We start from the raw sequence: 144,179 nt of genomic DNA, 5'->3' as shown, positions 1-144,179 counted from the left end.
TTTTTCTGTCAATATGGGGTGCAGTGTGTACATTAATGAGGAAAAAAAATGAACTTAAATGATTTTAGCAAATGGCTGCAATATAACAAAGAGTGAAAAATGTAAGGGGGTCTGAATACTTTCCGTCCCCACTGTATATTAAATACACTGCAGCTAACTGAATCACCTGCCTGCCTGAAGTATATTAGAAACAGGACACCAGGAACGGACTGCAGTCAGATCTAGCTCAACTGGATACAGTGGAGATATATATATATATATATATATATATATATATATATATATATATATATATATTAAATACACTGCAGCTAACTAAATAATCTGCTTGCCTGCTCAATCTAAATGACACTCTCTCTCCATCCATGCCAACAACACACTACACGAGGCCAACGTGCAGGCGGCCTTATATAGTGTGGGGCGTGGACTTAGTCCCCCTGAGCCATGATTGGCCAAAGGCACCCTGCCAATTATGGCTCTCTTAGCTGAGGGCGCTGTGATTGGCCAAAGCATGCAGGTCATGGTGCATGCTCTAGCCAATCATCATACAGCAATGCACTGCTCTCCCGCAGTGCATTATGGGCCATTACGCGCCGCTCAAATTTGGCTCAAACGGCCCATAATGTTCGGTTTTCGCCGAACGGGCGAACAGCCAATATTCGAGTGGAACTCATGTTCGACCCGCACAGAAAGCTCACCCCTACTTAAGAGACTGCATTAGGCTGTGCAATTCGAACCATTGGGCCCAAATTGTGGTGTGACGTTTGACATTATCTCTAGCTATATGAGCGAGTTCTTTCAAGAGGCAGACTTCACCAACTTTTTGTAGCCAACTTTTCATTGAAGGGGTTGTAGGTTGACCCCATAAAGCAGGTATGAGGGCCTTGGCTGTGTTCAATAGATGAGGAATGAGGGAACGTTTATATGTCCCAACTGCCTCTCGGGTACCATGAAGGAGAATTGTCCAGGGGTCAAGGGAGAGAGAGAGGCCCACTATCTGATTTATGAGGTTGAGTATGTCTGACCCAAAAAGGGGGGATTAGAGGGCAGTTCCACCAAATATGGGTGTGAGAGGCAGTGTTTGCGCAATTCCTCCAACACAATGCAGAACTAGAGGGGAACATACAGTGTAGTTTAATTGGGGTATAGTGCCATCTGGTGAGTAATTTGTAGTTTGTTTCCACCATTTAGTATGATATCAAGGAAACATGAGCAAGTTGCAGTATCTTATCTCTTTGCTTGTCGGTAAGGAGAGATTTGAGGTCGGCTTCCCATGTACCAGGGTAATCCAGATATAAGGGGTTCTGAAGCTTGGTGAGAGCATTGTAGAATTGTGAAAAGCAGTGAAATGGAGGATCTTTTGTAATTAAACATGGATTCAATTAGGTTTAAATCCTGTAGACCCTGTAGTGGACGAGGCAAGTAAAGAAGGAAGTGTTGTAGCTGATTATACCTCCAACTGTCCATAAATGTGATTGGTTTTGGACCTAAGATATTCAGAAGTGGCTTGAGAGTGTTTGTTTGACGAAGGTGATGAAGCAGAAGAGGACCCTCAGGTGACCAAGATTTGAAGCCAGAGTCCATGGAGCTGAGTGGAAAGTAGCTGTGATGTAGAAGCAGCATTAAAGGGGAGTTATAGTTCCAAGTGTAGAATGTCCCAAATGTCCAAGATGAAGACAGTTGGAAGTGAGGTAGTAGAAGATAAAGTTCTTGAGGAGCGGGGTATCCATGGAACGATGGATAAGTCTGTGCCACTCAGAGTATGTTCCAATTGGACCCAGAATTTGGCATTACCAACATACTTCCAGTCTGATAGACGTGACAGAGCAATAGAATGGTAGTATTTTTTAAAGTCTGGGAGTGCCAGCCCCCCCAGAGCACTTGCAGCGATATAGGATCAATCTGGATATTCTGGGGTGCTGTTCCTCCAAATAAAGCAAGAGATCATGGTCTGCAGTATAGAGAAGAACCCTATAGGAACACCCAAAGGCAGCATTTGGAAAATAAAAAGTATACAAGGTAAAATATTCAATTTTATAATGTTTACTTTACCTAGCCACAAATGGGACAGGGAAGACCATTTCCAGAGATCAGATTTCATGCTATTTAATAGAGGAATATAGTTATGTTTAAAGAGAGAGTGGAGATGAGGGGTAAGATGGATGCCTAGGTATTTTAGGTTCTCTGACTGCCAATGGAAGGGAAAGAGAGGTTTTATTTGGTCAGCTTCCGAATGGAGAACATTAATGTTTAAGATCTCAGACTTGGATAGATTTATTTTAAAATATTAAGAATGATTTAGTGTATGCCATTAAATTTGGCAATGAGATCTGTGGCTGTTGAATAAAGAACATGTCATCCGCGTAAGCAGCATATTTATGTACTCTACGTCCTACTTTGATCCTTTGAATGCTATCGTTATGTCTAATTTTGGCTAGGAAGGGTTCCAATGGGATGGCAAATAGTAGGTGTGACAAGGGGCAGCCCTGTCTAGTACCATTATGCAGTGTGAAGGGGTCGCTTAGTAGATCGTTAATCCAAATTTGTGCAGAGGGATGGGAGTAGAGGGAGGAAATGTGGTGGTACATCTTGGGACCCAGACCAAAATACAGTGCACCCTGTCACATACTTTTTTAGCATCGGTGGAGAGGAGAAGGGTGGGCTGGGCATATCTGTGAACATAGTGAATCAATGAGAGAGAGCATAGGGAGTTATCTTTAGCTTCCCTATTAGGGATAAAACCTGTTTGGTCCACTGTGATCCATTTGGGAAGAAGAGGAAGTAGCCTAGTGGCCATGACTTTGGCAAATAGTTTAGTACCCATGTTCAGTAGCGAAATAGGCTGGTAGGGTCTTTGCCCAGTTTGGGAATAACTGTTATATGAGCAGAGAGGGATTCCAGACGTAGGCCTGTAGTATTAGAAATAGAGTTGGCATAAGCTGTTAAGCGAGGGAGTAAGATGTCACTGAATGTTTTATAATACAAGACTGTATACCCATCTGGGTCTGGGGCTTTTCCTAAAGGTGTGGATTTTAATGCTTTTTTTAAATTCCTTGACAGAGAAGTCGGCTTCCATTTTTCTAAGAGTCTTACGTGGGAGTTTGGTAAGTTTTGCTTGTTTTAGGTAGGAAAATATACAGTTGCGTTTCTCCGCCGGGGAAGAGATGCTAGGTCACCCTTGACATTGTAAAGATCGACATAAAATTCCCTAAAAGCCTTGTCAAGGGGGGGAAACATGAGCATTTCACCTGAGGGGAGTTTTTTAGGTATGAAGGAAGCGTTTTTTTTTTTTTGCTCGAAGGGATCTCACATTTTCTGTGAGATAAGGTGGAACTTCTTTTTTTTCTTTGAGTTCTTCTCTTTTGTGTAAAAGCCTCCAGGTGTGTTGTATGCAGGGATAATTTGTGTTTCTTATTTAGGTCAGCAACCTGTTGCATAAAATTCTTTAAGGTGTTGACCACGCTCCTCTCTTTTCTTCGCACCAAGTTTAATCAGTCTACCCCTCATCGTCGACTTGTGGGCCTCCCATAATAGAGAAGGGGTAGTTTCAGGAGATTATATTCTCTATGAAATACTGTGTCAAAGATGAGGATAAGATGGAGATGTCAGTAGGATTAGAGAGGAGAGAATCATTACGTTTCCAATTATTGGTGCAAGGGGTTAGATAGGTGTCACGGAACGTCCCACACTCCGCTTGAGTGCTTCCGTCATATACCGCTTCCTAAGTTCTGGAACACGAGTCCAATGGATCTGGCTATAGGAACCCCAAGAACTAGACAACACCAGTCTTGGAGTACATCAGAACTACTTTTATTTTGAGATCTCACAGACCTTTATACAGCAGGGATGACTCAAAGCTAACCTAATTAACATGAGCTAATTTACTACAAAATGTACCCAGACCAGATGACAGTCTTGTGGGCACCGAGCTTCACACATTAATATAAACACAATAGCTGGAGTTAATTACAATTAACAATACAAACAACAATCTCCCCCCTCCTCAGCCTAGACCATTCGTCTCCTAGCCAGGGCTGGTGGCTAATGTGATCAGCTCTCTCAATTAACATAAACACAGGTTGATAACACCAGCATCTCCTCACAGGATGTGTCCCAGCAGAATGAATCAGTCTTATCAGCAGGGGGCTGCTGGAGGAATCCCCCCTCCCTCTTCAGGGACACAAATCTACAGTAAGGAGTCCCCATACAATATATACATATATACACGACTGAGTCCGATTAATACAGTTCAGACTGGATTTCTCATTCACCTCACAAAGAGTATTGTTCCATTGAAAATCCAGGGCCCATAATCAAAAGGCAACAGGCTTGCATACAGTCCTCTCCAACAGCCTCTGTTCTGGCTAGGTCTGTGACAATAGGGAATGGGCAGACTAATATAGGCAGGTGCATGATCTGATATTGATGCAGTACATATGGAGGCAGAATGCAAGAGAGGAAGGAGGAAATGGTCATAAAAATATTATCTATCCTTGAATAGGAGTGGTGTGTTTTGGAATAATAGGAATAGTCCTTATCTTTGGGGTGAAATAAGCACCAGGCATCAATTGCAGGTCATTGAGTCTTTTTTTGACTTAAGACAAGCACTTAAATGGTATTCCAAAACGACCCTGCCTGTGAGGTATCCATAATGGGGTCTAGCGGCATATTGATGTCTCCTGCCAGGATAGTGATCTCCTTGGTGAAATCAGTTTCGTGAGGATTTGAGACATATAGGCGGGCTAGTTGTTTGAACACTATATATTTGCCAAGTTACATTGGGTGTTGCCTATAGTTCCCTTAAAGGGGTTGTAAAGGTAATTTTTTTTTTTATTTAAAATAACAAACATATCATACTTACCTTCACTGTGCAGCTCGTTCTGCACAGAGTGGCCCCGAACCTGGTCTTCTGGGGTCCCTCGGCGGCTGTTTCAGCTCCTCCCCGCAAGCATTTACCACCTTAATGCGAGCTCCCTCGCATGGTGGTGAGTGCTTGCGGGCGCGCTCCCGTGATACAGCCGGCGGCTATAGCCGCTCGCTGTATCACTCGGCCCCGCCCCCCGGCGCGCCGCGTCATCGGATGTGATTGACAGCAGCGCGAGCCAATGGCTGCGCTGCTTTCAATCCATCCACTGCAGCCAATCAGCGACCAGGCTGAGCTGCAATGAGGACGAGCAGCGAAGATTCGAGGCGTCAGGTAAGTAAAACGGGGGGGCTGGGGGCGGCGGTACTGTCAAAAGTTTTTTCACCTTAATGCATAGAATGCATTAAGGTGAAAAAATTTTTATCTTTACAACCCCTTTAAGAAAAAGAAAACGACCATGATCATCTGCTATTGTCTCATCAAGCTGAAAGGACACACTCCCACTAAACCCAATAGCCACTCCTTTAGCTTTATTGTTATCAGACAGAGCATAATACCATTTTGGAAATTGGGATGAAGAAAGTTTGACAGAAGTAGAGTGCGTTAGGCGTATTTCTTGAAGAAAGGCAATGGAGTAGGCAGCATGTTTTACATAGTTACATAGTAGGTGAGGTTGAAAAAAGACACAAGTCCATCAAGTCCAACCTATGTAAAACGCTCTCATTACCTGGTGTTGTTTCATGGCGTAATTCAAACCCCTTACATTATATGAAAGAACATTCAAAGTAGCCATTGTGTCAGTGGTGCATGAGCTCTCAGCTCGCGGGACCATCTATACCAGCAAAAATAGGAAAGGAGGAGAAGGGAAGAAGATAAATAAGTATGACAGATGTATAGAGCTTATGACTCTGCGAATCACAAAACATTCACGCAGTAAACTGCTGTGGTCCCTGTGGGGAAGGAAAGAATGAGCAGCCAGACAGGGAATTATAGAGGCAACTCTCACTCACAACCACAAAAGCAGAGGGGCATGGAACATATAAAAAAGACAAAACATTAGGGGCATTAGGCCCGTCAGCACACAGTCAAATTGATAAGTGCAAAATAACAAGAAGAAATAACCTCTAGCAATGAGGAAAACTGAAAAACAGTAACTAAGAAATTACAGTCAATACTGAACATTGAAGATGTTGGGCGGCACAGTGGTGTAGTGGGTAGCACTCACACCTAGCAGTAAAAAGGGTTGCTGGTTTGAATCCCAGCCATGACACTACCTGCCTGGAGATTGCATGTTCTCCCTGTGCCCGCGTGGGTTTCCTCTGGGTACTCCAGTTTCCTCCCACACTCCAAAGACATGCTGGTAGGTTAATTGGCTTCTGTCCAAAATTGGCCCTAGTATATGAATGGGGACCTTGGATTGAGGGTAGGGACTGATGTGAGTGTGGCATGTACAGGGTTAGGGACAATTGTAGACACACACCCACACTCACTCAAATTGAACTGGATGGACTGGTGTCTTTATTCAACCTTACTAACTATTAGGGATGAGCCGAACACCCCCCTGTTCGGTTCGCACCAGAACATGCGAACAGGAAAAAAGTTCGTTCGAACATGCGAACACCGTTAAAGTCTATGGGACACGAACATGAATAATCAAAAGTGCTAATTTTAAAGGCTTATATGCAAGTTATTGTCATAAAAAGTGTTTGGGGACCTGGGTCCTGCCCCAGGGGACATGGATCAATGCAAAAAAAAGTTTTAAAAACGGCCGTTTTTTCAGGAGCAGTGATTTTAATAATGCTTAAAGTCAAACAATAAAAGTGTAATATCCCTTTAAATTTCGTACCTGGGGGGTGTCTATAGTATGCCTGTAAAGGGGCGCATGTTTCCTGTGTTTAGAACAGTCTGACAGCAAAATGATATTTTGAAGGAAAAAACTCATTTAAAACTACCCGCGGCTATTGCATTGCCGACAATACACATAGAAGTTCATTGATAAAAACGGCATGGGAATTCCCCAAAGGGGAACCCCGAACCAAAATTAAAAAAAAAAATATGACGTGGGAGTCCTCCTAAATTCCATACCAGGCCCTTCAGGTCTGGTATGGATATTAAGGGGAACCCCGGCCAAAATTTAAAAAAAAAAAACGGCGTGGGGTCCCCCCAAAAATCCATACCAGACCCTTATCCGAGCACGCAACCTGGCAGGCCGCAGGAAAAGAGGGGGGACGAGAGTGCGGCCCCCCTCCCTCCTGAACCGTACCAGGCCACATGCCCTCAACATTGGGAGGGTGCTTTGGGGTAGCCCCCCAAAACACCTTGTCCCCATGTTGATGAGGACAAGGGCCTCATCCCCACAACCCTGGCCGGTGGTTGTGGGGGTCTGCGGGCGGGGGGCTTATCGGAATCTGGAAGCCCCCTTTAACAAGGTGACCCCCAGATCCCGGCCCCCCCCCTGTGTGAAATGGTAAGGGGGTACATAAGTACCCCTACCATTTCACGAAAAAAGTGTCAAAAATGTTAAAAATGACAAGAGACAGTTTTTGACAATTCCTTTATTTAAATGCTTCTTCTTTCTTCTATCTTCCTTCATCTTCTGGTTCTTCTGGTTCTTCTGGCTCTTCTGGTTCTTCCTCCGGCGTTCTCGTCCAGCATCTCCTCCGCGGCGTCTTCTATCTTCTTCTCCTCGGGCTGCTCCGCACCCATGGCATAGGGGGGAGGCTCCCGCTCTTTTCTTCTTCTTTTCTTCTCTTCTGTTCTTCTTCATTTTCTTCTCCGGGCCGCTCCGCAATCCATGCTGGCATGGAGGGAGGCTCCCGCTGTGTGACGGCGCTCCTCGTCTGACAGTTCTTAAATAACCGGGTGGGCGGGGCCACCCGGTGAACCCCGCCCCCCTCTGACGCACGGTGACTTGACGGGACTTCCCTGTGACGTCACGGGGAATGCCACAGGGAAGTCCCGTCAAGTCACCGTGCGTCAGAGGGGGGCGGGGTCACCGGGTGGCCCCGCCCCCCATTATTTAAGAACTGTCAGACGAGGAGCGCCGTCACACAGCGGGAGCCTCCCTCCATGCCAGCATGGATTGCGGAGCGGCCCGGAGAAGAAAATGAAGAAGAACAGAAGAGAAGAAAAGAAGAAGAGAAGAGCGGGAGCCTCCCCCCTATGCCATGGGTGCGGAGCGGCCCGAGGAGAAGAAGATAGAAGACGCCGCGGAGGAGATGCTGGACGAGAACGCCGGAGGAAGAACCAGAAGAGCCAGAAGAACCAGAGAACCAGAAGATGAAGGAAGATAGAAGAAAGAAGAAGCATTTAAATAAAGGAATTGTCAAAAACTGTCTCTTGTCATTTTTAACATTTTTGACACTTTTTTCGTGAAATGGTAGGGGTACTTATGTACCCCCTTACCATTTCACACAGGGGGGGGCCGGGATCTGGGGGTCACCTTGTTAAAGGGGGCTTCCAGATTCCGATAAGCCCCCCGCCCGCAGACCCCCACAACCACCGGCCAGGGTTGTGGGGATGAGGCCCTTGTCCTCATCAACATGGGGACAAGGTGTTTTGGGGGGCTACCCCAAAGCACCCTCCCAATGTTGAGGGCATGTGGCCTGGTATGGTTCAGGAGGGAGGGGGGGCCGCACTCTCGTCCCCCCCTCTTTTCCTGCGGCCTGCCAGGTTGCGTGCTCGGATAAGGGTCTGGTATGGATTTTTGGGGGGACCCCACGCCGTTTTTTTTTTTTTTTTGGCGCGGGGTTCCCCTTAAAATCCATACCAGACCCTTCAGGTCTGGTATGGAATTTAGGGGGAACCCCACGTCATTTTTTTTTTAAAATTTTGGCCGGGGTTCCCCTTAATATCCATACCAGACCTGAAGGGCCTGGTATGGAATTTAGGGGGACTCCCACGTCATTTTTTTTTTTTTTTTTTTGGTTCGGGGTTCCCCTTTGGGGAATTCCCATGCCGTTTTTATCAATGAACTTCTATGTGTATTGTCGGCAATGCAATAGCCGCGGGTAGTTTTAAATGAGTTTTTTCCTTCAAAATGTCATTTTGCTGTCAGACTGTTCTAAACACAGGAAACATGCGCCCCTTTACAGACACACTATAGACACCCCCCAGGTACGAAATTTAAAGGGATATTACACTTTTATTGATTGACTTTAAGCATTATTAAAATCACTGCTCCTGAAAAAACGGCCGTTTTTAAAACTTTTTTTTGCATTGATCCATGTCCCCTGGGGCAGGACCCAGGTCCCCAAACACTTTTTATGACAATAACTTGCATATTAGCCTTTAAAATTAGCACTTTTGATTTCTCCCATAGACTTTTAAAGGGTGTTCCGCGGCATTCGAATTTGCCGCGAACACCCCAAATTGTTCGCTGTTCGGTGAACTTGCGAACAGCCAATGTTCGAGTCGAACATGAGTTCGACTCGAACTCGAAGCTCATCCCTACTAACTATGTAACTATGATAATGGAGTGGGGAATATCTCAAAACAGTAACTGTGCTACATAGTTAGTCAGGTTGAAAAAAGACACAACGCCATCCAGTTCAACCTTAAAAACAAAAATAAAATAAAAAATATTGTACAATCCAATATACCCAATTTTATACCCTCAGTTGATCCAGAGGAAGGCAAAAAACCCCAGCAGAGCATACTCCAATTTGCTACAGCAGATGAAAAAATTCCTTCCTGATCTCCCAAGAGGCAATTGGATTTTCCCTGGTTCAACTTTACCTATAAATGTTAGTACCCAGTTATAATATGTACATTTAGGAAAGTATCCAGGCCTTGCTTAAAGCAATCTACTGAGCTGGCCAGAACCACCTTTGGCGGGAGTCTATTCCACATTTTCACAGCTCTTACTGTGAAGAAACCTTTGCGTATTTGGAGATGAAATCTCTTTTCCTCTAGACCTAAAGAGTGCCCCCGTGTCCTCTGGGTTGACCGTAAAGAGAATAACTCAACACCAAGATCACTATATGGACCCCTTATATATTTGAACATGTTGATCATATCCCCCCTTATTCTCTTCTTCTCAAGAGTGAATAAATTCAGTTCCTCTAATCTTTCCTCATAGCTGAGCTCCTCCATGCCTCTTATCAAATTGGTTGCCCTTCTCTGCACTTTCTTCAGTTCCCTGATATCCTTTTTGAGGACTGGTGCCTAATACTGAACTGCATATTCCAGATGAGGTCTTACTAATGATTTGAACAGAGGCAAAATTATATCTCACTCTCTAGAGTCCATACCTCTCTTAATACAAGAAAGGACTTTGCTCGCTTTGGAAACCGCAGCTTGGCGTTGCATGCTATTATTGAGCTTATTATCTACCAAAACCCCCAGATCCTTCTCCACCACGGATTCCCCCAGTTGTACTCCCCCTAGCATGTATGATGCATGCATATTATTAGCCCCCAAGTGCATAACTTTACATTTATCAACATTAAACCTCATCTGCCACATAGTCGCCCAATTAGACAGTGCATTGAGGTCGGCTTGTAAATTGGAAACATCCTGTAAGCCTCTGGTCTCAAAGGAGGGAGATGGCATTTAGAAGGCCATTTATAACTTATATACAAAACAGTAGCCCCTTGAGTGTGGGCAGATGAGTGCAAAGAGGGTAAAAATTGAGTACATCTTACCCATTTTTCTGAGATGATCCCGGTGTCGCTGTGCGCTTCTTTTTTGAAGGGGTTTCACGCCACTGGGGCTCCGGGGTCACAGAGAACACTGGGGTAGGATCTTGCCAACCAGGAAGCTCCACTGGGGGCATGCTGAGGAAGGTCGAGTGGACGTGCGTCCACTTTTGGTGGCAATTAAGCAGGAGGGGAATCCCATCTGTAAGTGGCACCATCAGCCCTCAGCTGGTCAAGAAATAATTTGAGCGCCCTGCGACTTTCTAAGGTTTCTTTAGAAAGATCTAGAAATATGTTGATGACAGCACCATCAAAATCAATACTCAGGGTGCCACGCAGCTTGATCATGATGGCATTCTTGTCCTCAAAGTAATGAAGGTGGCAGATTACATCTCTAGGCTGTTTGGCTGAGAGTTTGCGTGGCTGGAGAACACCGTGAATACAATTAAGTCTTAGGGGTTCAGTGACCAGTTTACCCAGAATCGAGTTCAGGATACCACAGATCGTGACCTCCAGGTCGCTATCTTTGGTTGCCTCTGGTAATCCCCGGATTTGCAGATTATTTCTATGGTTCCGATTTTCAAAGTCCTCGAGCTTGTAGAGAGTGGAGCGATGGGAAAATGCCAGCTGAGTGACTGTGTCCTGTAATTCTTTAATGGGGACCTCGTGTGTGTGTCTAAGCATTTCTCTATGTTTTCTACTCGGGCTAGCAGGTGGGACATAACTGACCTTACCACTGTAATTTCTTTCTTCATAGATTTCTCCAGGCTGTGAAACATCCCTGCCAGTTCTTTCTTTAAGCCGATCACTAAGGAGGACATTTCTGAGCCGGCAGGCAAGCCGGGGTCTTCCATCAGCTCTGAGCCACAGGAGGAGGCCAGGAAGCTCTCTCGGAGTGAAGCCACGTGTATGGAGAAGGATATGATGAATCCCAAGGCTCTGGCCTGCACACTCTGCATGCTTGGGGTGCTTCTCTCAGCAGCGGAAAATCTTTTAATGGAGCTCGAGGATGAAAATTTTGTGGCCGATCCTCTCCCTGACCGCTTACCAAGTGCTGAGGGGGATCCAGAGGCTCTAGTAGGCATTGCTAGAGGTATTAAGGCCGGTGCATGGACGGAGCTCGCTTCAGACACGTCCATTCAGTGGCATGCATAAACTACGCCCCCTTTTATTAAATTTAGGCCAAAATTTATTTTTGTACATGTCTTTGGTAAAAAAAATTCCCAATAAGTGTATATTAGCGATGGCCCGAACACCCCCCTAACCTGAACGGTGAACCCCATTGGAGCCTATGGGAGCCAAACAGGAAAAATTAAAAGTGCTAATTTTGAAAGCTTATATGCAGGTAATTGGCCATGAATGGGATATTTATATTTAGCAAACAGTGTCCACCTCAAACAGCATTACCCTCCCCGTTCCACCTTGGTTCCTGCAGTGGGGCCCTTTCACGTGTTTTGCAGTGGGCCCCCTTTCTGCCAGCTTGGGGCCCCCCCATGGTGGCGAGACACCAGAAGTGTGACCTTTGCGACCCTGGTAGTTTCGCCACTGGTTGAAAGTACGTAAACACTCTCAATTTATCTGCTAACTTGTACGCAAAAACACCAACTAGGTAACAGAAGAACAAGTTAATCAGCAATATATTTTCAAACTAGTAAATTATATAAACTTGACCATATCTAAGAAACTAGAGCTGATATAATCTAGCCAATGCAATTTTCGGAATCAGCGCCCTAACTACCCCAAGAACAGGTCTAAAAAGAAAGGCACCAAGAAAAAATATTTATTTTGTTGGGCTGTGTTTTCTATGTCACATTAGTGTATCAGAGATTTACTGCCCCCAACTCCCCTCTCTATCCATTTTATTCCATAACACATACAGTACATAAACATACAAAAATTAAAAAACTTACAACAAATATTCCACATGCACGAAATGACCACAATAAACAAAGTAGAACCCACTGCAAAAATGTCCCCTTTTAATGAATATGTTTGTTTGCTAGTTATTATAATGGAAATCCATAGATCAAACCTGACTTGCTGCTTTATGCTAAATGGAGTGATAATCTTTTCAAATAATGATGAACCAATACAAAGGAGCTAGAAAATTATATGGATCAAGTTTCTTCCCCATAAAAGCATGTTTGGTGTAAATTGATCTGCTAGGTGAAGCCATCTGAACTAGTAATTTCTTATTTCTAGTTCAGATGGCTTCACCTAGCAGATCAATTTACACCAAACATGCTTTTATGGGGAAGAAACTTGATCCATATAATTTTCTAGCTCCTTTGTATTGGTTCTTTTACTTTTTCATTTCTGGTGTGGGAAAACCTGAGCACATTTTTTTTTGCTAGCCATGCAGTATTCTTTATGTATAATGACTGACCTGGCACATGGCATTATGACCACATCATCATTAGGCCACTACTTTTACATTGACTCAGTATTGGTACAAATAAGATTAATTCCAAGATGATTTCACAACACCCAAAATGTGGTATCCCATACCAAACATAAAAACAGAATGTTGATTGGTTTGCTCAGTCACAGAACTATTCACAAAAATATTAAGAGGCCTGATGAGGGAATATGATCAATTTTAATGCCAGACCATGGATTGGAAAATAATCCAGATAACAAGGCTGAATTTTGACTGTTGGCAGCCATTGCTTGCTTTCTGAAAATGCTAGCTGCCAGGCTTTTTAGGGCTAACTTAGTTCAAGACTTTGTTTTGCTGTTGGTTTTGGATCAATGACCAAAAGTATTGATATCAGGTTGAGGTCAGGACTCTGTGCAGTCCAGTCAAGTTCCTCTACCCCATACTCACGTGTCCATACCTTTATGGACCTAATACTGGGATGCCATTAAAGTTCATGTGTGTGTAAAAGGCAGGTGTCACAATACTTTTGACAATATAGTGTGCATTCTTATTAAAACCCCAATGTGGGCTGCTATAAAATGTACCCATGTGTGATGAACTAGGAGCACTGAGAGAGCATACAGGGGCACATCACATGGTTCCTGACACACAGGCATTTATTAAGGAACTTCGGTGCATGGGCGGTGCATGGGAGGGGGTGGCAATAGCACACAGCACAGACAGTCCACAGGGTGGCAATATGGCACAGCACACATAAACAGTTCATGGAGCAGCAATGGGGAACAGAATGGATAAACAGTTCACTGGGTAGCAATATGGCACAACAAGGGGAGGGGATCCTCAGGGCGGTAATATGGCACAGCAAGGGGAGATGATCCTTAGGGCAGTAATATGGCAGAGCAAGGGATACCAGTCTATGAAGTGCAAACATTGCACAGCAAAGGGAAACAGTCCACAGGGCAGCAATAAGGCACAACAAGGGGAATTAGTCCACAGGGTAGCAATAAGGCACAGCAAGGAGAAATAAGGAGTGGAAGGGTTCAAAAACTCAGAAGTCAACTGTCCTGAGTAGGGGGTGTGGTGGTCTTGTTGTCATTGGAGTCCAGACCTGGCACTCCATGGAGGACTTTGGGCACACATCAGAGAGGGCAGGCAGGACATTCTATTGAGGCACACAGCAGTCTTGGGCCCTCACAGATTCTGGCAACAAATGGCTCCCACAGAAAAGGGTCTACAAAGTGGGGGGAAAAGGGGAGTTTCAGTGTCCGAAAAGAAGCACGGACAATTCAAAACGACATGTCCCCCACTCCCCATGGCCAGAAAATAGTCTATATTGAGCTATTAGTTTCAGCAGCTCTAAAGACCTTCTAGCCTATTTGTAATGATACCTGCAGCCGGCAGTCGCCAGAAGGGAGAGTACTGAGGCAGGATTGGCTACTCGAGCTGAGCTGATCAGAAGATACTTTACATGTAAGTAATCATACCTAGTTGTGAATTTGAAGTAAAAAACACATTGAAATCTTTATATGACATGGACCCAGACACTAAGAAATGTCTGACAGCTGTTCTTGGCATTATATGGAGTCTGTCATCAACATGATGCCACTGGGCAGCACAACCCCAAGATAAATGTCAAGCATTGTTTCTTTTCTGACATGGAGTGGAGAGGGAGTAGAACAGCTGTCAGATGTTTGTGTGTGTACCTCTGTTAGAGAGAGTATATTATAAAATTACTTCTGCTATGTTTTTGTTGTTTGTAATTTTTTTTGTTCTTTAGCCAAATAAGCACTTAAGCTTTTTGCTTAAAAGTTGGACCCTGGAAAACCCGTTCAGAAGGGCTGTCTGGAGTCACAGGTGTGTGCCTTAACCAGTACCCATGTGACACCTGGAGCCCATTCACAGCTCCCTGTCAAAGGAAGCAAAGCTGTTCATATTTCCATAAATTAGTAACATCTTTTTTAACTTTGTGATTGTCTGCTAACATCAACAAAAAACAAATATACACAGCAGTCATGGATGTAGCACACTACACACACCAGCATGCCCAATGACAGACATGGACCTAAATTGTCCTGTATGCCCCACATGAAGTAAAGATACTTCAATAATCAGCATGTGTCTGCAACTAATATGTTTGTTTCACTCCTGAACTATGATAAAGTGATTTCCCTCTAACTAGCCTGCACTAATTGAAAGCCTATTCTGAAATGTGACTAATATCTCAATGTCATTGTACAGAAGTGGTACTGCTTACGGATTCTGTTGGGAGGAAGCCATCTTCACATCCTCCACTCACCTTCATTTGTGAAAAGTGGATACGTTGTGGCACAAGGCAAGAATTGGCATCTCGGACCTGTGTAAACACCCTGACACGTCAGAGGTGGTTTGGAAGCAGCACAGCTATTTCCACATCCCTCTCCTCTATGTTGTGTAATTGCTTCTGTGTTTAAAAGAATAAAATAACCTGGAATGGACATCAGAGACCTTTTTCTTTACAAAGGTGGAGGTGCCATATGTTGGCAAAGAGCTGGGCATATGGGTGAGCATTCTCCATCTCAAATAGACACATATCCAAATAGATACAAGAGAAATACATTAAATACAAAATCTTGTTTTTTCCCAGTGTGGGCCCTAGCACTGAGAAGATCCTAAAGCTGACCTCTTTTGTGGGCCAAAGACAATCCTTAAATGTGCTTTTTGGAAAACTAGTTCAGATGAGCACAGTCAACTATAAACCTACACCATTATTTAGACAATAGAGACATGTAAAAATTAAAAGCCAGAATTATTAGATTGAATCTAGCCATGCATGTATTATGTCATAAAGTATGCGAAAGGGTGTGCCTGGTAGTTGTACCCTAACATCATCAATTTCTAGTAGGAATTATTCCAGCTAGTGACGTGCCATGAGCAGGAGGGCTGAGCCTAAAGCAACTCCCCATATAGTGTGACTTCTTCGTTCCTTGGTGACATTCCACATGTGGAAATCACTACAGCAGCCATGCCCTAAAGGGTGTGGCAATACTACATGTGAGCCCCTATTTTGAAAAATATTGGGCGATTTGGCATGTTCTGCTGCGCACATCTGGCATGTCCATTGAAGCAGCTATCTTACTTAATAGCTAGTGACAGGACACAATTGTCCCAGATACTTAACCAAAAAAATGAAAATCTGTGATGTGATTAGTTCTATTTATGCTCCATTGCATGTTTGTATATGTAGCTTCTTGTGTCCACCAGCAGAGGGAAGTTGGGTAGATGCCACACTTCCAAATTCTGGAGGCATAAAAATGGTTTCAGCACTGTCCCTAATCTGTAATGTATGAAAAAAGCACAGGCTTGAAAAATCCTGGTCTAGCATGTCTTGAAGGCTATCCATGTAGCCGGAAAAAGGTGGGTTCTCATGTTCTCATAATGGACCAAAAAATTTTTGTAACATACAAGTAGGTCATGGCACATCTACATTCAAAATTTTGCAATTAAGATGGTCATACACTACACAATCTGATTGTACAATCTCTGTACAACTCGACATTTATGCTAAATAGGTAATAGGATGACACACTGGAAGAATTACTTCTAATTGTAGTAAATCTAATTTATGGAAGATCAAACTGATTGCCCAGTGTATTGTCACCTTTAAAGATATGAAAACATGAATTTATTGTGTTTAGAAACACTTCTCTGTTCTTTGTAATGTATTGAAAGGTTTGGTTAAAATAAAGAAAAAAAAACATTCAAAGATATATTAGAAATAATTAGCATCAAAAGGGGTTAATTAACTGAGAACAGCTACTAATTGCCTAGCAAGACACATCCAATTAGATGAAATAAACTAATTGCATTGGGGGTCCGCTGTTATCAATGAGAAAATCGTATTTAACATAGCGCCAGTTGGATTTTATATTTATTATTGCGTTGCGCGTCTGCGTGCGCCGGTTCACACGTGTAATCAATTATTTTTCCGGCGCACCAATTAAAGTGTGAACCGGCGCAGCACATTTGTCTTAGTAAATGACCCCCAATGTGTCAGAGGGACTGAAGAGGTTGAGGCAAGGAACAGAGAACCCATCGTAAACTCTGGCTCCCATAGGGGGGTAGCGCTGTATGGAATTGTACTAAACCATTTTTTCAAGGATGCCTTCAGTTTGGTTTTTAACAGCCCTTTACAATATATCTAAACAGCTACAGGGCTCTGTAATTTTACATTGCTTTGCACACTCAGGAGTTGGAGGACAATGTGTGAGGTCAGGTAGGGAATAATGGGAATGTAATATAAAATAAAGATTACAGGTTATCGCATGTTTAAACATCTCTTCAGCAAAATGTCATTATAGACTGCATTCATTTTTCTACATTTCCTGAGAGATTTTGAAGAGCAGTATAAGAAAAGCACTCACTATTATTAGTCAATCATAAATGAACTTATTGTTCTGGCTGTTCTAAGCTGCTGTAAGGAGAAATGTAATTGGCTGGTCTGCAGAATGGAACTTAGCATACCTTTTCTTTGTGTTTGTCTTTTCTTTCTTTCTCATTACTTTATTGAAGAAGACAAAAGAGTAGAAAAAGAGAAGTGCTAGAGACAAATGAAGGCCAAAGGTGTAAGGCAGCAAGGTCAAAAAGAGATGTTGCTTGACAAGGGTACATGCACCAAGTCACAAACACACATCGTCCACAAAATCCTAGGATAGTGGGGCTGGAAGGGCAGCACTTAGCCACCCATACATTGTGAGACTGTCAGTAACGCATTACATGTATAATAAAAAGTTCTGGATTACTAAGAAAATCTACTCGGTCCTCATGTTCATTATCCCTGCACAGACTGTGTATTTTCAGTGGGGAAATAGTGCACAATGTACTGAGAATTTACCCACTCCTGGCCATACATCTAGTAACAACAAACTGGGTTTACAGTTACCTCTGCTGCTCTAGTTCTCTCCACCAGTCTGCTACAACCCCAGACACCTCTCCCCCAGCTTGCTCCAATTTAGGTCACTCCACCTAAGCTGTCCCTGATCCTGGTCACCTTTTTCCAAATTTGATCGAGTTCTGCTCACTTCTCCCCAAGCTTGCTATTATCATGGTCACCTCTCCCCCAGCATGTTCTGATTGTGGCAGCCACTTCCCCAGCCTTTTCTGATCACAGCTATGTCACTTTGACCTCAGCCAGCTTCTATCTTCATCCCCTCTCCCTCAGCCTGCTTTGATTTTGCCACCTCTCCCTCAGCTTGCTCCAATCCTGGCCACCTTTCCCCCAGTCTGCTCCCATTCTGATCACCACTTCCTCGCCCTTCTCTGATTCTGATCACCTCTCTCTCAGCCTGCTCCAATCCCAGCCAAACCCGCCCTCCCCCCTCAGCCTTCTTCGATCCAGATCACCTATCTCCCAGCTTGCTCTAATCTTCACCACCTCTTCCTCAGCCTGCTCTGATCCTGATCACCTTTTCCTCAGTCAACTCTGATCAAGCTCCAATTCCAGTCTCTTCGTTCTGCTGTGATTCTGATCACAGTGTCAATGTATTATGTCAGAGCCAAAAGTCAGAAATATTGCACAGGCACATCATTTAATTGGTTTTACAAGGCACAATGGAAGATAGAGGGAAAAGCTAGTCTTTATCTAAAAATAAAAATGACAGAGTGTTATATCAGACATTAGAGCCAAAATTATTGCACAGGCACTCTGCACATCACATAGGAGGTTTAACTAGGCTGTAAAGGGAGAGGGAGAGAGTGTGAATCAGATTTAATTGTAAAATACAACTTCAAGTGTATGAGACAAAGGCCAAAAGTATTGTACAAACTCCATAGTCCGGATTTCATAAAGACAATGGCAACAAATATGTTTGATTACCAAACATATTTGAAAAAACAAAGCTAAAGCTCTCTATTTCTTAGCAATTGTTAAACAGTGGCAAAACAGGTTTAATGGCATAGCTTGTCTTCCTTTAGTGCAGAAATGTCAACACTGAGTGCACAAATTCACTTCAAAGCCACATCCCTACATGTCAGAGATGAGATAGTTGTTATGCTGAAATAAAAATTACAGATCCATATTTCAGAGAAAATAGCCAGACAAATAGCACAGTAGCTGGAGGGTATACTAGTAGCTTGAGTAGGCAGGACTGTACGAGGGAAAGACAAGTCACTTTAGTCCAGATTGAAACTGACAGTGTATTATGTCAGAGACAAGAGTCAGAAATATTGTACAGACTGGCTGCAGATTATGTAAGCATTTTACTTGACTGCAATTGAGGAGGAAGGAATGAGACAAGATGAGATGAGTTTTTATCATTAAATAAATATTACAGTGTTTTATGTCAGAGATAAGAGCCTAAAACATTGCAGAGAAAATGTGTATATCATGAAAGAGGTTTTACTAGTCTGCAATGGAAGGAGGTAGTTTTTTTTGTGAAATAAAAATGTCAGTGTATTATCTCAGAGAAAAAAGCCATAAATATTGTACAGACACACTGTAAATCATGCAAGTGTTTATACTAGGTCACTAGGTGTACAAGAGAAAGACAAGTCATGTTTTATCCAGTAATAAAATTACAGTGTATTATGTCAGAGACAAGAGTCAGAAATGTTGTACAGACTGGCTGCAGATTATGTACTGTAAGCATTTTTACTTGACTGCATTGGAAGACGGAGAGAAGGGGCAGTTTTTATCAAGAAATAAAAATAACAGTGTACCACATCAGAGACAAGAGACAGAATTTTTACACCCACATGCTGCACATCAGGTAAAAGGTTTTACTAGGCTGTAATGGAAGAATGAGTGATGAAGCAGATTTTATGGTTAAATACAATTTAGAATATATATGTTTTATGAAATATTGTACAGGCCCCATTATTTCAAAGAGACGATAGCTAAAAATTTTCTTGATTGATGGAGCACTGGAATTAACCAAAAAATAAATGACAAAAAGCGCAATATAGCTTCCAGAAACATGTGCAGCACCTTCATAGGCTGGAATTAAGCAGCAAAATAGCAGCAGCAGAAACAAGAGGTCTTGAACCTTGACAGTGCCAGAGTACTGGAATAAGGCAGGAGAGGCAGCATGAGATGGTAATGTAGCAGGTCTGTAGTAGTGCCAGCAGATGGTTATAGTTTTAGGTCAGCAGCAGTAAAAAAAGCTGGTATTGGTGGCAGGATATGGTAATGGTGGTAGGCTAGTGATGGTGGAAGGCAATGGTACTGCTGTAATAATGTTTTTGGGCCATATTAAACAAATAGATCTAAACTATAACTAAAGGCAAAACTTTTTTTAGTTTTAGATCATGTGGAGATAAAATAAAAGACCTATTAGGTAGTTATTGTTTTCTGTGTCCATGTTAGGGTGATTCATCCTCTCTATTTATCGTGTTTAAAATTATTATGAAAAGTAAAATAAAATTTTGGGATCTCTCCAGAAAAGGAATAGAGGGAAAAGCGAGGACAAGGGGGCCCCAAGGGATTCCCTTAATTTGCAGGGATTTCCTCTCATTTCCTGTTTAGGCAACATCAGCTACAGGGGTTTGGTATATATTGCTGATCCAGCACTGGTTTATCTTTTGTCTGGGGACAGATTCTCTTCTGTCGCAAAATCACCCACCTAACTAAATGCACGTTCTGAAAGCACACTGGCCACAGGGCAGCCCAGCAGTTTGCTTGTACATTGAGCAAACTATGGAACGATGGTCCATCTTCGACACCCAAATTTCAAGGAGGTCATTCACTCTAGGGTGTAAACAACCACCCTCAAACCCATATAATCAAAGATCATATAGTTTATTATTATTATTATACAGGATTTATATAGCACCAACAATTTGCGCAGTGCTTTACAACAATGAGGGTAGACAGTACAGACACAATACAATTTAATACAGGAGGAATCAGAGGGACCTGCTCATTAGAGCTTACAATCTAGCAGGGAGGGTCTAGTGATACAAAAGGTAATAGCTGTGGGTGATGAGTTATATAGTTATATAGTAGATGAGGTTGAAAAAAGACACAAGTCTATCAAGTCCAACCTATATATGTGATTATATGTCAGTATTACCTTGTATATCCCTGTATGTTGTAGTTCAGGTGCTTATCTAATAGTTTCTTGAAACTATCAATGCCCCCCGCTGAGACCACCGCTTGTGGAAGGGAATTCCACATCTTTGCCACTTTTACAGTAAAGAACCCTCTACACAGTTTAAGGTTAAACCTCTTTTCTTCTAATTTTAATGAGTGGCCACGTGTTTTGTCAAACTCCCTTCTACGAACAAGTTTTATCCCTATGGTGGGGTCACCAGTATGGTATTTATAAATTCAAATCATATCCCCTCTCAAGCGTCTCTTCTCCAGAGAGAATAAGTTCAGTGCTCGCAACCTTTCCTCATAACTAATATCCTTCAGACCCTTTATTAGCTTTGTTGCCCTTCTTTGTAGAGCGGGAGAATTATCGTTTTATCTCTGGAATTAATCCCCTTTTTAATGCATGCCAATATTCTGTTTGCTTTGTTAGCAGCAGCTTGGCATTGCAGGTCCTTTTCCATCCTAGATTCCCCCAGAGGTTCTCCCTCCAGTGTATAGATTGCATTCATTTTTTTGCCACCCAAATGCATTATTTTACATTTTTCTACATTGAACCTCATTTGCCATGTAGTCGCCCACCCCATTAATTTGTTCAGATCTTTTTGCAAGGTTTCCACATCCTGCATTATCGCCCCGCTTAGCTTAGTATCGTCTGCAAATACAGAGATTGAACTGTTTACCCCATCCTCCAGGTCATTTATGAACAAATTAAAAAGGATAGGTCCCAGCACAGAACCCTGGGGAACCCCACTACCCACCCCTGACCATTCCGAGTACTACCCATTTATCACCACCCTCTGAACTCGTCATTGTAGCCAGTTTTCAATCCATGTGCTCATCCTATGGTCCATGCCAACAGACCTTATTTTGTACAGTAAACCTTTATGGGGAACTGTGTCAAATGCTTTTGCAAAATCCAGATACACCACCTCTACTGGCCTTCCTTTATCTAGATGGCAAATCGCCTCCTCATAGAAGGTTAATAGATTGGTTTGGCAAGAACGATTCTTCATAAATCCATGCTGATTACTGCTAATGATACCATTCTCATTACTGAAATCTTGTATATAGTCCCTTATCATCCCCTCCAAGAGTTGATGGAGAAAATAAAAGTATAGCTGTTGTTTGTGTGTAGAATAGGCTTCTCTGAAGAAAAGGGTTTTCAGGGATCTAAAAGCGGACAGAGTAGGGGATAGTAAGATTGGGGTAGGGAGTTCCATAGGATGGGAGAGGCTTGTGAAAAGTCCTGGAGGTGAGCATGGGAGGAGGTGACAAGGGAGCTAGACAGCAGGAGGTCTTTGGAGGAGCGAAGAGAGCAATTAGGCTGTTATTTTGAGACAAGGTTAGTGATATAGCTGAGTTGTGGATGGCTTTGTAATTTGTTGTTAGTATTTTGAATTTAAATTAGTTGGGTGAGCGAGAGCAAGTGGAGGGATTGACTGAGAGGAGTAGCAAACACTGAACTGTTGCTAAGGTGGATGAATCTGGCAGCAGCAGCAGCCATGATGGACTGAAGGGGGGATAATCTATGTAAAGATAATCCAGTAAAGAGGGAGCAGGAGATAACCAAGGAGTGGGTTAGGAGCTTTGTGGTGTCATTGGTTAGAAAGGGGCATATTTTGGAGATGTTGCGTAGGTTGAGGCAGCAAGATTTGGACAGTGATTGGGTGTGGATTGAAAGGATAGTTCAGAGTCCAGGATCACACCTATAACTTTGGCATGTGGGGAGGGGTTGATAGTTGTGCCATCAATATTGGCAAGAAAATCAGGGGAAGAGTCACATGGGGCGGAATTAGTATGAGCTAGGTTCTGGATAGATTGAGTTTGAGGAAGTGGTGTGGCATCCAGGCTGATATGTTGTAAGGGATTGAGTGATACAAGAAGAGACTGAAGGAGTGAGCTTGGAGGTAGAGAGATACATTTTGGTGTCAACAGCATAGAGATGATATTGGAAGCTATGGGAGGCTATCAGCTGACCCAGGGAGGAGGTATAGATTGAGAATAGGAGAGGTCCAAGAACAGAACCTTGGGGGACCCCAACAGAGAAAGAAAGAGGAGATGAGGCAGTAGACTTGTAAGTAATGCTAAAGGAGCAGTTGAATAAGTAGGATGAGAACCAACGAAGAGTACAGTTTAGGCTTTGCTTGTGATTGTTGCCAGCAGCCAAACTTGTGCAATGCATAATGTACAGGAATTTAAAGCCTTAATCAGTCTATACACTAATATGTTTTCATTCAACCTGTAAAAATTTACATAAATCCCCCATCCTCACACTTAATGTGCAATGAAATCCTCCCCACTTAGGTACTTTATTATGAAAGCGGAATGTTAGAATACACTCACCTGAGCTGAAACCCCACAGTGTGGCTGTACAGAAGTCGATCAGTAGATCTGGTATAGTATAGGATGTCTGTTCTTGTTTAGATCGCTCTAATCCATAGGTATTTTTTTTAACCAAGTAGATTGCAGCCTCTGTAGGGAAAGTAGAAGTAATAATCCCTACTCTATGAACCAAGATAAAGGGATTTCTAGGTCCTGTAAAAGGGTTCAGTATTTGTGGAACATAAAGCAAGAGGGCTGCAAGCAAATGGCAACATGCTTTAATTAAAACTTCAGTTTCCAACTCTCCCTAGCCCACCAGATTTAAATTTAGAAAAATCCTTTTCCCAGCTTCATACTTGCTCGAGGAGTACATCTGCAGCCTGCTCCAGTGTTATGCCCTGTACACACGATCAGACATTGATCGGACTCTCCAACAACAAAATCCATGGATTTTTTCCAACGGATGTTGGCTCAAACTTGTCTTGCATACACACGGTCGCACAAAGTTATTGGAAAACCTGATCGTTCTGAATGCGGTGACGTAAAACACGTACGTCGGGACTATAAACGGGGCATTAGCCAATAGCTTTCGTCTCTTAATTTATTCTGAGCATGCGTGGAAACTTTGTGCGTCAGATTTGTGCATCTGAATTTAACCGATCGGCACTTTGTGCGTTGGAATTTAACCGGATTTTGCTGTCGGAAAATTTTATATCCTGCTCTCAAACTTTGTGTGTCGGAAATTCAGACGGAAAAAGTCAGATGGAGCCCACACACGATTGGAATTTCCGACAACACAATCCGATTGCACTTTTTCCGTCGGAAAATCTGACCGTGTGTACAGGGCATTAGAGTTCCTGCCTAGACCTAACTAGTCTTAACAATGTTTATTCTCCCCTCCTAACACCTATGCTGATTAACCTGTGTAAAAAAGACACACGGATTAGTCAGCCTAGGTGTTGGGGGGGGGGGACATTTTTGGGACTAGTTTGGTATAAGCTGGAATTCTACTTTCACTCTCAGGAGCCTCCTCCACAGTTTGAGTCCCCCCCCCCCTTTCCCCAGCCAATTGGAGAACCCCTTTATCCCTAAGAAAATCTTTATAAAGTACATATCCCTTTGCCTTTTATTTCCCTGGAATTAGGTGCAACCTAAAATGCAGAAACTTGATGCCCTGAGCTCACAGCAAGTGGGTCAAATGATGCTAACACCATTCAAACCTTTAGACATTCCTGAAGAGGGAGTGGATCTAGCAAATGGAGTTTATTTTATTGTTAAGAGCTGATGGAGGACCCAATTTTTTTTTTGTACCCAAGCTGGAATTGGGCTTTAATATCCTCCAGCTGAAAGCTTCCAAATTGCTGGCTGAAGTGAACCCCTATAAATCTATATTGGCCATGCTCTGAGTTGCCCAACACTGGCAAGATGGCCCTATATAAAAGCACGTGGGCTTGTAGCTGTGGCTAGTTGTTGAGAATTTTTTATTTTTTTTACTATCCCTAGATTTTTTTCATTGCATATAATAGTGTGTTTTTACCAAAGTAAGTTCTAAATTCACAAAACAATTTTTATTATTATATTATACAATATTTATATAGCGCCAACAGTTTACGTAGCGCTTTACAACTTGAGGGTAGACAGTACAAATACAATACAATTTGATACAGTAGGAATCAGAGGGCCCTGCTCCTTAGAGCTTACAATCTAAGAGGGAAGGTCAAGAGATACAAGAGGTAATAACTGTGGGTGATGTGCTGATTGAGAAGATAAATGTACAGTTGTTAGGTGGGGGCCAGATAGGCTTCTCTGAAGAGATGAGTTTTCAGGGATCGTCTGAAAGTGGATAAGGTAGGAGAAAACCGGACGGATTGGGGAAGAGCATTCCAGAGGATGGGGGAGGCTCTGAAGAAGTCCTGAAGGCGAGCATGGGATGAGGTGACAAGGGAGTTTGAGAGCAGGAGGTCTTGGGAGGAGCGAAGAGAACGATTAGGTTGGTATTTTGTGACTAGGTTAGAGATGTAGCTAGGGGCCAGGTTGTGGATGGCTTTGTAAGTTATAGTTAGTATCTTGAATTTAATTCGGTGACTGAGTGGCAGCCAATGGAGGGATTGGCAGAGGGGTGTAGCAGACGCTGAGCGGTTTGTGTGGTGGATGAGCCTGGCCGCAGCGTTCATGATGGACTGAAGTGGGGATAGCCTATTTAGAGGTAAACCAATGAGGAGGGAGTTGCAGTAGTCAAGGCGGGAGATGACCAGGGAGTGGATTAGAAGCTTTGTGGTGTCATTGGTTAGGAAGGGGCGTATCTTGGAGATGTTGCGAAGACAGAGGCGGCAAGCTTTGGATAGTGATAGAATGTGGGGTTGAAAGGTTAGTTCAGAGTCCAGGATTACACCTAGGACCTTGGCGTGGGGAGATGGGTTGATAGTTGAGCCGTTGATCTTGACAGGGAGATCAGGGGAAGTGGCACCTGAGGGAGGAAATATCATGAGCTCAGTTTTGGATAGGTTGAGTTTGAGAAAGTGATGTGACATCCAGGCTGATATGTCTGCTAATAAGTTGGTAATGCGTGAGGAGACAGATGGAGAGAGCTGGGGGGTGGAGAGATAGATTTGGGTGTCATCAGCGTAGAGATGATATTTAAAGCCGTGGGAGGCAATCAACTGACCCAAGGAGGTGGTGTAGATTGAGAAAAGGAGAGGTCCGAGAACAGAACCTTGGGGGACCCCGACGGAAAAAGGAAGAGGAGAGGAGGAAGTAGAGTTGTAAGTGACACTGAAGGAGCGGTGGGATAGGTAGGATGAGAACCAGCGAAGAGTACAGTCACGGAGACCAAAGGAGTGGAGTTTTTTGAGGAGGAGGGGGTGGTCCACTGTGTCAAAGGCAGCAGAGAGATCCAGGAGAAGTAGTACCGAATAGTGTCCATTGGCTTTAGCCATTAGTAGGTCATTTGAGAGTTTAAGGAGAGCAGTTTCCGTGGAGTGTTGAGGGCGAAAACCGGACTGAAGGGGATCAAGAAGTTTATTCATGGTCAGATGGTCGCTTAATCGGTTGTAGACCAGTCTTTCAAGAAGTTTGGAGGAGAAGGAGAGTAAGGAGATGGGACGTAAGTTGTTGAGATTGGTGGGATCCAGTGAGGGCTTTTTTAGTATGGGGGTGACTAGCGCATGTTTTAGAGAGTTTGGGAAGATGCCACAAGAGAGGGAGAGGTTGAAAATGTGAGTTAGAGAGCGTAGAATCGAGTCAGAGGGTGAGCATAGCATTTGCGAGGGAACAGGATCCAGGGGGCAAGTGGTTAGATGAGTGCTAGATAAAAGTTTAGCAACCTCAGTAGTAGTAGCAGGGTTGAATGAGGGAAGTAATGATTGTATCTGTGGACATGGGGTGTTGCATGGGGGAGGTTTTTGCGCATTGGCGATCTCCTCATGAATTGTATCAATCTTAGTTTTGAAGTGATTGGCAATCTCCTGGGCAGTGAGTGAGTTGGTGGGTGGAGGCAGTGGAGGACAGAGTAGAGTGTTGAAGGTAGAGAAGAGTTGACGTGGACTGGATGAGAAGGTGTTGATGAGTGTGATAAAGTAGGTCTGTTTGGCAGTGTGAAGGCAGGAGTAGTATTTTAGGAGGGCAGATTTATATTGTGTGAAGTCTTCCTGGGTCTTAGTCTTATGCCACAGGCGCTCAAGAGCGCGGCTACGTTTTCTGAGACTTCTGGTGACATCTGTTTGCCAGGGTTGTAGCAGTCGGGGCCTAATTCTGCGTGTAGTGAGGGGGGCCAGCTTGTCTAGGGAGGAAGACAGTGAGCTGTTGTAAACGAAAGTAGCTAGGTTGGGGCAGGACAGGGGGGAGATTTTGTCATAGAGGTGATCAGTAGCAGAGTAGAGAAGAGAAGGGTTGAGGTGGCGAAGGTTTCTGCGTGTAACTGTTAGGCGGTTGGAGGGAGAAGAGGTGGAAGACAAGGAGAGAGCAAAACTAATAAGGTGGTGATCAGAGAGTGGGAGTGGATTGTTGGAAAGGTTGCACGGAGTGCACAGATAGGAGAAGGCAAGGTCAAGGGTGTTGCCATTGGAGTGGGTAGGAGCCTGTATCCATTGCTTCAGGTCAAGCGATGAGGTTAGACTGAGAAGTTTAGAAGTAATAGTAGTGTTAGTGTTAACAGGGATGTTGAAGTCCCCAAGAATAATTGTGGGGATTTCAGAAGAGAGAAAGTAGTGTAGCCAGGCAGAGAAGTCATCAAGAAAGGCTGATACCGGTCCAGGGGGCCGGTAGATGACAGCAATTCTTAGAGAAATGGGAGAGAAAAGACGAATGCAGTGTGCCTCAAAAGAGGAGAGTATCAGAGAGGGAGGTGGGTGAAGAACCTGATAGGTGCTGCATGGAGCTAGAAGGATTCCCACTCCACCTCCCTTCCGTCCACTTGGTCTGGGGGAGTGAGTCCAGAGAAGGCCCCCATGGGAGAGGGAAGCAGGAGAAATAGTATCCGATTCATGAAGCCAGGTTTCAGTAATGGCAAGTAGGTTAAAGGAATTTGTGATGAAGAGGTCGTGGAGGGCGGTGAGTTTGTTGCAGACAGAACGTGCATTCCACAGGGCACAGGAAAAGGGGGGGCTGGTATTGGAAAGAGGAATAGAGACCAAGTTCTGTGGGTTGCGGCTCCTGCCAGAGGGTGTAGGGGGATGGGAGCGTTGGGCAAGGACAGATGATGGTGGCCCAGGGTTTGGGGATATGTCACCAGAGATTAGGAGAAGCAGGAGGGTGAGGGAGGTAATGTGGGACTGTGATTTATGTGAAGGGGCATGTCTCAGAGTACTGGAGGTTTTATCAGTGTATGGATGTAGAATGAGCGAGAGTTGGTAAGAGCAGTAGTAGGGGGAAGACAGAAGGCAGGGTGATATGTATAAGCAGGCGGGTGGAGAGGGGGGGTGAAGGTAAGAGAGTTTGAGGAGAGAGGACAGGAGTGTCAGAAGCAGTGGTAGAGAGTGCATGTTACAGAGTGGAAGGAGAGCTTAATAGAGAGACAGGGTCACCTGCAGTCTGTTAGCTGCTTTCCAGTGCAGATTGCTGTATTTGTTTGCTTCATGCAATCGCTGAAGTGCAGAGAATGAAGTGCATATCACTTTTTTTTACTATCCCTAGATTTTTTTCATTGCATATAATAGTGTGTTTTTACCAAAGTAAGTTCTAAATTCACAAAACAATGATGGTATTTCTTTTATTATCCCAAGCTATACCATTTTTCATTTAGCATTTGTTTGAATGATTACTTAAAAACATTTCTTTGGGTTACACTTGTCTTCACATTCATCTCTGATCTCAGCAGAATGATGTAACATTTAGGAATGAAGATGCAGCCCAGGACTCCAGCACTGGAGGACAAGATGGCAAAGACTTCCACGGCCACCATGTATTTCCCTTTAGTGCTGAGGTAGGCTGGGATGAAGGAAATCCAAACACTGCTAACGATCAGCATGCTGAATGTTATGTACTGAGCTTCATTAAATGTGTCTGGAAGTTTCCTGGCTAAAAATGCTACAATAAAGCTTAAGACAGCCAGACCTCCCAAGTAGCCAATCATAATATAGAAAGCAATGACGGATCCCTCGTTACACTGTAATATTATTTTCCCCTCCATCACTTGGGTGTTATACTCTGGGAATGGTGGAGAGAAGATCAACCAGAAGACACAGATCACTCCTTCCCCAACAGAGCAGATGATCAGAATAGATGTGGAAAAATGTTTGCCCAGCCATTTTTTCTGCATACTGTTAGGTTTGGTAACGTTAAAAGCCAGAATGACAGTAACTGTTTTGGCCAACATTGAAGAAATGGCAACAGAGAAAGTCATCCCAATGACAGCCTGTTGAAGGAGACAAGAAACCTTTGTAGGATGTCCGATGAACAGCAGAGGACATAGAAAGGACAGGATTAGTGAGAGGAGAAGGATGAAGCTGAGGGTTTTGTTATTCGCTTTTACAATTGGAGTGTCTTTGTATTTCACAAAAATTCCAAATATGATAATAGTTATGAAACATAAAATAACTGAGATAAAAATGAGAGACAATCCCACTGTATCTCCATAGGACAGGAATTCAGTTGTTCTTTGTATACAGGTGTCTCTTCTCTCATTGGGCCATTTATCCTCCGCACACTTATAACACCTTTCCATGTCTGAAAGAGTTAAATAAAAGGGATCTTAAATGTCATAAGGCAATGTATTTGATTGGTAGTATTATAAAACGTAGACATAGCAGACAAATAGAAAACTAACACAAGTTATAGCTGTTATTTCTGTATTCTGGTGTACCTAGTCTTCCCAATACCAGTATTCATTTTTTAATGTTTTTATTACATCATTAGACTGATAAGAAGACAGACTAAATTGAGCAAAAAAGCGTGGATACTTCAGGCTTTAGAAAACCAGAGTTCCACATTGATATTTCCAAATATGATGCAGTTATTTTATTTATTTATTTATTTATGTATTTTGAATTGAATTTAAACAATTTGGTATCATTTGCTTTGTGATCTTTTGTAAATTCTGTTGCCTTACATGCCCACCTATCATTTTTCCTGGCCACTCGCCTCTTACCATTGCCAAACAGAGTGGGTTGTATAATCCGTCAAAAACCAAAATTAAGTGCTGGAGCCGGCACAACCAGCTGACTGCCACTGGGGTGGATTTGCTAAAGGCAAATACTGTGCACTTTGCAAGTTTAGTTGCTCTAATTTTTCCCAGAGTTTAGTAAATGTGGTTAAAGCTTCAGTTTGTAAAGATTACTTAATGCAAATTTAAAAAAAAAATCAGGTTTGCTTTTACATGATTGGATGATAGAAATCAGCAGAATTTTACCACATTTACTAAAGCTATCTATACATGGATAAAAATTCAAGGACCGGACAAATTTCAATCCATGCATGGGTAAGCTGGTTGCACACAAGTCGATCTATCGACCAGCTTGTATACAACCAGTCTGTTGGGTTCTTCCAGAATGATATAGCTAGCTACACTGTTCATTGTATTCTGAAGACAGGGAAGGCTCCCCACTGTCAATACAATACCATAGAGGAAAGGATTTCCTCATCCACCTCAAGTGTGTAGACAGGGAAATTGGCTCAATTTTTTTGGGTTGAATGAAAAACAAAACAAATCAGGTATGGTCAGCCTAAGTTCAAGAGTTTTGGGGAAAATTAGTGCAACTGCACTTGAAATCTGCACTGTCTATTTGCCTTTGGTAAATCCACCCCATTGTCTTCTGTGAGCCATACAGACTGTCCCAAAGCATGTGTCTTTCTCCTTGCAGAATTATTGCATGTCTGTCACTTTGAAAGGCTGCTAAGTTTATAAAACTGCATGGTGAAATGTATGTGTGCCAGAACAAAGAAATTCCTGCTTTTTGCTTGTTCAGACTTATGCAAGGTGTTGAATTTTGTACCTATTTTCAGACTTTTAACTTGTTATTCCAGTTTGCTCCAAGTGAAAACCCTCATTTATCTAACTCATGCCTTTGACTTTAGTGCAAAAGGAAAAAAGGCATTTTGCTCTGAATAGTTATTGGCTACACATTTCTTATCCATGATCAGTAGAACTGCAATCACATTTAATGGGCATATTTAGACATTTCATAATATTCTTGACCATGCTATAAATAGCGGACAAACAAAACAAACACCAGAAAATTTTTTTGTAAAAGATGTGATCCTAGAGTAGGGTTGCTGTTTTGGCCACCAATGGCCATGTACCTGTAGGCCACAATGTGTTGACTCTAGTCCTGATCCAGCTTTAAAGTTCCAGGTACACCTGATGACCTCTCTTCTGAATCTAGCCACACAGTTTCACATATAACTGTGTCATAACTCCTTATTTTCACGTATTATGCCAGTTTCTATTTCATAGGGTTCTCCTTAATAAGTTGGAACTATCATGATAGTCTACACGTATCATTGGTACCCTTTATGAGAAGCATAGAATGGAAATATTTTACTCTAGTCAAGATAAACATTATTTGAAAGCCTAAATGCAATCATACAATCCTGGCTTTGCTTTTCTTTAGTTTTATATAATAGTTTCAGAAGTCCTATTACTGATTTAAAAAACTTTCATTCCTTCCAGGTCATTTATATTCAGGTTTATGTCTAGGAAGGATGGCAGAGAGAAGAGACCCAAACTCCCCTAAGGTATTGGTCATCCGGTGGTGTCTGTCTGTGCCATGGACATAAGGCTCTAATTGAGCTGTACCAATAAAAGGTGGATGGAGAATATCTTATCTCATGTCTACATGCTAGTGTATTGTGTATTGTAGTGTCTACAATACATGTATATATGGCTGGGTGGGAGTTGTCTTGATTTTGGAGGTACGTCTTCCCAATCTTGCCACTCATGCAGGGTCACGAAGAGGTGTAGTCTGTGATCACGCAGGCATTGGCTCTGTACCATGTGATAGCTGTGACCAACCACAGCAATCACTAAAATAAACAAAGGCTGCAAAGGTGCAGTCTGTGGTCACTGTGTCCCTCAGGCATGGGCTCTGTACCATGTGATAGCTGTGACCAACCACAGCAATCGCTAACATAAACAAAGTCTTTCTTAGTGATAGGCTGTGAGAGAAAAGAGTGTGCAGTACTGTACAGGAATTTAAAAAAAAGAGCACTGTCACTAAAGCATTGCAGGGTCACTATGTACTGCTCTGGTTAGTGATCAGAAATACAGTATGCCAGTGCAGCATGCAGTGTCTCTAATAATTGGCTAGAGCAATAAAATATCACAGTAGTGACACTGCACTGCTGTGGTGATAGTGATCTTTTTCTTTAATTAGGGCATATACACTTGTGGTGCTCTCTGAAAAGTGATCCTATCCCCCAAATTCTGAACTACCATGCCGCAACCCCGTGCAGCCCCATTAAATACTAAGGTAATACTTGGTGGGCGGTAGTACCTGTCAAGCGTGACAGGTGGTATAACTTCTGCCGTGGCATGTGTGTGTACATCCCCCAACTGTTACTTTCCCAGCCAAAGGGGAGTGGTTGAGGGGTGGTTGCGATGAGGTTGGGTTTTATCACTCCGCAACTACAAGTTTAATGAGTCCTTACACACTCACTAACCCAGTGCAGCAAGTATCAATGTGTGCTCGCCATGTTTACCCACATGGGGAAGCCCAGGTGTTCCATGCATCCGCGTGCAGGCAGTGCTGTTCATATCTACTGGAACACAACAGCTCCACAGACATAGCCGCTATCACCAATTTGACACGTGTGCATGTGCAAAGCCCAAACACAGACAGTGTGAGCTTGGGGACATACATCTGCACTGATGTTAGATTGGGAGCAGCAGCTGTGTCCATGCAGCTGTAGCATCCCAATAGACATAAATTGGACTGCCTACACAGGGATGCATGGAACACCTGTGCATCCGTGTGTGGGTAAACATGGGCCTTGCTTGAGGTATGCATTGATACACGTTGTGTGAATGAGTCATTATAGTTCATTATAGTACAGCCATTTATAGTGTCTCTGATCACTGTCACACTAATCCCAGTGTCACCATAAGACCTTGTTTACATGGGGCATATCAATGCCTACCCTGTGTCAGGGCCATGTTTACCCACAGGGGTATGCACAGATATTCCATGCACCCCTGTTCCATCAATGTCCTTTTGGATGCAGCAGCTGCAAAGACACAGCCACTGCTCCCAACTGCTCCCAATCTGACATATGTGCGAGTGTGGGTGCAAGGCCCTGAATTCAGACAGTGTGTCCAACTAGTCATTGTGTCCCCATTTCACCAGCACAATAGTCACAGTGTTGAACACAGGCAGTGTGACCACTGACCAGCCAGTCACAGTGTCCCTGATCACCATCACACTAGTCACAGCATTCTTGATCCTTGCCACACCAGTGGCAATCTCACCAGATCAGTTCAGCCAGCAACAATGTCCTGGGCAGTAAACAGGGCATTCCTGGTCCCAGTCAAATACCAGTAGACTAGGCTTGTCTGGCTCATAGCAATAGGGACTGCTATATGTGGCACTACACCAAATTATATTCCCTGACCACTTGTACAGAGGTGACAATTGTTTTTGATTCAATTGGTTGATTTTTGTGATACTCAAAATGCAATGTCTGGTACATAATATGTTCCGACACTGAAAAAGTCTCATGTGGCATCCTCGCACTTGGAAGGGGTACCAGAATGTGTTTTGGGGTGTCATTCCTAGTATGCTCGCGCTGTGTGTTACAAATATCTTATTAATTGACAACCTTATGTAAAAAAAAACATTTTCTTTCCACATTTTCCAAAAATGTGTGACAAAAATGACATTTTCAATTAGCAATCATTATGCCTCCAATTACTTTGGGGTGTTTGCTTTTCAAAATGTTTCTACTGTCCTGGTTTTACAGGGCCTCTAAAAATGTGAAAGGTAAGCTGGAAATTAGACATACAATTTATGCCCCTAGAAAGACTAAAGGTGCTCCTTGAAATTGGGACCACTCTATGTGGCTAGGCTGTTTAAAAAAAGTCACACACTTGGCATTACCATACTTAAAAAGAAAGTCTAAGTATGCCTATGTCACGTGTTATAAATACACTGTGAAAAAATATATTTACTTACATAATTTTCCAAAGAATTGTGGCAAAAATGTTTTAAAAAATTCATCATGCATCATAAGTTTAGCCTGAACATTGCCCATTTACCCATTCGAGGAACACCCAAATTTGCGGAGCACTCAGTGGGATGGCATGGGGTCCCCCCAAAATCCATACCAGACCCTTATCCGAGCAAGCATCCTGACAGGCCTGGAAAGGGAGAGGGCGAGCGAGCACCCCCACCCGAACCATACCAGGCCACAGCCCAGGGCTTTGATGGGGTCAGCGGGCACAGGGCTTTTCAGAATCTGGAAGCCTCCATTACAAGAGGGCCCCCCAGATCCTGCCCCCCATGTGAATGAGTATGGGGTACATTCTACCCATACTCATTCACCAAAAAAAGTGTCAAAAATAAATAAAAACACACAGAGAAAAATGAAAAATGTTATGCGTTATACAATACAATAATTATAACGAGTTGTTTTCAAATCAAATTTCTTTTTAAAAGCACACATCAATCGATATGAATGCTGACTAAACTGTGAATATTTATTTACAAGACTTATATTCACAATAAATAGTTAGATAATGGATGACATAAAACAAAATCTTACATAAAATACAAAATTAATTGCAACACTCGCTACTGTGTTTTGCTAAGCAATGTGGATGACATGAAATGATTACTATCTCCCCGTGTACATAAAAACCATGTATATAGGATTAATTATAAGACAAAAATGTCTGCGATTTGCGTAGCCAACAGTTACCCCTCTGCAGTTGGAGTAAGAGTAAAACTGGTACACTAATAGAGTGTCAAACAAAAAATGGTAAAATTTAGAAAATAATTAAAATTCAAAAAATGAATGACAAGTTCAATGTAATATATTTACGCTTCCAAAATGGCTGCTGACTCACAATCATTACCAGAGTCCTGTAAGATTGCTGCCTTTCTCAAAACGGTGGCTTGTTAAGGAGGAGCTTGCGTCCTTAAATTTTCAGAGTATGAGGCGTGATGATGAGGGTATGAAGTGTAATGGATGAAGTGTGGGTGTGTTTAAGCAGGGTGTGTAGTGATGAGGGTGATCAGAGATGTGTTTAGAGTGATCCTGTCTATGAAGTGTCCTTGTGCTATATACCGTTCTGCACAATAAGTTCATATAAATTATAATAAGCCTAGCCCAGAAGGTGTAAATTCTTATCATTGGTTGATGCAGATAACAATTAGCTTCCTTGTAATTCCATTGTTTAATTAGTCACTGCCTCTTTTAACCAACAAGTGTCGTTTTAAGACCAGGGATCGCTTTGTTTTAAATAACTTGTTGTAGGACTGTGTACTTCTCATGATACAAGTGTAGCCAATATGATATTTCTAATATATATATGTAATGTTAAGACATCTGGTAACACTGTTAGATGAGTATCCATTTCTAATGCAGCAATATTTCCAACACAATTATATGGATTGGGAATAGATGTTTTACCTAGGAATGAGCTTCGAATTCGAGTCAAACGTAAGTAGTGTACAGTGTACAATATATAATATAGTGTATTGAAGTGGTTACAGGGAGCCCTATGACAGAATTAAGAAAAAAATGTCATGGGTTCCCTGTCCATACCAGGCCCCTTGGGTCTGATATGGATTTTGGGGGGGACCTCCATGCCATTTTTTTTTTTAAATTGCCGTGGAGTTCACCTTAATATCCATACCAGACCCAGAGGGCCTGGTAGGGACTGGGGGAACCCACACTGTTTTTTTAAATTATTTTTATGTATATTGCCAGGATCTGGAAATACATTACAGCCCCGAGCAATTTTTCCTTTAGAAATGTCATTTTGCTGTGGTACTTTTCTAAACATGGGGAAAATGCGTTACTTTACAGGCAGATTAAGGGGACCCCCCAGGCACAATATTTAAAGGAATATTTCATTTTTATTGTTTCACTTTAAGCATTCTTAAAATCACTGCTTCTGAAAAAACGTCCATTTTAAAACTTTTTTTTTGCATTGATACATGTCCTCTGGGGCAGTGTCCGGGTCCTCAAACACTTTTTATGGCATTAACTTGCATATAAGCCTTTAAAATGAGCACTTTTGATTTTTCATGTTTGTGTCCCATAGACTTTACCCGTGTTCGCATGTTCGCACAAATTTTTTGTCTGTTCGCAAGTTCTGGTGCGAAACAAACGGGGGGGGGGGGGGGTGGCTCATCCCTAGTTTTACCTATATATATTCTGATTAATTACACCATCTAGGTAAAATCAGAAAGCTATATGGATATACAGTATATATACAGTATTTCACAAAAGTGAGTACACCCCTCACATTTATGTAAATATTTTATTACATCTTTTCATGTGACAACACTGAAGAAATTACACTTTGCTACAATGTAAAGTAGTGAGTGTACAGCTTGTATAACAGTGTAAATTTGCTTTCCCCTCAAAATAACTCAACACACAGCCATTAATGTCTAAATCGCTGGCAGCAAAAGTGAGTACACCCCTAAGTGAAAATGTCCAAATTGGGCTCAAAGTGTCAATATTTTGTGTGGCCATCATTTTTTTCCAGCACTGCCTTAACTCCCTTGGGCACAGAGTTCACCAGACCTTCCAGGTGGCCACTGGAGTCCTTTTCCACTCCTCCATGATGACATCACAGAGCTGGTGGATGTTAGAGACCTTGCGCTCCTCCACCTTCCATTTGAGGATGCCCCACAGATGCTTAGTAGGGTTTAGGTCTGGAGACATGCTTGGCCAGTCCATCACCTTTACACTCAGCTTCTTTAGCAAGGCAGTGTTTATCTTGGAGGTGTGTTTGGGGTTGTTATCATGTTGGAATACTGCCCTGCGGCCCAGTTTCCGAAGGGAGGGGATCATGCTCTGCAGTATGTCACAGTACATGTTGGCATTCATGGTTCCCTCAATGAGAAGAATCTTTTTTCATTGGACATTGGTTCATCTGTATATTTGGGTTTTTTCGTATTTGTATATTATGTTTTTTTACATTTTAGTATTTTTGTATCTGTGAATATTTGTGTTGATGTTTTGTTTTGATCAAGAGAATTCTTTTGAAACATTAATGCTGAGCGACAATCCAATAGAATGTTTGTCTTGATTATTAATTCATATATGTTCGCATGTTCATATATATATATATGCTTTATATTTTCATTTATGAGTTTTATATATAGATACATATCAGTATTGGTTTATTTCCACTGTTTAGTAGCCGGAACTACAGGGGGTTAACATTGGAGATTTTGTTTCCTTCCCCCACAATGGGTTAAGACCTTCCCCCTTTTTTTTTTTTTTTTCCCTCCCCTGATGTTCCCTCCCCCAAATTACACACAACTATTTAAACTTTGTGAGTTGCCCATTCCCTTGACTATGACAAAGCGCTGTGCGCGAAACGCATAGTCAAGGCAACCCCAGGACAGCAGCCCTTGCCAGGACTTGGTCACAGTGGGTATTAACTCATCCGGCCACCCATCCACCATCTCTGCGTAGCTCTCACTATAGCTAGCAGCGGTTACCTCAGCCATTTTTTTTCCTCTGCATTCTCCTCTGGCATATGATTTTTTGACAATTTTTATTTTGTATTATAATATTTTTTTTTTTTTTCTCATTGACTCTGCACTTCTTTGGGGAGCCTGAGGTCCTTCAGGCTGATGCGAGCTCCATCAGCTTGTCTGTTCTTTCACATTTCCCCCCCCATCATTCACATCATGTCCAGTGTTGGCTGTTGAGCAGTGACACTAAGTTTTACTGAGGAGCATTTTCCCTCGTGGAGACACCTTCCAGATACGCAGCGGTTCAGTGCTCCACCTGCTGACATCCCGGTGGCTCTCCCCGTGCTGACATCATCAGCCGTCGCCCAGGAGCCTCAGTCGGGCGGTTTTCCCCACGACAGAGCGTCGGCTCATCGTTCTCCACAGCCACCTGACAGCTCACTGGAGCCAACGAGCCCCCCTGCATGAGGCTACAGTCCCTCCATCTCCCTGACCATCGCAGCCACCCGACACCGTACTGGAGCCGGTGAGCTCCCCCACATGAGGTCAGACTCCCTCCGTCACGGGTAGGCTGTCAGTATCTTCTCTCCAAGTTTTGTACTTATATTACTCTACCCATCTGATCCAAGTTCCACACTACAACTGTGTCAGATTACCCATTGCTCTATATTTAAGTTTTTTCTGGACTAAATCTCCTGTGCTGGTCTTCTGTCGTTAAGGAGCTGTCTGTCCATTATTGCGAGTGCTTTTTATATGTCAATATTGTAATGCACTGCTTTCAATTTTTGGTTATTGTTCCTAATCATCATTGTTTTTTAATTCTGTGTTACTGTGGTACTCTCTACAACAGCTTTTTTGTACACATGGTGGTTTTATTATTCAATAGTCACCACTTTTAATTAATTATATTTTGGTTTAATAAATCAATACATATTTTATGTTCTGTTGTAGTAGCTAGTTTTTTAACACATCCTGAGCGCTGGGCTGTATTTGTTCTTTGCTTGTTATGACCTGTATCTACCAGCTACGGTTGGTCCAGCTGCACGGGGTGCCCTGTTTCCTTTTTTTTTTTTTTTCTTTCCCTCCACTTTTCTGTATAGATAATGGTGTCTAGTTACATTATGTTTGACACCTGGTACGAGAGATTCAGATGAGTCACGTATCACATGTTCTATACAGGCCACTCCAGGTAGCCCATCATTGGCGCTGGGCTTATACTGTGTCTTTTTTTGAACTGTAGCTCCCCAGTTCCAGCAGCACTCAGTGTTGTCACATGAAAAGATATAATAAAATATTTACAAAAATTTGAGGGGTGTACTCAATTTTGTGAGATACTGTGTATATATAGATAGATATATCTGAATGAATGAAGAATTTGTATAGCACCACAAATGTGAACTGAATCGCTTCAAGGCGCTTGATCCGTCCTGAGTTATCCTGCTTCTTAGAAGAGGTGAATCTTGAGTTTTTTTCTGAAGGCCCGATGGTTATCTTCCATGCGGATGTTAGTGGGTAGAGCATTCTATAGCCATGGTCCTTGCACTGCAAATCTTCTTTCTCCCTCTGATTTGTACCTGGACTTGGGAATGAGGAGGAGATTTTGGTTCGTTGATCGTAGACTGCGATTAGGTGTGTAGTGTTTTATTTTCTCGCATAGGTATTGTGGAGCGTTTCCTTGTGTGCATTTGTGGGTGAGGCAGAGGGTCTTGAATGTGATCCAATCCTTTACGGTTAGCCAGTGTAGGGTCCTCAGGGATGCGGAGATGGATTCCCAGGGTTTTTTTTCTGGTTAATAGTCTTGCTGCCGTGTTTTGGATGACTTGTAAGCGAGCAGTCTGGTATTTAGGTAATCCTATGTAGAGGGAGTTTGCGTAGTCGAGTCAGAAATTGATGATTGTTCCGACTACTGCTGCTTTGTCCTCTTCTGGAATGAACGGGATGAGTCTACGTAATAGGCAGAGAAGATGGTGAGAGCCACTGACTACTGAACCTATTTGTGCATCCATCGACATCTCTGCGTCAAAGATGACTCCGAGACTTTTGGCTTTGGTGCTTGGGGAGATGGTCTGTCCAAGGATGGTGGGTGATGTCCATGGGGTCTAAATTTTTGTATTACGTTTAGCGTGGAGGAGCAGAAGCTCTGTTTTGGATCTGTAGAGTTTGAGGGAGCTAGTGGTCATCCAGTTGTCTATCAGTGAGAGGCATTTTTCTAGCCGCTGATATTGGTCTTTTTGTCTGGTGATGCGGAAGTAGAGTTGAGTGTCGTCAGTGTATGAATGAAAGCAGAGGTCTGATTTTCTGATGAGTTTGAGGAGAGGATGGATGTAGGTGCTAAAGAGCACGGGTGACAAAGATGAACCTTGAGGGACTCCAAAAGAGAGAGCGCGAATATTTATATCTATATATAAATAGATATATCTATTAGGGTTGCACTAATACCACTTTTTTAAGGCAAGTACAAGTACTGATACTATTTTCAAGTACTCACCGATACCGATTACCAATACTTTTTTCTGTCAGTAAATTTTGTAAATAAGTACTTTTTCTCCTTCATTGATGTGCACTAATGAGGCTGCACTAATAGGGCATTGATGAGGCGGCGCTGAAGAGTACTGATGGGGTGGCACTGATGAGGGGGCACTAATATGCAGCACTGATAGGATTAGGTGGCATGGATGAGGCAGCAATGAAGGGCATTGATGGGGTGGCAATGGCACTGATGAGGAGGCCCTAATATGTAGCACTGACTGATGGGCACTGATTTTCAGCACTGATAGGTGGCACGTACTGATGGGCACTGATTTGCAGCATTATTTGCTGGAGCTGATATGCAGGACTGATAGGTGGCACTGACTGATGGCCACTGATTTGCGGCACTGATGGCTGGCACTTATGGGCACTGATAGGTGGCACCGATATGTGGCACTGATAGGTGGCACTGACTGATGGGCACTGATTTGCAGCACTGTTAGGTGGCACTGACTGATGGACACTGATATGCGGCACTGATGGCTGGCACTTACTGATGGGCACTGATGGCTGGCACTTATGGGCACTGATAGGTGGCACTGATTTGCAGCACTGATAGGTGGCACTTATTGACACTAATAGGTGACACTTATGGGCAACGATAGGTGGAACTGTTGGAACTGGTGGAAATCGACGATATGTGATGACTGAGTCCATCTTGATACACCCTGCACTCGGCCTCAGTAAGCCAGTGAACTATATGGGCTGGGTGTAACAAGATGTCCGCTGCCGCAGGCTACTGAGGCCGAGTTCAGGGTGTACCAAGATGGGTGTCGCCGTCTGACAGAGACTCGGGCTGTCACTTCTGTTTACGATTCTGACGGCCTGGTCACCGATGCTGGTAATGGATGCACACGGCTGCGACCCACACCCCTGCCCACAGTAGGGTTGCCACATCATCCCTTTAATCCAGGACACATATTAAATACACAGGTTCTGAGGCTGATTTAATGCAGATAAGGCACCAAGTGAGTTTAATTACCACCTTAATCAGCCACAGAACCTGTGTAATTAAAGTGGTGTTCCGGCCGAAATTATACTTTTTAAATAAAAATACCCCTATAATACACAAGCTTAATGTATTCTAGTAAAGTTAGTCTGTAAACTAAGGTCTGTTTTGTTAGTTTATAGCAGTAGTTTGTTATTTTATAAACTTATAGCAGGCCGTGGCCATCTTAAGTGTGGGCATCTGAAGCCAGACTGTATTTCTTCCTGGATCTCATCCTTGCAGATCTCGCACATGCTCAGTGCAGCACAAGCAGTGTAATAGGTTTCAGGTCAGGTTTCCATAGCAACGGCAGTTTCAGAGGAAGTTGCCGCCCCTTCCCAGAAGGCATTGCAAACAGGAAATGATGCGATGGGCCGTGGCCAGGGAGGAGGAAGTGAATAATGAATACAGTAGATATACAGTAGGTGCTGAGAAAAAAAATTTAAAAATATCCAATTTGTTTACAGTGCACAGTTTAGTGAGGGATGCTGAAGAGTTGTAAAAGTGGGTGGAACTCCACTTTAATGTGTGTCCTGGATTAAAGGGATGATGTGGCAACCCTAGCCCATAGGCCTACCTTCCTCCGCTGCACTGCAAGGACTCACTGTGCCAGGACCCACGCTCCGCCTTCTCCCACCCACTCTGTCCGCCCACTGACTTCTGGGAATTTAAGGTATTGGGGGAAGCATCGGGAGCTACAAGTACTTGGGCAAATACTCAGTATCAGCGCCGATGCCAATACTAGTATTGGTGCAACCCTAATATCTATCTATTGTGGAGAGATGACCCCAGGTCACGGTGTATATTAGCATTTTCAGCCTGGTTTTTGCAAAGACAGGCTGAAACCTGTGGGCTGGGTTTATATTTCCCTTAGGAAGAGAGTTCAGGGCTCACACTTGGGAACAACTCGACCCTACAGGCAGGTGGCCGAGGAGAGTGTTGCTGTGTGAAGTAAAGTGATGGGTGCTGTGTCTCAGCTGTAAGGAGACAGTATGGCAAAAAATTTTTTTGAAGGAACTCTGCACCTGTTGCTGCAAAGATGAATGTTGTTGCCCATAGCAACAAAGGCAAGGTTGGTCGTGAGACCTATGCTAAATGGTGGAATGATCCTGATGAGAGTCCTGGCTGGTGGGCTCAAGAGGATCGTTACAGTTGCAGGAGAAGCTCTACAGGGAGAATGCAGTCTCCCATAGCAACCAGTGATGTGTCGTCTGGATGGTGGGGCTCCTATGAACAGGTGGCTCACTGTTACCACAAAGAGGGTTGGGAAGCCCGAAAGCCTTTCATTTCACACGGTAACCGCATGGGGAAATACAACAGGAGAAAGCAACAGGCTGACTGGAAGTTCAAGAGAAGAGCGGTTGTCCATAGCAACGCCTGTGATTCTAAGTCTGCAGACTGGGTGAGAAAGACTGACTATGTGACTGTGCACATGGGAGTGGAAGTGACCCCAAATGGGAAATCCTGTTTGTGCTTAAAAGGACTTGCCTTGCTGCAGTGCCCTGTTCAGTGGGGAGGCAAGTATTAAAGTTAAAAAGTTTGAGGTCTGCAATGAAACTCCATCTGCTCATGCTGATGAGGGTGGGGTACAGCAACATGGTGTGGTTGAAAATGTGTTGCCACAATGCAGGTTAAAACAAAGTGATGTGTTTAATGTTGAGAAGTGTAAAACTAACCAGAGCAGTGTTTCAGATGCTGTTGAGCCTCGTGGTCTGCCTATGCCTCCTTGGGCGGATGCAGTGCTGAGGAGCATAAACTATTGGGATGACTGGGCCAAGAGACTAATAGCAATGCTGGAAGAAAATTCTGTGGCTAAAATAGTAGTGAACGCTATGGCTGCTTGGCCAGGAGAGGCGTCTGCAGAACAGCCTATAGCCCAAGGTGCACGGGCTGTTGCAGAGACTAATCCTCTCATGACTGAAGGTCCAAGCAAGTTTAAACGCATAGCAGGCAGTTTGTCCACAATGCATAAAGGGGGAAAATGTGCATTTTGTGACAGTCATGCTTAAGGAAATGTTAAAATCATGGAGTGTACAGCCAGTGTATATCCTGCCATCCTCTCCTGTGTTTGGCGACATGGTACTACGGGGTACAGTTGATTGGCGCTGGATATTGCAGGCTGTACTGTGTAGAAATCCCAAATGGTGGAATCGTTTAATGCAATGTTTTGTATTGATGTGGAATGTTGTTTCACAGTGTGCTGGATTGCTTTATACAAAGGTTGTGTATGACAAGCACTCGGGAGCCCTGTTAGACAAGGCAGAGGTATCGGAAATACCAGCAGTAACAGAAATGGTAAAAACTGGTGTGGGAAAAAGTGTTGTGCAAGAATAGTTGCTGATGGAGTGTTGGACAACAGGGGGCAATGTGAACTGTGGAAAGGTCCCATAGAGAGTAACTGCTTCCCTGTTTGTGGTCCCTCCTCAGACACTGTCCTAGCAGGTGTTGGGACAAGAGTTCTTGGTGATGTTGAATTGTGCATTTTTGGGAAGTTGGTTGCCAAGGGTAACCACACAGGTATTTGCGAACCTGGAAAACAGATAGTGCTAGGTGAAGTTGAGCCTGGTACTCAGAGAAGTCAGTTCCTGACAGTGGGTGTAGAAGTAGGCCCCCTACAGTCCTGGGAGAGTAGGTTTGGGGGAGGTGAGAAGATTAGGGAGAAGTGCACGTGGAAGCACACCCGAAAAAAGAGGTGGGTTGAGTGCCCCTTTAGGAAGAAGGGTTTTGTATTTCTCCCTCCAGTGTGAAACAATGGGGAGGATATGTGGAGAGGCGACCCCAGGCCACGGTGTATATTAGCACCTTCAGCCTGGTTTTTGCAAAGACAGGCATGATGATTGCACACCTGTGGGCTGGGTTTATATTCCCCTTCAGGTGGAGAAGGTGAGAGAGACAGGTGGTCTCTAAGAGTCTAAGGCTGCCGGTGGCAGTCTGAGTGTGAATGTCTGCAGGAAGCAGATGTGGCCCGAGACCAAGCAGCACACAGCTGAGCAAGTAAGCTCCAGGAGGGAGTTTGACTATGTAAGAGTGAGTGAGCCAGGAGGCTGAAATTTCTGTTATACAATGATGGTGGAACCCCCTGCGAGGGAAGATTTTCTGTGAAGTTTGTTTTCATTTAAATAAGATTGGGCTGCCATGCCCTTAAAAATAGTTTGGATTGACCAGTGTTCCTGAAAACGCATACACCACTTGAACAAATTCACCCCAGATCGTCACGATAGATAGATAGATAGATAGATAGATAGATAGATAGATAGATAGATAGATAGATAGATAGATAGATGATTTAGATAGATAGATAGATTTGCATGTTATTGTCCTAAAAAGGGTTTGGGGACCCGGGTCCTGCCCCAGGGGACATGTATCAATGCAAAAAAAAGTTTTAAAAATGGCCGCTTTTTCGGGAGCAGTGATTTTAATAATGCTTAAAGTCAAACAATAAAAGTGTAATATTCCTTTAAATTTCGTACCTGGGGTGTGTCTATAGTATGCCTGTAAAGGGGCGCATGTTTCCCGTGTTTAGAACAGTCTGACAGCAAAATGACATTTCAAAGGAAAAAAGTCATTTAACCACTTGACCACTGGGCACTTAAACCCCCTTAATAACCAGACCAATTTTCAGCTTTTGGTGCTCTCACATTTTGAAACAACAAATATATAATAAGCAGCGCTGCTTATTATATATTTGTTGTTTTAATAGTGTGTGTATCTCACCTAAAGTAGCTGCTTTTGCTTTATTTTTATAATTTTTCACTATATTCATTTATCTTAATTTGGCATTCAATAATGTATAAGGTACCCTTTGGGTGTAATACAGCGCGATAGTCTTTTCTTTCTATGCTCTCACATTTTGAATGACAATGACAATTACTCAGTCATAGAAAAAAAGAGAATAAAACTGCGCTATAGACCAAATAAACAATGAATCGTTGAAAAGCTGCAATCCTAACAATAAACATCAATTGTGGGAAAACATAAAAAATAAAAGGAATTGCGCTAATACATGTGCAAAATAACATAAACAAATATATATAATGTTAAGTGCAAAAGTAGAAAAATTAAATGTGAATAGCAGTTAATGAAAATCCACCATAATGTCCCAATGAAGTAAGAGCTCAATATAGTATGTAAAGAACTCCAATTCGCCCAAAAAGTGCAAAAACCAAAAGTCCAAGTGATAATGCGATTAGTGACATCAGAGGAGAGTCCACCACCCGAGATAGAAGGGGTTGCTCTTTACCAGATGGCCATGACTCCCCACTACAGAGGGTCACAGCAAGCAGATAAGATTGTAACACAGAGATTAGAGACTTCTATCAGCATCCACCAGGGGTCGCCTCACCGCCAGTCACTCCAGCAAAGCCATGCATCTTTCTAAATACCTTGGAATGTCTTCTTTCCAAAAAGGGGTCATTTGGGGGGTATTTGTACTTTTCTGGCATGGACTCTATAACTGCTCTCACTGTCAGTGTCCTCTGTCTGGTGTACAGTGTACAATGAGGAGGGGCTCTACTGCTCTTTCTCCACCCTATGATGAGCACCAATTCTGACATTTCTCTCCTACATGTAAAAATCATCATTTATTAGCTAGTAAATTTAAAAAATTAATTAGATTTAATTTAATTAGAAAATTAAATTAAATAGAACCCCAAAACATTATATATGTTTTTTTATCAAAGACCCTAGGGAATACAATGGCGGTCATTGCAACTTTTTATCTCGCACAGTATTTGCGCAGCAATTTTTTGAACGCGTTTTTTTTGGAAAAAAAACAGTTTTGTGCTTTAAAAAAACCAAAAAAGTTAGCCCAATGTTTTTACATAATATGAAAGATGAAGTTATGCCGAGAAATAGATACCCAACATGCCACCTTTCAAAATTGCACGCGCTTGTGGAATGGCGTCAAACTTCGCTACTCAAAAATCCCCATAGGCGACACTTTAAAAATCTTTACTGGTTACATGTTTTGAGTTACAGAGGAGGTCTAGGGCTAAAATTATTGCTCTCACTCTACCGATCGCACGATACCTCACATGTGTGTTTTGAACACCGTTTTCATATGGGCGGGGCTTGCGTATGCGTTCGCTTCTGCATGCGAGCACACGGACAGGGGCGCTTTCAATTTTTTTTTTTTTTTTTTTTTTATTGTTCATTTTACTTTATTTATTTTAGTTTGATGCTTTTTTCAAAAAAAAATTTTTTTGACCTCTTATTCCTATTACAAGAAATGTAAACATCCCTTGTAATAGGAATATGGCATGACAGGTCCTCTTTACAGTGAGATATGGGGTCAATAAGACCCCACATCTCACCTCTAGGCTGGGAAGCCTGAAATAAAAAAAAAAAAATGATCCTGGCTTCGATCGTAGTGGTGAGTCGGTAGAAGCACCGGAGGGTGGCGGGAGGTGGGAACGTCCCCTCTCGCCTCCCGTAAGAACGATCAAGCAGTGGAACAGCGCTATGATCATTCTTATGGTGTAGGTAATCGCCGGCTAAAAAAGCTGATATCTGAATGATGCTTGTAGCTGCACCCATCATTTAGATATCCCCACACAAATTCAAGAACGTCGTATGACAGCCGGCGGGCGGGAAATGGTTAAAATGCATTTTTTTTTAACACTAAGTGTCCATTTATACAATATTTCTAACACATAGCATGTACATACCAAAAATGACACCCCAAAATAGATTCTCCTACTCCTCCTGAGTACGGCGATACCACATGTGTGAGACTTCCACAGACTGGCCACATACAGGGGGCGAGCATGGCAGGGTATGGCCGAGCATGGCAGGGTATGGCCGAGCATGGCAGAGTATGGCCGGGTATGGCAGAGTATGGCTGGGTATGGCAGAGTATGGCCAGGCATGGCTGGGTATTTCAGAGTATTGCGGGGTATTTCAGAGTATGACTGGGTATGGCAGGGTATAGCCGAGTATGGCTGGGTATGGCGGGGTATTGTGGGGTATTGTGGGGCATTGCAGGGCATTGCGGGGTATTGTGGGGTATTGCAGAGTATTATGGGGCATTGCAGAGTATTGCACATTATTCTGGGGCATTGCAGACTATTGTTGGGCATTGCAGAGCATTAGGGATGGCTGAATGTCACTGGTTACTGGCTACTGCCATCCATCCATCCCCCTCTCCACTCACAGTGTAACGATCGGTACGCAGGAGAGGAGGAGAGGAACCGGCATCATGAGATGACGCCGGTTTGTTTACACATGATCGCTCCGTCATTTGACTTAGCGATCACATAGTAAACGGCCGCGATCAGCGGCCATTTACCGGGATGCGTGATGTGCCGGGCATGGGAATTCCCCACAGGGGAACCCCGAACCAAAATTTAAAAAAAAAATGACGTGGGGGTCCCCCAAAATTCCATACCAGGCCCTGGTCTGGTATGGATATTAAGGGGAACCCCAGCCAAAATAAAAAAAAATTGGCGTGGGGTCCCCCTCAAAATCTATACCAGACCCTTCAGGTCTTTTATGGATTTTAAGGGGAACCCCGCTGCAAAATTTAAAAAAAAAATGGCGTGGAGTAACCCCAAAAATCCATACCAGACCCTTATCTGAGCACGCAACCTGGCAGGCCACAGGAAAAGAGGGGGGACGAGAGAGCGCCCCCCCTCCTGAACCGTACCAGGCCACATGCCCTCAACATTGGGAGGGTGCTTTGGGGGTAGCCCCCCAAAGCACCTTGTCCCCATGTTGATGAGGACAAGGGCCTCATCCCCACAACCCTGGCCCGGTGGTTGTGAGGGTCTGCGGGCAGGGGGCTAATCGGAATCTGGAAGCCCCCTTTAACAAGGGGACCCCCAGATCCTGGCCCTCCCCCCGTGTGAAATGGTAAGGGGGTACAAATGTAGAGAGACAGTTTTTGACAATTCCTTTATTTAAATGCTTCTTCTTTCTTCTATTTTCTATCCTCTTTCTTCTATCTTCCTTCGGTTTCTTCCTCCATCTTCTTCTTCTTCTGGTTCTTGTTCTTCTGGTTCTTCTGGTTCTTCTTGTTCTTCTGGTTCTTCATCCAGTCTTCTCATCTGGCATCTTCCTCAGCGGCGCCATCTTCACTTCACCTTCTTTCCTCGGGCCGCTCCGCATCCACGATTGGATGGGAGGCTCCCGCTGTGTGACTCTTCTCCTCCTCTGACAGTTCTTAAATAACGGAGGGCGGGTGACCCCGCCCCCCTCTGACACACAGGGACTTCCCTGTGGCATTCCCCGTGATGTCAGAGGGGGCGGGTCACCCACCCTCTGTTATTTAAGAACTGTCAGAAGAGGAGAAGCGTCACAAAGCGGGAGCCTCCCAGCCAATCGTGGATCTGGAGCGGCCCGAGGAAAGAAGATGAAGTGAAGACAGCGCCGCTGAGGAAGATGCCGGACGAGAAGACCGGATGAAGAACCAGAAGAACCAGAAGATGGAGGAAGAAACTGAAGGAAGATAGAAGAAAGAAGATAGAAAATAGAAGACGCTTCTCCTCTTCTGACACCCTCTGTTATTTAAGAACTGTCAGAAGAGGAGAAGCGTCACAAAGCGGGAGCCTCCCATCCAATCGTGGATTTGGAGCGGCCCGAGGAAAGAAGATGAAGTGAAGACAGCGCCGCTGAGGAAGATGCCGGACGAGAAGACCGGATGAAGAATCAGAAGAACCTGAAGGTGGAGGAAGAAACTGAAGGAAGACAGAAGAAAGAAGATAGAAAATAGAAGACGCTTCTCCTCTTCTGACAGTTCTTAAATAACGGAGGGCGGGTGACCCCGCCCCCCTCTGCCGCAGGGCGGGTGTCCCCGCCCCCTCTGGCATCACTGGGAATGCCACAGGGAAGTCCCCGTGCGTTAGAGGGGGCAGGGTCACCCGCCCTGTGGCAGAGGGGGGCGGGGTCACCCACCCTCCGTTATTTAAGAACTGTCAGAAGAGGAGAAGAGTCACACAGCGGGAGCCTCCCATCCAATCATGGATGCGGTGCGGCCCAAGGAAAGAAGATGAAGTGAAGACGGCCAGACGAGAAGACTGGATGAAGAACCAGAAGAACAAGAAGAACCAGAAGAACAAGAACCAGAAGAAGAAGAAGATGGAGGAAGAAACCAAAGGAATATAGAAGAAAGAGGATAGAAAATAGAAGAAAGAAGAAGCATTTAAATAAAGGAATTGTCAAAAACTGTCTCTTGTCATTTTTAACATTTTTGACATTTTTTTGTGAAATTGTAGGGGTACTTTTGTATCCCCTTACCATTTCACACAGGGGGGAGGGCCGGGATCTGGGGGTCCCCTTGTTAAAGGGGGCTTCCAGATTCCGATAAGCCCCCTGCCCGCAGACCCCCACAACCACCAGGCAAAGGTTGTGGGGATGAGGCCCTTGTCCCCATCAACATGGGGGCAAGGTGTTTTGGGGGGCTACCCCCAAAGTACCCTCCCGATGTTGAGGGCATGTGGCCTGGTATGGTTCAGGAGGGGGGGCGCTCTCTCATCCCCCCTCTTTTCCTGTGGCTTGCCAGGTTGCGTGCTCGGATAAGGGTCTGGTATGGATTTTTGGGGGTACCCCATGCCATTTTTTTTTTTTTTTTAATTTTGGCGCGGGGTTCCTCTTAAAATCCATACCAGACCTGAAGGGCCTGGTATGGAATTTTGGGAGACCCCCCTCCACGTCATTTTTTTTTTTTTAATTTTGGTTCGGTGTTCCCCTGTGGGGAATTCCCATGCCGTTTTTATCAATGAACTTTTATGTGTATTGTCGGGCCGGCAATTCAGTATAGCCACAAGTAGTTTTAAATGACTTTTTTCCTTTGAAATGTCATTTTGCTGTCAGACTGTTCTAAACACAGGAAACATGCGCCCCTTTACAGGCATACTATAGACACCCCCAGGTACGAAATTTAAAGGGATATTACACTTTTATTGTTTGACTTTAAGCATTATTAAAATCACTGCTCCCGAAAAACGGACGTTTTTAAAACTTTTTTTTGCATTGATACATGTTCCCCGGGGCAGGACCCAGGTCCCCAAACACTTTCTTTCTTTGACAATACCATGCATATAAGCCTTTAAAATGAGCACTTTTGATTTCTCTCATAGACTTTTAAAGGGTGTTCCGCGGCATTCGAATTTGCCGCGAATGCCCCAAATTGTTCGCTGCTCGGCGAACTGGCGAACAGCCGATGTTCGAGTCGAAGCTCATCCCTAATAGATAGATAGAGTATATATCTCTAAATGCAATAATTTGCATATTTAAACCATTTCTACAGTACATATAGTATTGTTACCGTATACTATATTTGAGATTTAATATCTCTCGGATATGATTTGGGCTAAATGAGAGTTCTTTTACCATGAGTAAAAGCTTTAACACAATAACAAAAATGTATTTTATATAGTAAAGTAGACCTAGACTAATACACAGCAAGCTATCTAATTGTACAGGAAAAGGGTAAAAATCGTGGATTACATGAAGGAATACAGAGTATATTCCTTAAAACATTGATCTACAAACAGTAGGACATAAAATACATAAGACCAACATATTTAGATACACGTACAAGGGAGATTTCCCATATTTACCGTTCCCATAGAAGTTCCATTCACGTGACCGCTCTGCCATAGAGTGTGTGTTTCCCTCTCATCAAGTCTGTGCATATCATTACAGGCTGATGCCTCATTGGTTGGCATGGCGTGGCACTGATTGGTGGGCTTCCCTATTCCTGGTTAAGGACTGGCTACATCTCCAATCCCTATACTTTGCATAAGTCAGCCCCCTTTAATGCAAATCCTTGTGACTATTCTGAGCAGGAGGTTAACTTGACCTTTTCCCGTGAAGTTAAGTATTGATTGCGGGTTGGCCTTCCCTCACTGTATGTCCAAACATGGGATCCTTTGAAGTGAATATGTGTAGAACAATGAGGTTTGGGTCCCATTGTTTAGATAAACAAGCCTAGGCACTGAATTGTCTGGTCTAACAGAGACTTCTGTGAAGATAATATGTTACGCCCTACATAGATACAAGGCAAATGAAATGTATTCATAATTCCAACAGTTTACAGCTATTAATAGAGATTTCACATAAACTAATAAGGCAACAGATGGCCCCTTGTGGCCAGTTGAGAATATGAGACTCTGCTACACCTAAAATAATGGTTTATGTGTAATCCCCTTTAATATCTGGAACTTTTGGCTTTGCCTTCTGAAACAAAAAAAAAAACTTTTCTCCATCTCTATAGTCCATATTTCTGGATTTCAGTATCGGTAGTCATCACTTGTTCTGGATGTAATAAGTCCATAATAAAAATCAAAAGAGACAGAACACCAAAAAAAAACATGAAGAAAAAAAAAACATGAGGATCCTTGTTCTCAACAGTCCAATAGTAATAGTATGAAAGTCCATAATGCCAGTCTGGTCATGTTGCACTTGCTTCTGGGACAGTCGTCCATGGTGATTTCAATTGGATACAGCATACAGTAATGGCCTTTGGACCAGCTTTCCTGGCTTTCTGAGATTATACTTTATTAATGTGGACAAAGGTAGACAAAGAAAAACACAAGTACTTTTAAGGCATACTGTATGCATTCAAATGAATGCTTATCTTGTCATTGTGAGTATTAAGGACCTTTGATTTGACTTGTTATAGGTATACTGCAACATAATAATGAGACCGTTTCCCGTTGACACGTTTAACAATTTGAATGGTTGCGCCCTTCAGCCAGGCTGTGTGATTTCCATCGCCCATCTTTCTTCCTCCATGGTCATATGCCTGCAAGTAACTCTGCCCCGCCTTCTGCTGATTACCACTGTGTGCATGTATGACCCCTCAAGTGTCCAGAGGGATCCTGTTGCCATTGCAACTCACCTCTGACTCCTTTCACTGAAACTGTGTTCAGTTATACCAACCCTGATGGGCTAACCTTGGCTGGTGCCAAACTTGTGTGCATATAGCTCCGTCCTTTGCTACCATGTGTAGCTACTGTACGAGTCCTGCCTTTAGCAGGCTACGGAAGAGGTCATAACTTTAAGAGGTCTCTGTGCAGATTAGGCAGTGTCAACTAAGCAGACAAAAATAACTTGATTTCAGAATACAAATAAGTGTGATGTCACCAGTTACTTTGGGCTTCAGGAACAATCAAACTAAATTACTATTAAGTACAATTGTACTATACTCTCTGCTATTTGCCAATCAATGAGTCTCACAAGTCCCAGTATATCTATATGATATTCAAGCAATGCTCTTTGAACTTCGTTATGGCACAAAAAAGAAAACTGACCAAAAAAAAAAAAAAGACTAGGAATTACAAAGATGGACTTTATAGGCACACATGTTAGAATAAAAGTTTTGAATTTTAATTGGATAAAGTTATGTACAACACATAAAAGAAATCACACATCATAAAAATGATGACATAGAATATTTGACCCTAGGGACTCAAATAACACCTCCAATTATAATTTTTTTAATCTAGAGAGTGATAGGTATAATGAAATATAACCAGTAGCACTATCCACAGGAAGTGAAGTCCCTTTAGTGGTTGAGTCACATTCAGAGGTCACAAGGAGATTTTTGGCTCTACATGTTGCGCTTCTTCAGGAGATTACAGATCTAATGAACATGTAAAAAAACATCAAATGAGAGTGTGTATATCTAGATAGATAGATAGATAGATAGATAGATAGATAGATAGATAGATAGATAGATAGATAGATATATCTATAGATGTATATAGATGTATCTATCTCATGCTGTCCAGTACAAGAAACAATGTAAACAGAAGAATGGTGATTTCAATGGGATCTAGCAGGGAAAAAGCCAAGTCTGGTGACCACCAGGGGGAGAGGAGCAAAGACCTCCCATGGGGGCATAGCTATATGTTACAATAAGTTAGAAATGGGTTCCCTGCTCAACATATAAAATTTTGCAAAATATATTCATAGAAATGGATACTCACATATTATGTAGATTTGTAAGATAAGATAAGATAAGATAAGATAATAAGTTGTGGGGGTCATGTGTGAATGAATTCAGACAGGTAATCCCCACTATTGAGATAATAGTAAAATTATATAAAATAAAATAAAGGAAAAAGGAAAAATAATAGTGGAAGATATATTTTGATAATAGCTATTTATATTTATCCATGTGATATCTAAAAACTTTATGTATATATATATATTTTATGCGTGACACGAAGATGGTCAATCAATAAACAATATCATTGAACATGTAATGTGTAACAAGGAGTAATAACAACAAAGGGCTTACCAGTACCTGAAAACGCCTATAAAAAGCGATAGTTGGTAACTATGATATCGGGAATCAGTTTATGTGGGTGCACATGGGGAAGAGGGTAATCTGCCACCACGGTCTAAACTAACGATTAATGCTGCAAAATTAACCAATAAGGCAAGCTGTCCAATAGTTGGTAAACAACTCAAGCAGGTGCTGCCTAGTGAATAAGAAGCAAAGATGACACAAGGAAAGTGCAATAAGTAAACAAGATGAAAAAAAGGTGCCATAGCGGCACAGCCAGATACTTGGTGATTAGCGTCCAATAACACTAGACAAGGTAGTACCCTATGTTTAGATAGCACATATAAAGAGACCAAAGCATGCGTGTAATCCCCGATGAAAATGCTGGCCTTAATGAGCGGTCTGGGGGCAGCCGTTTATAGCTGCGTCCCAGACGGAAATATGTCATCTCCGGCCAGAAATGACGATAACCGGCATAGCCACAGATGATAAATAATAAGGTACTTGTGCGCACACCAAAAGATTTACAAAAGCACAAACAACTAAGGGGTTAATAAGTAAAAGCTGCCAGCATAAGCATGTTCTCACACCAAAAAAGACAAATAAAGGAAAATGTTTTATGCGGCACTTTCTAAAATCAAAACGAGCTAAATATGTCAAGCAATAAATTATTCGGAAGGTTCATAGCAGAAAATCCAAATAATAATTGTTAAATATTAATCTTCCATAATAATGTGTAACTAAAGGTTATAGTGAGCCATTAGATATTGAATATATTTCGCGCAATATTACCAGTACTCAATATGTGCAAGTTGTGTAAACATAAACAAAATAAAAACTGTTGGGTAGTGGTTGCTCAAGCTATAATTACTAAGATCAATGATCTCTATATTAGCCACATATAGCGATACCCACTATCTACAGGTAGAGTGATAGTGCTAAAATAATATGCTAAAAAATCTATTTTGCTCTTGTGACACAAAGATCGTGAAAACAAATTGAATCCGTGAATAAATAAGCATAAATAAATAAATGATTATGAGTGAGCTAATTTTTTCTAAAGTGCTAAAATAATATGCTAAAAAATTTATCTTGCTCTTGTGACTCAAAAATCGTGAAAACAAATTGAATCCGTGGGTAAATAAGCATATATAAATAAATAATTATGAATGAGCTAATTTTTTCTAAAGTGCTACTGCAAATGTTATGTATAACCCAATATACATAAATACATAGATAATCACAATACCAGCAATAATTAAAAAAAAAAATGTAAAAAAAAAAAAAAAAAGGGGGCTGTCAAAATTCCTGCAAATGTGACTTTAAAGTACAAGTGGTGCGGTGGTATAATTCTAAAAAAATAGAAAGTATATAAAGTTCATGAAAAAAAGTGGCATATGTTGAAAAAATATTAAAAATAGGTTTTTCTATTTGGATCTGATCTGTCTTGTATCCTGGGTACGTTAATCTTGTGATGGTGCCTCCTAGTATAGTCTCTTAGAACTCTCACCTTGATTATGCAGTAAACAGGCATATGGGTTGTTATGACTTTAAGACGTGGAAGCAGTGTCTGGGAGCCTCTCCTTCTTTGCTGTTATCTCTCCATGCTTTCTTCTCTGTCACTCCACTCTAGTAAAACTCAGTATCAAGGGAGATAAAAAGGGGGAGGAGGAGAGAGAAGAAAGGCTCCACTAGTGTATTAACGTTTTACAAATCAAGAGGGGGATATTTATTAGGTTATTCTTCTTACATTTAAAACATTAAAAACAGGCAGAATAAAAACTGAATGATCTGGCGTTCTCAGCGCCCTCTCACTTGTGCTTTAGTGTGCAAGCCGCTCCAGCCAATCCCTACGCGTTACGACACCGTCACGTGTCTTCATCTGGGGAACCGGATTGGCTGTTGAATGTTGCCTTATATGTATTGAAACCGGAAGTTCTAAAACCGCCATTTTGGTTGTGGTTATATTCTTTTAGATAGGCGGCTAGTGTGTTAGAACCGGAAGTATCCGAACCGCCATTTTACTTGTGGTTATGTTCGCTCTGCTCGGCGGACATTTTTCCTTTGACTTAGGGAATAAATATTCCTCCATTTTGTTGTAGATGTATGTGTTGCTTCTCTATATGTTGAACTCCTGTGCGGGCGGCCATTTTTTCGTTGGGAATTTAGTTGATATTCTATCTCATTGACGGCCACCATGTATCACAAGAGGGAGGTGTATTATAGAGATTTTAAAAAGGAATATGGGAATACCTTTATTTGGTTCTCTATTAGTATGTGAAACAGCCCATCTAGAAGAAGGGTGTATTGTACATATATGTTATGTTTTTACCACGTATGGAATTAGTTTTAAAATATCATGATCTTAATGTATGGATGAAGCAGGTATGAGAGTGCTCTGTTAAATCAACCAATTAATCATTGCTTCTAGACACGTTAAAACAATTAATGACATTATATGTTTAAACAATTCTCATCCAATATTACATAAAACGATAGTCATCCATACACATATAGATCGGAAATTATAAATATATCAACGGATCCGCGCTTATAGGCTAACTAACAACTGCAGCCCCCCTAAAAAGGAAGGGGACACCTATGTGATCCCCCAAAAAATACAGATCACAATATAGGGAGTGGCGCTGTGTTAGGAATGTGACTGGAATTTAACAAAAAATTCAAGTGTATAAATTAAATCAAATTTAAAACATTTTTTTTTTTTTTTGATATGATCCAGAAAATTATTTTACAGGAAAATCTTTTCTAATTTTAGTGAAAACACCTTAATAAGTGAAAAAATGCTTCTATATGTGCAAAAATCGCAAATACTAAACAACACCATTAATTAACATAAATACATCTGCACATTAATAAATATAAAGTGATAGATGCCAAAAGCAGTGATTGTCAAACAATAGTGTATAAATGTGCAATAACCATACGCAGTAAAAAATCATTAATAGTATGTCAAAATCGCAGCTAAAAATCAGAAAACCATATGTTATTTAGTGCAAAAATGTTTATAACAATTGTGCAAAAAGGTTCTTCTTAGGTGATAAAGTGCCATGCTGTAACAACTGATGGTCCCCCCAATGTGGTTGCACTCACCGGAGCGCTCCACCCCTGCAGGGGTACGAGCGTGTACCAGGATTTGGATGCCTGGTGCAATCAGACTGTACTAGAGAGCACTCTTACCACTCGTAAGGAAGGAAACAAGAAACTGTCTCAGCAGGATCGAAAGAGAGAGATCATCAGCAAGTTTTATCTCTGTCTGACTTGAACTGGGTTTTTTCTGAATCACAGTACATGTTCGGAGACCCAGAAGAGGGCATTCTAGGTCTGTGGATATCCAGTGGGGACCTTTTAATACATCAAGGGACAGGAAGTTCCCACCTCCCTGTGTGTATAGCTGTTTTTGGAATTGGGACGCGTGGAAGGAAACTGACATCCACGGGACTGGAGTGACAGGACCAACAGTACACGCTCGTACCCCTGCAGGGGTGGAGCGCTCCGGTGAGTGCAACCACATTGGGGGGACCATCAGTTGTTACAGCACGGCACTTTATCACCTAAGAAGAACCTTTTTGCACAATTGTTATGAACATTTTTGCACTAAATAACATATGGTTTTCTGATTTTTAGCTGCGATTTTGACACACTATTAATGATTTTTTACTGCGTATGATTATTGCACATTTATACACTATTGTTTGACAATCACTGCTTTTGGCATCTATCACTCTATATTTATTAATGTGCAGATGTATTTATGTTAATTAATGGTGTTGTTTAGTATTTGCGATTTTTGCACATATAGAAGCATTTTTTCACTTATTAGGGTGTTTTCACTAAAATTAGAAAAGATTTTCCTGTAAAATAATTTTCTGGATCATATAAAAAAAAAAAAAAAAAAAAAAAATTTAATTTGATTTAATTTATACACTTGAATTTTTTGTTAAATTCCAGTCACATTCCTAACACAGCGCCACTCCCTATATTGTGATCTACATATAGATCGGAAATGGTAATCAATCCGTCATAATGGCAGTTGTGCATAATAATACATAATTATATTGGACTTAATTACATAGTGAAGGAATCATCAGTAGTGGTAGATACTCTATTTCTGATGTATATAAAAAATATTTAAAAAATATATAAAAACTAAAATATATTAAAATCAATGTTGGGAATCCCTATTTGTTCTTCCTATAATCTGTCCAAAAAATGTATATTGAAATTTATTACAACATTAAAAATCAATTAATGATCATTAAAAATTATTTAAAAAACAGTTTAAATCAAATTCCACGTTCAGGCCCCCAGGTACCAAAGTGCGTAAGGTATGAATCCATCTGGATTCTTTCCGGCTAATGTCACGAATCAGATGACTGCCTCTCCATGTTGGTTTATGTTTTTCAATTCCCCAAAATTGGAGATGTGCAGGGTCCCTGTTGTGTACTAGTGCAAAGTGTTTTGACACATTATGTTTCGGGTAACCAGATTTTATATTTTGCACGTTCTTTTATTCGTGTTTTCAATGCTCTTTTTTTGCGGCCTACGTATTGGAGATTGCAGCTACACTGCAAAACATAGACCACCCCTTCTGTGTGACATCCTATAACATCTCTGATATTAAAATTTTCTCCTGTGTTGGTAGCCTTAAAATCTTTGCGTTTTCCTTGAAACTTTTTTGCGTGGCGGCAGGCGTAACAGTTGCGACAGGGATAAAATCCTTTTCCTGAAAAAAATGTATATGTAGCTGTGGGGGGAGGATCGATTACTGACTTGAAAATTAGGTCTCTAATAGTAGGTGCTCTTTTGTATACTATATTAGGCCTTTCTGGCAATATTTCTTTGAGATCCTTGTCGTTTTTTAAAATATGCCAGTGTTTTTGAATGACTTTTGCTACATCTTTATATTGTGTGTTGAAATCCAATATTATAATGTCATAATATTGCCAGAAAGGCCAGTGATGACTGTTAAGTTGAAACATGTCAGGTGGACCTCTCATGGCTACCGCTATACGATTTACATGCTGTTTTCTTCTTCTAAAAATGTGAGTCTGTTTTTATTCGTTTTTTAATAAATCCAAGTTTAAAGACGTTATCACGCTATGTGAGTGTTTTTATCCCTCATATGCCGCACATATTATTCGATTGGCTTATGGTGTATTCATTGAAGAGGAAGCCGTGCTGATCCCCCCCCCCCCCCTTTCTGTGTGACGATGACATCTGACCAGTTATAATATTTAGACCTGTTGGTCATCAAGCCTTTTTGACCTGTTTTGGCATACGCTATTTCAGGCCACTATTTCTGGTAAGCCTCTATGATTCCTGGTGATGGTCCTGGCACTGATTTCAATCTTTCGTGCACATTTGGTCTCCCTGCGGTCCATTCACCTACCAGGTTGCTGGGTCTAAACAACCCCCCTTCATGCTCAGGAGACACCTGTTCATCATCGTTTATACACCATCATCACAGACTTTTTGTTTAAAATTTCTTTCTTTCACTTATTATGATATGGACTTTATACTTAATACTATTTTGTGATGTTTTTTTATTTATCATTGGATTTAGCGAATGTATTTAAGTTTTGTCTACTAAACACATTCCATTCACGTAAGCACTTTTTTGTTCACACTGAAATGTTTGCTTTGTAATCACTTAATATTTAAGAGTGTTTATCATTTAGATTTATTTCATTTATTTCTTATTACGGAGTTTATAGCGCCACACTTTTTGAATTTTTACTGTTAATTTAATCCTGAGTCTACGGGTGTGTCGGCTGCTGTTCACTTCTTTTAGCGCAGCGCTGTACTTTACATTTGTATACCAAATATTTTTTATATACATCAGAAATAGAGTATCTACCACTACTGATGATTCCTTCACTATGTAATTAAGTCCAATATAATTATATATTATTATGCACAACTGCCATTATGACGGATTGATTACCATTTACGATCTATATGTGTATGGATGACTATCGTTTTATGTAATATTGGATGAGAATTGTTTAAACATATAATGCCATTAATTGTTTTAACGTGTCTAGAAGCAATGATTAATTGGCTGATTTAACAGAGCACTCTCATACCTGCTTCATCCATACATTAAGATCATGATATTTTAAAACTAATTCGATACGTGGTAAAAACATAACATATATGTACAATACACCCTTCTTCTAGATGGGCTGTTTCACATACTAATAGAGAACCAAACAAAGGTATTCCCCTATCCCTTTTTAAAATCTCTATAATACACCTCCCTCTTGTGATACATGGTGGCCATCAATGAGATAGAATATCAACTAAATTCCCACCGAAAAAATGGCCGCCCGCACAGGAGTTCAACATATAGAGAAGCAACACATACATCTACAACAAAATGGAGGAATATTTATTCCCTAAGTCAAAGGAAAAATGTCCGCCGAGCAGAGCGAACATAACCACAAGTAAAATGGCGGTTCGGATACTTCCGGTTCTAACACACTAGCCGCCTATCTAAAAGAATATAACCACAACCAAAATGGCGGTTTTAGAACTTCCGGTTTCAATACATTTAAGGCAACATTCAATAGCCAATCCGGTTCCCCAGATGAAGACACGTGACGGTGTCGTAACGTGTAGGGATTGGCTGGAGCGGCTTGCACACTGAAGCACAAGTGAGAGGGCGCTGAGAACGCCAGATCATTCAGTTTTTACTCTGCCTGTTTTTAATGTTTTAAATGTAAGAAGAATAACCTAATAAATATCCCCCTCTTGATTTTTAAAACGTTAATACACTAGTGGAGCCTTTCTTCTCTCTCCTCCTCCCCCTTTTTATCTCCCTTGATACTGAGTTTTACTAGAGTGGAGTGACAGAGAAGAAAGCATGGAGAGATAACAGCAAAGAAGGAGAGGCTCCCAGACACTGCTTCCACGTCTTAAAGTCATAACAACCCATATGCCTGTTTATTGCATAATCAAGGTGAGAGTTCTGAGAGACTATACTAGGAGGCACCATCACAAGATTAACGTACCCAGGATACAAGACAGATCAGATCCAAATAGAAAAACCTATTTTTAATATTTTTTCAACATATGCCACTTTTTTTCATGAACTTTATATACTTTCTATTTTTTTAGAATTATACCACCGCACCACTTGTATTTTAAAGTCACATTTGCAGGAATTTTGACAGCCCCCTTTTTTTTTTTTTTTGCTGGTATTGTGATTATCTATGTATTTATGTATATTGGGTTATACATAACATTTGCAGTAGCACTTTAGAAAAAATTAGCTCACTCATAATTATTTATTTATTTATGCTTATTTACCCATGGATTCAATTTGTTTTCACGATTTTTGAGTCACAAGAGCAAGATAAATTTTTTAGCATATTATTTTAGCACTTTAGAAAAAATTAGCTCACTCATAATTATTTATTTATTTATGCTTATTTATTCACGGATTCAATTTGTTTTCACGATCTTTGTGTCACAAGAGCAAAATAGATTTTTTAGCATATTATTTTAGCACTATCACTCTACCTGTAGATAGTGGGTATCGCTATATGTGGCTAATATAGAGATCATTGATCTTAGTAATTATAGCTTGAGCAACCACTACCCAACAGTTTTTATTTTGTTTATGTTTACACAACTTGCACATATTGAGTACTGGTAATATTGCGCGAAATATATTCAATATCTACTGTATCAAGTGTTGGTGTGAAACACCCCCATTTTGCTGCAATATTGACACCTGATTATTTTATTAGAAATTATCTAATCATTACTTATTTAATTTACGTCTACCAGCGCGAAGGAAAATTTTCACTAATTTATAGTGAGCCATTGTTACATCAATGAAATTAATCGTAAAGGTTTTTTCACAAACTGTAAACAAGTGTGTTTTAATCCAGAGGGATTTTGTTCCTCAAAATAATATAAATAAAGTGATAAATCAATGCTCAACAGGGCACAAAAAAGATGAGTGAACACTATAACATAGATAAAAGTGCAAAGTGCAACAAAATGCATTAATAATAAGTGTGATACACCAGGATTTGCTAATAAATAATTGTAAAGAATTCCTCAAAGTGAATGATAAATCAATGCTCAATCAGGGCACAAGAAAGATAATTGAATACTATATCATAGGTAAAAGTGCACAGTGCAAAAAATTATTAATAATGAATAACCTAATAAGCTAATAAATAATTGTAGATACAAATACTCCGTGCAAACATCTGGTAAGTGAATAAATATGTGACATGCAAACGTTTTCCAAGGTGCATAAATAATAAGTATAAACAATTCCAGCAACAGTGGGTGAAAACGCTAAAAATAAAGTCCAAAACACCAGAGAACAATCTTGAATAAGGAGCACACAGAATCTTCAATAAATACAGCCCATATATGATCCAATCCAAATCGTGCCAGTCCCAATTGGAACGTTTGTGAAAGGACAGCTGATCAAAAAGTGCCCAGTGCCGACAATCAACCACAAGTGTGTGTGAATTTGTGGTTTCCCCAGCCTCTCACCTTAAGGCTGAGCGATAACAGCCCATTAAATAATCAAAGGTGATTTCAGCAACCTCACGATCCCCACGATGCTGGTTCCCCCAGGGATCTCCTACCATGGACCGCCCTCCGCTCTCAAATCGCTCAATCAGTTAACCCAGCCAAATAAAACACAGGGGGAGAACTCCATAGTGTAGTAGTTTAAAACATATGTATTTATTCCAAGTATTGCACTTACATGTACAGGATTACACAGGGTATACCCTTTGATAAAGTGACGTGACGGTCACGCAACGCGTCAGCGAAGAGAGGCGGCTTCATTCGGCTCCCCGATCACGGCCGGATCGGGTAGCAGTCTATTGTGTTCTGGCGTTTGTGTAATCCTGTACATGTAAGTGCAATACTTGGAATAAATACATATGTTTTAAATTACTAGACTATGGAGTTCTCCCCCTGTGTTTTATTTGGCTGGGCGGTCCATGGTAGGAGATCCCTGGGGGAACCAGCATAGAGGGGATCATCTTTGATTATTTACTGGGCTGTTATCACTCAGCCTTAAGGTGAGAGGCTGGGGAAACCACAAATTCACACACACTTGTGGTTGATTATCGGCACTGGGCACTTTTTGATCAGCTGTCCTTTCACAAACTTTCCAATTGGGACTGGCACGATTTGGATTGGATCATATATGGGCTGTATTTATTGAAGATTCTGTGTGCTCCTTATTCAAGATTGGTCTCTGGTGTTTTGGACTTTATTTTTAGTGTTTTCACCCACTGTTGCTGGAATTGTTTATACTTATTATTTATGCACCTTGGAAAACGTTTGCATGTCACATATTTATTCACTTACCAGATGTTTGTACAGAGTATTTGTATCTACAATTATTTATTAGCTTATTAGGTTATTCATTATTAATAATTTTTTGCACTGTGCACTTTTACCTATGAAATAGTATTCAATTATCTTTCTTGTGCCCTGATTGAGCATTGATTTATCATTCACTTTGAGGAATTCTTTACAATTATTTATTAGCAAATCCTGGTGTATCACACTTATTAATGCACTTTGTTGCACTTTGCACTTTTATCTATGTTATAGTGTTCACTCATCTTTTTTGTGCCCTGTTGAGCATTGATTTATCACTTTATTTATATTAATTATTTTGAGGAACATTTACCCCTCTTTTTTACCTGTTTTTTTCCCTCTGGATTAAAACACACTTGTATACAGTTTGTGAAAAAACCTTTACGATTCATTTCATTGATGTAACAATGGCTCACTATAACCTTTAGTTACACATTATTATGGAAGATTAATATTTAACAATTATTATTTGGATTTTCTGCCATGAACCTTCTTGACATATTTAGCTCGTTTTGATTTTAGAAAGCGCCGCATAAAACATTTTCCTTTATTCTGCATAGCTACAGGCTGCTGCGCATGCGCCGCAAACCGCCATCTAATTGCGTCGGAAGGCAGCCAATAGCGGCAGCAGGGGCGGGGCAAGAGGAGAGCAGGGACCTTGCGTGATGACGTAAGGAGCCACGTCGTTCCAAAGGAGCGACAATGGTATGAGACCGCCCAGCCTGCCGCGCATATGTCGGAACGACCAATGCAGCAGACAGGGAAAGAGAGGACCGAACAGAGGCCGATGCACAGCCAAAAGCCCCACCAATTACCGCGCACCCGGTCAAAGTATCGGCCGGGTGGGTGGCGCTGTGTGTGGACACATGGGGGAAGAAAAGCTCCAATTGTACCCCGGGGTCACAAAGACAGGTCAACATCGAACAGACAAAACAAAGCAAATGACCATAATAAAAAAACTGTATAGATGTATAGATAGAGTACCAAAGATGTAAATAGAACATCCATATATAGCCATACATATGTAGGAGTAAAATAACTTTATATCAATAATCCATAACCCTAAACAGTCATAAAAGGCTGGTTGTATTTAACCTGAACAAACATAAACAATTTTCTCAATTCGTAGGAATTAGAACACAGTTACAGAACAGGATTTTAGAAAGAAGTTGAGATAGTAAACATAAGAGCAATCAAGCTCAGCTAAATGGGCAATAGATAGAGACCAATTATGACACTATAAATGGGACATCCCCTAAGAATGAATTAAAGGGATAATCAAAACAAAAAATGAAATTAGCATAATTCTATTGGGACCAATAAGTACAATCATAGTGTATTAATAAAGCAAACAATAAATCAGGCAGAGCGACAGACTATAAGAGAGGCTTGTATTGCACTACATTTAGACCAGGGGAGCGTATAGCATTTAAACTTTCAATCCAGAGGGTTTCTTACTGGAGAATCACTTTATCCCACTCTCCCCCTCTGGGGTCCCTAGGGATGATGGCCAGAACACAAAATGAGACAGAGGAAATGTCAAAACTATGAAAGAGATCAAGGTGTCGACTGACCGGAGTCAGCATTTTCCCATTGCCAGATGTATAGATGTGGTCACTTATCCTCTGTCTTAATTGTCTGGCCATCTTGCTCACATAGAAGGCTCCACATTTACAATTCATCAGATACACCACCCTCTGTGTATCACAGGCTGCAGAGAATTTGGGGTAAAAGGTTTCGCCATTAGGGAGTTGCAGTTTGTGACCCGGCAGAACCCATGGGCAGAATGCGCAATGGCCACAGTGCAAGGTGCCCATTGGATGTGCAGGGCCACGTGATGGATTCTTAGTATAATGACTTGAAACTGACTTATGCCTCAATGAATGAGCTTGTCTAATGGGTATTTCAGGGTACTAACCAATATATTTACTGAGGACTGGATCCTCCTGTAATAAGTGCCAGTGATTGGCCATAATATTCTTGATTTCAACGTGGTGGAATGAAAACCTAGTAAAGAATTTTACCGTTGGATTGGTAGTGGGGATTTTTGCTTTAAAGAGTAATTCATTACGTGTTTGCCGGGCAGCCTTATGATAAGCCTGGCGTAGTAAAGTTTTACTGTATCCTCTAGATAGCAGTTGCCTCTGTAGAAGTTTAGCCTGTCTTTGAAAGTCAGCCATGTGCGTACAGTTGTGCCACAATCTAATATATTGGGCATAAGGTATACTGTGTATCAAGGCTGGTGGATGCGCTTGCCGCATATAAAAGCGTATTTCCGGTGGTGGTTTTGCAAAAAAGATCAGTGGCTAGAGAATTGTCTTTGTCTTTAAAAATGGTAAGATCCAGAATAGTTGTTTTCTGTTTATCACAGTTTTATGTAAATTTGAAGTTGAATTGATTTAGGTTTATTGATTGAATTATTTTTTGTCCAGTGCATCCTTAGTGCTGGTCCAGACACTGAAAATATCAGCGATGTAGCGCATCCAGCAGAGCATATGGTTAGTAAAACATAATAGAGCGTCACTGGAAAATAAATGGCGCTCCCACCCCCCCCAGATACAGGTTGGGGTAGGCCGGTGCACAACAAGTGCCCATGGCCACGCCCTGTATCTGGAGGTAGTGGGAGTCCTTGAAACTAAACCAATTGTGAGCATGAACCAGAGAGGTTATAGAATAAATTAATTGAATTTCCACCGATGGTGGTCTTCTTCATATAGGAAGATACGGATTGTCCCAACACCTTGCTCGTGAGGGATGCTGGAGTACAATGCATCCACATCCAAGGTCACGAGCAAGGTGTCGGGAAAAACGACCATTCCTTCAATTTGTTTAACCACTTAAGGACCAAGCTTCTTTTTGAGATGTGTTGTTTACAAGTTAAAAACAGTTTTTGTTTGCTAGAAAATTACTTAGAACCCCCAAACGTTATACATTTTTTTTTCTAACACCCTAGAGAATAAAATAGCGGTCGTTGCAATACTTTCCGTCACACCGTATTTGCGCAGCGGTCTTACAAGCGCACTTTTTTGGGAAAAAATACACTTTTTTGAATTAAAAAATAAGACAATAGTAAAGTTAGCCCATTTTTTTTTTATACTTTGAAAGATAATGTTACACCGAGTAAATTGATACCCAACATGTCATGCTTCAAAATTGTGCCCGCTCGAGGAATGGCGACAAACTTTTACGTTTAAAAATCTCCATAGGCGACGTTTAAAAAATTATACAGGTTGCATGTTTTAAGTTACAGAAGAGATCTAGGGCTAGAATTATTTCTCTTGTTCTACCGATCGTGGCGATACCTCACATGTGTGGTTTGAACACCGTTTTCATATGCAGGCACTATTTACATATACGTTCGCTTCTGCACGCTTCAGGGCACGTCTAAAAAAAAAGGTTTTTTTTTTTTTTTTTATTTATTTTACCTTTTATTTTTTATTTTTACACTGTTTTAAAAAAAAAAAAAGTGTTTAAGGAGGTCTAGCGTATCCTTTGTATACGATGGTAATGATATGACATGCGGCATAAGCACTGAATCCACCAGTTTACTGGCATTCTCCGTGAGGGATCCGATACCTGAAATTACTGGTCTACCAGGAGGCGACAAGGAGTTCTTATGCACTTTAGGTAGCGCATAGAACGTCGCCTCCCTGGGAGACCGAACATTCAGGTAATCGTTCATGACTTGATCAATGAGTCCCTGGGAATGGGCTTCATTGATAAACTTTAAAAATTCATTTTTAAATGACAAAGTATGGGATTTAGGTATCCGCTGATACCATTGAGGATTAGATAGAATTTTGAAGCACATGGCTTCATAATTGCTTCTAGTCTTTAGAACAATATTTCCTTATTACCTTATCTGCAGCTTTGACTACTAGATCAGCATGATTTGATCATTTAAAAATAGTCTGTCACTGTGTCTGAGTTATATTGCTTTCTCTAGAGGTGACATCAAGTTGTTTAAAGTGGGGGTTCACCCACACCGCCAAAAAAAAAAAATATTAAAAGCCAGCAGCTACAAATACTGCAGCTGCTGACTTTTAATACATGCCCACTCACCTGTCCCGGGGTCCAGCGATGTCGGCAGGGGACGCCGAGAACCCGCTCGGTTCTCGGCAGCTGCCGCCGCCATCCTAGGTGAGGGAATCAGGAAGTGAAGCGTTGCGGCTTCACTTCCCGGTTCCCTACTGCGCATGCGCGAGTCGCGCTGCGCGTCCCTAGTGGTCCCCGCTCTCTGCTGGGATCTGTGTATTCCCAGCAGACAGCGCGGTTGGGACAGGAAGAGGCATAGACTCCCATGGGAGTCTATGCCGGAAGTGGGTGCAAATACCTGTCTTAGACAGGTATCTGCACCCCCCTCCCCCCTGCAAGGTGCCAAATGTGACACCGCAGGGGGGGAGGGTTCCGAAAAGCGGAAGTTCCATTTTTGTGTGGAACTCCGCTTTAATGTCACTAACCACGTTACGTAGAAACGCCCAAGCCTGGGAATTGGTGGTAAGATCTGGGAAATGTTTTAATTTTAGTTTAAATTTGTTAAGAAGAGGTGCCGATGTAGCCCCTACTGCAATGTTAGGGACCTCCAAGTCTATGCTTGTATCTGAGATTCTCAATCTCATCCAATAAAAGCATAAGATCTCGAAGTGCTCTAAAGTCGTCCATCTTAAAATTTTTGATACTTTCTGAGAGCTCACGTTCTGATTTGGACCGTAAGCGATCATTATCAAACCTAAATTTGTATGTGAGGTTTCTGAGACACATGTGAACACCCTTAATTGCTTCGTATCTATCTATCTTTTGAGACGGGCAAAAACTTAAACCATATTTGAGCACATCTACAGGGACGACTGCTATCCAGAGGATACAGTAAAACTTTACTACACCAGGCTTATAATAAGGCTGCCCGGCAAACACGTAATGAATTACTCTTTATAGCAAAAATCCCCACTACCAATCCAACGGTAAAATTCTTTACTAGGTTTTCATCCCACCACGTTGAAATCAGGAATATTATGGCCAATCACTGGCACTTATTATAGGAGGATCCTGTCCTCAGTAAATATATTGGTTAGTATCCCGAAATAACCTTTAGATGAGCTCAATCGTTGAGGGATAAGTTAGTTTCAAGTCATTATACTAAGAATCCATCACGTGGCCCTGCACAACCAATGGGCACCTCGCACTGTGGCCATTGCGCGTTCTGCCCATGGGTTCTGCCGGGTCGCAAACTGCAACTCCCTAATGGGGAAACCTTTTACCCCAAATTCTCTGCAGCCTGTGATACACAGGGGGTGGTGTATCTGATGAATTGAAAATGTGGAGCCATCTATGTGGGGATGACGGCCAGACAATTGAGACAGAGGATAAGTGATCACATCGATACATCTGGCAATGGGAAAATGCTGACCCCGGTCAGTCGACACCTTGATCTCTTTCATAGATTTGACAATACCTCTGTCTCATTTTGTGTTCTGGCTGTCATCCCTAGGGATCCCAAAGGGGGAGAGTGGGATAAAGTGATTCTCCAGAAAGAAGCCCTCTGGATTGAACGTTTACATGCTATACGCTCCCCTGGTCTAAATGGTATGCAATCATACAAGCCTCTCTTATAGTCTGTCACTCTGTTTGATTTATTGTTTGCTTTATTAATACACTATGATTGTACTTATTAGTCCCAATAGAATTATGCTAATTTAATTTTTTGTCATCATTATCCCTTGAATTAATTCTTAGGGGATCTCCCATTGATAGTGTCATAATTGGTCTCTATCTATTGCCCCTTTAGCTGAGCTTGATTGCTCTTATGTTTACTGCCTCAACTTCTTTATAAAATCCTGTGCTGTAACTGTGTTCTAAATCCTACTAATTGAGAAAATTGTTTGTTTGTTCAGGTTAAATACAACCAGCCTTTTATGACTGTTTAGGGTTATGGATTATTGATATAAATTTATTTTACCCCTACATATATATGGCTATATATGGATGTTCTATTTACATCTTTGGTAGTTCATCTATACAGTTTTTTTTTATTATGGCCATTTGCTTTAGTTTGTCTGTTTGGTGTTGACCTGTCTTTGTGACTCCGGGGTACAATTGGGGCCTTTCTTCCCCCCATGTGTCCACACAGCACTGCCCACCCAGTCGTTTCTTTGACCGGGTGCACAGTGATTGGTGGGACTTTTGGCTGTGCATCAGCCTCTGTTCAGTCCGCCCTCTCCCTGTCTGCTGCATTGGTCGTTCCGACATATGCGTGGCAGGTTGGGCGGTCTCTAACCATTGTTGCTCCTGTGGAACGATGTGGCTCCTTACGTCATCATGCGAGGTCCCTGCTCTCCTCTTGCCCTGTCCCTGCTGCAGCCCTATTGGCCGCCGCAATTAGCATGTCATGGCAGCCTGTGGCTATGCCAGTTATCATCATTTCCGCCCGGAGATGACGTATTTCCTGCTGGGACGCAGCTATAAACGGCTGCCCCCAGACTGCTCATTAAGGCCAGCATTTTCATCAGGGATTATATGCATGCTTTGGTCTCTTTATATGTGCTATCTAAACATAGGGTAAAACCTTGTCTAGTGTTATTGGACGCTAATCACTAAGTATCTGGCTGTGCCGCTATGGCACCTTTTCTTCATTTTGTTTACTTATTGCACTTTCCTTGTGTCATCTTTGCTTCATATTCACTAGGCAGCACCTGCTTAAGATGTTTACCAACTATTGGACAGCTTGCCTTATTGGTTAATGTTGCGGCGTTAATCGCTAGGTTAGACCGTGGTGGCAGATTACCCTCTTCCCCATGTGCGCCCACATTAACCAATTGCCGTTGTCTATGGTTACCAACCATCGGTTTTTATAGGCTTTTTCAGCTACTGGTAAGCCCTTTGTTGTTATTATTCCTTGTTACACATTACATGTTCAATTATATTGTTTATTGATTGGCCATCTTCGTGTCATGCATAAAATATATACATATAGTTTTTAGATATCACATGGATAAATATAAATGGCTATTATCAAAATATATCTTCCAATATTATTTTCCCTTTTTTCCTTTCTTTTATTTTATAGAATTTTTACTATTATCTCAATAGTGGGGATTACCTGTCCAAATTCATTCACACATGACCCCCACAACTTATTATCTTACAAATCTACATATGTGAATATCTATTTTTATGAATATATTTAGCAAAATCCTATATGTTGTGCAGGGAACCCTTTTCCAACTTATTGTAACATATAGCTATGCCCCCATGGGAGGTCTTTGCTCCTCTCCCCCCGGCGGTCACCAGACTTGTGTTTTTTTGTTTTTTTTAATTTCTTGCTAGATCCCATTGAAATCACCATTCTTCTGTTTACATTGCTTCTTGTACTGGATAGCATGTTTATATACTGTGTATATATATATATATATATATATATATATATATATATATATACACACACACACTCATTAGAAGTTTTTTACTTGTCCATTAGATCTGTAAGCTGCTGAAGAAGCGCAACTGTGTGTGCAACATGTAGATCGAAAAATCTCCTTGTGACCTCTGAATGTGACTCAATCACTCCATGCGCTTTACTTCCTGTGGATAATGCTACTGGTTATATTTCATTATACCTATCACTCTCTAGATTAAAATATTATAATTGGAGGTGTTATTTGAGTCCCTAGGGTCAGATATTCTATGTCATCATTTTTTTGATGTGTTATTTCTTTTATGTGTTGTACATAAGCTTTTTAACTTAATCCCATTATAATTCAAAACTTTTATTCTAACGTGTGCCTATAAAGTCCATCTTTGTAATTCCTAGTCTTTCTCATATAATATCGGGATGTTGGCATATTTTTATTAGTGTATTCACAGTGTCATCCTGTGAGGATACACGGTAAACTCCTTTTTTTGACCACATATTATGACTCCCACACATTAGGACTGTAGATAGGATTGTGTGTCACATATACAAATAATATAGTCACATGACATTTGCTAAACCCTGGTGTTACTGTTACTATTGTCATAGTTGGTAATAGCTACAATGACATAAATTTATATAAAACAATTATCCAATGTCAAAAGAGAAAAAAAAAGAAATAGAACTGTTGGAACTTGGCCCAATCCCAAAAATGCTATAGGGAAGCTTTAATATTATAGATCAACATTTTTAACTGTTTTAAATGTTCTCCATACTCCCCTCCTTTTTTTTTAATTTTATTTTTTTATTTCACCATAGCGAAACCAAACTCAAGAATAACCAAAAATTGAGGTCTGGGCTTTGACTAGGCCATTCCAACACATTTACATGTTTCCCCTTAAACCACTCAAGTGTTGCTTTAGCAATGTGTTTGGGGTCATTGTCCTGCTGGAAGGTGAACCTCCATCCAAGCCTCAAATCATACACAGATTGGTACAGGTTTTGCTTAAGAATATCCCTCAATTTGTGCTCTGCTCCCATATGAGTTGTATGGGATGCTTTAAAGTCCTATCTTCGGGGAATGTTAATCCAGAATATAAGTATTATTAAAAGTGCCTCCCGTAGAGAACTTGAGCTTGCAAAGTCTGATACCGGCAGAAACCCTGTACATTCAGTATCTCTCTCCGGATATCCAACAAGAATGGCTTTCATCTCAAAATAGACTGAATGAACTGTTGGAATCTAGAGCTAGGAATAAACTATTCTTACAGAAAAGACTTAGATGGGCTGAGGGAGAGTCGAATGGTAGAATACTGGCTCAGATAGTAAGGTTTCAATCCAACCCTACACATGTCTCAGCTTTAATGAACGTAGAGGGGGAGGTTTTTAATCAGACTTGCACTATTATATCTTTTTTTAAGTCCTATTATCAGGATTTGTATACTTCTAGGGCTGACTATACCCCAGCAGAGCTATCTAGTTATTTGGCCAGTATTAATCTTCCGGTTATCCCACAAGAAGAGAGAGAAATTCTTAATGCGCCTCTAACCTTACTGGAAGTGGAAAGTGTGGTGGCTAGCTTACCTAACTCCTAGGCTCCAGGGATTGATGGTCTCCCTATAGAGATCTATAAAAAAATATAATAAAGAGATACTTCCTGCCCTCCTTAGTACATTAAATGAGGCTTTTCATCTGGGCCGGCTTCCAGACACTATAGGTCAATCTGTAATTGTAGTCATACCTAAAAAAAAAAAAAAAAAAACTTGCTACAGCCTGAATATTACAGACCAATCTCTCTACTATCCACAGATGTTAAAGTTCTTGCTAAGACACTTGCTACTAGATTAAATACGGTTATTAAACATATTATCCATTCAGATCAGGTAGGATTCATGCCCAATAAGTCAACCGCATTCAATATTAGACGCGCATATTTAAATATGCAGGTTCCGGCTCCGGGCCACTCAAATCGTGCCTTTTTGGTGCTAGACGCAATCAAGACTTTCGATAGTGTTGAATAGCCATACCTATGGGCCATCCTCGAAAAAATTGTGCTTGGCTCTGGCTTCTGCCAGTGGGTGCGTCTATTATACTCCGGTGTCATCAGTTAGGGTCAATGGCCTTCAATCTCCCAGTTTTAGACTCTTCTGGGGCACTAGGCAGGGATGTCCACTGTCCCCCCTGCTTTTTGCCCTGGCTATAGATCCCTTGGCATGTCTTATGCGGGCCTCTTCCAATGTTACCGGCTTGATTAGAGGACAGAAAAGATATCATTATACGCTGATGATTTTCTTCTTTTCTTGACCAATACCTGCTCATTCCTGCCGGTGGTAATGAAATATATTAAGGAGTTTTGAGTTTGGCAGGTTTTCCTGGTTAGGCATAAACTGGGAAAAATCCATGCTAATGCCTCTGGATCCCCTTCCAGATTAATTGCCATCTACACTTTCTCATCTTTTTTTATTTTTTGTCACTTCAGTAGACCGTTTCGAGGAGCTTAAATCAACTTTGCAGTTCATTTCTCTTCCATTTCTCTCTCATGGTCTCATCATCGTGACACTTTGCCATATCAAAAATGTATTAAAACAAAAGCTAATATATCTATTAGATGACACATCCCCTATGGGGTTGAACGGGACCATTTACCAATATTACATTCCTCTCTTTATTATATTCCCTTGCCATTCACCCCCCCTCCCTTCCCCCCACCCTTCCCCCCACCCTCCCTTTCCCCAGTACACTTTCTCATCTTAAAGTTGTTTCTTCTATAAAATATTTGGGTATAACTATGTCTGAATCCCCAAAGTCATATATTGTGGATAATATACTTCCATTACTTTCTAGATTCAAAAATCAAAGTAAAACCTGGAATAAGCAACCCTTATCGTTAATAGGTCATATTAATCTATTTAAGATGATATGGATGCCTCAGCTTCTTTATTTTTTACACAATGCCCCGATCTGGATACCCATGCGGATCTTTATTAAGATTAATACCATATTTAGGCGATTAATATTGCGGAACAAAACCCCTCGCATTAAATTGGAGATTCTACAACACCCGAAAAATGCGGGCCGTCTGGCAGTTCCTAATCCAAGGTTATACTTTTTTGCATCCCAACTACAGCACCTCGTTGGGTGGGAGTCTGAGCAGACACTTTTTCCTGCTCAAAGATTATTTTCTTATGCATTTAAGGGTCGGTTACCACTCTATGTCCTAGATGGTGCAAGAGGGTGGTGTCTCGCTTGCCGATATGCCTACCTGCACGTTAATATGTAAAATATGGGATACAGTTAAAAAAATACTGGGTGTCTCTTATCCTACTAGATCCTACTAGACTTCCTCAAATTTTGGCCCTTAGAGGCTTTCAGAGATGGGGGAAATTAGGAATAACAACTCTAGCTCAGTTATACAAAAACAGTATACTTAAGTCCTTTGAAGATCTAAGGGGAGAGTTCTCTTTACAATCTAACTGGTTCTATCAATTCCTCCAACTAAGACGTGCTTTACATGCCCAGTTCTTTTCTGCTAGGATATTTTTCCCCCTATCCTTGTTCTTGATAACATAGTACAGGCAGGGTCAACAAAAGGTCTCACCATGTATTGTTAGATTCTTAGATTGTTAGGTTTTTACTGAACTTTCCCATTCGCTCTAGGGCCAGCTGGGAAAAAGATCTTGGTTCTATCCCCAAGGAGGCCTGGGATGATATTCTTTGGTCCTCGCCCTGGGTGTCTTTCTCCATCACACAGACTGACACAGACCTTTATTCTCCATAGAGTCTATAGAACTCCCCCATTTCTGTATGCAATTGGATTGAAATCAGAGACAGCCTGTGCTAGATGTGGTAATACAGGTATGCTAATACATCTTTTGTGGCGGTGTCTGAAACTTCAAAGATACTGGGCGGAGGTGATTGGTACCCTAAATGGGCTATTGGATACTAATATTCCAGTTGAACCACTTATATGCCTATTGGGATACTGCGATACCTCTATTTATACCTCCTCTATTGGTAATACTATAAGACGCGCACTTTTTGTTGCCCGTAGACAGATTGCTCATAAGTGGACTTCTCCCCACCTGCCGACCCTATCTGAGTGGATTTTGGATCTCAATAGGATTATTCTTTTTGAAAAACATACATAGTCCCCAAGGAATTCCATGAGTAAGTTTGATGCTAACTGGTCAAGATGGTTTCAATTCATGACCTAGGTATCATGTAAACTAATAGGTACAATATACTTTGTAATATTGGATGCTGTTTTTTTTTTCCTGTCCTTTTTCTTTTTTCTCTTCCATACATACTCCAAGAGCAGAATAGGGGATGGGGGATGGGGGGGGGGGGGTTGGGTTGTGTTTTTTTTTTAATGTGATTTTGTTTGTATAATTTGTCTGTATTGTCTTAATGTTTCCATATAAAAATAAAAAAGGATCTGCTTTAAAAAAAAAAAAAGAATATCCCTGTATTTAGCACCATCCATCTTTCCCTCAACTCTGACCAGTTTGCCAGTCCCGGCTGCTGAGAAACATCCCCACAGCATTATGCTGCCACCACTGTGGAGATGGTGTTCTTTGGAGCGTACGGCTTATTGTTGTCCTATGTACAAATACTCCAGTCTCTGCTGTGGAACTCTGCAGCTCCTCCAGGGTTACCTTAGGTCTCTGTGCTGCCTCTATGATTAATGCCCTCCTTGCCCAGTCCGTGAATTTTGGTGTGCGGCCGTCTCTTGGAATGTTTTCTGTCATGCCATGTTCTTTCCATTTGGTTATGATAGATTTGATGGTGCTCCTAGGGATCATCAAAGATTTGGATATTTTTTTATAACCCTGACCTGTACTTCTCAACAACATTGCCCCTTACTTGTTTGGAGAGTTCCTTGGTCTTCATGGCAGTTTTTGGTTAGTGGTGCCTCTTGCTTATATGTTGCAGCCTCTGGGGCCTTTCAAAAAGGTGTGTATGTGTAATGACAGATCATGTGGAACTTAGATTGCACAAAGTAGGACATCATTTCATTAATTATGTGACTTCTGAAGGTAATTGGTTGCACCAGAGCTTTTTATGGGCTTCATAAGAAAAGGGGTGAATACATACACACATGCCAATTATCAGTTTTTTATTTCTGAAAAATAGTTTTATGTATATATTTTTCTAATTTTACTTCAACAACTTAGACTATTGTGTTCTGATCCATCACATATAATTCAGATTAAAAAAACATTGAACTAAAAAAAAAAAAAAAATAGGTAAAAAGCCAAGGGGGTAAATACTTTTGCAAGGCACTGTGCATATAGCTGCTTTATATGTAAATATACTTTCAGGAACTTACTTAACCTGACAAAAGATAACTTGTAGACAAAAGTTATTACTCTATCTCTTTTTTTTCTTTAACCTATTTAAAGCGAACAATACAACATTCTTACGTGTACATTGGTAAATGGTCAATGACATTCCCACTTTGATCTAGTGAAACTAAAATGCCATAGACCTCTAAAACATAACTTATATCTCATATATATTTCATCCCCAGTTTTAGTTTACTGGTTTGGTTCCCGATGGACAAGTTACTCCCTCCATTTTTCCAATTCAAGGATTCAATAACGTTTCTTTTAAAGGATTGGAATTCTTTCACAAACTCATCCCGTTCCTGTTTCATTTGCCTAATCTCATACTGTAAAGCCTCATTCTTGTCCTTAATAGTTGAGGAAGGGATGTGTATGATTTTGTATTTTCATATTTATTACTCCTAGGCCCTCCCCCCCCCCCCCAGCGTGGTGAGTACACTTCCACTTCATGCCTCTTTGTTGTATATTGATTCTGTTTTAATATCTTTTCACCAGAAGACAAACGAAACTGAGCGATGTGACCGAGTAACCCACAGGTATAGCACTTTATCTTTTGTAAAGTATTAAAGCATCTCTTAACAACTGGTGTGGTTTTAGGCTGAGAATATTCAATGGCTAAAACCTGATTAACAACTTTTTCTGTCTTCATACAAAATATAGGGGCACTTTCAAAAGAGCTCCCATCTTTCAATGAGTTGTTGAAACTAGCACACACTCCAGATGGAGATAATTTCCTGTTGCATCAAGAAATACTCAAACCAGTTGCATTGCAATCTATGGCATGTGGCGATTGCACAAGCTGCCCTGGGCTGGAAGATGCAGACAATTGTTTACATTTACTCTCTGCTTCCTTCAGCCCACGTGCCAGCTGATCAAGCTCTCCCTGCTTGTTTTGGTTGTTTACTGTTGGTTGCTGGTGGCTAGCATCCAAATTTATCACAGAAACTCTAATGCTGCGTACACACGATCAAAAATTCCACCAGCAAAAGTCCGATGAGAGCTTTTGGTCGGAAAATGCTACCGTGTGTATGCTCCATCGGACTTTTGCTGGCAGAATTCCAGCCAGCAAAAGATTGAGAGCAGGTTCTCAATTTTTAACTAAGTTTCGATCGGAAATTCCGATTGTCTGTACCAATTCCGACACGCAAAATTCCTACGCATGCTCAGAAACAATTCGATGCATGCTCGGAAGCATTGAACTTAATTTTCTTGGCTTGTCGTAGTGTTGTACGTCACCGCGTTCTTGACGGTCGAAAGTTCCGCACACTTTTGTGTGACCGTGTGTATGCAAGCCAAGCTTGAGCGGAATTCCATCAGAAAAACCATCCAAGATTTTTCTGACGGAAAATCAGCTCGTGTGTACACGGCATTAGAGTACTGACATTTCTTTTGGCTATTTCTAGATCATCCTTGAGAGATGTTTTGTAACAACAACTGTCTGTAATTGTTAGCCAACCAGCAAGCCGCAAAAATTAGGGCCGTCTTACCCCCACGTCTGCTGGATATTTTTTTTCTGTAAGCTTTATATACTTTACATATTCTTGTGCCTGGTGCCATGGGATTTTAGATACCTCCATTGCTCTTATTATTTCAGAGCTATTTTTAACTTTAGCAATCCTGGCCATCAGTTTCTCCATGATGTACAAGTTCAGTGAGGATACAATACACCACAGAACAGACTTCTGACATAGTAGTCTACCACTTAGAATATGCACCAGAGTGGAGACACAAACATTAAAATAACAATAGTATCTTCAGAAAATAGAGTCTACATCCAAGAAACAAAAGATAGTGGAGTTGTGCTGACAAATAGTGCTGCGATCAGCATACAAGGAACAATAGGGTAACCCTCTCTGTAGACAACAGCAAGGTAAGCACAGCCGTATTTAGACCCATAACTGTTACACCCAATTCACTTTAACATAAAAAAAATCTACCACAAACTCAGCTTATCAAAGTATTAGTAGGGTTTATCTTTAAAAAAAAATGTCAAGGTATAATACAATATGCTAAATGCACCTTATTTTACACTCTATAATTGCTATCAGATATTAGCTTCAGTAATCAGGAGTTCTTTGGCCATGAGTGAAAGCTTTAACACACTAACAAAAATATATTAGTATATAGTAAATAGGTCTAGACTAATACACAGCAAGCTATCTAATTGTACAGGAAAAGGGTAAAAATCATGGATTACATGAAGGAATACAGAGTATATTCCTTAAAACATTAATCTACAAACAATAGGACACAAAATACATAAGACCAACATATTTAGATACACGTACAAGGGAGATTTGACATATTTACCATTCCCACAGGGGTTCCATTCACGTGACTGCTCTGCCATAGAGTGTGTGTTTCCCTCCCATCTAGTCTGTGTATATCATTACAGGTGGATGCCTCATTGGTTGGCATGGCATGGCTCTGATTGGTGGGCTCCCCTATTCCTGGTTAAGGACTGGCTACATCGCCAATCCCTATACTTTGCATAAGTCAGCCCCCTTTATTGCAAATGCTTGTGACTATTCTGAGCAGGAGATTAACTTGACCTTTTCCCGGGAAGTTAAGTATTGATTGCGGGTTGTCCTCCCTTCATTGAATATCCAAACATGGGATCCTTTGAAGTGACTATGTGTAGAACAATGAGGTTTGGGTCCCATTGTTTAGATACACATGCCTAGGCACAGAATTGTCTGGTCTAACAGAGACTTCTGTGAAGATAATGTTACGCCCTACGTAGATACACGCTAAATGAAATTTATTCATAATTAAAATATTTTACAGTTATTAATGGAGATTTCACAAACTCATAAGGCAACAGTATATTTCTAAATCAGATTAATACATATACCTAATGATATTATTACTATGGCAGCAGACAATCAAATCATGACTTGCCTCTAGTTCATGAGAATACATGAAGTTATAATCTTGTATTCATACACTTTGAGATATAAATGTGGAGATGGTATGATTCCCAGTAAAACATTGTCCTAAACATATAAACAAAAATTCCATCATTCCATTTAGGTATATTATGGACCATGGAGGTTGTACATCAATATTTATGTTAATATTCATAGTGGGATCTTCTTTATATAGGTGGTCATTTACTATCATGCCGCAGTGCTAATTACTGTGAATTAGCACTAATCGCGCTAATTAGCACTAAAACTGTATTCACTATAGCGCTGGTAAAAAATACTCCCAATATCAAATTTATTATAGTTCCCTCAAACCAAATAGTGGTCAAACCTTTACTCCACTAAAACCTGGCATAGTGCACATGGAAATAATGTTTAGAGCATGATATTCCGTATTTATCGGCGTATAACACTCGCCGGCGTATAACACGCACCCCAAGTTTAGGAGAGAATTTTAAGGAAAAAACTTTTAGGAGGGAAGTTTAAGGAAAAGAAACTTACATTAAAATGCCCATCAATGCAGCCTCATCAGTGTTCATCTGCAGCCTTGTTAGTGTCATTGCAGCCTTTTCAGTGTCAGTGCAGCCTTGTCAGTGCAGCTTTGCCCCAGTGCAGCCTTGTCAGTGCAGCTTTGCCCCAGTGCAGCCTTGTCAGTGCAGCTTTGCCCCAGTGCAGCCTTGTCAGTGCAGCTTTGCCCCAGTGCAGCCTTGTCAGTGCAGCCTTGCCCCAGTGCAGCCTTGTCAGTGCAGCCTTGCCTCAGTGCAGCCTTGTCAGTGCAGCCTTGCCCCAGTGCAGCCTTGCCTCAGTGCAGCCTTGCCTCAGTGCAGTCTTGTCCCCAGTGCAGCCTTGTCCCCAGTGTCCATGCCTGCCGCCGCCGCCGACATACATATCCATGTACTTTTAAATATGGCGCCGCGGAGTTTGGAGGGACTCGGCGCTGGCGGAACTGAACGAACGCCGCCGAGATACACATAGTCGAGTGTATTCTGCTCTTTCCGGTGCCGCTCACAGTCCCGCCCTATGATGGACATAACACAGGTCCAATGGCGGGACTGGGCGTGACTGTGAGCAGCGCCGGAAAGAGCCGAATACACTCGACTATGTGTATCTAGGCTCTGTGATTTCGGCGGAGCTTGTTCAGCTCCGCCGAGTCCCTCCGAACTCCGCAGCGCCATATTTAAAACTACTCGCTATGTGAATGTCGGCGGCGATCGCTGCCGATAGCTCACAATCAGCCGGGATCGGCGTATAACACGCACCCACAACTTTCCCTTGATTTTAAGGGGGAAAAAGTGCGTGTTATACGCCGATAAATACGGTAAGTGCCTAAATGGTACTGAAATGCGTGGTATACTATTTAAAGATAATCTGCTTTTAAACTGTGTGAAAAAGTGATTTCTACACTGAAATATCTTTAAAAGTCTGAGAAGGGATAAATTCCCCGTTTTTGTACAACTAGGTGCCAGCACAACTGAGCATGCTCAGACCTGCAAATAGGTCTCATTTTAGCTCCAATGTCTTTTTTTACAGGGCGCTATAGTAAAGAGCATTTTTTGGGTGTGAAAATCGTTGCTATTATAGTCCAATGCAAGTTTTAGCCATTGATTCTAATGGTACAATTGTAACTTTCCCAAATAAATCCTTTTAATGTTGAGATGAAATGTATCTTTCTCTGAAATAAATTTTCCTTTGCAACATTGTGACTTCAACTATTTTGTTTTTAAGAATGCTAGAATGTGGAATGTTTTGATGTTTTGGTAAAATATATTTTTCTCTGTCACTTTCACTTGTTACTCTTCATCTCAGAACAATCTTTACCCCAAACTCACACAGGTGTCTTCACAATCCACAAACAATACCATTGCTGATGCAAATTTAAAATGAGTCACAATTTTTTGTGCTTTTTATTTCCAAATAATCATAATTTGAGCCTACAAAATGTGATATGTGTACCAACATCAGAAATCAAAATGTAATTCCCAAAAATTTGAGGGTAATATCACTTTTCTACACTCACCCACAAAGAATCACAAAGAACCACCAAATATCACAGAATAAATCAAGAAGAATAACTCTTGAGTAATGTAATTCCATCACCTGTGTGTCCAAAGAAGTGCAGTATTTATGTGTAGGAGGTTCTCACATGTGGCAGCTCTGTGGCTTAGAGGTTAGAACTGCTTAGCATCCCTGAGCGTCTGAATTCAAATCTCAAACATGCCGCTTCATGTAGAGAAGTTGTCTCATCTCCCAGGTTCTAAAACTATGTCTAGATGTAGTATTTATGTGTAGGAGGGTTCCACCACCATTGTAAATCTTGCCAGATACACTATTTAGCCAAAAGTATTGGTACACCTGCCTTTACACACACATGAACTTTAATGGCAGCCCAGTCTTAATCCGTAGGGTTAAAAATTGATTTGGCCCACAGCTTCTGGGAAGGCTGTCCACAAGGTTTAGTGTGTCTATGGGAATGTTTGACCATTCTTCCAGAAGTGCATTTGTGAGGCCAGGCACTGATGTTGGATGAGAAGGCCTGGTTTGCAGTCTCTGCTCTAATTCAGCCAAAAGGTGTTCTATCGGTTTGAGGTCATGGACCTTTCTTTGTGCACTGGTGTACAGTCATGTTGGAACAGGAAGGGGCCATCCCCAAACTGTTCCCACAATGTTGGGAGCATGAAATTGTCCAAAATGTCTTGGTATGCTGATGCCTTAAGAGTTCCCTTCACTGGAACTAAGAGGCCAAGCCCAACCCCTGAAAAATATCCCCACATTATAATCAACCCTCCACCAAATGAGTTGGACCAGTGTTTCTCAATTCCAGTTCTCAAGGCGCACCAACAGGTCATGTTTTCAGGATTTCCCTCAGATGAAACAGCTGTGATAATTAATAAGGCAGTGAAACTGATCAAATCACCTGTGCAAAATAATGGAAAGCCTCAAAACATGACCTGTTGGTGCGCCTCGAGGACTGGAATTGAGAAACACTGATTTGGACCAGTGCACAAAGCAAGGTCCATAAAGACATTGATGAGTGAGTTTGGGGTGGAGGAACTTGACTGGTCTGCACAGAGTCCTGACCTCAACAGAACACCTTGGGCATGAATTAGAGCAGAGACTGTAGCCAGGCCTTCTCGTCCAACATCAATGCCTGACCTCACAAATGTGCACTGGAAGAATGGTCAAACATTCCCATAGACACACTCCTAAACCTTGTGGACAGCCTTCCCAGAAGAGTTGAATCTGTTATAGCTGCAAAGGATGAGCCAAATGAATTTTGTACCCTACGGACTAAGACTGGGATGCCATTACAGTTCATGTGCGTATAAAGGCAGGCGTCCCAATACTTAGGCCAATATATTATCTATTGCTTGTGACACTGAGCATGGCTATGGGCTGGTTCACACCACAGAGATGCAGACAACATGTGTGAGGCTGCCTGGTGGGTAGCAATTCTGTCTAGCAGTACTGGGGTTGCTGGTTCAATTCCCCAACATGCTAATGCTTGTGTTGAAGTTTATATGTTCTCCCTGTGTGGGGTTCTTCCCACAATCCAAAGAGATGCTGGTATTATATTTGTTTCCTGTTGAAATAGGTTCTAATGTAGGAAAATTAGTTTTGGACTTTAGATTGGAAGCTCATTGCAGCCAGGGACTGATGTTAATGTTTGTTAACACTAATCATGCCCAGGGACTTGGACATTTAAAATTGTAGGGTTTACACTGCACAGGTACATATGCTTAGAAAACTGTTGCTTTGTTTATGTGCATGCAAATGGACTTTGATCTTTGGCCTGTAGTTGGAGATTTGATGCACATAGCCAAGGGCTAACACGATTTGATGCACATAGCCAAGGGCTAACATAGTTGCAAATAGTATTATGTGTTCCTGCTCATCAGGTGCAATCACTTTAGACATACATGAAGAGACAGTTTGAAAGATACTGGTGGGCGTGTACTTCTATTGGGTGTGTGTCAGCGTGCTAACAATACAATCTATCTTACAGTTGCAATAAAAACTATGTGAACCCTTTTGGAATGATATGGATTTCTGCACAAATTGGTCATTAAATGTGATCTGATCTTCATCTAAGTCACAACAATAGACAATCACAGTCTGCTTAAACTAATAACACACAAAGAATTAAAAGGTTACCATGTTTTTATTGAACACACCATGTAAACATTCACAGTGCAGGTGGAAAAAGTATGTGAACCCTTGAATTTAATAACTGGTTGAACCTCCTTTGGCAGCAATAACTTCAACCAAACATTTCCTGTAGTTGCAGATCAGACATGCACAACGATCAGGAGTAATTCTTGACTAGGGATGAGCTGACCATCCCCCCTGTTCGATTCGCACCAGAACATGAGAACAGGCAAAAAATTTGTGCGAACACCGTTAAAGTCTATGGGACACGAACATGAATAATCAAAAGTGCTAATTTTAAAGGCTTATATGCAAGTTATTGTCATAAAAATTGTTTGAGGACCTGGGTCCTGCCCCAGGGGACATGGATCAATGCAAAAAAAAGTTTTAAAAATGGCCAATTTTTCGGGAGCAGTGATTTTAATAATGCTTAAAGTGAAACAATAAAAGTGTTATATTCCTTTAAATTTTGTACCTGGGGGTGTCTGTAGTATGCCTGTAAAGGGGCGCATGTTTCCCGTGTTTAGAACAGTCTGACAGCAAAATGACATTTCAAAGGAAAAAAGTCATTTAAAACTACTCGCGGCTATTAATGAATTGCCGGTCCAACATTACGCATAAAAGTTCATTGATAAAAAGGACATGGGAATTCCCCACAGGGGAACCCCGAACCAAAATTTAAAAAAAAGACGTGGGGGGTCCCCCTAAATTCCATACCAGGCCCTTCAGGTCTGGTATGGATTTTAAGGGGAACCCCATGCCAAAATTTTAAAAAAATGGCGTAGGGTCCCCCCAAAAATCCATACCAGACCCTTATCTGACATGCAACCTGGCAGGCCACAGGAAAAGAGGGGGGATGAGAAAGCGCCCCCTCTCCTGAACCGTACAAGGTCACATGCCCTCAACATTGGGAGGGTGCATTGGGGTAGCCCCCCAAAACACCTTGTCCCCATGTTGATGGGGACAAGGGCCTCATCCCCACAACCCTTGCCCGGTGGTTGTGGGGGTCTGCGGGCAGGGGGCTTATCGGAATCTGGAAGCCCCCTTTAACAAGGGGACCCCCAGATCCCGGCCCTCCCCCCTGTGTGAAATGGAAAGGGGGTACAAAAGTACCCCTACCATTTCACAAAAAAAGTGTCAAAAATTTTAAAAATGATAAGAGACAGTTTTTGACAATTCCTTTATTTAAATGCTTCCTCTATCTTCTTTCTTCTATCTTCTATCTTCCTTTAGTTTCTTCCTCGATCTTCTTCTTCTTCTGGTTCTTCTGGTTCTTCCTCCAGTGTTCTCGTCCGGCATCTTCCTCCGCGGCGTCTTCTTCCCTTCTTCTTCTTCTCGGGCCGCTCCGCATCCACCATGATGGGAGGCTCCCGCTGTGTGACGCTTCTCGTCTCGTTTTGATGTTGGTGTGATGTGCCTCTTTTTCTCCACACATAGTGTTGTGTGTGTCAATGGAGGCTCCCGCTGTTGGACGCTTCTCGTCTTCTGATGGTTCTTAAATAACGGAGGGTCCCCCTCCATTAAATAACGGAGAGACTTCCCTGTGGCCTTCCCCGTGACGTCAGAGGGGGGCAGGGTCTCCCGTTATGTAATGCCATTCTGTTGATTTACTTCTATGCTTTGGGTCGTTTTCCTGTTGCAACACCCATCTTCTGTTGAGCTTCAGCTGGTGGACAGATGGCCTTAAGTTCTCCTGCAAAAAGTCTTGATAAACTTGGGAATTCATTTTTCCTTTGATGATAGCAATCCGTCCAGGCCCTGACACAGCAAAGCAGCCCCAAACCATGATGCTCCCACCATACTTCACAGTTGGGATGAGGTTTTGATGTTGGTGTGATGTGTGTTTCTTCCAAACAACTCAACTTTGGTTTCATCTAGGGTTGTCCCGATACCACTTTTTTAGGACCGAGTACAAGTACCGATACTTTTTTTCAAGTACTCGCCGATACCGATTACCGATACTTTTTTTTTAATGTCACGTGACAGTTTTTTTTTTTGCTATTTTTTTTTGGGGGGGGGGGGTGAACACATGGTGTATGTGTGTGTGTTTTTTTTGTTTTTTTTTTACAATTTTTATTTTTTACAATAATATTTTTTTATTTTGGGGGCTTTGGTGAGATATCAGGGGTCTTAACAGACCTCTGATATCTCCCCCTTGAGACAGAGAAAGAGACAGAGGATAGAGATTCCCCAGTCCCTTTCTCTGCAGCGTCAGCTGCACTGAGAATGAATGGAGAGAAGACAGCGGCTCCTCTCCATTCATAAACTGACACATCGTAATCACAGGAAATTACAATGTTTCAGTTATGTGAATAGACAGAGTCAGCTGACTCTATCCATACACAAAGGAAGGAGGGGGAGGACGGAGGAACTGAGGGGGAGAACGGAGGGGACAGATAAGGAGAGAGGAACGGAGGGGGAGAATGGAGGGGACAGATAAGGAGAGAGGAACGGAGGGGGAGAATGGAGGGGGACAGATAAGGAGAGAGGAATGCAGGGGACAGCGGAGAGGCACAGAGGAACGGAGGGGGCATGGAGAAGGATGCAGTGACAGTCAGCTGTGAGCGATCACCGCTGTATGTCACTAAAGCTGGTGAAAGCCGCTGGGGGAGAATCTTTTAACTCCCCCACGCGCCGATCACAGCTGTCCTCTAGGTATCGGGGGAAGCATCGGGAGCATTTGCCCGAGTGCAAGTACTTGGGCAAATGCTCGGTATCGGTGCCGATACCGATACTAGTATCGGTATCGGGACAACCCTAGTTTCATCTGTCCACAGAATATTTTGCCAGTACTGCTGTGGAACATCCAGGTGCTCTTTTGCAAACTGCAACAATGTTTTTTTTGGACAGCAGTGGCTTCCTCTGTGGTATCCTCCCATGAAATCCATTCTTGTTTAGTGTTTTACGTATCGTAGATTCGCTAATAAGGATATTAGCATATGCCAAAGACTTCTGTAAGTTGTTAGCTGACACTCTAGGATTCTTCTTCACCTTATTGAGCAGTCTGTGCTGTGCTCTTGCAGTCATCTTTACAGGATGCCCACTCCTAGGGAGAGTAGCAGCACTGCTGAACCTTCTCCATTTATAGACAATTTGTCTTACCGTGGACTGATGAACAGCAAGGCTTTTGGAGAAACTTTTATAACCCTTTCCAGCTTTATGCAAGTTAACAATTCTTAATCGTAGGCCTTCTGAGAGTGCGAGGCATCATTCACGTCAGGCAATGCTTCTTGAGAAAAGCAAACCCAGAACTGGTGTGTGTTTTTTTTATAGGGCAGGGCAGCTGTAACCAACATCTCCAATCTCATCTCATTGATTTGACTCCAGTTGGCTGACACCTTACTCCAATTAGCTCTTGGAGATCTCATTAGTCTAGGGGTTCACATACTTTTTCCACCTGCACTGTGAATGTTTACATGGTGTGTTCAATAAAAACATGGTAACATTTAATTTTTTGTGTGTTATTAGTTTAAGCAGACTGTGATTGTCTATTGTGACTTAGATGAAGATCAGATCACATTTTATGACCAATTTGTGCAGAAATCCATATCATTCCAAAAGGGTTCACATACTTTTTATTGTAACTGTATATAAAGGGCTGCAGTGGGGGGGGGGGGGGTTGTTTGGCCTGAGAAGGCAAGGTTTTTTTGCTGTGATTTGTGGGGTAGAAGGAATGATATTGTGCATATTGTTTGCTGAAATTCTTGTGCATTTTTCCATCAAAAGTGGGTTTATGTGGCCATGTTGTCAATGTGTGTGTATTGTTCTTCTCTGACCATGCATTCATGGTTTGGGAGCATGTGCTGACCTTCTACTCTTTGATCTCATTGCTTAATCATGTACACAGAAATGCAGCTTCCAGAAGAATATGGTCACCAATGTATGTATGTGCGTAGATTTGCTGGGTGGTGGTGGGTGTTATATTTTGAATATGTGCTTTTTTTAATATTATATTGGAATGCTTTGTAAGAATAATAAGTATGTTTCTATAATCTTGCAGATAAAAATGATGTGGGCTGGTGGGTGAGTTGTAGTATGAAATGTTACCCGTTATACACTGAAAGTAAAGCTGTGTCCACTCTAAGGTTTAGACAAATTTTAGATTGTAAGCTCCTATGAGCGGGGCCCTTAAAACCCAATTGCTAACTATTTTGCTAAATGTAACACCATACATCCTGTAGAAATTTTTTTTTTTTTTTAAGCTAGTAAATGAATGTACATATTTTTTTTTTTCTGCTGGCAAAATAAAAGTACATTATTGAGCTTGTGTGTGTTTTTTTTTTTTTTTTTTTTTTAATTCGTTTTGGGCAAGTGCAATATTTATCTTTTATATCCTGTAATTTCTATATGTATTTGTGCACCAAAAAAACGAATCTCTTCTGCACACCTGTAAGTAAATGATAAAGGTGGAATCTTTATAACAGCTGTGGAGAATTGCAGGTAATGAATTCAGCTGGTGGATAGACAGTGTTGTATGTGTCAGCCCTGGTTCACATTGGTGCGATTTGACATGTCAAATCAGTGGCAATTACACCGTTTTAATTTCCAAAAGTAGTTTCTGCACTAATTTTTGGCAACTTCAGGTGCGATTTTTATTGACATCAATGCACAGAAGTCTGAAATTCTCCCCGAAGTTGGGACTGACATGTGGGAATGAAATTGTGTGAGTTCAGCTCCACTTGCACGATTTCCTCCTGCTGTCAGTGTGAACCAGGGCTCAAACTGGGCCTTTGTCTTTGTAATTCACCTGCTGCTATCCCAGGGACACCGTTTCTTATTGAAATCCCTTAAGTTTACCTTCAAATATCATTATATGTAGAAATACAGATTTGCATATCTGCAAATAAACAAAAATTAAAAAATTCTAATCGTGGTTGCTAATAAGTTTTCGCAGCTGCGATCAAAAGATGGTGGTTTCACCTTCTGACCCGGAAATGAGTCATTATCCCCCCCCCCCCCCGCCCCCTCACCTCCCCAGCCCCCCCCCCCCGGAAGTTTCTGTGCTGGTCAGGATCTCCATTTAGGTGAACATGGCGAGGTCCCTCTTTAGCAAAGAGGAGGCACTGCTGATTTGCCGGGTAAGTGTAGGATATGTACTTGTGCTTACTCAATGTGGGGTTGGATGTGCCCATGTGCACACATCACTTCCTGCATTTGTTCTGCTGATGTAACGCAGTAAGGCCTATGCAAATATAAATGAGAGCTCCTTTCTATTAATATATCTATGACTTGTTTCACAGTTGGGCGACTTTTCCAGCAAATTTGGACCTCCGAGTTGCATGACAAGTTGTACCCCATGATTCTCAATGATAAACATTCATATCTGTGCTACTTCAAGTTGCAACAACTTCAAAGTAGTCCCTGTACTACTTTGGTGTGACTTGAGATAAACAGGGCGCAATATTACACAGGCATTCCCAAAAGTTGGGGCCGAGTTGCAGCAGCAAAGTCGTGTGTTTCAGGTTGCAATAGTGTGAATGAGATTCATGGATAATACCTTTGAATTAGACACTATTCTCACTTGTGCATTCTGCAAGTGGGTCAAATTCGTCCCTGCACTACTTTGGTTTGACTTTGGTGCTACTTGAGGTCCATATACTGCAAGATTACACAGGCATTGGTCGCACATTGGTAGTGCAAATGGGGCCTAATTCAAAGATATTATCAATGAATCTCATTAGGTTCCTTTCACACTTGGCCGACTTTTCATACAACTTGAGGTCCATAAGGCCCCTTTCACACTTGGGCGACCTGAAAGTCCAGCGATTTTGCAGAGCTTTTTGCCGCAAATTTGTGATTGTGATTTGAAGCAATACCAGTGTTATCTTAAAGTCTATGGACACAGGAGTCGTAGGACAAGTCGCACAAGTGTGAAAGTGGCCTTTTTTGGTCCATGGCAGAATCGGATCGCATGGGTTTTGTCTGAATTTGCAGTTTGCTCTGCGATATGCGAACTGATTTGGGTGTATCATTAGCTTTCTACTGACACTCCCAGCAGTTTGCATATGGTAGTGTGCTGTGTAAGAGAAGCCAGACAGCGGGGGACAACACAACGGAGCAAGACAACGGTGAGGAAGAACACGGTGGCATCAGGAGAAGATGATGGCGGGAGACACGGATCGGGGGAGAAGACCACTCAGAGCTATTTTACAATAAAGGAATTGTCAAAAACCGGCTATTGTTTTTTGTCACATTTCACTGCTTTTTTTGGTGAATGGATAAGGGTACAATGTATCCGATACCCATTCACATAGGGGAGTATGGGATTTGGGGGCTTCCAGATTCCGATAAGCCCCCTGCCCGCAGATCCCCACAACCACCGGGCAAGGGTTGTGGGGATGAGGCCCTTGTCCCCATCAACATGGGGACAAGGTGCTTTGGGGGGGTAAGCTTCTGGTAAGCTACAGAATCCCTCTCCATCGTCTCATCTCCATAGCATAGAGAGTAGTTTTTATGTAGTTCATTATGAGAAATATTTAGACTATGTAGCCAGCCTAATGATATGTTTTATTTTGATGGGTGCTTAAAAAGGTCCTAAACTCAGGTTATTGATTGCTCCTGCCAGCTACTGTTAGTAGTCTCCAGTAGAGAAGAATTAAAATGTTTGTTAATCCAAAAAAAAAAATAGATTTTCTGGTACCTTAAAGCAGATTACACAGCACAGTGCCTGTGCTGTGTAATCTGCCCACCTCTAAACTGTAAAATAAAAACCCTCAATCTGGCACTTCCTGTATCCCCTCTCTAAATAGACCACGAAAATCAGGGCAGCTCTGCCCTGATTACCATGGTCTAATTGCGGGCCTCCGTCATAAGCTGCTGTCCCCTCTGCTCTCCTGTCTCCCCCTCACCCCCCTCCTTCCTGCACCACTGCTAATAAAAATAAAAATCTTTTTTGCTCCCTGCCAGATACTTTCATATCCTGGCACAGCACACTGTACCTTTCTTTTAGAAAAACGAGCTCTGTAAATACCGTTTTAGCACTGTCTTCAGTCCGGTCACGTGACTCTTGGCTGGTTTTCATGGTTACTGCAGGAGAGACTGAGCGGCCATGTGATCTCCCCAGCTGATGTCAGAGGGAGATCACGACCTCTCCTGCAGTATGCTTCCATCGGAGCTGTACAGCGGCCACGAGTCATGTGACCGGCCTGAAGACAGCTCAAAAGCAGTATTTACAGCGCTTGTTTTTTATAAGAAAGGTGCAGTGTGCTCTGCCAGGCTCTAATAGAGAGTCTGGCAAAGTTTGAGTTATATGCGTTCACAAACCCTTTAATAAACTGAGTTATGAATATGTATCCTTTAGGCCTCATTAATCGTAAACATCAGCAGCACATTTTTGGTTATGGAATTGATTTTTTTTACAATTTCATTATCTTGGCAGCACTTCAATTCTCTATTATTTTATTCAAATCATGATGATTTTTTTTTTTTTTTTAGGTAGTTTTAGTAGGGACAGATATCCTTTTCATCAAGCATTGACAGATCTGCTTTGATTGGCAGATAGAAATTGACCAGCAGTTCTCGGACGCTGTCCCTTTTCCTGCTAGTGCCACCTATCCTACCACTTGTCAATTTTTATGCAGCTGTATCATTTGAGGGCTGACAATCTTAAATCTTGCAGAAAAATTTGGACTTATTCTTGCTGATTGACACTTTCCTTCCTTTGACCATCTTTTACACACATGTATCTAGGAGTTATATAAGAAATTGGAAGGTAACAGGATAGCTTTAATTGGCAAGAACATGACCAATATACTAAACACAGGGCAAAAGCAAGCAGCAGCCCTCAGATGAAACATCTGTGTAAAACACGCTATAAAAAAAAAAAAGAAAACACTAATCCCCCAAATTAAATGAAAACTCCAAAAATCTACCTCCAAAAACAAAACTACACTAGTTTTTTCAAAGGAAAAAAAAAGTGATTTGCTATGGATGGGATATCAGCAAAAAGAGACTGCTGTCCTCAAATCCATCACAAACCAAAATTAGATAAAGATGAAATTAGATTAAAGATACAAATCCCATGAGAGAGAAAATAAGGGTGAAACTGCCCAAGATTTGGTGATCAAACTTTTTACTGACACAGAAAGTCATCATCATTGCTTCCTATAAAGGGTTCATGGCTCATCATAGCTGCAATTGTCCCTTTTTCCCTGACAACTTTCTTGTGAAAAATATCTACTTCCACCTAGAATATCTCTTAAAAGACGAAGCTGAAGAGCCTATACAAGTATAATTATATGCATTCATTCATTATAGAAGTGTCTATAGCTAAAGAAAATGTGAATGAAGAATATGGAGCACCAACCATATTTATCGGTGATCTCGTTCTCCGGACAGGGGACACAGTAATGGCAGCAGGGCTGTCTTCCTTCCTGCAACAGTTTTTGGTATCCAGGAAGACAGCTCTCAGAGCACAGAAGATGTGGGGTCTAAAGGGAAATTCAACTTTTCAAATTAACATCTTACTTTATCATGTTGCAATCTTGTAAAAATTGTGAATATGCAAGGTTAGTTTGGTTATTTGATGCTTTTTTAAAGTGATCGTAAAGGTTCAGTGTGTTTTTTGTTTTTTTTTATAACAAACATGTCATACTTACCTGCTCTGTGCAATGATTTTGCACAGAGCAGCTCAATCCTCTTCTTCTCGGGTCCCCTGCCAGCACTCCTGGCTCTTCCACCTTGACCGGTGCCCCCAATAGCAATTCACTTGCTATGGGGACACTGCTGCATGCTCATTCCCGAGCCCTGCTGGGACAGCCGAGACCTGGGACAGCCGAGACTCCCATGCACATTGCTTGATCAAGAGGGGGCTCAGGTGAGTATTGGGGGAGGGGCTGAGGGGGGAGCAGCACACAGATTTTTTTTTTTACCTTTCTGTATATGTGAAAGAAACCCTTTTTAGTGTGCAAAGCACTCAAAGAAACAAATGTACTTCTGGGCTTGCATAAAAAACAAACATACACTACTGTGCAAAAGTTATAGGCAGGTGTAAAAAAAATGCTGTAAATGAAGAATGCTTTCAGAAATAGAAATGTTAATAGTTTATTTTTATCAATCAACAAAATGGAAAGTAAATGAACAGAAGAGAAATGCAAATCAAATCAACATTTGGTTGATTTGGGGGCTGCACATACATGGGGTTCTTCCAAAGAAGTGGGGTTCTTTAAATAAGTGGCACTTCTGCTCTTGCACCATCCATCTGAACATCTTCTTCTCTCTTCACAGGTAAACCCGTGTTTATACCTCCACATACCTTAAAACTGAATATTGCCTGACTGCACAAATGCTTATTTGGTAAATCTGTTTGTCACCACTGTTTCAACTCCATCTGTAGCCATGCTCACATTATTTCAATGTTTATTTAGCCATTAAGTCTTACCTAAATTATGGGTTCCCTTATCTTTACAATTTTGGCCTTTTAGTCCCCTTGCAGTTTGATTGTGGTGTGAAAGTTATGCCCTGCTAGCTATGTTCCTAATATGCCCTCCTAATTGATTAATTGCCAGATTCAACCCACACCCAACACACAATATAAAAACAAGGCCTTCCTTACGGGGGAACACATACAGGGGGCTGCACATACATGGGGTTCTTCCAAAGAAGTGGGGTTCTTTAAATAAGTGGCACTTCTGCTCTTGCACTTCAGTGATTTGCACAAAGCAAACTACAAAAGACTGCAGGTGACCCCATTTCCAAATTTTATCATCTTCCTCTCTGAAACATGCACTCTTTACCTCTCCTCCTTTTCACAATTGCTGCCTCTCTCCTTAAACTCTCTTTTCTACATCCCTCTGCTCCACCCCACAATCTGTACATATCACCCTCACTTTTCACTTGCTAACATACCCCCCAGGATACTGAATCATGTCCCCTCATACAAATCATATTCTCATATTACCTCCCTCACTCTTCTGCTTCTCCTAATCGCTGGAGATATTTCCCCAAACCCTGGGCCCCCCTTATTTAACTGTGCCCAACACACCCATCACCCTACACCCTCTGACAGTAGTCGCAATCTACACAATTTAGTCTCCATTCCTCTTCTTGCCAACACCAGCCTACCTCTCTCCTGCGCCCTCTGGAACGCCTGCTCTGTTTGCAACAATCTCACTGCTGTTCATGACCTCTTTGTCACTAATTCCTTTAATCTACTTGCTCTCACAGAAACCTGGCTCCAAGAATATGACACCCCTTCTCCTGCTTCCCTCTCCCAGGGTGGCCTTCACTGGACTCACTCCCCCAGGCCTAATGGATGCAAGGGAGGTGGAGTGGGATTCCTCCTATCCCCCCAGAGCACCTTCCAGGTTATTCACCCTCCTCCCTCTTTTTCACTCTCATCATTTGAAGCCCACTGTATACGTCTATTCTCTCCTACTTCCCTAAGAATTGCTGTGATCTACCGGCCCCCTGGACCATTATCGACTTTCCTTGATGAGTTTTCTGCCTGGCTACCTTACTTTCTCTCTTCGGATATTCCCACAATCCTTCTCAGTGATTTCAACATCCCTGCTAATACAAACACTCCTGCTACTTCTAAACTTCTTAGTCTAACCTCTTCATTTGACCTGAAGCAATGGGTACAGGCTTCTACTCACTCTGATGGCAACACCCTTGACCTTGTATTCTCTTACCTATGCACTCCATGCAACTTCTCAAACAATCCTTTTCCTCTCTCCGACCACCACCTTATTAGTTTCTCTCTCCCCCTGTCTTCCACCACCTTTCCCTTCAATCGCCTATCCATCACCCGTAGAAACTTTCGCAACTTCAACTCCTCTCTCCTCTGTTCTGCTACTGACCACCTCTATGACAAAATCTCTCCCCTCTTCTGCCCCAACCAAGCCATGTCCATCTTCAATAAATCTCTGTCCTCCACCCTGGACATGCTCGCTCCTCTCACTACACGCAGAATCAGGCCTCGACCCCTACAACCCTGGCAAACAGATGACATTAAAATTCTCAAAAAACGTAGTCGCGCTCTTGAGCGTCTGTGGCACAAGACTAAGTCTCTCAAAGACTTCAACTAATACAAATCTGCCCTCCAAAAATACTATTCTTTCCTCCACACTGCCAAGCAAACCTATTTTACTACTCTTATTAACACCTTCTCATCCAATCCCTGTAAACTCTTCTCTACCCTCAACTCTCTACTTTGTCCTCCACCGCCTCCCCCCACTGACTTACTCACTGCCCAGGAAATCGCTAATCACTTCAAAAACAAGATTGATACAATCTGTGATGAAATCTCCACTCTACAGGTATCTCCCCCAGCTAAGACCCCATGTCAGCAGGTACAACTGACACTCTCCCTATTCAAATCTGCTACTCCAGACGAAGTTGCTATACTCCTTTCTATCGCCCACCTAACCACCTGTCCCCTGGACCCTATTCCCTCTCAAATGCTACGGTCACCCTCTGACCCCATCCTACACTCTCTAACCCACATCTTCAATCTCTCCCTCACCTCTGGCATCTTCCCCGATGCTCTAAAACATGCACTGGTCACTCCCATACTCAAAAAGCCGTCCTTGGACCCTACCAATCTTAACAACCTACGCCCTAGCTCCTTGCTCCCCTTTTCCTCTAAACTCCTTGAATGCCTGGTTTACAACCAACTGAGTGACCACCTCATTAAAACAACCTTCTTGATCCCCTTCAATCTGGATTTCGCCCTCAACACTCCACAGAAACTGCTCTTCTAAAAATTCACAAATGACCTACTAACTGCAAAAACCAACGGACATTATTCTGTACTCCTACTTCTGGATCTTTCAGCTGCCTTTGACACTGTTGACCACCCCCTCCTCCTCAAAAAATTTTACTCCCTCGGTCTCCGTGACTGTGCTCTTCAGTGGCTCTCATCCTACCTATCCCAACGCACCTTCAGTGTCACTTACAATTCTACTTCCTCCACTCCTCTTCCCTTCTCTGTCGGGGTCCCCCAAGGTTCCGTTCTTGGACCTCTTTTATTTTCAATCTACACCTCTTCCCTGGGTCAGCTGATAGCCTCTCACGGCTTTCAATATCATTTCTATGCTGATGACACACAAATCTATCGCTCCACCCCTCAACTCACTCCATCAGTCTACTCACGCATCACTAACTTACTAACTGACATATCTGTATGGATGTCACACCACTTCCTCAAACTCAACTTGTCCAAAAAGGAACTTATAATATTTCCTCCCCCATGTGCCTCTTCCCCTGACTTCTCTCTGAAGAGCAATGGCAAAACCATCCGCCCGTCCCCACATGTCAGGGTGCTAGGTGTTATCCTAGATTCTGAACTCTCCTTTCAGCCCCACATCCAATCACTTTCCAAAGCTTGCCGCCTCAACCTCCGCAACATCTCTAAACTACATCCTTTTCTAACCAATGAAACCACAAAGCTCCTGATTCACTATATGGTTATCTCTCACCTTGACTACTGCAACTCACTCCTCATTGGCTTACCTATAAATAGACTATCCCCCCTTCAGTCCATCATGAATGCTGCTGCCAGACTCATCCACCTTACAAACCACTCAGTGTCTGCTACACCTCTCTGCCAATCCCTCCATTGGCTACCATTTGCCCAATGAATTAAATTCAAAATACTAACAATAAGTTACAAAGCCATCCACAACTGTGCCCCCAGATACATCACTAACCTAGTCTCAAAATACCAACCTAATCGCCATCTCCGTTCCTCCCAAGATCTCCTGCTCTCTAGCTCCCTCATCACCTCCTCCCATATCCACCTCCATGACTTCTCCCGAGCCTCTCCCATCCTCTGGAATTCCCTACCCCAAACTGTCAGACTGTCTCCAAATGTGTCCACTTTTAGGCGATCCCTGAAAACTTTCCTCTTCAGAGAAGCCTATCCGGCCTCCATCTAACAACTGCACTATTTTCTCCATTAGCTCATCCCCCACAGCTATTACCCTTTTGTATAACTTGACCCCCCCTCCTAGATTGTAAGCTCTAACGAGCAGGGCCCTCTGATTCCTCCTAATGTTGTAAAGTGCTACGTAAACTGTCGGCGCTATATAAATCCTGTATAATAATAATATAATAATTTGGTGCCTTCAAATCAGCATCAGTTTTTCTAGGCACACAGGTTTTGAAGGAACTTGGCAGGTAGGTTGTTCCAAACATATTATAGAACTAAGCTCCATGATGTTGAGACCATTACTTCCAGGACTCCTTGTTTTCCTTACGCAGAAGATAGTTCTTAATGACAATGGTTTTTTGTTTGGGGTCATTCTCCAGCTGCATAATAAATTTGGGGCCAATCACACGCCTCCCTGATGGTATGGCATGATTGGTTAGTATCTGCCTCTATTTCTCAACATTTTTTTTTTTTTAAACCAGATCATCTTTTTTTACTTTTATACACAAACAATACACACAACATACAACCCATATACATATTAAAAATACATAACACACAGAACCCCCCCCCACAAAAAAAACCCCAAGCCAAAATAAACCCCAAAGTCCCCCCCTTCTCTCTCCCTCTTGGTCATTTATCTACTCCCATCTCGTCATCCATCCAAATTTTTAGTCCACCTTCTCCATATCTTTTCAAGTTTCCCTATACAACCTTTATGTAAAAAGAAATTTTTTTCTTTAATTGAGATTTCCCTTATTTGCGTTTCCCATTCCACTATTGCTGGTGGATATGGGGATACCCATTTTTGTGCTATAGGCTTAGGGGCCTGAAATAGTCTCCTTATTATTGGTACCATGATGTCACCCAGGCTCTCTGAATCATCCAGGATGCTTAAAAGACACCTGTGCGGCTCTGGAGACAGCCTGGTCCCAAAGAGGTTATTAATCATAGATACAACCCCATGCCAGTAGCGATGGACTTTAGGGCATCTCCATAATCTATGTATTAAATTAGCAGCATTTCCTTTACATCTGAGGCATTGGGACGTATCTCTACGCTTTCATCTGAATAGTTTCTCAGGTGTGTAATTTCTCAACATTGAGGACACCATTAATCCTGATTTCCAAACTTGGAAGGAACCTTCACATTGTGTCATTGAGACACAGACACTCATTATTGTTTCGCTCTCCAGCCCTTCTGTAAACAAATTCCCTGCCGCTACAGCCAAATATTTTGACTCATCAGTCCAGAGCACCTGCTGCCATTTTTCTGCACCCCAGGTCCTATGTCTTTATGCATAGTTGAGTTGCTTAGCCTTGTTTCCATGTCGGAGGTATGGCTTTTTGCCATAATTCTTCCATGAACACCACTTCTGGCTAGACTCCTCCGGACAGTAGGTGGGTGTATCTGGGTCCTACTGATTTCTGCTAGTTCTGTGCTGATGGAACTGCTGAATATTTTCCGATAATGAAGGGATGTAATCAGGATGCTGTATTAAGTTTCTTTGGCCAGTCACTACATCTACGATCCTCAACATCGCCAGTTTCTTTGTGCTTCTTCAAAAGAGCTTGAACAGCACATCTTGAAACCTCAGTCTACTTTGAAATTATTGCATGAAAATGACTTTGCTGACACAGTGTAACTACCTTGTGTCTTGTTGCTGTGCTCAGTCTTGCCATAGTGTATAACCTGTGACATGAAACTGTCTTCTACAACCTTACCTTAGTAGCAGAGTTTGGCTGTTCCTTAACCAGTTTTAAGCCTCCTACAGCGTTCTTTCTGTTTCCTACATACAAAATTGATGATCATTAGCAACTGCTTGATATAATTGGTTAATCATGACTCTAATCCTACAAAATCCCTGACTTTGTGCACGTGTACAAAGTGTGCAAGTGGTTGTGAAAGTGAATTGTTGCTGGTTTGAAGCCAAAGGATAGTCACACAAAATATTGATTTGGTTTAGATTTTTCTTCTGTTTGCTCACTTTGGATTTTGTAAATTGTTAAAAATAAATTTATAAAAATAAAATAAAAATAAATAATAATTTGAAAGCCTTTTTACTTTACAGCATTTCTTCACACCTGCCTAAAACTTTTGCACAGTACTGTGCATTTGACTGTGCACGGGGTCTTGCCAAATTGAACCTCTGGATGTGTTGTTAGTCATTTATTTAGTGGTGGTATTAATAGCTTCTTCCAAATGTGACAGTCTCTTACTCAGAGCTCTCAGTGTTTGCTAGGATACTGGTGGGCGTCTGTTTTCTAACAACATATAGCACATCCCCATTCACTTGCCAACTAGAGGATTCCCTGGCTGACTGCTGACTGTAAAATAAGGGACTGGTTATACTGGCTGAGGTCATTGACCAAAATGGACATGGCGCCACTGTATTCAGCAGCTAGACAGAGAGCTGTAAGCTGCAATGATAGTCTATTGGGAGAAAATCATTGGCATGGATCGTCATTTTCAACTGGATCAGTGGTCATCGTGATTCACAATGATAGATGATTGGATTAGTATTGGACTTTTTGCAGATGGTTGGATGTGAGAGATGAAAAAAAAAGGGACGAGAGAGGATGGAAAACAGAGAGAGAAATGAGGAGTCAGAGTCTGGGGTAGACTGTCAGGGCTGGGGTCAGCCCTTCCTTCTCTGAGCTGGCCGCTCAGCTGTTGGCTAATTGCCAGCTCCTATCTCTCCACAGTGACTCACCTGTTGATGATCTCCTGCTCGTCAGTCCTGCCTACTTAAGCCATCCAGTCCAGATGATCTCTGCCTTTGCCTTGGTCACATCTCTAGAGACGCTCTCCTGTGTTCCTCTTAAAGACTTGCTTGGCTGACATTCCTTCTGGCTCCAGATCCTGCTTGCTGTTCTACTACGCTGTTCTCTGGCTTCCTGATGTTTTGGCTTGTCTGACTATCCATTCCGGTTCCTGGATTCTGGCTATGTTTTGACTACGTTTACTCGGTTTACCTTTTTTTTTTTTTTTATTTATTAAAGGTGCTTTTTTTTGTTTCTTTTTTTTTTGTTATCCACATTTAACCCAGCAGAAGCTCTTCTATTGCAACAAAAGATACTTTTCTGTTCCTCCTGGTGCATTCTTCATAATGAGAAAAGGAAATAAATGATCAACTTAGTTAATGCAAATTTATATTCTGTATATATGCCATGGTGAGCCTCTTAGCCTCCTACCCTACTGTATGTGGCATGCTGTATTTATCATGTTTACTATCTGGTTCATTTTATGTTGTTGATTTTTGCATCCTATCATTATAAACGTTTTCAGTGTGATTCATGATCTAGATTTGGATTTTTCAGCCAGGGTGCCGCAAAGAGTCCTCATGGGTGCCTTGGCCACATTCTGGTCTGAGCGCTACTTTGTGTTAACTCCCGTGCACTGTGACTCTGCAAGGAGAGCGAGAGCAAAGCCCGCACAGCTCTCTCCTCCTCCCCCTCCCTGCGGCTATGTGAACTGTGTGAACAGCTATGTGAACTATTGATGGCAAAGTAGAAAGCTGTGCTGGCCGTCCGCCCACGTCCTACCAACTGATGACATCATTGGTTGTTAAGGACATGTCAGGTGGCACTACAGCTTTCTGCTTTGCCGGTAATAGTTCACATAGCTATTCATATACTGTAGCTGCAGGGAGAAGGAGGAGAGAGCCATGTGGGCTGTGCTCTCTCTACTTGCAGAGTCGCATAACATGGAAGTTAACACAAAGTAGCACTCTTATCCTAATGTGCAGGATTTGACTACTGCCCCATCTCCTCCCCACACTGCTCCTGTACAGACAGCAGAAATTGCGGGTGAGGGTAGAGGGAGGAGGAAGAGGAGGTGGAGGAAAAAGAGAGCACAAGCCACATTTGTGCTAGGAGGGGGATTTAGGGGGTTGTGCTAAGAGGGGGGATTTGGAGTGGGGGTTTGTTCTAGGAGAAGGTATTTGTGGCGAGGTTGTGATAAGAGGGGGGGATTTGGGGGGATTTGGGGGGTTTGTGCTAGGAGGGGGGATTTGGGGGGTTTGTGCTGGGAGAAGAGATTGGGGGGGTTAGAGTGGGGTTTGTGCTAGGAGAAGGAATTTGGGGAGGTTGTGTGCTGGGGGGATTTGTCCTGGAAGGGGGAATTTGGAGGGAGAAGAGTTACAGTCTAAGATCACTGAACTGTGCCACACGGACTACATTTGAGGGCTTCTTCACTCCAGGTACAGTGAGGTAACGTGCGAAATCGCATGTTTTCCTGTGCCACACAAAAATGTGCTGCCTTCTGCAGTTGCACATGGGTGTCAATATTTTTTAATGACATCCCCATGCATCTAGCAAATGCGTGTACGTTTGCACTCATTAGAAACATGCGACGTGCATGAACACGCAAAAAGGTGAGTGCTCGGACACACCTCCTGGTGTGATCGAGCCCTTAGACTGACGTGCCTCGGGATTGTGCACAGTTTTAAAGGGTGCCTTGACTGAAAAAGGTTAAAAAGCACTGTTCTAGATACCTTGGAGAACCTGGGATGCCACTGGATCATTTTCTTATTCATTTTAAATTTAAATTCTTCTGCATCATTGTGAAAATATCCAACTTTAACCATTGATACAGAATTATTAGGTGTAAAGACGATGTTTATTAGGTCAAACCTGGGTGAAACTTTTCCTTCATTGAACTTTATCTTCTCTCCTCCTTTGGTTATAATATGCACTCTCCTTAGATATTTGTTAATCTAAAGGGAAAGATTATTATACAATAAACGCTGTATATGTAAATTAACAGTTTTTAAAGATACCCGATCACTATTTTTAAAGAATATGCCAGTGTGAAAAGATTGTGCACACTTACAGTGCCTTGAAAAAGTATTCATACCCTTTAAAGTGATAGACCAACACAAAGTAGCACATAATTGTGACGTAGAAGGAAAATGATAAATGGTTTTTAAAAGTTTTTACAAATAAATGTCAAAAGTGTGGTGTGCATTTGTATTCAGCCCCCCTGAGTCAATACTTTGTAGAACCACCTTTCACTGCAATTACAGCTGCAAGTCTTTTTGGGAATGTCTCGACCAGCTGAGTGACATTTTTGCCCATTCTTCTTTGCAAAATAGCTCAAGCTCTGTCAGATTGGATGGAAAGCATCTGTGAACAGCAATTTTCAAGTATTGCCAAAGATTCTCAATTGGATTTAGGTCTGGACTTTGACTGGGCCAGTCTAACACATGAATATGCTTTGATCTAAACCATTCCATTGTTGCTCTGTCTGTATGTTTAGGGTCGTTGTCCTTCTGGAAGGTGACCTTCCACCCCAGTCTCAAGTCTTTTGCAGACTCTAACAGATTTTCTTCTAAGATTGCCCTGTATTTGGATCCATCCATCTTCCCATCAACTCTGATCAACTTCACTGTCCCTGCTGAAGAAAAGCATCCCCACAATTTGCTTTTAGGCCAAAAGGTTACATTTTGGTCTCATCTGACCAGAGCATGTTTGCTGTGTCCCCCACATGGCTTCTTGCAAACTGCAAACGGAACTTCTTATGGCTTTATTTCAACAATGGCTTTCTTCTTGCCACTCTTCCATAAAGGCCAGATTTGTGGAGAACACGACTAATAGTTGTCCTGTGGACAGGTTCTCCCCCCTGAGCTGTGGATCTCTGCAGCTCCTCCAGAGTTACCATGGGCCTCTTGGCTGCTTCTCTGATTAATGCTCTCCTTGCCCGGCTTGTCAGTTTAGATGGACGGCCATGTCTTGGTAGGTTTGCAGTTGTGCCATACTCTTTCCATTTTCCAATGATGGATTGAACAGTGCTTCATGAGATGTTCAAAGCTTAGGAAATTTTTTTATAACCTAACCCTGCTTTAAACTTCTCCACAACTTTATATATGACCTGTCTGGTGTGTTCCTTGGCCTTCATGATGCTATTTGTTCAGTAAAGTTTTCTAACAAACCTCTGAGGGCTCCACAGAACAGCAGTATTTATACTGAGAGTAAATTACACACAGGTGGACTTTATTTACTACTTGGGTGACTTCTGAAGGCAATTGGTTTCACTAGATTTTAGTTAGGGGTATCAGAGTAAAGGGGCTGAATACAAATGCACGCCACACTTTTCAGATATTTTTTCTACAAATAAATTTAAAACCATTTACCATTTTCCTTCCGCAACACAATAATGTGCCACTTTGTGTTGGTCTATCACATAAAATTCCAATAAAATACATTTATGTTTTTGGTTGGAACTAGACAAAATGTGGAAAATGTCAAGGGGTATGAATACTTTTTTCAAGGCACTGTATTTCTCTGTCAGGGGTTGATTTACTGTAAATGTATGCTAAAGTTGCAGAAACTCAACAGCCAACACACTTCCAGGTATGTTGGATGTTTGGTCCCCCACTGGGGGCTGTGGTTCAATCCACTCGCCACATGACATCGCAGGATTCAGTAGTGATTTTATAGCTAGTTGGAGAAATTAATTAATTATGTAAATTTTTAGCGTAGCACTAATATAGCAAGATCTCCGGCCTTGTCCAGTCTAATGAGGACCTCTAAAGCCAAAGATAGCCGACATCCTTTAATATGTAGTGGGTTGTGAGGCATAGTGGGTGCAAAGATGGTCAAAGTCATTGGGCGCTAGACACTTCTTGGATGTAAAAGAGGTTTTATTTCTTTTAAACAAGTAAACAAAATACAATTCTTTGATACAGAAATGATCGAGATGCTTGAGCATCTCTATCACGACGACTCACTTACAGGATTAGACCTTTTTACTCAACATCTTCACACCTCTCCACCAGTACAACATTCTGGATTAAAACCCAAATCAATCTTCTACCCATATCAATCAAAAGGCCCACACCTCACCACATTCTATAATATGGTATTCTCAGACCTAAAAAAGATGTGTGGTCAAGGTGAAACAAGTTCCACCACCCTTGGCAGTCTCACTACAAAAGAAAAACTGGCCCTAAAAGCACTAACAGATAATACCAATCTAATCATAAAAACTGCTGACAAAGGTGGTGGAATCGTAATCCAAAACAGATCAGATTACATAAAAGAAGCAGAACGTTTACTTGCAGATAGCTCTACCTACCAAAAGTTACGGTCTGATCCACTACCAGAATTCCAAAATGATATAAATCTTCTCATCAATGGAGCTATTCTATCAGACATTATTGATAAGAATGAGGCATCCTTCCTACGGAAGGATTATTACCGCACCCCATACTTTTACCACATACCCAAGGTTCATAAAGACCCGACCAATCCCCCAGGAAGGCCCATAATCGCTGCCATGGACAGCATCACGTCTGGCCTATCCAAATATATTGATCACCATCTACAGCCCCTAGCTCAGGGACTGCAGTCATACATCCGAGATGGTACCCATCTATTAGACCTATTGAAACCATACAGATGGGAGGATCAATATATTTGGTTATCACTAGACGTGAATTCATTGTACACGTCTATTCCTCACACCTTTGGAATATTAGCCCTCAATCATTTTCTATCCCAAGACCCATATATGAGCAACAAACAGGCAACGTTTATCTTAGATTGTGCTAAATATTGTTTAACCCACAATTATTTTTCCTTCAACGAACAGTATTATCTACAAATCCAGGGGACAGCTATGGGGGCCAACTTTGCGCCCTCATATGCTAATTTAGCAATGGGACTATGGGAACACGGATATATCTGGCAAAACAATCCGTTCCTCAGGCATCTTATTTTTTACGGTCGTTACATAGACGACATTATTATTATTTGGGATGGTCCAGCTGATGTCGTTAACCAGTTTGTGGCCCACTGCAATAATAATCCACATGGTCTGAGTTTCACTCATGTCATGGACAAAGAGAGATTAGCTTTTCTTGACCTTGACCTTTTTCACGTTGGCAATGAAATACACGCAAGGAACTTCTTCAAACCTACGGCAGGAAATTCCTTGCTGCATTACAAAAGTTGCCACTATGAAAAATGGAAAAATAATATCCCTAAAGGGCAATTTTGCCGATTCCAGAGAAACTGTACACAAACCTCTGACTATATAGATCAAAGCCATCTACTAAGAAAAAAACTTAAAGACAAAGGGTATCCAGAGTCATTGGTTGACCAAGCGCAAAAACAATATTTGCAACCCACACCTGCTACCAAACATCAAAACGAAAACATATCAAATCCATCAGGACGTTTTATTACTAGGTTTCACACAAAATTCTCCAAAATGGAAGCAATATTTAGAAAACATTGGCCCATCCTCCTTGAGGACCCATATCTTAAACCAGTCCTACCTAATTACCCCAAAATCACTTACAAAAAAGCCCCCAATATAAAAAACCAAATAGCACCTAGCAAACTAAAGACCATCAAAAAAACCGCACCATCACAGGCCCACATGATTCCTCTTAAAGGCATGTTCCAATGTAGAAAAACCATGTGCAAAACGTGTATGTTTGTAAAACATGGTAAAAAACAATTCACTACTAAAGGGAAAACCTATTTACTTGACAATTTTTATAATTGTGGTTCGGATTTTGTAGTTTATGGCCTAAGTTGCCCATGCAATCTTATCTATGTGGGGCGCACGATACGCCCACTTAGGCAAAGATTCGGGGAACATAGAAGAAAGATAGAAGGCGGGAGGGACAAACATAGTGTCCCCCGCCACTTCTGTGAACACCACGCTAATTCCACTGAAGGTCTTGAAGTATGGGTTATTGAACAAATGCCAAAAAATTTACCCATAGCTGAAAGATTTCACAGATTATGTGAAAGAGAAACTTTCTGGATTTATTCTTTGGACGTTCTAAATCCCGGTGGAATCAACGAAGAAATAGAGATATCCACCATCCTTTAATAACACTGACCTAGAGTGAATATGAATACATATATATGAAGTAAGAATCCTGCCACAACCCTGCCATATATCTAATAGGCCCTCCCATTAGCAGTTGAGGCTCATCTTAATATGAAGTACCACCTTTTTTATATATAGTTTTTATATATATTTAGTACATATATATATATATGCTCTAATTTTAATTTATTTTAAATTAATATTAATTAATTTCTTTTATTAATTAATTTTTATTATCAATTTATATTAGTATTATTTCATCAGATAGTGCCATTGTGCATAAATGTGCCCATAACCCCATTACTATCTATTTGCATATATTGCACATATACATGGGTATTTAGTCCATTTAGGTAATTACACAATATTTAGCCCAACGCGACTACAGTTATTTTATATAGTATATGTATTAATAATGGCCATAAGTAGTGATAGCATGCATAACAATATTATCTTACACATATTAATATCTTATACCTACAATAAGTAGGCACACAATACCTAAATTGCAATGCTAATATACAGTTCTTTCCGTTTGGCCCTTTTTGTAACATTACCTGTATTCCCTATGCAATTACCATTATATCCACTAGGTGGCGGTGCCACTAGAGCACTTAAATAGGCTACAGTTTCTTGTATTCCCTAGCTTGAGAAAGGAGCGCGCCCGAGTGCGCATGCTCTGAAACGCGTCGCCTTACGGCAGTACAGCACATACTCTGGATGTGCGTTCCAGCGTCCCAGCCTCCCAATTGACTACTCGGCGGTGCCCAAGCCTCGTTTTGGATCTTTACTGATACCGGAAGCTTCTACCACACGGACCAGCCGTCAGCAATAGAGGAATAAGACTGTGGACATAGGAGGACGCAATCCTGTTTGGCTATACTGAACTCCCCATGCCGGACTATCTAAGTTTTTAATGAGAGTGTTTTTAATGCATATATTCCATTAAATATACAGTTTTACTAAGAGGCGCCTTTCCTGTTGTTTTTCCTTTTTTTATTTCTTTTGACAGTCCTTTTTGTATTTTTGGGGGAAAGAGGGTTAGGGGCAGGACACCCTTAAGTAGTTATAGATTCAATTGGCAGACTCAGAGACTTCAATAGGAGGACAGCCATGCAGGGAAAGGCCCCAGCAAAGCATCACTTCTGCACATGCAGGAATGCTGTTTCCTCCTATGGTACCAGTCTTTAACAGTTCCCAACTCAAACGTAACAGTCCTTTCGATTCCACTACAACTGTCTCTTGTAGTTCTTCAACATTGAGCTCCCAGTCTCTCACTAGACCCTCTGATTCACTGACTCTGAATCCCTTGAGCTCCTCCATGATTGGCGGTGGTATCTCCCTCAAGCGTCACCCCTGCTTCTCTGCTGGGTCCCTAGCTTGGCACTCCAGATACTTCTCAAGCTTCACCCCTGCTAACCGGCGAGCTCCCTGGCTTGACTTACATGGCTGCCCTGCAAGCGTCTCCTCCGTGGGTTGGGTCCCTGACTTGTTCACCACCTGAAGTTTCCCGATTCTCCACCGTGCCCGTTCAGTAAGAATATGGTTCCGGTACTTTATTCAGTTACTCACTGTGGTCCCCGGTAAAAGTGGTTGGACCCTTTGTGGTGACAGCTTCTACCTCCGACCACTCGATAGGTTCTCCGGCCAACAGAACCGTCACTTTTGGTTGGACTGTAAACCACAGTCCCAACCCTGCGCTGCCCTGTTACTTCTGGCTAGACCCTCACACAGCCTGGCAGCCAGATGCCCCCAGGATAGGCCCAATCTCTGGCCTAGCAGCCCAGGGCGTACCATACACGTCCACCCAGTCTGTCGTCCAGGTGGCACAGAACATAGATCAGCTGACCTTACCCGAATATATAGGTTCTCCCAGCAGGCCAAGGGATTCAAGAAAACCCCCTCTCATTGGCTGAGAAACCCCATATACCCATAACCTGACCTTGGGTTGCCCTTCTCATATCTAGTACCACCAAGTTCTCGGCCACCTAGTGGTAGAAGGGAAAAGTGCAACAATGCCCCCTAAGCAATAAGAAGCAATTGATCTTAGAAATAGGAAGGCCAAGGACTGGTTTGTATCCACTCCAACTGGAGAAAAGCAAAAATCTGTCCTCCAACAAATTTGTGAGGATGAGCATCATAGCCTTGTATCATACAACACAGGAGTTCACTAACATGTGGTAAATCTTTCTCGAAGCAGCTATCCTAGCTCTAAAAAGCATAAGGATGACTGAATCAGGCACTTCCCCATCTCTCAACTCAATGTCTTCAATAGCCTTACTGTCCAAGCCAGCAAATGTAAGGAAGAGAGGAAGACCACAATACCATTTTCTCCTGGGGCAAGCTGGTGTAATGATAAACCCCAGCTTTTTTCACCCAGATGCAGATATGGAAGAACTGTACAGTAGGAAAAATACCTATTTCAGGGAGAACTGATTCCACAATGTTGCAAGGATCTACTGCTAATGCCTAAGGATCCCTGGATCTGATAACTCATCTATCCAGTCTCTTAATGTCCTGGATGTCCTGGAAAAGTGAGAAAAGATCCCCCTGTCTCCAACTTTAGGGGAGACATCCACCAGTCTAGACCATAATCACTGGAATGTAAGGACATTGGAGCCTCCTCCTGTCCCATGCCAACCGAACATTCTGTTGTATAGTTCTGAAAAACACACTGTCCCATACGAGGCAACATTCTTCCACAATCTTCTCATGCAGAGATTAATTGAGAGATACCTTAGCATTCCAAGAAAAAGCTGACACCTTATTCCTCTAAGACAGGCATCTTTTTTAATAAGAGCCAGTTTCACCTGGACCATGTCTAGGAGCAGGCCCAGGTACCCAATGCTAAACGCTAGAGAATAAGAACCGGCCAACCTCTCCAGAGAGTACATTATCAGAGATGCATTGTGCTCCAGATGCTAAACGAACTGCTCCCTGAGCAGCAGCTTGTTCAGGTACCTCCAAATAGGCACCCTTAAACAGCCCCAAAAAAAAGACTGTCAACCTTTCTGGATTTGTGGACAGGCCGTGAGGGAGGGTGTCTGTCCCATGTATGGATGGCCCGGGACCGAGAAGTAGGCACATGTGCACACCAAACTGCTTGGGGCACCACCCAAGCAAGGGAAAACCTGGACTTGTGGGCAGCGCCCAGACCACAAACCAAAAATGCCCATCCTTTACTTCACGTGAAAGAACCTCTGTAGAGAAGAAAAAAAGATTGGGGCATTTAGGTAGTATACTTTTGTTGCCAGACTATGTTGCCAGAAAAAAACATTCCTGAAATGCCACTACTTCATGTGCTTGCTCCATTTGACATTTCACTTAGAAAAGAAGATGAACCTCATCGCTCAGCTTTGAAATAGTAACAAGTGTAGCGCTGGTAGATTTTTTAATCTACCGCTTATATGTAAATTTAGTGGGTCATCTTTTCTGTGCATAGTTCAGATTTAATCTATAGCTAAATTAGCTTCTGTTCCAACCTTGGTTGTGTTGCGTGCAGTTCCACTCCGTCGCCTGTAGATGTCGGTGTCACTACAGACCAGAGCTGGAAAGCAGCAGATTGAGGTGTATTGAGTGCTCTTCTTTCTCAGAAGTAACTTGGCAGAGGTTGTCCCCTGTGGTGCATTCTGGAAGGGGGTATTTAAAGGACAGATGCCATATTTTCAGGGTCTTTTCGTTCCACCTGCTGGCCCTCCTGGCCGACAGGTATGTGTTAGGAGTCCTACCTCGTGGTCCTCCAGGCCGGAGGACTGCGATGCTGCAGAGTGTGGGTGGGCCCAGAAGTCTGTCTGGGGCTTACTACAACTGCTGCGGAGATGGTCCTGTGCTGTCTGTCCTGCAGGAAGAAGCTGGACAATTGAGAAGAATCCAGGGGAGGACCCGTCATGGAAGGATCATGCAGAGCACTGGTCTGGAGAGGGGCCTGGTGACTCAATTGGAGGACGCATCTTAAGTTAACCTACCACATATTACTGCCGGGTCGGCTTAAAGGTTCTGGTACTGTGTTGCTGTTCACTGAAAACTACTACATCCTGTGGCAGAGGATCGTACAGTTTTGTTTCACTCAAGTCTGTGGCAGAGACTTTCTGTTCGTGCTGTGCACCGGCTGCTAGGTTAGTGAGAGAGGCCTATCCGGGCGGGCAAAGATTTAATCCTGAACCGAAGATACATTCATCCCTGAGATTTCAATTCCTTAGTGCTACACCAAGAAAAGGTATTTGAACTTCCCTGCAACTCTTCTTCTACCTCTTTCCTGCTACTTCTTCCAGTTATTTCCCATTAAAGCATTGGAAAAGTACTAAAGTGACTGTTGCCTACATTGTCAAATAATAAGCTCAACGTGGACTCTAAGTCTGGTATTGGTGAAACTACAGGTAAAAAGGTGACGGAAACAGCCCGCTTTAAATCAGCAGCTCCACCGTGAGTTTAGGCTTAAGCAGAACCTCAGAACCCTTCATCCTCTAGAACTGGCATGAAACGAGGGCAGTCATACAATGGACCCATACATTGCATAATAGCCATACTTCTGCAAATGCTTGCAAATGTTCCCCCACTTACACAAGTGGGGGGGACCCTCTATAGCAAGGGAGACATCATCCAGCTTTTTCAGGAAAAAAAAATCATATGCTTTTTGACAGGCACGTTTTCTGAATGGAATCCCGTGAGCTAGAAAATGCAGGATGAGAATGGAAGTGTCATTGTCTGTGGTGTAGAGTTGTATGTGTTCTCATGCAGGTGGTACCCAAATTGCTAATACTTTTACCACAGCTGATACACTGCAGGCAGAGTCTACAGCCCACAACGGTGGAGCAAGATACATTAAACTGCTGAGTAATGTTTATTTGCTGCATATTCCAGTGCTTGCATGCTGTCTTGACACTAGCCAATAGCTATATTCATACCTGAAATCCTGAAATCTACATTTTGAATGTTGTGGGAATAACTGGGGATATGGAGATGGGAAGAGGTTTTGTTGGGGGGGGGGGTATTTTGTACATCTGGAATAAAAAGGATCAATAGGAGGTTTTAAGGTTTAAATCTCCTAGCAAGGAGATTGTAGTGTGATATTCCACCAAACATATGCCCTACCTGCCACATCTGCCGGTTGGAGATTTCTGATTTAAAGACATTCCCTTCCTTGTATAAATATGTATCATGCAGAGCATGTGCCAAAGTGTAAACTGCAGCGTACACATTGAAAGAGAAGCGGAAACTTTCCACATCATATTCAAATAGATCCACAGATTGAAAACTATGAGACTCTCCACAAGGAAATTCTGTAAATTCTGAGAAATTCAGAAGAGATTCAGGCACACAGGAGAATTGTTGTCTCCAAACATTCAGTAACATGGGGTTGTCAGGATATTTCTCAGGGTTCACATTGAGCAGGTAATCCTTCAGTCCTGGAATGTTCCCGCTGTGCAAACTGACCATCAGGGAACCATTAAGAGTAATGCCAGATTTTAAGTTACCATATATCTGAAAAGTCCCAAACAATATGAAAATGTTCCTTTCCTTGGAAGTAAAATTAATGACATCGGAAAGATGTGTGCTTTCTGCAGTACCATAAATTATTATAACATTGCTGGTAGCTTGTACAATTCTGTATATAGTTTTTAAATGATAAGGAGATCCAACATGTTCATTGATAGTGACAGCAAACTCAACACAGATCTCATTCTGCATCAGTAGACTCTTCAGCTCTGTAATGACTCTTCCACTATCATGGTCCTGTGGAGACACAATGCCCACCCAATTCCAGCCAAAATGTTTCAGTAGAAGGATGATGGCGTTAAACTGATCTCTCTCATCAGGGACTGTGCGGTAAAATGAGGGAAAGCGGAACTTATTAATTAAGACTGGATCCATAGCTCCATAGCTAATCTGTAATCAAACATCAGATTGGTGAGTTTAGGAGTAGTCAAAAACCTTCTTGTAGCCATTGGTGGCTGTTTTTTTTTTTTTTGGGGGGGGGGATATCAGTGAATATCTTAGAGTCTACCTTTATGGATGCATATTATCTATGCATATAGTAATGTGTACAACGTACCAGATGTCTATCTTGATTTATATAGTTTTGTGAGATCTAAAAGGCCAAGTGTGCCAGCCCAAGAGTTTCATTTTGTGCAGTCCTGGCTTGTCTGTTTGCTCTATGGTTCAATATTCCACCCTGGGCCTGCCATCCATTGGAGCTCTATTGGAGCTTCAGTATTTATTAGGCTCCATTCACACTAACGAATGGAACCATTTGTGAATACATGCATGAACTCCAGTGGGGGATCCCAGTAATTAGCTGCAGGAGGCAACCCCATTGAAAGCTGTCATCATCTATGTTTGGGAAGGGACAAGGATGGTGGTGACATCATTGACCAAATATTGTCAGGGAAGAGGTAGGGAGTTCCAGTGATGTCAGTGGTTCCTAGAGATACCGGGGGGGGCAGGGGCAAACTGATCATTTGTGCACTTGGGCACTGTCCGAGGGCCCGGCATCAGTAGGGGGCCCCATGAGAGGCTCCACAGATCATACAGGGGCAGTATATTTAGGTCCGTCTAAATAATGCGCCCGCATGTGGCTCGCAGCGGGGCCTGGGGGAAGGTGAGGGGAGCCTGAGGTGGGAGCGGACGAGGATGCAGGATGAGCAGGGGACTGCCGGAGATAGTGAGGGGAGCGGAGGAAAAAGCAGTTGCAGCATCAACAACACCTGTACTACTGCTGGAAGAAGGTCACCTGTGAAGTAGTAGCAGAGTGGGTCAGGGTCCCAGGCTGTCGTGCCTTGTTACTGCAGCTGGTGATGGAGCTGGCGGGCAGCAAGAAGGTAAGAGGAGTCAGTGACATTAGATAATATGACAAGACACTGACTTCTTCACCACGGCTAATGTAGAGATCAGAAAACCCTGCTAAAAGGTTCTGGGTAAATTGCAGGTATCTGAAATCTGTAGAACATTGTACTTGTATATATTTTTTTTCATGATGTAGGAACCCCCTCTCTCACTACCCCCTCTCTCTCCCTCACCCCCTCTCTCCCACCCCCTCTCTCTCTCTCTCTCTCTCTCTCGTCTCCCTCTTGCTCTCCCCCTCTCTCCCCCCCCCCCCTCTCTCTCTAACTCCCCCCTCTCTCTTACTCACCTTTTCTCTCTTTCTCACCCTCTCCCCCTTTCTCTCTCTCCCCCGTCTCTTTCCCCCTTTCTCTCTCTCTCTCCGTGCTGCACTTTTTTCTCTGATATTAGGGCCCAAATCATGATCTCTCACACAGGCCTACTGCTTTTATAAAATGCCCCAGGTGGTGTCATAAAGACCACTGGTCAATATCGATCACCTGACCTCTGACCTATTTATTTATAAGTCACCTGAAATCTTGGAATTTTTACTTCTAACCACTAACCACCTAATGGGACAATACCTGTGACTTCTTTGATTAGAACATGTTTCGGTAAGCCTTTATGGGATTATTATCTAGCTTTCCATTGCTGTTTGGCAGTTTTGTGCTTTTCAATGGGTCATTATATAGTTTATAACCCCGTTGTTTAGACTCCTCGGGACCTCCCTATTTTTGCACTTTTAGTTGGTATCTCCAATTTAGAGCATAAACATTTCATCCTTGTGTGTGGGAGTCCATTTTTTAGGTAACTATAATGTTTTGTCTCTATTTTAACATCTTTTTTATGTTTTTAATTAAAGATATGTATTTCCTTTAACCCTTCTGCTGCCAGGTCTGTACAGCACTTAAATTCCTAAATTCTGCTATAAGTTCGTGGTCACTTCACTGGCCATCAACTTTATCGCAGAAATGTTCAGCAGACTCTGCTAAACAAAATAATAGCTCTGATCAGCGGCTAACAAGCCGCTGATCAAAACTATTCACCTAAAATTAGACCCCCCCCCAACCGTCTCCGCCTCTCTACCCCATACCTGCTGATTCCTCACCTCCTGCACTACATAAAATGCCAGCGCTGCCCCCCAGCTCTGCCCTCTTACTGTCCTCTGCCTTCACCACCACACCGATCTCCCCCTACACTAATTCTAACCCACCATCAGAGAAACTCTCTGTCCCCCCGCCAGCACGGATCTCCGTGGATCCAATGCAATAGCCAATTTCCCCGTTGCCTATCCCACCAGCAATTGCAGTTCATTTTTTTAAATCCTGAATGCTTCCCCCCACTGGGATCCCCTTCAGTGTCCCCCCACTCACTCACCAATCCCCAGCAGCTCCTCTATGCAGCTCTGCTAGCTGGCTTTCCCTCTGCCCCCTCCCACTGGCTGCAGTTACTGCCTGGGTGATCGGTGAGTGGAGTAAGTCAGGATGGGGAACAAGGGGCTGAATGAACAAGGGGATCAATACCAATCACTCTGTTTATTCATCACTGACGCAGTTCATTCATTATAGGGAGGGGTGAACGGTTTGGCCCGAGCATGAGTTTGGGCCGAACATTTGCCTGAATTTGCAGTGTATTCACTGGGTGTTCCCCCTAGATGAACACCCTGCAATGCACTGAACGCTGCACAGTGCATTCTTTGCCCTGATTGGGAAAAACTTTGCCCAATCAGGGCGCAGTGTAAGCTGGTTAAGGAACGGGGCCAGGAAGCTAGCTGCCACGTCCTTAACAATCGATGAGTCATCTGTCAAAAAAAACGCCAGCAAAAAAAAAAAATACAGAATAAAATGGAGTTCATGCTAAAATTCAATTACCGCCCCCTTTTGACGTCACATGACGTAAGAAGGGGGCAGGGCCACCCAGTTACGTCACCGGGTGGCCCTGCCCCTTGCCTATATAAGAGCTGTCAAAGCGAAGAGAGGGCATGCGGCTGGTAGCCTCCCACGGAGGCGGAGCGTTTTCTATTTTTTTCTATTTATCGGGTCGGTCGGGCGTTGTGAATGACGGTGGATTTACATTGAGGGACAATATTTTTTAACCACTTCAGCCCCAGAAGATTTGGCTGCTAAATGACCCAGACATTTTTTTGCGCTACGGCACTGCGTCACTTTAACTGACAATTGCGCGGTCGTGCGATCTTGCACCCAAACAAAATTGACGTCCTTTTTTTCCCCACAAATAGAGCTTTCTTTTGGTGGTATTTGATCATCTCTGCAGTTTTATTTTTTGCGCTATAAAAAAAGATGGGGGTTATTTACTAAAGGAAACTCCACTTTGCACTGCAAGTGCATTTGGAAGTAAAGTAGATCCGAGGGGGACATGCAAGGAAGATAAAAAACATTTTAGCTTGCACATGATTGGATGATAAAATCAGCAGTGCTTCCACTCATTTCAGATCTACCCCTTAGATTGAGAGCGACTGCACTTTTAAGTGCACTTGCAGTGCAAAGTGGATTTGCCTTTAGTAAATAACCCCCAATATTTTGTACTTTTTGCTATAATAAATACCCCCAATCTTTTGATTAAAAAAGCAAATTTTTTCCTCAGTTTAGGCCAATATGTATTCTTTTACATATTTTTGGTATAATAAAAATTGCAATAAGCGTATATTGATTGGTTTGCGCAAAAGTTATAGCATCTACAAAATAGGGGAAAGATTTATGGCATTTCTATTATTTTTTTTCTACTAGTAATCTAGTAATGGAGGTGATCAGCGATTTTTATCGGGACTGCGACATTATGGCGGACAGATCGGACACTTTTGACACATTTTTGGGACCATTGGCATTTATACAGCGATCAATGCTATAAAAATGCACTGATTACTGTGTAAATGTCACTGGCAGGGAAGGGGTTAACACTATAGGGTGATCAAAGGGAACTGTGTTCCCTAGGGAGTGATTCTAACTGTGGGGGGAGGGGACTGACTGGGTGAGGAGAGCCATCTTGGTTTATACAAAATTGTTGTTTATATAAAATTGTGTATACAATTTTAAATTTGGTCATATTCCCTCTTCAGCTTGATGACTTTTAGTTGTCAACTAGTTTCATATTTGGATCTATGGGTCCTGGCCTTCATTATGGGACCAAGACCCATTGATAGATATTCAGTATGTTATCATGATTTGGATTCATTTTTATATATTCTCTGGTATTTTTTTTATATGTTCTCTGGTATTATATATGAGGTATGTGTAATGTTATTGACTACCACTAGACGGAGTTCATTTGAAATGTAGTGTTGTTCTATATATATTTCTTTTTTTAAATTTGATATGGATTTTAAACATTTTTAACTAGTTCATGATATTAATAAAATTATTTGGAGATTGCTGTATATGTAATATAACAACTTTGATCTTAATGGAAGCAGTATGATGATCCTATGAGAAATCTCTGTCACTATGGCAACCGGGACGCCAATAGATATAAATATGGAGACTATGGAGTATTAGGGCTATCCTTGAGAAAGCCATGTGGTCTGTGACGTAACGCGTGGGAGGAGCTAGTGACGAGCACTGCCGTTGCGAGACGGCAGCAGCGGCTTTGAGGAGTCACACTCGTATCGGCTGATTGCTTTCCATTCTTATGCCTGACGTACATTTAGGTCTATGTGAGAGTATCACTTTGTTTATTCCCCTTGCTTTCTTTTTGATCATTGCGCAATGATGTGTATTGTTTTACTTACATGATTCATCTGCATGCCGAGAGTGGAACAAAGCGCAAGATACTATATATCAATGACATGGGAAACAATATATATCTGACACTGAACACTTTGGAGGCATAGCTGAATGCAGGCTGAAAACCAAAACACAAACCAACTCTCATGTTTTGAGTAAAAATGATTAATGGACTTGTTGGCGATTAATATTGTATGTGTTTGAGGAATACTATATCTCATTAGACTTTTTGCATGTTTTTCACTATGCATTTCCTATCAATATGACAGCTTATGAGTTCCGATAGCTATATATGCATATATATATATATATATATATATATATATATATATATATATATATATATATATACATTTTTTGATTATAGTGGGATTGTGGTTTATCACATCATTTTGATGCTTTGATGTTTGTACCCACATATGGCATTTTGATTTTGTATATTTAGCAATAACTAATAACTAAGGGTCTGAATACTTAGGAACATGTGATATTTCAGTTTTTCTTTTTTAATAAATCTGCAAAAATGTCAACAATTCTGTGTTTTTCTGTCAATATGGGGTGCTGTGTGTACATTAATGAGGAAAAAAATGAACTTAAATGATTTTAGCAAATGGCTGCAATATAACAAAGAGTGAAAAATTTAAGGGGGTCTGAATACTTTCCGTCCCCACTGTATTTAACCTTGTAGCTGCTGTGTCCCACCTGACACAAATAGGATTGCCTGCACTGTGCATCTCCGTGCAGGTAAACACAGTTCTCCATGAGCGTATGATTTAGCATGCTCCATGCAAATGAGGCAAGACTTTTGTAAGTTATGCAGTGTTTATGTGTGCAAATAGGGATTTTAGTGGGGTTTTTTTGAAAATAGCCATTTGATAAACATTTGTGCAAATATTGCGTGCCCTTAAAAATCAGTAGAACCTTATTTTTATTCTACTGGTCACGTGCTTTCAGAAAATATATGATCTGGGGGGTCTTTTACAAACTCTGAAAGCTGTAAGTGAAAAATGAAAACCTCCAGATTTTTAGAGTAATTTGGATATTTACATTTTTTTTTTATATATGTTTGATTTTCACAGTTTTGCAAAAAGGCACAATTTAAAATTTACAAATATTTGTTATTTATAAACTTAGTACAGGTTAGGCTTTTATATTTAGTAGCAATTTAGCAGGAATTTTGAAAAATTGTCCATGTTTTTATCTGCTAATAATGATTTTGGTAAATTTTTAGCAAAAAAATTTCTTTTGATAAACATGTGGCGGTACCCCCGTAGGAGCTGCTTGAATATTTGTACCCGGGTCTCCCGCTGATTAATCCACAGCCAGTTACATGGTATTTTCACACAGCCAGGTGCACACTCTTCTGCTTGTTGTCTCCAATGACCAGTCAAGGGGGTGTGTTTTTATGTTTTATTTGGAGATCAGAGTACCTCTTTTACATCTGAACTTGCAGATTTCCCTTTCACTGTAAGGGGGGACTCTGCAGACTCTGATGTAAGGGAGAACTCTGGGGCCCCTAACATACAGTGCCTTGCAAAAGTATTCACCCCCTTGACATTTTTTGTGTTTTGTTGCCTCACAACCTGGAATAACATGGATTGTTTGAGGATTTGCATTGTTTAACCACTTCCCGACCAGCCGCCGCAGTTGTACTGTCAAGTCAAGTCAATGTGCATAACTATTCACCCCCCTAAAGTCAATACTTTGTACAGCCACCTTTTGTGGTTATCACAGCTCCAAGTCACTTTAGATAAGTCTCTATGAGCTTGCCACATCTTACCATGGGGAGTTTTGCCCATTCCTCCTTGCAAAACTGCTCCAGCTCCTTCAAGTTGGATGGTTTGCGCTTGTGAACAGCATTCTTTAAGTCTGACCACAAATTTTCTATTGGATTGAGGTCTGGGCTTTGACTAGACCATTCCAACACATTTACGTGTTTCCCCTTAAACCACTCAAGTGTTGCTTTAGCAGTGTGTTTGGGGTCATTGTCCTGCTGGAAGGTGAACCTCCGTCCTAGCCTCAAATCACACACAGAGTGGTACCGGTTTTGCTCAAGAATATCCCTATATTTAGCACTATCGATCTTTCCCTCAACTCTGACCATTTTCCCAGTCCCAACTGCTGAAAATCATCCCCACAGTATGATGCTGCCACCACCATGTTTTACTGTGGGAATGGTGTTCTTTGGGTGATGTGATGTGTTGGTGTCAGAGAGGTTACCTGGTTGGGCGTCGTTGCGCGCCGGGGCACGTTGGTGCGCGCGTTCCTGTGGGTGCTCGGACGCCTGCCTCTATGGGCACTGGTGTTGGCGTTCTGGCTGGCCATGGTGGAAGCGGTGGTGCCCGGGCACATGCGCGCGTCCGTCTTTGGGCGCTGTTATGCGTGTGCCTGGTGGTGCTGGTGTGCGCGGCGTTTGGCACCAATCAGCCTATATAGGCTTTCCTCTCCCTTTGATCAGTGCTGCCTGATCAACAGCTCCCGTGCCTAGTTCCCGTTGCTTGTTCCTTGTTCCTGTGTTCTGATCTGTTGACGACCCGGCTTGCCTTTTGGACTCTCCTGACTTCTGCCTGCATCTGACCCCGGCTTGTTTGACCCCGCTTCTGCCTGCTCCTCCTGCACCTCCGCTGCCCGCCTGTTGCCGAACCCTGCCTGTGTGTGACCAGTCTATAGCTCCTGCTCAGCATCGGTTGCCTGTGCCTTTGATTAATATCTGCTGTTTGGAGACTTCCTGCTTCCGGAATCCGGACTCCTGCACAGGCTCTCATACCACTCCGCACTTGTGTGCTTCCTCTCTGCTCTACCAGGGGCCACGAGTCGGATACGTAAGGGAGCCTACCCTCTGCCCAAGCGGACTCACCGGTCTGGTAAGTGAGAGACCTGACAGTTGGGTTTGCACCAGACATAGCTTTTTCTTTAATGGCCAAAAAGTTCAATTTTAGTCTCATCAGACCAGAGCACCTTCCTCCATACATTTTGGGAGTCTCCCACATGCCTTTTCGCAAACTCAAAATGTGCCATTTTGTTTTTTGCTGAAAGCAATGGCTTTCTTCTGGTCACTCTGACATAAAGCCCAACTCTATGGAGCGTACGGCTTATTGTCGTCCTATGTACAGATACTCCAGTCTCTGCTGTGGAACTCTGCAGCTCCTCCAGGGTTACCTTAGGTCTCTGTGCTGCCTCTCTGATTAATGCCCTCCTTGCCCAGTCTGTGAGTTTTGGTGTGCGGCCGTCTCTTGGCAGGTTTGCTGTTGTGCCATGTTTTTTCCATTTGGTTATGATAGATTTGTTGGTGCTCCTAGGGATCATCAAAGATTTGGATATTTTTTTATAACCTAACCCTGACCTGTACTTCTCAACAACATTGTCCCTTACTTGTTTGGAGAGTTCCTTGGTCTTCATGGCAGTGTTTGGTTAGTGGTGCCTCTTGCTTAGGTGTTGCAGCCTCTGAGGTGCAAAAGGTGTGCATATGTAATAACAGATCATGTGGCACTTAGATTGCACACAGGTGAACATCATTTCACTAATTATGTGTCTTCTGAAGGTAATTGGTTGCACCAGAGCTTTTTATGGGCTTCATAACAAAGGGGGTGAATACATACGCACATGCCAATTATTTTTTTTTATTTCTGAAAAATAGTTTTATGTATATATTTATCTAATTTTACTTCACCAACCAAGACTATTGTGTTGTGATCCATCACATATAATTCTGATTAAAAAAACATTGAACTAAAGGCTGTAATGTAATAAAATAGGTAAAAAGCCAAGGGGGTGAATACTTTTGCAAGGCACTGTAAGGGATGCTCTGGGAACCATGATTTATGGGGGAACACTGAGAACTCTGATGTAAGGGGAAACACTGTGGCCTCTGTTGTAAAGGGGAAATCTGATGTAAGGGGTGCTCTGAGAACCCCGATTTACCTTACTGTACTTACTCAGAGGCAGGAGAGAGAAGGTGCAGACTTCAGTCACAGACAGGGATGGATTGTGAGCTCACTAACCCCTTGGCAGTCAGCACCTCTCATCCAGATGTCTCTGAGGCTGCTGGGCTTCAAATTTCAGCCCCAACTTTCCTTTTCTGAGGCACAGTGTCGGGGATTGGAGTGTGGGCAGACACAGAGGGCTAGGGTTGGGGGAAAGAGGTACAGATCGAGCCCTCTCTACTCTTCCTTCTGTGTGTGTTTGGGGGGCTTTATTAGTGCTGGCTTTGGGCAGTGTGAAATAATATTGAATTTGCTATGCAGTGCCCGCTGTGATGTGTTGTGCCCACCATGTAATGTGCTGTATTCATGTATCCACCATGTAATGTACTGTGCTATTACACCCCCCCCCCCATGTAATGTACTATGCTGTGCCCCCACAGTCAGTCTCTCTCTCTCTTTCTCCCCCTCTCCCTCTCCCTCTCCCTCTCCCTTTCTCTTTCTCTCTCTCTCAACCCCTTCTCTCTTTAATTTAATTTAATTTGTTTTAACAAAAAATGTTTGTTTTTCAATTTTATTTATTTTCATAAAAAGGCCCACCAAAACCCTCAGCACCAGGCCCATAATGCTCTTAATCCGGCCGTGCCTGGCTCCTATCTTTCTTCCCTGGTGTCAGTGTTTGGCAGAGTGATCTGTAAAGTGCTGCGGTTGCTCTGCTCTTACAGGTGTCAGGACTGATGTGAGGGAGCTGTAAAACGAATACGTGCGGAGAAGTGGTGGTGGGTAGCGTGGCAGGCACTGGGCAGCACACAGTGAGTGAGGTGTCACACCCATTGTGATATCCTAAAAGAATCATCCAAAGTCCTCATAGTGCCTTTTAACATCTTATAGCTTTAGGATAATTATCCACACAGGACAGCAGGTCTTCTATGGCTTTGTCAAAGTGTGTCACATGGCTGGTGCTGACTTAGCTATGGAAGTACTGTGGGGTACAATCTGTAACACACAGGACAGCTATAAATGAACAAAGTCAGCACCCAACAGCCATGTGACACACTTTGACAACAAGGCAACTGTCAGGTTTCATGTGGAAGTTGGGGAGGAGCCAGGGGTGGGGTCGAGGGCAGAGTCAAAGCGAGCCTCATGATTTCCGATTTCTAACAGCGGCCCTGCCTATACTACCCACATCTGCCACTAAACCACCCTATACTACTCACATCTGCCACTAAACCACCCTATACTACTCACATCTGCCACTATACCACCCTATACTACTCACATCTGCCACTATACCACCCTATACTACTCACATCTGCCACCATACCACCCTATACTACTCACATCTGCCACTATACCACCCTATACTACTCACATCTGCCACTATACCACCCTATACTACTCACATCTGCCACTATACCACCCTATACTACTCACATCTGCCACTATACCACCCTATACTACTCACATCTGCCACTATACCACCCTATACTACTCACATCTGCCACCATACCACCCTATACTACTCACATCTGCCACTAAACCACCCTATACTACTCACATCTGCCACTATACCACCCTATACTACTCACATCTGCCACTATACCACCCTATACTACTCACATCTGCCACCATACCACCCTATACTACTCACATCTGCCACTATACCACCCTATACTACTCACATCTGCCACCATACCACCCTATACTACCCATACCTGCTACTATATTGCCTATACTACTCAAACCTTTTACTATACCACCTTTAATACCCAAACTTGCCACTATACCACCTATACTACCCAAACCTGCCACTATACCACCTATACTACCCAAACCTGCCACTACACCACCCTATACTATCCAAACCTGACACACATTTAGGAGATATTAACAGCCTTATTATAGGCTTACCTATAGGTACAACTTGCAAATGGAGGTTTACAACCCCTTTAACCACTTCAGCCCTCGGATGATTTGCCCCCTTAATGACCAGGCCATTTTTTGCAATACGGCAATGCGTCACTTTAACTGACAGTTGCGCGGTTGTGTGACAATGTACCCAAACAAAATTTATGCTCTTTTTTTTCCCACAAATAGAGATTTCTTTTGGTGGTATTCGATCACCTCTGCGGTTTTTATTTTTTGCTTATAAACAAAAAAAGAGTGACAACTTTGAAAAAAACAAAACAATATTTTTTACTATTTGCTATAATACATATCCAAAAAAAAATTTTAAAAACTAATTTTGTCATGAATTTAGGCCAATATGTATTCTTCTACATATTTTTGGTAAAAAAAAATCACAATAAGCATATATTGATTGGTTTGCGCAAAAGTTATCGCGTCTACAAACTACGGGATAGATTTATGGACTTTTATTTATTTACTGGTAATGGCAGCGATCTGCAATTTTTAGTGGGACTGCGACATTGCGGCGGGCAGATCTGACCTCAAATTACACTTTTTGGGGACCAGTGACATTATTACATTGATCAGTGCTATAAAAATGTACAAATCAATGTATAAATGGCACTGGCAGGGAAGGGGATAACACTAGGGGCCGATCAATGGAATTCACTGCTATAAGCAAACATAATGTATAAAAAAAATACTGATCGCTTCCCCAGAGTAATGCAATGTCACTATGTTAAAATATATTGCTCTGGTCAAAGTGTGTTAAAAAAATGTAAAATAAAGAAAAAAAATATAATTAAAAATAAAAAATACAAAAAATTAAAAAATGTTTTTCATACTGTCACCAGTCAGTGTCCCTGATCACCGCCACACCAGTTATACGATGACGCTGTACTGCACTGGTGACATTCTGTTAAAAAAAAAATAATAATAATTTCTTAATTTTCCAAAAAATGACAAAAAATTTGCAACTTCAAAAAACTTGCCATGCCTCTTACTAAATACCTTGGATTGTCCACTCTTCAAAAAGGGGTAATTTGGAAATTCTTGTACTGTCCTGGCATTTTGGGGCTTCACAAAATGTATCAGTACATCAGGAATGATCAATTTTCAGATATATACTGTATATACCATAGATTATGGACTCTATAACTTTCCTACAGACTAAATAATATACACTGATTTGGATTATTTGCACCAAAGAAATGTAGTAGAATACATTTGACCTAAAGTTATGAAGAAATATTATTTGAAAACTTTTATAACAGAAATGAAGAAAGGCGTGGTTTTTTGTTTTTGTTTCAAAATTTTCAGTCTCTTTTTTGTTTATTTAGCAAAAAATAAACCCAGTGGTGATTAAATACCACCAAAAGAAAGCTCTATTAGTGTGAACAAAATGATAAAAATTTGCATATGGGTACATTGTTGCATGACCGGGCAATTGTCATTCAAAGTGCGACAGCACAGAAGGGTGAAACTTAGCCTGGGCATGAAGGGGGTAAAAGTGGCTGGTATTGAGGTGGTTAAGGATGTGGTACCTGTAGGAAGGACATGTAAAAAATGTTCTATCCAACTTCCTGTTTTCTTTGTATTGAAAGCACTTTAGAATCACGGTTACCTTGCCCTGAATGAGTAAAGTTAAGTCTCTGTAAATCAAGGGCAGCAAGGCAGCTAGCGTAGTTTCCCCACCCTCCTGCAGGAGGCTAAGGTGTGGCAGGAGGAAGGGAAGGCTACGCTAAGGAATCAACTCTTTCTGGAGTGGACAACTTTCCTAGCAGGTTCAAAGAGACATTGCAAGTGAATTAAAAAATGTTTATAGCAAAGGAAAATTATGCAAGTGAGCATTTAAAATACCTGGTTTGTCTGTTATTTTACTCACAATTTTAAGGTTAATGACAGGGAGTTGTTTACCTGAGGATATCCATAGACTCCGGTCAGTGTTGCCGATGCCACAGATGGGGAAGTCATCTTGTGACCTACGAACATGAATTTTTTACTCTTCTTGCGACAGTCATAGTTTGGAACTGGATCCTTCATCCCAGATAATACATCAAGCACACTTTGTATAGCTTTACTTTCAATATTACAAACGTCGTAAATCTGGTACCCCAACGTGATATTTGGCAACAAATCCGTTCGGTTGTTAATCTCCTCTATGGCAAACATGAAGACTAAAAGATGTCTCAGAAAACTGAGTTCACTGAAGAGAGACAGTCAATATTATTTTTGCATGTAACTCATATGCACCTAAAAATCCAAACTAAGGGTGTATTTACACTTGCTTCGGCATCAACACACATTAATGGCTAGTTTACACTTGCTTCAAAACAAGGCTTCGGACAGGCTTTGTTAAAGCTCTTTGAATGCTAGTCAAAGCTTCTGTCACTAAATAAAATGGTTAGCTTACAGTCCTGTTTACACCTTGCTTTTGCTTTGCTTTGCTTCGGCTTTGCTTCCAAAATTTTACCCCATGTCGCTTTAGTTGTGCTTCAAAGCGTCTTCAAAGCCTCCATAGAAGTCTATGGCAAAGCTTGCTTGAAGCCCCACTGAAGCCCCACCGAAGCCTCATCGAAGCCCCACCAAAGGCTCATTAAAGCCTCATCGAAGCCCCACCAAAGGCTCATTGAAGCCCAATCGAAGCTCCACCAATGCCTCATTGAAGCCCCACTGAAGCCCCATCGAAGCTCCACCAAAGGCTCATTGAAGCCTCATCAAAGCCCCACCAAAGGCTCATTGAAGTCCCAAAGAAGCCTCATCGAAGCACCAAGTAAAAGCAAGGTGTAAACAGGACCGTAAGTCAACCATTTTATTTAGTGGAAGGAGCTTTGACTGGCGTTCAGAAAGCTTTAACAAAGCTTTAACAAAGCGTGTCCAAAAGCCATGTTTTGAAGTAAGTGTAAACTAGACCTAAGGGTTCTATCTACAGGTATATCATTTTGCATGAAGTAGGGATGGGCCAACGGTTCTTTCTGAGCATGAGTTCAGGCTGAACATTGGCTGTTTGCCCGTTTGACGAACACCCAAATTATCGGAGCGTTCCACCATTTGTTCGGCCTGCCGAATGACCACAGTGCACTGTGCTGCCGCACAGTGCATTGGAATCCCTGATTGGCTGAAGCAAAAAAGGCTTTGCCCAATCAGGGCACAGAGCACTGTCGCATGATTAAACGCTGTCATGATGACTATCCAATCATGGCTCACTTCTCTTAGTCTTGTCCCACACTATAAAATTATTCTTTCAATAGCGGCCATTTGTAGTGTGAAAGTTATGCCCCGTACACACGATCAGTCATTGATCGGACATTCCGAAAACAAAATCCATGGATTTTTTCCAATGGATGTTGGCTCAAACTTGTTTTGCATACACACGGTCGCACAAAGTTGTCAGAATTTCCGATCACCAAGAACGCGGTCACGTACACCACGTACGACGAGACTATAAAAGGCCAGTTCTGAACCAAGCCTGGCACCCTTTGGGCTCCTTTTACTAATCTCGTGTATAGTAAAAGTTTGGTGAGAGACGATTCACGCTTCTTCAGACTCGTGGTTTTTAGATCGTTTTCTGCTGTTCAGTTTGTGCTTGTGGGTTTGTATCTGTTCTTCAGTGCGTGCAGCGAGTACAATTGACTTGTCATTGTGTTCGTGTTCGTTTGTTACTGATTTTCGGGTCGCTCTTCACAGGCCTTGCTGTTCTTCGGTGCATTCTGTTACTTCGTTCTGAGCAGCCGACCGTTTTCTAGCCATGTTGCGTATACGTACTCCTCGTAGAGTTCGTGCTGTGCGGGGGCTTGGTGTTGGGGTCCTGACCTTGACACAAGTCCAGTCCAATAACAGGGTGGGGAGGAGTTCATGGACCAAGAATTGGTTGCTCCAGCGTGACCAGTTCTGTTATATGCCTTTGCTCCGTGAGATCCGTGAGAATAATCCTGACGATTTCAGGAACTTTCTCCGGATGACGGACCCCGTATTTCACCGTTTGTTGGCTTTGCTGACCCCCTATATCAGCAGGCAGGATACCTGCATGAGGCAAGCCATCACTCCGGAGCAGAGGCTAGTCGCCACCCTGTGGGACTTGGCGACGGAGAGAAGCCTGCAGGACCTCAAGTTCTCGACAGGCATCTCCCCCAGGCTCTGGGGATCATTATCCCAGAGACCTGTTCTGCCATCATCCAGGTCCTGCAGAAGGATTATATTAAGGTAAGATTTTTATCCTTTAACCTCACATTTTACTGTATAGAGTGTTTATTAATATATTGTATTTCTTTCCTCAATCCCTAATTACCATGATTGTAATATGCTGTGAATATCCCCTTTGTCCTCATGCATGCTGGATTTTTATGTAATTTTTTTTTGTCCTTCATACATATTTTCCTTCACTTTCCTCCCCAGCATGCTCTCCTGGCCCTATATTCACCTCGTGTAGTCACTTAACAATGTATTTTGTCAGATCCATAGTAGTGCTTTACCCTAAATACCCCCTAAAATGTGTAAATTTGTGATGTGTGCTTTAAATTCAGACAGAGTGCCAGAGGCTTTTTTTTTGGTCTCCCAAAATCTTTTTGAACCCTCCCTCCCCCCAACTGCTAACTCAGCTGATACCAATCCTCTATCTGCTGACTTTGCCAAACCCATACACACTATACCCACCTCTTTTGTGGTCAGATTTATGGATGAATTCCCCAAAGCATGTAGTGCAAGGGCCTGCCTGAATACTTTCAAATGGTACTGTTTCAAGTTTTTGTATCCTATTATTATCATGATAGGTAATAGCAGAATGTAAAAATGTGCTCAAATGTGTACAGTGTGTATTTATTTAATGACACTTCTTACCTGTCCAGTGGGCTGCCAATAGTGTAAAGTAAGGAGGGGCTGGCCAAAGTAATACACATTATTTATGCATTCATCTCTCAATGAAGTGGAGAGGGTTACCTGTCCAAAACATCTCCCTCCCCCCCATAAAATGTATAAAATGGCCCATGGGGGGGGATCTGATAGGTGGACCTTATACCTTTGTCTTTAAATACTCCCTAAAATAAATGTTATACTGATGTTGGCCAAGAATATTTGTGTCTAATCTGCTTTCCATGTTTATGTGCAAAATGATTGATTTATTTTTCTGGTTTTACTCCACAGTTTCCTTCCAACCCACAGGAATGGCAGACTGTGGCCTCCTACTTTGCTCAGCGGTGGGACTTTCCTAACTGCAGAGGGGCAATTGATGGGAAACACGTCCACATCGTCCCACCACCCAACTCGGGGTCATACTATTATAATTATAAGGGGTTCAATAGTATTGTGATGTTGGCGGTGGTGTCGGCTACTTATGAGTTTCTGTATGTGGATGTGGGGAAGAATGGCCGGATGTCAGATGGTGGAATCATCACCCAGACGGAGTTCTACAGGCATCTCCAGAATGGCAGCTTGGACTTACCACCTCCAGAAGACAATGTGGAAGGACTCCTATTTGTCTTCGTTGCGAAGCATTTGCGCTGGGGGACCATCTTATGCGGCCATTCACGATGAGGACCCTCACCCCGGACCAGAGGGTTTTTAATTACCCGCTGGCCAGAGCCAGAAGAGTGGTGGAGAACACGTTTGCAATCATGGCCAGCCGGTTCGCCTATTACACCCATACACATGGCGGAGTATAAACTGAATCATATCATCCTGGCGTGCTGTGTTCTCCACAACTTTTTAAGGCAAAATTCTGCCAACTATGCTGCCTCAGTGGGGCCTGAGGCCGGAATTCATGTAAATGAACTAAACCTGATGGCGCTTGAGGCTGGCCGTCCTGGCTTGCCCCCCCTGAGTGCCCGCGAGGTCCGTCTAAGATACCTTGAATACTTTGCGGGTAGGGGGGCCATCAATATGCCAGACAATGTCTGAGCCTTTTTTTAAATAAAAAAATTAGTTTACCTACTAAAATATTTGCTGACATTTACTGCTTGTGTTTCTTTTAGCTGACCCTGACTGAAATGTGGGTAGTCTTGAAAATGGCGTGATTGTGTAACATTAGAAAGCACTGTTGTGTGTTATTTACTAAAGGAAAATACACTTTGCACTACAAGTGCACTTGAGACTGCACTAAAACTGCACTTGTAGTGCAAAGTGGATTTGCTCTTAGGAAATAACCCCCGTTGTCACAGAAAACACCAATTTTACCACAAAAAAGTTTTGGAGCATTGAAAGAAGAATCCACACATTCTTGATTATCAATCTTTTTAATACAAGCACAATCACATGTGCATTTATAAAAGGTTTTTAAAACAAACCAACATGTTTGTTGTATAACAATTTTTTGGATCACATTAATAAAAGTAAAAATGTCCATTTAAGGTAAAACAGGCATGTTTAAAACCAACAAGAAATACACAAATCTGGAACTTACAAAGTTCAACTTTGATAGAAATAGAAGGCAATATCAGACATGTGTATTTATAAACTGTGTTTGATATTGCGTTCAGATGGGGTGAAGTCACCCCTGGAAAAGCCAAATTTTGAAGATGCACACAAATTGCTGAATGTCAACATGTGCTAGCTGTCATCATGGGGGATCAAGGGACGTGTTTTGGGGGTGCAACCCCTTCAGCTACTTTATTATTGAGGAAGGGGTTGCACCCACAAAACGCGTCTATTGATCTCCTGTGATGGCAGATAGCATATGTTGACACACTGTGTGCATCTTCAAAATTTGGCTTTTCGAGAATATGTAAAAAAAGGTGCAAAAATTTTTTCAATTAAAAAACAAAAAAAAATCAGGGATTTGGAGGTGTTTTAAACTCTCCCTAAAACATCAATTATGTTTTCATTTTATTTTGAATGCCATTGATGTTTTTCTGAATGTTTTCCAAGTCCCTATTACATCCCATGATCTCCCCGATCAGGATCTGTGCACTTTCACTGGTGAAATGTCCTTCATCCACAACATCACGATCACCTAAAAATATAGAAACGAAAACACACCATGTATTATAAATATGCCGGCATCCATCTCTTACCTGAGCCTGTGGTCGCAGACACTCACCTGTTGTGAGGACTCTTTTTATTACGTCTCCCTCCTCCTCCTCCTGTTGACTTTGGGGGATTTCTCCTTCTTCCTGAGGTGGGGGTCTGTTGTCTCTTCTGATGAGTGGTGTACTCTGAGTCTTTTCTCCCCTATGTAAAAAAAAAATAGATATACGTAGCACACAGATATTTGATGGCACAAATAGGAATATGAAACATTGCTTGGAAGTGGGGTACAATTGTCTATTTTGGTAGAGTTCGAAGATGAAGAATTTTTTTTTATCTTTTGTCAAGCTATAATACTTACCTGTTTTGTACAAGCGTCACAGATGGAGACACCACTATAGTATACACTGGAGCACCTGTGTGGGACCCCCTAATAAAAAGGGTGTTCTGGTGTCCCACACTAGTGCTCCTGAGTCCAGATGTGTAAACAGCTGCTGAGTGTCCTCTCCTTACACAGAATCTAGTTTGCAGTTAATTCTAATTACAAACCCATCTACGAATGAATAATGTGCCCATGAACATGAAAGTTGCCATTTTAAACTGTACAACAGTAAAGAAAAGCACATGGAGCAGCACGAACATTAGAAAAATCAAGAATAGGAACACAGGACAACTACTTACTTTTTTGCAGCACTCTCCTGATCCTTCTGTACTGCTCATGCTCCCTTAATTTGAGGTCCGACCACCGCATCCTGAGTTGATCCTTGGATCGTCGTACCCCAAAATTCCTGTGCAGACTCTTGACCACTTTCGCAATGATCTTGGCCTTTCTGACATTGGGGTTGGGGTAAGGTCCATACTTCCCGTCATAGTCGGCCCTCTTCAGTATGTCGACCATCTCCAATATCTCCCCAAAGGACATATTTGAGGCCTTAAATCATTTCCTCCGGGATCGGGACGTTTCTAGCTCCAGGCTTTCCTCCTCCTCCTCCTCGTTGCTGTAATTAGCATGCACCTGCTGTGTCTCTGCCATGTGCTCTTCCCCCACTGCGCCCAACGAGAAGGGGCGGGGAATAGACTGGAAAGAAAATCAGGGGCGGGCGGAGTTTCACGCATGCGCAGTGTATATAAAGCGTAACACGCGCGCGTCTTACATAAGATCTGTGAGCGGAGGAAGGAGTATCAGAAGCGCTGATCGTGATAACAAAGGTAACATTTAAACTTGCACCTATACTGCTTAGAAATTGAGGCCTATATTGGGAGAAGATTAGGAGACTTTAGCCTGACCTTAGGGTTTATCTTGTGTTGTGTCTTGCAGAGAAAATGTATGGCTTTAATGACTACAACTTACTCCCCCTGTTCATAGACAAATACAGGGAGCTGCCCTGTCTGTGGCAGGTGAAACACCCCCAATACAATAATAAACAAAAGAGGCAGGCAGCGCTGGAGAAACTGCTGGAGTTGGTGAAGCCGGTGGTCCCCATGGCAACTATCCCCTATTTAAAAACCAAAATTGGTGGCCTGAGGAGCACATATCTTAGGGAGCGCAAGAAGGTCACGGATTACCAGAGATCCGGAGCTGCAGCAGATGACGTTTATGTCCCCAGGCTCTGGTACTATGAGAGACTAAGATTTCTGTCAGACCAGACTGAAGTCAGGGAATCCCTCTCCACTCTTCCTTCCACTCTTCCTTCCACCCTATCTTCCACCCCAGCTGAGGCTTCCAATGTCCAACCTGGGACTTCCAGGCAGGAAGAAGTGTAGGAGCCCAGCTAGAGCCAGGCATAGCATTCTTCTACAGATTTCTGGTCAATAAATAAATGATGTTTAATAGATGTTATTATTGATCACTAATTGCTGATTTAATAGTGTTTTACATATCAATAGACAGTAGTGGGCAAAAATAATTGGGACAAGAATGAAAAATGCTGGGCTCAGAATGATAATATGTTATATTTGTTAACATTCAATTTGCAACAGTCATGAAATGAAAATTGTGTGTGATTAATGAAGAAAAACTAAAACTATGTCCCTTTTTCATACACAGGAAGACCTCAGCCAGGGGGAGGCTGTGGAATGTGGCAACCAGGAGGAGGCGGGGTTAGTGGCAGCCAGGAGGAGGCGGGGCTAAGTGGCAGCCAGGAGAAGGCCGGGCCCAGTAGGAGCCTTACCGAATCGCAGGTCCCTCCCCTCCGTCTTCCAAACAAAAGACCCAGGAAGGGGAGTAACGTGCAGGATTCAGCACTCAGGTTGATTCAGGAGGCTTCTGTGTCCCTCAGAGCCTTCCCCACTCCTGAAGAGGCCTTTGCCTGCATGGCTGCCACAAAACTGCAGGGCATGCAGGAGGGTCAACGCCTCATGTGTGAGGACATTCTTTATAAAGCCTTAACTAAGGGGGTGAGGGGCAAAATCACACCCAATATCCATTTGTGTGAGTTGGACCATCCTCCTCCTCCTCCTCCTGCCACAACTCCACCACCAGAGCCACAGCATGGAAGGAAACGTGGAAGGAAGATCAGAGAGTGATGACCTGTGTTCAGTTTGGTCTGACAAAAGATGCAGGCTCTTGTATGACCACAGCCTGGGGACATGTATGTTATCTGCTGCTGTTCATAATTCTCTTGGACTTCTGGACCAGATTGAACCCCCTTATATATGGACTCCTCAGGCCACCAATTTTGGCAGGAAATAATTGATGTCTGCCCTGGGGGCCAAAGGCTCCACCAATTTTGGATGTTTCTCCAGCGTTGCCTCCCTCTTTGTTTGGTTCGGATCCCTTAATAAAGGTTTTTTGGTTTCAATTATACTCGCCTATGTGTGTTTTCCTTCAAAAAGTACAGTTTGTTTATGAGGAGGCAGGTACATTTCGAAAATACAATGTGAAATTAACAAGTGACACCAACACCAAGTAACCTCCTTGAGATTAAATAATACAAGATAATGGTGTTGTGGTAACTTGACACACAAAACACACCCAAAAATATTCTGGTGTAAAAACAAAAAAAAAACAAAAAAAATCAGGCTTGAAAAAATACAAACCAAAAAAAATAAAATATATATCTTTTTTGTCAGATGTGACAAATCAAAATATATTGATGAAATCATGCTAAATAATAAAGAAAGATGTTTGTGATAGCTCTGTGTGAATATGAGCAGCAAAACTACTTAATTCTTCTCGTATTATAAAGAAAAACAGAGTGCGCTGCATTAAACTATTTAAAATATTGCAGCCTGACGAAAGTGCTATATCCATTCCGAACGCTAAGTTTACCAGACCGAGCAGTTCCGTCTCTGAATTTCTTCTAAGCATGCGTGGCACTTTGTGCGTTGGAATTGTCCACACACGGTCGGAATTGATGCATTCGGATTTCGTTGTCAGAAAATTTTATAGCGTGCTCTCAAACTTTGTGTGTCGGAAAATCCGATGGAAAAAGTCCGATGGAGCCCACATACGGTCGGAATTTCCGACAACAAGCTCTGATCGCACATTTTCCGTTGGAAAATCCGACTGTGTGTACAGGGCATTAGTGTGCTATAGTGTTCTATTGTGATTCTATTGTCAGTATAGAATATCAGTTTAGTGTGAATTTAGTGACAGTTCAGTCAGTGTGAGTGTTGTATGACCACCATTTAGCTTTACATTAGTATGAATCTAGTGATATTTCAGTCAGTGTAAGAGTAGTGACCATTCATTTTTACATTAGTGTCAGTTTATTTTGTCAGAGCAGGTTTACAGTATAGTTCAGTGATTAATGCACGTTTAACGCAGTATATTTCTGTGCTTTACGTGTCATTTAACACAGTATATTTCAGTGCCGTTACAGCAAGTTTAACGCTGTATATTTCAGTGCGTTACTTGCTGTTTAATGCAGTATATGTTAGGTACCTGGTAGTTGAGCCCGACTGGTAGAAGGAGACCTCTCTTAAACGCTGGTTCAGGAGCCACTGGAGATGGGAACAGTGGTTTCCAGAGCACAGTGGGTAGGAGGGCCTGATGCAGGTTCCAGCAGAAGCAAGCTCTGGAACTGGAAGGACGTCCCTCTGGGATGGCTGAGCTGTGGATGCAGGTAGACTGGTGCAGGTCAGTAGGCAGGCAGGTGGATGATAAGGCAACAGCAGGATCTGAAGCTTGACAGAGCAGGCTGGAGGCAGCGCCACAGGACACAGGCAAAGCAGGGTCAGACAATCCGTTTGGCAGGAGATCAGGCAAGTATATAGCAGGAGGGATAATCCAAGAATAGTCAGGCAGGCAGGAGTTCGGCAATGGGTCACAAGATATAAGCAAGGTCAGGCAGGCCGGATCGGATAGGAGACTGGAGAATGGTCAGACGGAGCCGGGTCACTAGCAAACAACAATAGGCAGGATACAGGAACTCAGGTGCAGAGCTGCAGACGAACAGCACCCGACAGAAGCATCTGACAGACTTTTAAAGGGCCCTTGGCGCCAAAACAGCGCTAGCGCGAACGCACGAACGGGCGCGCGCAGGAGCACGCTGGCGCCCCCTGGTGGAGAATTCAGCAAAACTGTCCTGGAAAGGCCCTTCGTGCACCTGCGTGCACGCATATTCGCCTGATGGCCACTGATATGCCCCTGACATTGCCCCCTCCCAACGGGCAGCCTCCGGATGCCCAGATAACTTTTCTTTTCAGGATGAGCAGAGAAATAGGCATGAATCAAACGTTTGGCATGAATATTACTGTCAGGCTCCCATGAGTTATTTTCCGGACCATACCCCTTCCACTTAATCAAAAACTGTACTTGCCCAGATCTCTTTCTGCAATCAAGGATGGCCTCCACTTCGTATTCCTCATTACCGTCCACCAAAACCGGTTCAGGGCTGGTGCCCCTATCAGGAAAAGGATCATCTACAGCAGGCTTCAAAAGTGATACATGAAACACAGGGTGGATTTTGAGTGGATCAGGTAAACACAATTCATAGGATACCTCGTTGATTTTTCTTTTCACAGGGAAGGGCCCAATAAATTTAGGAGCAAGATTTTTGGAAGGACAAGTCAACCTAATATTATCAGTAGACAGCCATACCTTGTCACCAAGCTGAAGGTTTAGATCTCCTTTTCTTTTCTGATCGAAGAACCTCTTGCTGTCCGCTTTTGCCTTTGATACCGCTTCCTGTAACATCCGGTTATTCTGACTGAGGAACTGCACTGTGTCCTGAACCGCTGGAACTGAAGATTCTGAAAGAAAATCTGGTAAGAAAGATACATGAAAACCATAATTGGCAAAGAAAGGAGATTGACCCGTGGCAGAGTGGCTGGCATTGTTATAGGCGAATTCCGCTAGGGGCAACAGGGACACCCAATCATCTTGCACAAAAGATGTGAAACACCTAATGTATTGCTCCAGTGTCTGATTTGTCCTTTCAGTTTGCCCATTCGTTTGGGGGTGATATGCTGAGGACAGGGCTAGTTAAATTTTCAGGATTTCACACAGGGCTCTCCAGAAGCGTGAGGTAAACTGTACCCCCCTATCGGGCACTATATTTGCGGGGATTCCACGCAGCCTAACAATCTCCTTGAATGAACACACGGGCCGTTTCAACAGCAGAAGGTGTTCCTTTTAGGGGTACAAAGTGGGCCATTTTAGACAGCCGGTCAACGACCACAAAGATCGCCGAACATCCTTCAGAGCATGGCAGTTCAACTATAAAGTCCATTGCTATCATCCTCCAAGGTCTATCTGGTACAGGCAACGGTCTCAGTAGTCCCCAGGCTCTGTTCCTAGGAGTCTTATTCTGAATGCAGACGGAACAAGAGTTAACATATTTCCTGCAGAATTCCTTCAGATTAGGCCACCAGAAGGTGCGTTGCACCAGCTCAAGGGTCTTGCGAACCCCGAAATGACCTGCAAGTGGGTGGTCATGCAATAATGTCAGTACCTTGACTCGGGCGCTCTCTGGTACAAAAATTTGACTTCCTCTCCACAATAATCCATCTCGAGATGTTAAAGAGGATTCCTGGAGACTTGAAGGTTCCGGTGATGCTTCTCTGATCATGGGCAGGAGATCCGTTTGAAGAAGTAGGAAGCTATTTGCCGGCAGAATAGTGTCAGGTACAGAAAGGTCCTTAGGGTTGTCAAACATGCGCGACAGCGCGTCTGGTTTTACATTTTTAGATCCAGGCCGGTAGGTAATGTGGAAACAAAACCGTGTAAAGAATAGGGCCCAACGGGCCTGTCTGGGTTTTAGTCTTTTAGCAGATCTTAAATATTCAAGGTTTTTGTGGTCAGTATATATCAGTACTGGATGGACTGCGCCTTCTAACAGATACCTCCATTCTTCCAAAGCTGTCTTGATAGCAAGTAACTCCCGGTCTCCCACATCATAGTTCCACTCAGCCGGTGAAAGTTTTCTAGAAAAGAACCCTACGGGATGCATCAGGTCCTTGCTGCCCTGTCGTTGAGAAATGACAGCACCCACGGCCACTTCGGAAGCATCCACCTCCAGGATAAAAGGTAAGGACGGGTCAGGATGGCTAAGGGTCGGAGCTGACATGAAACGTCTTTTTAATTCTTCAAAGGCCCTCTGAGCCTCCGGGTTCCAGTGGAAACGAGAGTTCTGTTTGGTTAACTGCGTGATGGGGGAGATGATGGCAGAAAACCCCCTAATGAACTTTCTATAAAAATTTGCAAAACCAATGAAGCGTTGCACGCCCTTCTTGTCCAGGGGAGCTGGCCAATCTAACACAGCGGACACCTTCTGAGGATCCATTTTGATGCCGGTTGGGGAGATCACTAACCCCAGAAACTGAATCTCGTCCCGTTCAAATTCGCATTTCTCCGCCTTAGCATACAGTCTGTGCAAACGAAGTCGGTCCAGAACTTTACGGACATGTTCCCTGTGTTGGTTGAGTGAACTGGAGAAGATTAAGATGTCATCCAAATAGACGATTACAAAGATGTCCAGGTAATCTCTAAACACGTCGTTGACCAGATGCTGGAATGTGGCAGGAGCATTGCATAGGCTGAAGGGCATGATCAGATACTCATAGTGTCTGAAACGGGTCCGGAAAGCCGTCTTCCATTCATCTCCGGCCTGAATGCAGACCAGGTTGTAGGCCCCTCTCAGGTCCAGCTTGGTGAAGATAATGGCAGGCCTCAACTTCTGGAACAGTTCAGGTATCAGGGGCAACGGGTAGCGGTTTTTGACTGTAACCTTGTTTAGCTCCGGATAGTCCACACATGGACGGAGAGTCTGATCTTTTTTAGAGACAAAAAATATTCCGGCACCAGCTGGTGAAGTAGAAGGTCGGATAAAGCCCTTTTCGAGGTTTTCATTTATGTATACCTTAAGTGCCTCTTGTTCTTTTTCAGACAACGGGAAGATGCGCCCGAAAGGAATCTCAGCCCCTGGGAGTAGCTCAGTTGGGCAATCATAGGGACGATGGGGTGGCAGGGCGTCTGCTCCCTTCTTGCTGAACACATCTGCAAATTCCCGGTAGGCCTCGGGTATAGTTTGAAGCAGGTCTTGATCAATGTCCATACAAAGTAGGGTAGTAGCAGATTCAGAGGGTTCAGGTAGGCAATGTCTTTGGCAGTAAGGTGACTGGAACTTGATTTCGCCTGTGACCCAGTTAACATGAGGGTTATGGGCCCGGAGCCAGGGCAAGCCCAAAATGATCGGGAATAATGGAGATGAGATAACGTCCAGAGTTAGGATCTCTTTGTGTTGAGATAAACAGGTGGCAGACAAAGGAAGAGTTTCCTGAGAGACTTGTCCCGATTTTATGTGGGACCCATCGGCCAAAAAAACTGAAAGTCTATGTGTCTTGTTCTTTAGGGGAAGATTTTGTTGGGCAGCGAAAACAGCTACATGCCCCAGAATCAATAATGGCGTTGACCCTAATTGTTCTTCCCTGGAGCTGTAATGAGAGAGGGAGAGCAAGTTGAGTTGTATTGGCAGTTAAAGCGGATAAACTGGCCGGAGTAGAAGAAAAACACTTACGGGTCTTTACTGGACAGTTGTTCACATAGTGGCCCGCCCCACCACAGTAGAGACAGAGATTTAGCTGGCGCCTGCACGCCCGTTCTTCTGGGGGCAAGGTGGAACGCATAAGTCCCAGATGCATTGGCTCAGGAGCATCAGGTGTCTGGGTGACTGGACTTGGGCAGGCAGGAGGTAGATACCGGGAGGCAGGAACCGGAACTCTTGCAGTCATCCACATAGTGCGCGTCTGTTGATAAGAATGTTCAGACCGGTGTTCACGAAGGCGTCGGTCAATCTGGATGGTAAGAGTGATGGGTTCTTCAAGGGTATCTGGCATCCCTACTCAGGCAAGCTCATCCTTAAGACCCTCAGATAGCCCCATGCAGAACTGGTGACGTAGAGCTGCATTGTTCCATTGAGTGTCCACGCTCCAGCGTCAAAAGTCTGTAACATAGTCCTCAGCCGGCCTACGGCCTTGCGGGAGCGCGAACAATGCTGCCTCAGCGGTGGCAGTCCGCTGAGGGTCCTCGTACAACTGGGCCATAGCTTCAAAAAAGGCGGGCAAAGACTGGATCTGTACAGAGTTGGTTTCAAGCAGGCGGTGGGCCCAGGTCTGGGGTTCCCCCTGGAGAAGGGATATGACAAATTCCACTTTAGTAGCCTCCAAGGAAAAAGTCCGTGGCTGTAGGGCGAAATAAAGTTGACAGGCGCTGCGGAAGGCCAGAAACTTGGTTCAGTCACCAGAAAACTTCTCAGGGATAGGGACCCTTGGTTCAGGTGGAAGCATGACCACAGAGGGTGGTGCAGCTGCCTGTGCTGGAGCAGCTGCGGAGGCAGGGGCCACACCTCCAGGACTACTCAGATTTAGCACTTGACCCTCCAGTCTGTTGTAACTGTCTTGCAAAGTCTTTACAGCCTGGGTAAGTGCCGCTAGGTGCGTGCAGCTCTCCTTGATGGGAGAGGCCTCTCCTGCGGGCTCAGTCATGGCTGTTCGTACTGTTAGGTACCTGGTAGTTGAGCCCGACTGGTAGAAGGAGACCTCTCTTAAACGCTGGCTCAGGAGCCACTGAAGATGGGAACAGTGGTTTCCACAGTGGGTAGGAGGGCCTGATGCAGGTTCCAGCAGAAGCAAGCTCTGGAACTGGAAGGACGTCCCTCTGGGATGGCTGAGCTGTGGATGCAGGTAGACTGGTGCAGGTCAGTAGGCAGGCAGGTGGATGACAAGGCAACAGCAGGATCTGAAGCTTGACAGAGCAGGCTGGAGGCAGCGCCACAGGACACAGGCAAAGCAGGGTCAGACAGTCCGTTTGGCAGGAGATCAGGCAAGTATATAGCAGGAGGGATAATCCAAGAATAGTCAGGCAGGCAGGAGTTCGGCAACGGGTCACAAGATATAAGCAAGGTCAGGCAGGCCGGGTCGGATAGGAGACTGGAGAATGGTCAGACGGAGCCGGGTCACTAGCAAACAACAATAGGCAGGATACAGGAACTCAGGTGCAGAGCTGCAGACGAACAGCAACCGACAGAAGCATCTGACAGACTTTTAAAGGGCCCTTGGCGCCAAAACAGCGCTAGCATGAACGCGTACGCGCGGACGGGCGCGCGCGGGAGCGCGCCGGCGCCCCCTGGTGGGGAATTCAGCAAAACTGTCCTGGAAAGGCCCTTTGTGCACCTGCGTGCACACATATTCGCCCGATGGCCACTGATATGCCCCTGACAGTATATTTCAGTGTGTTACATACCGTTTAAAGCAGTATATTTCAGTGCGTTATTGCAAGTTTAATGCCGTATATTTCAGTGCCTTACAAGCCGTTTAACTCAGGATATTTCAGTGCCTTACATGCCGTTTAACTCAGGATATTTCCGTGCATTACATGCCATTTAACACAGTACATCCCTGTGCATTAGTGCACATTTAACCAGTGGCGGCCCATGCATTGAGGGTGCACGGGTGCCCAGCCCCTTTCAGGATGCCGGACGCATGGACTTCTATGGCGGGGGTGTTTTTTTTTTACGCACCTGATTAGAGCCAGAGGCGCTAATAGGCTTCAAAATAGGGTGGGCTCGGGTGCAGAGAGTGCGCCCTGATCCCACCCAATTGTGTGATGATAGCGAATACATTTTTGCTATTTTCACACTATCGTTCCTCCCCACCAATCAGAAGGCAGGTCAGTGAGACCTGTTTCCCAATTGGCCAAAGCGCCAGGTGATCCTATTGGATACCTGGTGCTTAGGAAGAGGAGGCCCCAGCAGGGGAGGCACGTACTGGACTCCAGGAAAGACACCTCCCCTGCCACCGCTGCTGCTCTGGAGTAGATACAGTCAGGAGCACTCAGAGAGGACACTACAGCCTGGCGGTAAGTGCCGGACCTCCCGCAGGGAGGTGCTGTCAGAGCCATGAGCACCGCTGAGGAGGTAAGCTGTCAGTGCTGCGAGCCCGCTGGATGGTGAGCGGGGGGGGCGTACTGTCAGAGCCGTGAGACGCTGAGCTGTGTTTCCTGACCTGTGAAGTTGTATACACTGACCTGTGATGTTGTATACACTGACGTGTGCTGTATACACTGATCTGTGATGCTGTATTCACTGATCTGTGATGCTGTATTCACTGATCTGTGATGCTGTATACACTGATCTGTGATGCTGTATACACTGATCTGTGATGCTGTGTACACTGATCTGTGATGCCGTATACACTGACCTGTGATGCTGTATACACTGACCTGTGAGGCTAAGCTGTATTCCCTGATCTGTTAGGCTATATACACTGACCTGTGAGGCTATATATACTGATCTGTGAGGCTGTATACACTGATCTGTGATGTTGTATACACTGATCTGAGAGGCTGAGCTGTATTCCCTGATCTGTGATTCAATATACACTGATCTTTGAGGCTGTATATACTGATATATATCAATATATATACTGATCTGTGAGGCTGTATACACTGATATGTGATGCTGTATACACTGATCTGAGAGGCTGAGCTGTATTCCCTGATCTGTGATTCTATATACACTGTTCTGTTATGCTATATAACCTGATCTGTGAGGCTGAGCTATATACCCTGATCTGTGAGGCTGAGCTGTATACCCTGATCTGTGAGGCTGAGCTGTATACCCTGATTTGTGAGGCTGAGCTGTATACCCTGATCTGTGAGGCTGATCTGTATACCCTGATCTGTGAGGCTGAGCTGTATACCCTGATCTGTGAAGTTGAGCTGTATACCCTGATCTGTGAAGCTGAGCTGTATACCCTGATCTGTAAGGCTGAGCTGTATACCCTGATCTGTGAGGCTGAGCTATATACTCTGTCCTGTGATGCTGGGCCTGTATACTCCTGGCACTGTGGGCGGAAGCAAGTGGAATACAGGGGATGGAGTGGGTGGATTCTACAAGGGGTGGGGCTTATGAGAAGTGGAAGGGGTCAAAAAGAAATGGGGGGATCTGGTGCCCCCCATCCTAAAACATCACTAGCCGCCACTGCGTTTACATTTCAGTGCATTACGTGCCATTTAACGCAGTCTATTTCTGTGCGTTGGTACACGTTTAAGGCAGTACATTTCAATGCGTTAGTGCAAGTTTAACGCTGTATATTTCAGTGTGTTACGTGGCATTTAACGCAGTATATTTCAGTGCTTTATGGGCTGTTTAACATAGTATATTTCAATGCGTTACTGCATGTTTAAAGCCATATATTTCAGTGCATTACTGCAAGTTTATTGCTGTATATGTCAGTGCGTTATGTACCATTTAACACGGTATATTTCAGTGCATTATTGCAAGTTTAACATCGTATATTTCAGTGCATTACGTGCCATTTAACCCAGTATATTTCAGTGCGTTACTGCACGTGTGACACAGTATATTGCAGTGCGTCAGTGCAGTTTTACTGCAGTTTGTTATAGTGTATCAGTGGAGTGTGTCTGTGTAGTGAGTACTCAAGTTAAAGTGCACAAACAACACTTTCCATTGATTAAAGTGCATCCACGTACACATTTCCACATCTTTATTACTTTTTGTTAATAAGCACCCCCCCATCATGTCTGGGAGGACAACATGGAGAGGCAGACATTCCCATGGCACTGTTAGGGGGCCAGCACAGTCTGTGTCCACAGGCAAAGATGCATATGGGCAATCCTCAGGGAGGGCATCATTTCCTCTGTTTATGATGTTGCCTGTGTTATCCAGCCACAGCATGCAAAGGTGGTGGTGGATTGGCTTACTAAACCATCCTCATCCTCCACCACCCAAGCAGAGACTAGTGCGCAGTCCACTGCAGCTGCCAGAGTGGCTAAACCTGCCTCCTTGTCCACAGCTATTCCTGCCATAGCCCCAGCATTAGGCATGGAGGAGTCAGCTGATATAGTTGAACACAGCTTCAGCCACTTGCACCTTGAATATGCACAGCCATTACTTGATTCAGATGTTGGTTTTGATGTTGAGGAAGGAAGGAACATGAGCATACAGAAAGGGGAGAACACTGGTACACAAATTGGCAGTCATGCTCTCCTAGCCGCAGCTGGGAGAGCATTTCATTTTTTTTTAATTTTTTTTTTTTTTACAGCAAGGCCAATTCTTTCTTTCAAGAGTATCCCTTTAAGGTTACGGGATGAAGGCACTAACACTCAAAGACCAATTTTTCCACACCTGTTTGACAGGGGTGTCAAATTTCCCATGAAAAGATATAATAAAATATTTACAAAAATGTGAAAGGGGGTGTACTCGCTTTTGTGAGATACTGTAGATAAACAACATTATATACATGATTTTTTTTCAAACTTGATATACTGCTCAAAAAACCCCAACGCGTATCGATTTATGCTAGTTAAAATCTTCCTCAGGGGATAAGGACATCTAAATCATGAAACATATAAAGTTAAAATATGTTTACATACAGAGAAACCAACAAAATATGTATCCATACTATATTGGATCACATCTCTCGTAGGCTCAATTTGGGCCCCGGTGTGTCTCCTTGTTGGGTGACCATTCTGAAACCCACCTTCTTGGGTGTTTTTTTAGTATGCTCTGGTCACCTGTAAACCTCTCCATTAAAGGTATGCTCATTGATGGTCACTGCATAAATGTTGATCCAATATAGTATGGACACATATGTTGTTGGTTTCTCTGTATGTAAACATATTTTCCTTTATATGTTTCATGATTAAGATGTTCTTATCCCCCTGAGAAACATTTAACTAGCATAAATCAAAATGCGTTGGGGTTTTTTGAGCAGTATATCAAGTTTGATTTTTTTTTTTTTTCATGTATATAATGTTGTTTATCTATGTCATTAGGACATCCTGTGTAGTATAGAGGGTGCATAAACCAGAGCCCATGTTTTTATATTTGCACTTTCTTTTTGAAACTTTATGTCATTATCTATCAATAAAATATATTTGTTATATTAAAGCCCCGGGCCCAGATGGGTTCTCCCTTCAATATTATACGGCCTTCACTGATTTATTAGTTCCTAATCTCCTTGATACATATAACGCCTTATCTAATCCCCAGGTAAAACCCGACAGAATGCTTGCAGCTCACATAGCAGTAATCCCTAAAGAGGGCAAGGACCCTTCCGCAGTAGCTAATTATCGACCGATATCACTCCTGAATGTTGATATCAAAATTTACGCAAAAGTATTAGCTAATAGAATTCTTCCCCTGGTGCCCGACCTTATCTCGTTAGATCAGGTTGCTTTTGTTCCTGGCCGTGAGGCACACTATCCGCACACTAAACTTGCATCAGTGGATCGCTTCTTCCAAAACACAAGGATTCCTTCTTTCCCTGGACGCTGAGAAGGTGTTCGACAGAGTGGCCTGGGATTATATGCGGAAGGTACTCGCTGCTGTAGGATTGGGGACCCGAATGCTATCATATATCATGGCGCTTTACACGAACCCATCCGCAGCTGTAAAAATCAATGGCCACCTGTCGAACGCCTTTCCCATCAGTAACGGCACCTGTCAGGGGTGTCCACTTTCACCTTTAATTTACATCTTAACCCTGGAACCCTTCCTTAACAGACTGAGAGAAAACCCAAATATCCAAGGGGTCACAGTAAAGAACAGAGAGTTTAAGGTCGCAGCTTTTGCTGATGACATTCTGCTCTCTCTACAATCGCCCATTGTATCCCTGCCCAATCTCCTTAAGGATATCGAATACTTCAGCAGCTTATCTAACCTCAAAATCAATTATGCCAAATCTCAAGCACTGAACAGCTCCCTCCCATCCCAGGTAGTGTTACTTTGCCAAACGTCTTTCCCTTTTCGTTGGGAGCAAGAAACACTCACTTACCTTGGCATTCGAGTTCCCACTCGTCTGTCTGAACTATACTCGAAAAACTTTCACACGGCCCTTCTCCAGACCCAAAAACACCTAAAAGAATGGAGTAGTTTAAACATATCATGGTTTGGCCGCGCGGCCCTGATTAAAATGATTATCCTGCCTTGTCTTCTCTATATAATGCAATCAATTCCCATTCCTTTACCACAAACCTTTTTTAATTCCTACCGGAAAGCCTGTTCTGCTTTTCTGTGGAGGGATTCTTCGCCTCGTATTAAATTTACCAGACTTACATTACCCAAACTCAGAGGAGGAATAGGCTTACCAGACCTTCATAAATACCACAAGGCGTGTCTCCTCACGAGGATCGCTGATTGGAACATCCATGCACATAAAAAATCTTGGGTCTTCCTAGAGAAATCATTCTCGTCAGGACCTCTACACCTCTTCCCATGGATATCCTCCAAGAATTGGCCCCACAATCTCTTAGCCCATCCGCTTATCTACCCTACACTCCTGGCATCCAAAAAGAGCTTGACACACGGTTTATTTACCCCTCTACCGAGCCCCGTAACCCCTTTATGGGGAAATCCTGATTTCCCACTGGGGACCTCTGAGAACTTTCTGAGTCAGGAATGGCCTTTCGAGGACGTCCTCGCTCTACCATTTTATTCTAATGACAAACCCTTATCCTTCGAGTCCCTACAATCTATCTCTAAGACATCTTTTTTATCATTCTGGACATACAGACAGATTAGACATTTTCTTACAAGTTAGAAAGTGGTTGGGACATTGTATCCTGTGGGACTTTAAATGAAACCATGACCTGATGCGGTCATGCGTTTCCATCCCTGTACTAGTCTAAGAGAAAAGGGTGGGACTTTAAATGAATTGCGTGAATGCTCAGAAACAAAATCGATGAACAACTAGGAAAATGTATTCAATTCATAAAAATATAACATGCATAAAATAAAAATATATCAATCATGAATGGAAAGAAATATTAGCAATAATAGCAGCAATTATACATGATTATATGAATACAACAATTCTCCATGGTACACCAATTGGATATTAATACACAACCATATAATAAAGGGTATACACAAAAGGCCTCCAAAAGGTTCCAAATAAAAATTAGAAATGCATGACGCTGGTGAAAAACGCGACAGTGGTAGCTCTACGCATTTCGTGGCTGTTGTGCCACTCGTCAGGAGCAAGCGTGTATCTTATCTAGGATAGAAAATATTAAAAATTGGTCTGGTAAATATATACATGAAACAGAGGTGGGGTGATAAAGAAGCCCCACACAAAGTACATGCTTACGCATTCTGGTTTGTAGGGTGGTGGCAGAGAGCTGTATACCACTCGACCATCGGAGACGCCACCCCCGGGAGCTGAGATGGACGGATCGACGTGGGCAGCCCACAAGGCGCCATCCAGGGCAGGCATAGTCCCCCGAGGCAAAACCTGAGGTGAAAAGTGAAAGTTATAGAAAAAATTGCAAACATACCAGGAGAAAGAGAGCGGTGTGAAAGTGAGAATGCAAGAGTGATACTGCCCCAGAAAGAAATTGTGACCGTGTTAGGGTTAAAAAGAAATCTTGATTGGAACACCTGAAAGAAGTGCTAAGGAGGAAAAAAAGACCAAGTACCCTGAAGTAAGGATATAGAGTAAGGAGGAATGGGCAAAGCATGAGAGGACATGACAGAAATAAGGATACCTGGTGAGCAAAGTAGAAACAGTGTGAAGGGAAGAAGGCAGTAGCAGTCCCCAAACAAACGTTTACAAAGCAAATGTGATGAAGTTAAGTATCAGAGCAATTTCACGCATTTCCATCCCTATACATTAATATTAGAAAGTGGTTGGGACATTGTATCGCGTGGGACTTTAAATGAAACCATGACCTGATGCGGTCATGCGTTTCCATCCCTGTACTAGTCTAAGAGAAAAGGGTGGGAATTTAAATGAATTGCGTGAATGCTCAGAAACAAAATCGATGAACAACTAGAAAAATTTATTCAATTCATAAAAATATAACATGCATAAAATAAAAATATATCAATCATGATGGAAACGCATGACCGCATCAGGTCATGGTTTCATTTAAAGTCCCACGGGATACAATGTCCCAACCACTTTCTAATATTATAGGGATGGAAATGCGTGAAATTGCTCTGATATTTAACTTCATCACATTTGCTTTGTAAACCTGTGATGTAGTACATACCTATTTTTTCATTTTTGCCTCCCTTCATTTAATTGCTCGATCCTCCGATTAGCCATTTCATTTTGGACTATTTTTTATTTGCAATTTATTTAGACACCAGTCATGTCCATGGTTTGTCTGTTTTGGTGGTGGCTCCTTTGGCCCAACACACCACCGACTGTTTTGGATTTCCCCCTTCCGGGAGCTGTGACGCGCCTGCCGGCTCCTCCCCCCTCCCCCTTTGGGGGGTGGATCTGCCGCCACTGCGCGTCAGCGTCACGCACTCCCCATCGGACGTGCGCGCCCTCTGGACACTTGTGCGCCTGATTGGATGGTGTTCATCCCGCACACTACGGG

The 144,179-nt window shown here is 42.5% G+C and overlaps 1 protein-coding gene across 1 annotated transcript; it reads right to left on the bottom strand.

Moving 5' to 3' along the window:
* Positions 1 to 28,409: 28,409 nt before the first annotated feature.
* On the bottom strand, positions 28,410 to 136,312 carry LOC141141135 (vomeronasal type-2 receptor 26-like). The gene is made up of 6 exons (XM_073628840.1): positions 136,069 to 136,312; positions 122,345 to 122,604; positions 109,132 to 109,926; positions 99,689 to 99,910; positions 90,628 to 90,751; positions 28,410 to 29,435 (listed from the first exon to the last, which is right to left on the bottom strand). Exons 1-6 carry the CDS (start codon positions 136,310 to 136,312, stop codon positions 28,528 to 28,530), a joined length of 2,553 nt encoding a protein of 850 aa, XP_073484941.1. The 3' UTR covers positions 28,410 to 28,527.
* Positions 136,313 to 144,179: the final 7,867 nt, after the last annotated feature.

The sequence above is a fragment of the Aquarana catesbeiana genome, linkage group LG04 (assembly GCF_042186555.1).
Source record: "Aquarana catesbeiana isolate 2022-GZ linkage group LG04, ASM4218655v1, whole genome shotgun sequence".
NCBI lineage: Eukaryota > Metazoa > Chordata > Amphibia > Anura > Ranidae > Aquarana > Aquarana catesbeiana.
This window is presented reverse-complemented; position numbering and strand designations above follow the sequence as displayed.

Excerpts from the sequence above, each read along its gene's own strand:
- LOC141141135 (XM_073628840.1), bottom strand. The coding sequence starts at position 136,312 with ATGACTGAGCCCGCAGGAGAGGCCTCTCCCATCAAGGAGAGCTGCACG. Across the intron at positions 99,911-109,131 it reads CCAACCGGCAGATGTGGCAG|ATTAACAAATATCTAAGGAG; the intron begins GTAGGGCATATG and ends CTTTCCCTTTAG. Across the intron at positions 90,752-99,688 it reads GGCATCCCAGGTTCTCCAAG|ACCCCACATCTTCTGTGCTC; the intron begins GTATCTAGAACA and ends ATTTCCCTTTAG.